The sequence below is a fragment of the Aquarana catesbeiana genome, linkage group LG03 (assembly GCF_042186555.1).
Source record: "Aquarana catesbeiana isolate 2022-GZ linkage group LG03, ASM4218655v1, whole genome shotgun sequence".
Classification (NCBI taxonomy): Eukaryota; Metazoa; Chordata; class Amphibia; order Anura; family Ranidae; genus Aquarana; species Aquarana catesbeiana.
The window spans coordinates 721,660,130-721,804,308 of NC_133326.1; the positions used below are offsets into that span (position 1 = coordinate 721,660,130).

At 44.6% G+C, this 144,179-nt stretch overlaps 1 protein-coding gene and 1 pseudogene across 1 annotated transcript; one reads left to right on the forward strand and one right to left on the reverse strand.

Annotated features, from left to right (window-relative positions):
* The first annotated feature begins 59,999 nt into the window (after positions 1 to 59,999).
* LOC141134373 (asialoglycoprotein receptor 1-like) lies at positions 60,000 to 109,876 on the forward strand. Its single transcript, XM_073623941.1, has 8 exons — positions 60,000 to 60,033; positions 75,482 to 75,562; positions 75,929 to 76,039; positions 92,356 to 92,394; positions 93,632 to 93,707; positions 105,905 to 106,055; positions 108,553 to 108,659; positions 109,723 to 109,876. Exons 1-8 carry the CDS (start codon positions 60,000 to 60,002, stop codon positions 109,874 to 109,876), a joined length of 753 nt encoding a protein of 250 aa, XP_073480042.1.
* LOC141135874 (U2 spliceosomal RNA) lies at positions 85,486 to 85,629 on the reverse strand (annotated as a pseudogene).
* Positions 109,877 to 144,179: the final 34,303 nt, after the last annotated feature.

Below are 144,179 nucleotides of genomic sequence, written 5' to 3' on the forward strand. Positions count from 1 at the left end.
TTATAGACTCCAGATCCCTCTGTAAAGTGGATCTGTCATGCCTTATTCCTATTACATGGGATGTTTACATTCCTTGTAACAGAAATAAAAGTGATAAAAAAATAAAAAAAAATAAAATGGAAAGTGTAAAAATAAAAAGATAAAAATACAATAAACATTAAAAAATGAATATAAATAAATATGTAAAGCTCTCCCATCCCCTCATGCTCGCACGCAGAAGTGATCACATAGGTAATACCCACATATGTAGACAACATCCAAACCACACATGTGCGGATTCGCTGCATTTGTTAGAGTGAGAGAAATATTTCTAGTGCTAGACCTTCTCTGTAACTCCAAACTAGTAACCTGGAGGAAATTCAAAAGACAATTGAAAAATTACCAAGATCCAAATCCCCAGGCCCTGATGGGTTTACCGGAGAATACTTCAAAATATTTTAATCGGTATTAAACCCACATCTGTGTGATCTGTACAATCATGCTGCTTCCTTCTTTTCCCAATGAAATGTTATCTGCACTTGTGGTAACCCTGTCAAAACCAGGAAAGGAGCCCACATCCCCCCAAAATTTCCACCCCATATCCCTATTGAACCTTGACCTCAAGATACATGCCAAAATAACAGACTGATAGATATTCTTCCGGCTTTGATCCACAAGGACCAAACTGGCTTCACTAAAAGCCGCCAGACCTCAGACGCCACAAGGAGATTAATCAATATCCTCCATCATGAAAACACGACTGGGATGCCTTCTCGGTTTTTGTCTTTAGACGCAGAGAAGGCGTTTGACAGAGAGGAGTTTGGAACTACCTCTCTATAGTCCTAAAGAAATTTGGATTCAAAGGTCAAATTTCCAAAGCCATACTAGCTCTTTACACCAATCCCTCAGCACAAGTATACACGTCTAACCTTCTCTCTACGCCATTCCAAATCAAAAACGGCACAAGGCAAGGATGCCCATTATCCCCCTTTATTTTTAATTCAGTGATGGAACCTTTAGCTGAACATATTAAATCCAACAACAAAATAACAGGTATCAACATCGAAACACACAAACACATAATCTGTTTATTTGCTGATGATATGATATTAATGCTATCTAATCTCTCACCGTCCTTTATAGAAGTCCAAAAAATCCTCACCTGGTTTAGTAAAATCTCATATTACAAAGTAAATGAAACCAAATCACACATCCTCAAACTGGGAATTGACGCTATCACAAGAAACCTCCTGCAACAACAATTTCCATACACATGGGCAGATAAGTATATCCTATCTAGGCATACAGCTTACAAGTTCCATAAAATCAGTCTTTCAACATAATTATCTTCCCCTTCGCACTAAATTACAACATGAACTCTACAATATGGATAAATGCGAATTTTCATGGATGGGGAGACTAGCTGCGTTCAAAATGATGCAACTCCCTCAAGTCCACTATGTTTTTCGAACACTTCCAATCCCGATTCCCGTTAGCTACTTTAAATCTCTACAATCCCTTCTGTCGAGATTTGTTTGGAATGGGAAGAGGTCCAGATGCTCACACTCCAAATTAATCAAACATAGACTTAGTGGGGGTAGGATATATTGACTTCCACGAATATTACTCGGCATCAATATTGACACAACTTAAAGAATGGTGTTTATCCTCCCCGACAACGATCTGGGGTTCAAGAGAATCAACATACAGCCTTCATTACCCATTAGCATCATGGTTACTCAGTGCTCAACTAGGAGCACGAGTCCCATCCTTCCTTCCCCCAACTATGATAGTTACACTCAAGACTTGGAAACGACTGCTGAAGCAAGCTCAAACATACCCAATGAACACTACCCTAAAAATCCCCTTATCAACACTGGCCCCCCTCATAGGCCAAATATCCCTCACATTCTGGATCAATATAGGGATAAAACACCTTCACAACCTGTACACTGGAAATTCTCTCAAAACCTTTCCTTTTCTTCAAAAACAATTTAATCTCCCTCAAAGGGACATATATCAATACATGCAAATACGACACTGCCTTCTAAAAAACTCCTACGGTCATCAGACTATCCAAGCTTCGGCATGCTCCTTTCTAACATACCCTACCCCAGTCCAAAAAGGAATCACAATGTTTTAGAACATTGTCCAACAGAAATGTACCTTCACTAAATCTCCCCCCCACATACAATGGGAGGAAGACTTAGGACAGTCCTTCACAACATACCAGTGGACTAAAGCGTGTAAAACCACACAGAAAGCTACCTACGGATCCACTTTATGGGAACTAACCACAAAAATAACACTAAGATGGTACCAGACCCCAGACAAAATCTCAAGATACAGCCCCCAACTATCCAATAGACATTGGAGAAAATGTGGTCTAAAAGGGGACATCCTACACTTCCTGTGGAGTTGCCCTATACTCTCAACATACTGGACTGCTGTATTTAACATTATATTTGACATTGCTCAACAACAGGTCCCTCTGAACCCAGGACTAGCAATACTATCCCTAGGCATAGAATCTCTCCCACCTAAACTACATCATACAATTACCCACATACTACTGGCAGCAAGACTAACAATTATGAGAAAATGGAAAAACTCCCTACCTCCTTCCCCAACAGAAGTGATAGACCTAATGCATTTACAGCGCCTTGAAAAAGTATTCACACCCCTTGAAATTTTCCACATTTTGTCATGTTACAATCAAAAACGTAAATGTATTTTATTAGGATTTTATAAGATAGACCAACACAAAGTGGCACATAATTGTGAAGTGGAAGGAAAATGATAAGAGGTTTTCAACATTTTTTTACAAATAAATATCTAAAAAAAGGTTGCATGCATTTGTATTCAGACCCCCTTTACTCTGATACCCCTTACTAAAATCTAGTGGAACCAATTGCCCTCAGAAGTCACCAAATTTGGAAATAGAGTCCACCTGTATGTAATTTAATCTAGGTATAAGTACTGTTGTTCTGTGGAGCCCTCATAGGTTTGTTAGAGAACCTTAGTGAACAAATAGCATCATGAAGGCCAAGGAACACACCAGACAGGTCAGGGATAAAGTTGTGGAGAAGTTTAAAGTGGGGTCAGGTTATAAAAAAATATCCCAAGCTTTGAACATCTCATGGAGCTCTGTTCAATCCATCATCTGAAAATGGAAAGAGTATGACACAACTGCAAACCTACCAAGACATGGCTGTCCACCTAAACTGACAGGCTGGGCAAGGAGAGCATTCATCAGAGAAGCAGCCAAGAGGTCCATGGTAACTCTGGAGGAGCTGCAGAGATCCACAGCTCAGGTGGGAGAATCTGACCACAGGACAACTATTAGTCGTGCTCTCCACAAATTTGCCCTTTATGGAAGAGTGACAAGAAGAAAGACATTGTTGAAAGAAAGCCATAAGAAGTCCTGTTTGAAGATTGCGAGAAGCCATGTGGGGGACACAGCAAACATGTGGAAGAAGGTGCTCTGATCAGATGAGACAAAAATTGAACTTTTTGGCCTAAAAGTAAAACGATATGTGTGGTGGAAAACTAGCACATCACCCTGGACACACCACCCCCACCGTGAAACATGGTGGTGGCAGCATCATGTTGTGGGAATTCTCTTCTTCAGCAGGGACAGGGAAGCTGGTCAGAGTTGATGGGAAGATGAATGGAGCCAAATACAGGGAAATCTTAGAAGAAAACCTGTTAGAGTCTGCAAAAGACTTAAGACTGGGGCGGAGGTTCACTTTCCAGCAGGACAACGACCCTAAACATACAGCCAGAGCTACAATGGAATGGTTTAGATCAAAAGCATATTCATGTGTTAGAATGGCCCAGCCAAAGTCCAGACCTAAATCCAACTGAGAATCTGCGGCAAGACTTGAAAATTGCTGTCCACAGACGCTCTCCATCCAATCTGACAGAGCTTGAGCTATTTTGCACAGAAGAATGGGCAAAAACGTCCCTCTCTAGATGTGCAAAGCTGGTAGAGACATTCCCAAAAAGACTTGCAGTTGTAATTGCAGGGAAAGGGGGTTCTACAAAGTATTGACTCAGGGGGGCGCTATACAAATGTACCCCACACTTTTCAACTATTTATTTATAAAAAAAAATTTGAAAACCATTTATCATTTTCCTTTCACTTCACAATTATGTGTCACTTTGTGTTGGTCTATCACATAAAATCCCAATAAAATAGAGATTTACGTTTTTGGTTGTAACATGACAAAAATTTCAAGGGGTGTGAATACTTTTTCAAGGCAATGTATATTATATTACCTGTTATATAACGTTATTACATATACATGGTCAGGGTAACCAAAAATTGTTACGCTTATCATCTATTGTTACTTTTAGGTTTTAATACGGTAGGAGGTCTTTAGAAAGTGTTAAAGTAGGACAGAGTACATCAGGTCATGTGGAAGTGATTTTGTCTCTGAATGCCTTTTAAAATCGGAACATTGTATAATTTGAACTATTTTGAGAGTAATATGGAATGAATAATTAAGATATATTATGGATTCTCTTTCTTATTTCTATAACCAATGATTTTTGACTGTTTTCTTTCTTTGTTCTCTTTTTGAAAATTGTAAAATAAAATAATAAAGATAGAGATATATACAGTATCTCACAAAAGTGAGTACATCCCTCATATTTTTGTAAATCTTTTCTTCTATCTTTTCATGTGACAACACTGAAGAAATGACACTTTGCTACAATGTAAAGTAGTGAGTGTACAGCTTGTATAACAGTGTAAATTTGCTGTCCCCTCAAAATAACTCAACACACAGCCATTAATGTCTAAACCACTGGCAAGTGAAAATGTCCAAATTGGGCCCAGTTAGCCATTTTCTCTCCACGGTGTCATGTGACTTGTTAGTGTTACAAGGTCTCAGGTGTGAATGGGGAGCAGGTGTGTTAAATTTGGTGTTATCACTCTCACTCTCTCATATTGGTCACTGGAAGTTCAACATGGCACCTCATGGCAAAGAACTCTCTGAGGATCTGAAAAAAGGAATAGTTGCTCTACATAAAGATGGCCTAGGCTATAAGAAGATTGCCAAGACCCTGAAACTGAGCTGCAGCATGGTGGTCAAGACCATACAGCGGTTTAACAGCACAGATTCCACTTAGAACAGGCCTCGCCATGGTCCACCAAAGAAGTTGAGTGAACGTGCTCAGCGTCATATCCAGAGGTTGTCTTTGGGAAATAGACGTATGAGTGCTGCCAGAATTGCTGCAGAGGTTGAAGGGGTGGGGGTTCAGCCTGTCAGTGCTCAGACCATACGCGGCACACTGCATCAAATTGGTCTGCATGGCTGTCATCCCAGAAGGAAGCCTCTTCTAAAGCTGATGTACAAGAAAGCCCACAAACAGTTTGCTGAAGACAAGCAGACTAAGGAAATGGATTACTGTAACCATGTCCCGTGGTGTGATGAGACCAAGATAAACTTATTTGGTTCAGATGGTGACAAGCGTGTGTGGCGGCAACCAGGTGAGGAGGACAAAGACAAGTGTGTCTTGTCTACAGTCAAGCATGGTGGTGGGAATGTCATGGTCTGGGGCTGCATGAGTGTTGCCGGCACTGGAGAGCTACAGTTCATTGAGGGAACCATGAATGCCAACATGTACTGTGACCTACTGAAGCAGAGCATGATCCCCTCCCTTTGGAGACTGGACCGCAGAGCAGTATTCCAACATGATAACGACCCCAAACACACCTCCAAGAGGACTACTGCCTTGCTAACGAAGCTGAGGGTAAAGGTGATGGAATGGCCAAGCATGTCTCCAGACCTAAACCCTATTGAGCATCTGTGGAGCATCCTCAAATGGAAGGTGGAGGAGCGCAAGGACTCTAACATCCACCAGCTCAGTGATGTCGTCATGGAGGAGGGGAAGAGGACTCCAGCGACAACCTGTGAAGGCAGTGCTGGAAAATAATGGTGGCCACAAAAAATATTGAAACTTTGGGCCCAATTTGGACATTTTCACTTAGGGGTGTACTCACTTTTGTTGCCAGTGGTTTAGACATTAATGGCTGTGTGTTGAGTTATTTTTAGGGGACAGCAAATTTACACTGTTATACAAGCTGTACACTCACTACTTTACATTGTAGCAAAGTGTCATTTCTTCAGTGTTGTCACATGAAAAGATAGAATAAAATATTTACAAAAATGTGAGGGGTGTTCTCACTTTTGTGAGATACTGTAATATAATATATATAAGAAAACTTTCTGAAATGTATAAATCTTCACTTACTTCTTCCTTTATTTCATCTTTTGTCCCTCCTCTCCTTTCTCTAGAATTTCTTTCAGTTTTTTTGTAATGTGCAAAAAGGACTTCCTCTTTTTCATAATGAGCAAGTTGTTTCCTAATTTTGTAATATTTTTTACCTCTAAGCCGACTAATTTTCTCCTACTTTTTTATATATACAGACAGGTCCATGAATATTGGGACATTGACACAATTCTAATCTTTTTGGCTCTATACACCATCACAATGGATTTGAAATGAAACGAACAAGATGTGCTTTAACTGCAGACTTTCAGCTTTAATTTGAGGGTATTTACATCCAAATCAGGTGAATGGTGTAGGAATTACAACAGTTTGTATATGTGCCTCCCACTTTTTAAGGGACCAAAAGTAATGGGACAGATTAACAATCATCCATCAAACTTTCACTTTTTAATACTTGGTTGCAAATCCTTTGCAGTCAATTACAGCCTGAAGTCTGGAACGCATACACATCACCAGACGCTGGGTTTCATCCCTGGTGATGCTCTGCCAGGCCTCTACTGCAACTGTCTTCAGTTCCTGCTTGTTCTTGGGGCATTTTCCCTTCAGTTTTGTCTTCAGCAAGTGAAATGCATGCTCAATCGGATTCAGGTCAGGTGATTGACTTGGCCATTGCATAACATTCCACTTCTTTCCCTTAAAAAACTCTTTGGTTGCTTTCATAGTATGCTTCGGGTCATCGTCCATCTGCACTGTGAAGCGTCGTTCAATGTGTTCTGAAGCATTTTGCTGAATATGAGCAGATAATACTGCCCGGAACACTTCAGAATTCATCCTGCTGCTTTTGTCAGCAGTCACATCATCAATAAATACAAGAGAACCAGTTCCATTGGCAGACATACATGCCCACGCCATGACACTACCACCACCATGCTTCACTGATGAGGTGCTATGCTTTGGATCATGAGCAGTTCCTTTCCTTCTCCATACTCTTCTCTTCCCATGACTCTGGTACAAGTTGTTCTTGGTCTCATCTGTCCATAGGATGTTGTTCCAGAACTGTGAAGGCTTTTTTAGATGTTTGGCAAACTCTAATCTGGCCTTCCTGTTTTTGAGGCTCACCAATGGTTTACATCTTGTGGTGAACCCTCTGTATTCACTCTGGTGAAGTCTTCTCTTGATTGTTCACTTTGACACACATACCCTCTGGCCCTCAGACATCAAGCTCTTTACTGCCACCTCTGGCTACTATGTGAATGTGCACCCTTCATGTGATCTGTAGTACTGAGCTTCTCAGCAACATGTCACCTTCATGAAAACGACCTGGGACCAGGACCGATCTGTGGAGTGATGGCTTGGTAAGAACTGACTGGAGCATTCACCCCTGAATGAATGGAGATAGCTGAGACAGCCTGATCGAGCGGAGTCAGCTGCAGGAGAACGTTAGACTCATAGACGGGACATTGATAAGAGTGGAGGAGGACTTCCATCTACGGTCATCCATAAACGCCCATTACCCCTGCAGGGGTTTCGTTTTCTGGTGGGGACCTGATGGGAGGCGCACTACCAGTCACTTTTTGCTGCTGAGCACTGAAGTCACTCTGAAGAATTACAACTGGACACTACTCCATTGCAATTATAACTGGTTGCATTATTTTTTCTACACTGTGGGACTTTTTTGTTTTTTGGATATATATTATTATTTTCATCTATTTTTTATGCACATGGAATTTATCTAAGGATTTTAATTTAGGGCTGGATAATCTAGCTAGTGTTGTGATTTCTTTTTATATTTAATTTGCTCATGGTATACACCTATATATATCCGAAGGGATGTGTAAGGTGAAGTCTGTATGACCACGCACAGCACTTTTTTCACATGTGGTTTATATGTACTGCTATTTGGTATATTACATTTGTGTTTAAGTTACGGTACACTTATCCCTGGATGGTACACTCACTTTTACCTATTTGGGGGTAGCACAATAATGTGTAGTTGTATAGTTTAGATACTTATTTGGTACACAATCATATATAATACACATCATTTTCTTTTCTGTTCACACACCCTCCTGGTACACACACACTTTTAGGCTAGCGCCAACCACCCCATCCTCACACTTTTATACATTTTAAGTCACTTGGGAACCCACGGGGGGGCTGCAACCCGTATTGTCCTGAGCGCGGAGCTTATCATTTATTTATTTGATACATATACACCTACCTCCTGGAGAGTGTTGTTGATCTGGCCAACTGTTGTGAAGGGTGTTTTCTTCACCAGGGAAAGAATTCTTCGGTCATCCACCACAGTTGTTTTCCGTGGTCTTCCAGGTCTTTTGGTGTTGCTGAGCTCACCGGTGCATTCTTTCTTTTTAGGGATGTTCCAAACAGTTGATTTGGCCACACCTAATGTTTTTGCTATTTCTCTGATGGGTTTGTTATGTTTTTTTCAGCCTAATGATGGCTTGCTTCACTGATAGTGACAGCTCTTTGGATCTCATATTGAGAGTTGACAGCAACAGATTCCAAATGCAAATAGCACACATGAAATTAACTCTGGACCTTTTATCTGATTCTTGTAAATGGGATAATGAGGCAATAACAAACACCTGGCCATGGAACAGCTGAGCAGCCAATTGTCCCATTACTTTTGGTCCCTTAAAAAGTGGGAGGCACATATACAAACTGTTGTAATTCCTACACCGTTCACCTGATTTGGATATAAATTAAAGCTGAAAGTCTGCAGTTAAAGCACATCTTGTTTGTTTCATTTCAAATCCATTGTGGTGATGTATAGAGACAAAAAGATTAGAATTGTGTTGAAGTCCCAATATTTATGGACCTGACTGTAAAACTGTAAGAAGCTTACTCCATCTTGATGAAAATTCGAGAACCCAGTGCAGGGACTAGGCCATCTATCACTCAGGGCAAAGATGCCAAATGGTGCTCCCCTGCATGAGCTTTATGTGTCAGCAGAAATCCCCCCCCCCCAAAAAAAAAATGTGAACACTAGTCTTCACACTTACCAAATAAGCATAAATTCCCTTTGCTAGGCAAAATTTGACTAAAAAAATCTTCTAGTACAAATCCCCCCTCCCAGCTCACATATCCTATCCCTCCCCAACCCCCCCCCACCCCCGCTTTCCTAATACAAATCCTCTACCCTTCAAATTTGCCCTCTGAGCATAAATACCCCCCAGAACAAATCTATCTCCACAAATTCCCATTTCTAACACAAATCCTCTATCCTTCAAATTTGCCCTCTGAGCATAAATCCTCTCTCCCTCCCAGAACAAATCAGCTCTCTCCACAAATCCCCCTTTCTAACACAAGTCCTGTACCCCTCAAATTTACCCTCTCAACAGAAATCCCCCCCCCCCCAAATTCGCCTCCCAGCTCAAATCCTCTCCCTTTACAAATCCCTCTTCCTAAAGCAAATCTTGTACTCCTCAAATTTTCCCTCTGAGCACGAATCCTCTCCCCCTCTAAATACCCCCTCCCAGCTCATATCCTCTCCCTCCCAAATCCTCCCCTCCTAACACAAATCCTCTATCCTTCTAATTTGCCCTCTGAGGATAATACCTCTCCCCCCTAAATCCCCCCTCCCAGCTTAAGTTCTCTCTCTCCACAAATCCCCCTTCCTAACACAAATCCTGTACCCCTCAAATTTCCCCTCTGAACATATCCCCCCTCCCAGCTCAAATCCTCTCACTCCACAAATACCCCCTCCTAACACAAATCCTCTAACCTTCAAATTACCCCTCTGAGCATAAATCCTCTCCCCCTAAATCCCCCTCTCCCAACACTAATCCCCCCTCAAATTTCTCCATCTACTACAAATCCCCCCAATCATCCCTACTAACACAACCCCCTCTCCCCAATCCCCCTTCCTGACATAAATCCACCCCCCTAGTGCAAATCTCCCGTCCAACTCACCCCTTCTATCACAACCCACCAAATCCCCACCATGCCCCTGGTGGCTGTCCCTCTTGCCCACTCCTTGTCCCAGCCCTGCGAGAACCAATCCTGGAGTTCTAAGTCTTGCTTTTCTGGGCAAACATTCTATCTGAGACTTCTCAGCACCATTGCCTCAGCTACATACTTCTGCAATCATCCCACCAGGTGTGGATCTCAGTCACCATGTCAGGGCTGGGCTTAGCCCTTCCTTCTCTGAGCTGGCCGCTCAGCTGTCGGCTAAATGCCAGCTCCTATCTCTCCACAGTGACTCACCTGTTGATGATATCTTGCTGGTCAGTCCTGCCTACTTAAGCTGTCCAGTCCAAGTGATCTCTGCCTTCGCCTTGGTCAGGTAGAGATGCTGTCCTGTGTTCCTTTTAAAGACTTGCTTGGCTGACATTCCTTCTGGCTCCAGATCCTGCTTGCTGTTCTACTACGCTCATCTCTGGCCCCCTGATGTTTTGGCTTGTCTGACTATCCATTACGGTTCCTGAACTCTGGCTATGTTTTGACTACGTTTACTCTGTTTACCTTTTTTTATTATTATTAAACAAGTGTGATTTAACTGTACTTCTGTTTTAGTCTGATTCTGATACACCATGACACTTTTAAGTCAGATGAATGCTCCTCTAAAGTCTAAATCCTGAGGATCAGATACAACAAAGACCTTATCTGCACTGACATTCCTATTATTACTATATTCGTACAAATTCATGGTCAAAAATGCCTCAGACAAACAAAATTTGGGTAGGAAGTAGACATGTGCAATTTGTTGCATTCAGAATTAGTTTTTTAATGAATTTCAACAAATTTGTTAATTTGGAAATACCTGAATTAACGAAAACCCCTTTATTTAATTTTTCCGAATATTTGTAAATTTGAAAATTCGTAAATTCATAAATTTGTAAATTCGGAAATTCGAAATGCAACAATCCAAAAACCCAAAAATTCAAAAATCTGAAATAATAACGTAACCATTACTAACTTAAATTATAGGTATTGAAATTTCCTTTCAAATTTGGCTGTAAATGAACGTAACAAATTTATCCAAAGTTACGAATTATCCAAAATAAAGAATGCTGTATCTAAATGAAAGGAAGGTAACAAATTAATAATAATAAACAGTAATAATAATAAAAACATTATTATTAAATCAGTTCCGTTACATTTGTTTAGATGCGGAATTCGTTATTTCGGATAATTCGTAACTTCGGATAAAATTCGTATTAGTTACGTTCACTAACAGCCAAATTTGAAAGGAAATTCCAATAGCTATAATTTAATAGTTATTATTAGTTAGTTAGTTATTCTTTAGAATTTTCGGATTTTCTTTCTTATTTTTGAATTTTCAAATTTACGAATTGCGTTCATAAAATGACCTAAGAAACTAAAAAAAAAAAATCAAAAAACGAATGAAATGAAAACAAATGAATTTTTTAGCAGTGCACATGTCTAGTAGGAAGGAGCACCCGGTGTTTCAGAAAACTGCAACTTTTGATCTATGGTTAAAAAAAACAATTATTGTAGGTGTAAATGTGTACATCACTCCAATGTGTTTCCAGGTTTCTTCAGGGCTAATGAGTAAGCACAAAAAATATATAAAACATATATACATTTATACACACACATATTAAGATTGGGGTGATCCGACTCTAGCGGTAGGTGCGTTTTCAGTGAGTACGCCAGTCCAGAACTGAATTTTTAAGGGCCTGGTAGCCCACTTTTATTTAAAATGACAGAAAAGTTCACAAAGACATCAGTAGCCCACACAGAGGGGGGTTCCACCATTACTGTATCTTGCATACTCAATACTTTAGCCTCCTGGCTTACATTCTTGCCATACGGCTGCTTCAGGCCCTTAGCCTAGGCCTTAGGTCTTCTCCTCAGAACAAAAGAGTTTCCTAGAGTTAAGCTCTCTCCTGATCAGCGCCTTGCTGCTCTGTCATCAAGGACATCTGCCTCCTGCAGACATGCAGCCTCTGACTCCTCTCAGAGGAATGAGAGTCCACCTGACTCCCATGCACAGACATCCTGTCTGTTGGGTGGAGCCCTGATCCATAGTCAGGTCACAACTAAATAGCCCAGCACACAGCTGTGCAATTAGCGTGCCTTTCTCTACAAAATCTGGCGTTAACCAGCAATCTATAAGGTAGCACGGGGTCCCACTGCCACATATCCTCCCCCCTTGTTTCGAACCGGAGGGAGGAACACATAAACCCGTCACCATGAATAGGACACCTCTGTGCCAGCCATTAGCTGCGTAGGCCCATTTCTTTTTCCGGGTATGTTTCCACCAGCACTTCACCTTGGCACCTCTGTGGCAACTATTAGCAGCAGGAGTCCTAATCTGCCCAACCTTTTCTCTAAAGGAGCACTCCACCCACAGCTTCTTCTGGGTGTGCTTCCACCAGCACTTCTTCCTGAACCGTGGGCTCCCACTAATCTCTCTATCCTTTCTACCTTCTGGCCTCGGGATCCTCCTTTTTTCTCCCACAGACCTACTCTCCCGGGACTGTTGGGGACCCACTTCCATGAAATCTGTCAGGGACTGACCCCTCTCACTACCTGATGCAACATTAACAAACATCTGTTTCTCAGGTTCACTAACCCCTGTGTGATTACCCTTGGCAACCAAACCATCTGAGATCAACACCACATCCTTCTGTTTAACCTCAATAGCAATGTTCCACAAGGGGTTATTCAACTCAATTTTGTCATTAGGACCTCTTGTCCCCTTGTTTGCTAGGACAGTGTCTATGGAGGGACCACCTACAGGCAAGCAGTTACTCCCTATGGGACAGTCACGCAGTTTCACATGGCCCCCTGTTGTCCAACACTCCAATAGCAACTGTCTTACCAACGCACATTTTTCACCACATTTTTCCATACCAATTTCTTTAACCATTTCTGTGTCCACTGGTCCCTTAACCAATACCTCTGAGTTGTCCGACAGTGCTCTGCAGTGCTTCTCATACACTTTTTTGTAACAGTTACCAACACTGTTATTTCCTGTCAGAGTGTCTCTGGGTACCACAAACTGCACCTCCCACCTCCCTGCGAGTGATGGACCGAATTACCACTACTGCCACGTTCCAGGCCCTTCCTTTACATGAGGTCTAGCGGGTGAGACAGTACACGTGCCATGTACCAACCACTGCTCAGCCGCACCAGCAGGAATGCACTCATCACAACAGCATACGGAGAGACTTTGACTAGGTCTATTATTTCTGATTCCTCTAGCATTTCCCCTGCTAGAGGTTCTCCACCGATTGGTACTACGCAGTACCAGGTTGCCCCTCTGCTGTGGATACATGCAGGTGTACATTGGAAAGATTTTCACCAATTCCAACAACATCTCAGTTATTTCTAGACATGCCACATCTAAACACAGAACTCTAGGGACTTTTCCTTTACCAATGACGTGGAGGGGCTCATTTGCTAAGGCTTGAGAGGCCGAGACACTCAAAGAGACCTCCACCTCAGAGGCAACTGACAAAACTTGCGGCTCCCCGTGAGCACTGCAAATCGCATGTGTCACACACATCCTCTCATTTTCAGCAACACTGATCCCTTCTAAGTCCCTTATTCATTATCCAATCATCCTGACACTCAACATTACTCATCTCTTTTGCTGTGGACAAAACCTCTGCTATGTATGCGCCTGTAATGACACCCAGAGTATGAAAGGGGTTAAAGTCGTTTAGAACATTCCATACCCAAACACATAGGCAGCTACCAAACACTTCCATCAGCCGAACCAGGAACCCATACAAATAATTCTCCCCACAAATACGGGACAAAGCTCTGTCTTGAGGGTCAACCAGGAATCAACTCATTTATTTTCACACATGGACACAACAGATAAAATAACTCAGAGACTCTTTCCCCCCACCCTTGGAAAAGAGGGCGGGTTAAACCATCCAATGACAATAGACACACAGGTCAGGTGTGTTCAAACTTCTCATCAGTACACAGTCTTATCAGCAAGGGGCTGCTGGAGGAATCCCCCCTCTCTCCATAGAGATACACATCCTGTGATCCAAGGCAGACAGACACAATAGAACATTGGAATACAGCCCCACCCCAAACCAGCACAGCAAACAGTACACAACAGCATGAGACAACACACAATATATACACACAACATTGTGAAGCAGTCACTATCTATAATATGGCACACGGGGTTCCCAGAGTTTTGTGTTTTGGGGGGACATGGACTTGAATCCAAAATATATTATTCCAGGGTCCCCAGGCATACAGCTCACAATGAGCACCGTTCCCCCAAATGCCAGGGCCCATAATCGGCCGGAAAGAGGCTGGCATTCAGTCCCCTCCAAAAGCCTCTGTCCTGGCTAGGTCTGTCACAGCACCCTTTTCAGATCCTTCCAACTGGAGAGGGTTAACTTCTGTAAAAGCCAACGCACCTGTGTCTGCTGGCCCTGCAGCCTTCCCATTTGTCACAGCAGCAATAGTGTCCACCTTACTATTACCTCCAGAAATTTCTTTCCACCCCGCTAACACCTTTATGGCAAGACTATCCCAGTCTATCCTGTGTGTGCTCCAATCACCAGCACTCCGTAGTACTGCTCCCTCTGCTCATGGAGACACAGGTGGACAGAGTGGTTTAGCAGCAGGCATCCTGCACCGGTCACTCTCAACCACATCAGATTGTGATAATTCATGCTCCATTAGTTGAGCCGTTTTCCCATTGTGTTCCACCTGAGCAGTATCAGAGCCGCCCTGGACCACCGCCAGCTCCAACACAGGGAGTCCACGTGAGATTTCCTGGGACAACTCTGCGGCACTACCTGTGGTTACCATGAGAGACACCAAACCATCAATATTGTCAGTAATACACTTTTCAACATAATCATTATCCACCTTGCTGCCTTGTATAAGCTGTGTTAGCACATTAGCAGTTTGAGATGTAGGATATTTAGTACATTGCTTTTCACCTCATGTGATACACACTTGTCAGTCGGGGCGGCGACACAGTTGTCCTGGGAAACCCTGAGCTCAGACACCATGAGCTCCTGGGCGGTCTTCAGGGACACCTCTGCTACACCTGCCATGGTTGCCAGGGGCAACGGCACACATTTCTCAGTGGTCACCCCTGACATTTCTGGATGCAATATCACATTTTTAATCGCATTAGCGAGCAACACATTATATTCATTTTTACCACTTGTCTTCCAGTACACTGCCTGAAGACAAGTCCTTACCAGTCCTCAAACTTGCTGCAGGCTCAACATCAAACTGGGCTTTGTATAAAATAAAATACTCAAGCGCTGATATGGAATAAATAGAGACTAATGTGAATAAAGGAAAAATGTGTAAAATCCTGCTGCAATCACTCCAAAAATATTTCAGAGATGATTGAATTATCAACCAGATGTATAAAAATTACTCAGGTGGTGGGACAATTATATAAATAATCATATAGTGATAAAGAATCATATAGTGGAGGCGCATGCGCGGCAGCCTCATGAACGGTCGCTCGTCCTGAGAGCTCCGCTCCACTCCGGCCTACGATCCCCGCCACAGCTATAATCAGCGGCGGAACCGGACCATCGGACCTTCTCCTCACCGCCTGGAGTCCTGAGGGACCCCCTCGCATGACCGGGGGCTCGGCAAGACGGGACCTTTCCCGATTTCTCTACTCCGGCCCGTGGACCGCGGCCTCCACGAAAATGGCGGCGGCCGGCGCCACACGAGGCTCCTCAGGGAATCCGGAGGCATCCTTGGAAGGCTTTCCACCCCTGCCCTCCCCCAGTGCCATGATGAATCAGCAAACTGTGAGTAACTCCCAGGATGGGTTATTACCAGGCTCACCCACGAATTCCTTAGGCTGTAGCCCCACGGAAGTTCCCCCCCTCACCCTGGTGGAGGAGAGCTGCCCCACATCTATATCCAGCCCTCAGATTGATCCCTCTGCTCCCATCCCTGCTGACTTTGCAGCTCTAATGAACACTTTTTCTGATATGCTTACTAGAGGTTTGGCACACAATGCCTCACAAATCACCACTACCATACAGGCTGACCTGCAGCAGCTAGGTGCACGCATCGAAGCAATCGAATCAAAGACTGATCAAATTGCTGCAGTTGCCAACCAGAACACTGATAGGATCCAAGAATTACATGACTAACTGGACATGGCATATTCAAAACTCGATGACCTCGAGAACAGGGCCCGCAGATACAATTTTAGGCTGAGAGGCCTCCCAGAATCTTTCAAAGACACGGATAAAATCGTTCGCTCCTTCATCAAACATTTAATTCCAGACATACCAGACTACAGGCTGGAACTGGACCGAGCACATAGGGCCTTGCAACCTCCACACCAAGATGGCCTACCCAGAGACATTGTGGTTAAACCCCATTTCTTCAGAGTCAAAGAAGAAGTCATGCACAGAGCTAGAGAAACTGAAAATCTCTCCTTCCAGGGACATTCGATTCAAATTTTTGTGGACCTTTCCCCCTTCACGATTCAGAGGCGGAGATCATTAAAGCCTCTTTTGAATATCCTATCGCAAAAATCGATCGCCTACAGATGGTCGTTCCCCTTTCGCCTCAATTTTGCCTACCTAAACAAATCCTACAGCTTCACAAATTTCGGAGATGGAGAACGCTTGCTGCTGCAACTGGGCCTTATATCTCATTCGCCAACATCTTCCCCTGCTATGGATTCCAGAACACCTCAGTCCGCAAAGAGACCCCCACCCTCGAGTCCTATCCAACCCTTATGGCATAAACAACAAGCCAAGAGATCCAAAGATGGACGCCCTCCTTAATGGAAAGTCTGCTATCAACAGTGCCTTCTCCTCCCCAGGACTCCCTGGACAACCTTCTGGCAATGGGACGCTGACCTCCCAAGCCCCCGTCCTCCTTGTCTGGATGCTGAGACGTTAGCTTTTTGTTTTCTGTTGCTCCATTTCTCTCAGGACTCCTACAAGTTTGCTTTTTATGGTTCTACTTTTTGTTTTTCTCTAAGGCGGTTTGGCTGGAGTGGCGGCACTTCGCCTCCACGAGTTCCTGAGTGGTATTTTCCCCCACTCAGAAACACCTTCATAACCCCTTTTCGGGGTTCCCGTTTTTGGGAAAACCCTTTTTCCTTTTTTTTTTTCTATTTCTCTAGGGGGTGGCTGATTGCCCACCCCCCTGTTAGAGTTCTTGGATTGTTATCTAGCTACACTAGGAATGTCTGATCGCTTATATCATCTGTTTTACGTTGTTATTAATATGATTTATCTCTCTTTCTCAGGGTCGATCCCCCCCCCCCATTTTCTACCCTCCCCTTCTCAACTACTCCCGGTGCCACTCAGAAGCCTAACTATGTTGCTATTTCCTGGACTCCAAAACCTGCAAGCAGTGGAGGCTTGGACACGAGCACAAATCTGAATGTCTCAGGTAGGCATCTTTTTTGTGAAGCGCTCATCCCCCCCTCTGATCCATGCTCCCTGACACACAGGTTCCTCCTTCCCACATCTATATAGCCACGCATAATGTACAAGGCATGAACTCCCCTGTCAAACGACGCAAATTATTTAATCATTATAAATCACAAAAAATCGCAGTTCTCCTATTGCAAGAAACTCACTTCCCAGCCTCATACAACCCCTCCTTTTTGCACGGTAACTACACGCAGTTTTTTCTTTCCAATGCTGAAAACAAATCTAAGGGGGTAGCCATCTGTTTTGCAAAACACCTTAAATTTTCCCCCTCCGAAGTAATTAAAGACCAGGTGGGCAGATTTCTACTGGTAAAAGGGACGATTGAGGGTTCATTATATTCTTTTATCTCTTACTATGCCCCGAACAAAGGCCAGGCTTCCTTTTTCTCCACAATGTTGTCCACTCTAGGGCCAAAACTCGAGGGAAAAATAATAATGGGAGGAGACACGAACCTCCCTTTCGACATTTCCCTAGACAAATCGGGGTCGGGCCCTCCTCGCTCCAGAAAACCCCCAAAACAAAGTACTAAAATAGCTTCCGCTCTGTTTTCTCTAGGCCTGGTGGACATATGGAGAGAAATGAACCCTAAGTCCAAAGACTTTACCCATTATTCCGCCCCACACCACCTCTACACCAGAATCGACCACATTTTTATACAATCACATAATATCCCCTGGGCTAAAAAAGCAGTTATCAGAGACTCCCCCACTTCAGACCACTCCTTGGTCCTCCTATATCTACAACAATCTCCTAACCCGGGAAACAAATTCATTTGGCGCCTTAACGAAGGGCTCCTTAGTGACCCTATACAATGCACGATTATAGCCAAAGAGATTCAGGAATATTTTAGTTTAAATGACACGGGAGAAGTTTCTTCGGAAACGCTGTGGGCGGCCCATAAGGCGGTTCTCAGAGGAAAGATTATTCAAATCTTCTCCAACCTTAAAAAGGAGCGCACGGCTGACACTAATAATCTTCGGTTAAGATTTCACTCCCTGTCTAGAGCCCATAAGAGGAATCCCACTAAGGATTCGCTTGAGGCGCTCGAAACTGCCCGGACTACTTTGAACCTGGCCCTCACCTCCGAGGCTGAGAAACAGCTCCGGTGGTCAGGCGCACGCTTTTACCACCAGACTGACAAAATAGGAACTAAATTAGCCACCAAATTATCTCCAAGACCTTGATCAGCTGCCTTCCCCAAAATCCGCACTCTCTCTGGTGTACTCTCTCAAAACCCTAAAAACATAATGGAAACTTTCCATAATTTTTATACATCATTATGCAAACAAGAACGATCGACACCTGACCATTCTACATCAGATTTCCTAAATAGCCTATCACTCCCCAAATTATCGTCTGAACATTCAGACCTTCTGGATGATCCTATATCTGAAGTAGAAGTACTCGGGGTGATTAAACACCTGAAACAAAACTCGGCCCCGGGGCCTGACGGCTTTTCCGCGGGTTATTACAAAAAATTCGGACCTATCTTAACACCGTACTTGACAAATTTTTTTAATTCTCTCAGGTCTGGCTCTCCCCTGGATAAAGCCCTCAATCTTGCCTTCATTTCGGTCATTCCAAAATCTGGCAAAGACACGACTATGGTCTCCAATTACCGTCCTATCTCCTTAATCAACAATGATCTAAAAATATTAACTAAAGTTCTTTTCAATCGGTTAGCTTCTTGTATAGCCGCTTATATCAACAAGGACCAAGTGGGCTTTATCCCGGGGAGACAAGGACCTGATCAGATCAGAAGAGCAATTAACATTATCTCTCTCCTTAAATCTCAATGGGATGGAGGCCCCCCGCAACACGGCTATCTGTTATCCATCGATTTGCAAAAGGCATTCGACACAGTCACCTGGCCCTACTTATTCCATGTTTTAGAACGTTGGGGATTTGGTCAACATTTCATGAACATCCTTAGAGCCCTGTACTCCGGCCCCACTGCACAGGTCAGACTACAGGGCTACTACTCTGAGCCTATTACTATAGAAAGGGGCACTAGACAGGGGTGCCCGCTATCCCCCCTTCTGTTTGCCATAGCCATGGAATCCTTGGCTATTGCAATTAGAACTCACCCTGACATCAAAGGGGTGGTAAGTGGTGAACGCGAGCACAAATGCGCTCTCTTTGCCGACGATTTGTTACTCTTCGTGACCTCCCCCTAGTCTCTACTCCCAATATCTTCTCTTTGCTAGATAAGTTTGGGGAGATATCGGGACTGCGAGTCAACGTAGCCAAATCTTCTGCCCTGAACATCTCGGTCCCTCCTAATGTTCTAGGTAGCCTTCAAAACCACTTTCCGTTTTCCTGGAACGAGGTCTCACTTCCATACCTAGGGGTCAATCTCACAGCAAATATAGCCTCTCTCTACTCTGCCAACTACCCTGCCACCTTTCGTAAATTGATTTCAGACCTATCCATTTGGGAAAATCACAACCTATCTTGGCTGGGCCGTATTAATGCAGTAAAAATGACCCTCCTACCCCGTATTCTTTACTTATTCAGATCCCTGCCCATCCCTATCCATAAATCGCAAATTCACCTACTCCAATCCAAAATCATAAAATTCATTTGGGGAACGAGGGGAAGTCGCTGCGCACAACACGTTCTATTTCGTCCCAAATCACAAGGGGGTCTAGCTCTACCCAACATTTGGTGGTATTATCAAGCATCCCAATTGGCCCAGATCTCCATTGTATATTCAAAGGGCCAGAAACCTGATTGGGTATCAATGGAACGTCTTGCAGTCCCTCGCCACACGATTGACTTTTTACTCTGGTCCCCCTCTAAATTGAGACCACCCATTCTAGCCCCCACGTTATCACACTTTCTTGCACTTTGTGACCGACTTTATAAAAATCCTTCCCTGATTTCCCCCCTTAAACCCCTGACACATATCTTTCATAACCCGGCCTTCCCACCTGGAATGAACATTTTAGCGTTTAGTTGGTGGTTGAATAAAGGCCTACTCAGAATAGGGAACTATTTCTCCTCCACAGGCCCACTCTCTTTGGCGTTCTGCACAAGTAAACTTGAAATGCCCTCTGCCGAACGTTTTCGCTTTATGCAGATCCACAACTTCCTTCACTCCATTTGGCCAAATAAACCAGAACCCCCCTCAATAACTAACTATGAATCATGGTGTGCGGGTGCAGTGGATCAGAGAGGGGGGATTTCCATCATTTATGGCTCACTCGCCTCTGCGGTGTCCAAGCCTCCATACGCATTGTCCTGGGAAAAAGACCTGGATATCTCCTGGGATAGTGATCAATGGTTCTACTGCTTTCTTCGCTCGTTTAAGGGAATCCTTAATGTTTCCCTCATGGAAGGCAGCATTAAGGTGCTCATGAGATGGTACAGGGTACCCTATCTTCTGGCTAGGATATATCCTGATGCTTCCCCGCTGTGCTTCCATGGCTGTAATCACATAGGGACTCTGCTCCACATTTGGTGGACATGTCCACGGATAAGGGGCTTATGGAACAAAGTATTTTCAGTCATCCGCAAAATATCAACCGCTCAGATTCCTCAAACTCCAGAAATAGCCCTTTTGAATCTGAAAGTAGATAAGGTTGATAAATATACCCAACAACTGATCTTCTTCATTCTACTGGGCACCAAAATAACGATAGCCTCTTGCTGGAAAAAACACAGAGTCCCATTCACAGCGGTGAAGCATAAAATCTCCTGGATCATGGCACAGGAAAAGATAGTTAGTATTATCCAAGATAAAGTTAGTAAATTTGAGTTAACCTGGGAACCTTGGGCCAATTTTTGCCACATTTCTTTACGCCCTGGCATTAGCCCTCCAGGGCAACAGGTTATCTGAGTGACTCCGCTGCTATTCCTCATCAAGTGCGATAGTCTTCCCTCCCCCTTGCTTCCCATCCTTCTTGTCTACCTTCCTACCCTCTCCCTTCGGTACCCCTGATCCTATGATTGCTCTCCTTGTAACTGTTATCCCCTGGTATTTTTTTTTTAATTACTTGGGTACTTCTCTTTGGCCCTTATTAAGAGGGACATGTTATTACCCTAAAAACCCCAGGGTTCCTGGCCCCAGGGCCTTCACGTTTGAATATATAATTCCCTCTAAGAGGAAATTGTTGGTCCTATGTGGGTTTTACCACCCCAATATAATCATTAATGGGACAGGACACTTCTCTTTATTTCATTTAGCTATTGATTCAGGGCTATCCTCTATGGGTAGGAATTGTCCGTGGGTGGGAGGTCCGAGAGGGGGAAGAGGCCTCAAGCCCGCAGTAAGTTCCCATATGGGGCGGGTGGTGGGCTTCTCTCCTGATCCCGGATCCCTTGCAAATAATGGATTAAATTCTCCCTTACTCTTTACAACCACACCCTACTTAGCCCAGTAAAGGACCTATACCTGACCCCTGTTGGTTTTTGTTCCGGCAGACTACACATCTTTTACTGTCCTAGCACCGAAGACATGTCTACTTTTATCTTATAACTTTGAGATAATTTAAATTGTAACACAGCTTATTGCTAGCTAGACTTTCTCTTTTTACATTTTGCATTGAGAGGTTTCTCCTCGATTTAATTTGCTCCTCATGTATGTTCGTATCTTCCTACCATGTAATGCCTTATACAATGGTTCTGTAAAAAATTTTTTTTGTTATCACCAATAAAAATCTATTGAAAGAAAGAATCATATAGTGATGAAAAAACAAGGGTTAATAAAGGGATTAAGCAGCAATCAATCAGAATAAGTGTTTCAGGCACCTCATAAGAACAGTATATAATTATTGATGCGCTCTAATCAAAGAATACCTTGTGTACAACTCAAAATTATTGTGAATATCGCTAAACGCACAAACCAACGTAATATATGAAAAGTGATTAAATGTGCAACTGGAAAAGAAAGGAATATAACCTCTTAATCATAACAATAATCCCCAAATAAGACAGTCTCTAATTAGGGCAATCCTCATCCATTTAAATTCACAGTCATTTATAGAGACATCATAACAATTTTAAACTAACTTTGAAATGTTACTTTGCATCAGTCTGTAGTGTTGAGAGATGCCGGGGTATCGCTTTTTCTAGTTAGGGAGAATGATGACTTGCGCTTTTACACAGACAGGTCATGTAAAACAAAGAGATAGGTATATCACTGCGCAGAGATCAAACAAGAAATGCGGCCATGAGTAACACAGAGACCGATACACTCACATATCCCGGCATGTGTTAAGGCATGAAGATAGAAAGCTCCTCCAAAAGCCGCTGCTGCCGTGCTCAGATCTTGTAACAGCAGTGCTCGTCACTAAGCTCCTCCCACGCGTTACATCACAGACCACGTGACTTTCTCAAGGATAACCCCGAGATGCCATAGCCTCAGTATATATGTGTAACGGCATCCATGTTACTATAGTGACAGCGTTTTTTTTTCATTGGATTATCATACTGCTCCCATTATTAAGTTTAATCAAAAACATGTGAGATAAGTATATCAACTATCTAGACAATATAAATTATATAACTAAAACCATCATAAACTTTTAATGACAATGTTAAAAAATGTATGTATAATGCATATTCAACAGCCTTCCTACAGTGTTTTTATACTGGTACTACGCCTACCACTGCTGAAATAGGAATAAATAAACATGTGTGTGGACGCAACAAGTACCAGTCTATAGATAAATATATATAACATCCACAATTATGACAGGTAAGTAGATATGACCAAAAAGAATATAAAATAAATAAATACTTATTATATATATATATATATATATATATATATATATAAATATAGAGTAGATCAAAATAAATATATAGCCTAAATGCAGGTAAAATTACCACGAATTACCTAAAAATGGAGATAATAAATATTGCTAAAAATAGAGGGACAAAAGATAGAATAAAATAAAATAAAAAAACTAATTACAATTATAATTAAACTGAACACAATTGAGTGATAAAAAAGATAAAAGTGCAGGAGAATTTTAGTGGGTGCTCAGCTGAGATAAAATACACCCACCCTCATTAATAATCAGATATGAAACAATTGATATCGAAGTCAGTGCTAAGACCCCTGGGCAAGAGAGTACCCATCTCGTATATCCATCTAGACTCATTTTTACTTAACTCTCTGGTTTTGTTTGACCCCCTCCAGTGTGGTTTGTATCTCTCAATAGCCCAGAATTTCAGGCACGTGGGGTCTCTGTTGTGGTGTGTTGCGAAAGAAGAAGATTTATTTTAAGATGCTTAGCCTTTGGGGTACAGCATAATTACTTCTGGTATAATTCAGAGTACTATAGACAACTTAGTGGCATCGGGATGGGTGCTAAGTATGCACCGAGTGTGGCTAACATCTTTATGGCTAGGTGGGAGGAAGAAGCCATATATGCCGATGTACCAGATAATCTGATACTGTATAAAAGATTCATAGATGACTGTATCGTCATCTGGAAAGGAGATGAGTCAAGTCTGATTTAGATGTTTGATCGTTTGAATAACAATCAGAAGAACATTAAGCTCACGTATGAAATCAGTGACAGAGTTGCCCATTTCTTGGATCTAGAAATACAGATAGGAAATGGGCTCATTAGTACCAAAACCTTCTTCAAACCTGTAGAAAGAAACAGCTACATACCAACAGATAGCTGTCACCGTGAACCATGGCTCATAAATGTTCCGAAAGGACAGATGATACGTTTGAGGAGAAATTGTTCTGACAATAATGATTATTTAACACAGGCACAATGGATAGGAAAAAAATTTGAAGCTAAAGGCTACAATAGAGAATTTATTGATGAAAAAAGTCAAGAAGTCTATCTAATATCAAGGAAATCATTGATCCAAGATGAGAGCAAGGATGGCACAACAGATTACGGTATTCCTTTGATAATGAATTACAGTGTTCAACACAAACAAGTAGAGCGTATTATTAAAAAATACTGGCCCCTGCTAAAACCCTTCACAATGTTCTACCCGATAAACCGTGTTTCACGTACAGGCGAGTCCCAACCCTAAGAGACCTAGTGGCAAAAAATGTTACGGGAACCCCCTAAAAGAGTAACTGAGTTAACATTCTTTCAGGCCAAGGGCTTTTATCCATGTAGAAGATGTTATGCTTGCCAAAATACTAATTTTAATGGACAAAAATGCACTAATTTTACATCAAGGAGCATGAACAAAGAATATGAAATCATGTTTTTTTCTCTTGCAGAACTGAAGCTGTGGTGTACATCTTGCAATTAAGGATGAGCTTCGTGTTCGAGTCGAACCCATGTTCGACTCGAACATCGGCTGTTCGATCGTTCGTCGAATTGCGAACGATATGGGCCGTTCGCGCCAAATTCGTGTGGCGCGTCACGGCCCATAATTCACTGCGGCATCGCAGTGCATTGCTTGCTGATGACTGGCCAAGCATGCACTATGACCCGCATGCTTGGCCAATCACAGCGCCGCCTTAACAGAGAGCCGTAATTGGCCAAAGCCAAGGAGGCTTTGGCCAATTATGGCTCAGGGGATTTAGTACACGCCCCACACTATATAAGGCCGCCTGCACGGCAGCCCTGTGCAGTGTGTTCCGGTGTGCTGAGAAATAGAGAGAGAGAGAGACAGTGTCATTTCATTTGAGTTAGCTAGATTAGGCAGGACAGTCAGTCAGTTAGCTGCACTTAAAGTGTATTGTCTATATATATATATATGCATCCCAGGTGTTGCATATATATATATATACACTCTATTCAGTTTAGCTAGATCCGTTCCTGTTATCTTCTAGACTATTTACATTTAGTGCAGTGCATCCTGCTCACAGTGTTCAGCTAGATCCGTTCCTGTTATCTTCTTACTGACAGGCAGGCTTGTCTTGTTACAGTATTTTGAAGAAAATTACTGGTGTTCTTTTGATCCTATTAGTACCACAGTCAGGCAGCTAGACTATTTACATTTAGTGCAGTGCGTCCTGCTCACAGTGTTCAGCTAGATCCGTTCCTGTTCTCTTCTTACTGACAGGCAGGCTTGTCTTGTTACAGTATATAAAGCTACCTGAAGAAAATTACTGGTGTTCTTTTGATCCTATTAGTACCACAGTCAGGCAGCTAGACTATTTACATTTAGTGCAGAGCGTCCTGCTCACAGTGTTCTGCTAAACCTACAAGTTAGTGGGGTGCGTCCTGCTCACAGTGTTCAGCTAGATCCGTTTCTGTTATCTTCTTACTGACAGGCAGGCTTGTCTTGTTACAGTAAATACAGCTACCTGAAGAAAATTGCTTGTGTTCTTTTGATCCTATTAGTACCACAGTCAGGCAGCTAGACTATTTACAGTTAGTGCAGTGCGTCCTGCTCACAGTGTTCTGCTAAACCTACAAGTTAGTGGGGTGCGTCCACCTCACAGTGTTCAGCTAAACCTACAAGCTAGTGGGGTGCGTCCTGCTCACAGTGTTCAGCTAGATCCGTTTCTGTTATCTTCTTGCTGACAGGCAGGCTTGTCTTGTTACAGTAAATACAGCTACCTGAAGAAAATTGCTGGTGTTCTTTTGATCCTATTAGTACCACAGTCAGGCAGCTAGACTATTTACAGTTAGTGCAGTGCGTCCTGCTCGCAGTGTTCTGCTAAACCTACAAGTTAGTGGGGTGCGTCCTGCTCACAGTGTTCAGCTAAACCTACAAGTTAGTGGGGTGCGTCCACCTCACAGTGTTCAGCTAAACCTACAAGCTAGTGGGGTGCGTCCTGCTCACAGTGTTCAGCTAGATCCATTTCTGTTATCTTCTTACTGACAGGCAGGCTTGTCTTGTTACAGTAAATACAGCTACCTGAAGAAAATTGCTGGTGTTCTTTTGATCCTATTAGTACCACAGTCAGGCAGCTAGACTATTTACAGTTAGTGCAGTGCGTCCTGCTCACAGTGTTCTGCTAAACCTACAAGTTAGTGGGGTGCGTCCTGCTCACAGTGTTCAGCTAAACCTACAAGTTAGTGGGGTGCGTCCACCTCACAGTGTTCAGCTAAACCTACAAGCTAGTGGGGTGCGTCCTGCTCACAGTGTTCAGCTAGATCCGTTTCTGTTATCTTCTTACTGACAGGCAGGCTTGTCTTGTTACAGTAAATACAGCTACCTGAAGAAAATTGCTGGTGTTCTTTTGATCCTATTAGTACCACAGTCAGGCAGCTAGACTATTTACAGTTAGTGCAGTGCGTCCTGCTCACAGTGTTCTGCTAAACCTACAAGTTAGTGGGGTGCGTCCTGCTCACAGTGTTCAGCTAAACCTACAAGTTAGTGGGGTGCGTCCACCTCACAGTGTTCAGCTAAACCTACAAGCTAGTGGGGTGCGTCCTGCTCACAGTGTTCAGCTAGATCCGTTTCTGTTATCTTCTTACTGACAGGCAGGCTTGTCTTGTTACAGTAAATACAGCTACCTGAAGAAAATTGCTGGTGTTCTTTTGATCCTATTAGTACCACAGTCAGGCAGCTAGACTATTTACAGTTAGTGCAGTGCGTCCTGCTCACAGTGTTCAGCTAAACCTACAAGTTAGTGGGGTGCGTCCACCTCACAGTGTTCAGCTAAAGCTACCTGTAGAAGGTTGGTGGTGTTCTCATACTACAGGCAGGCAGTTGATTTTGCTAGCTGCAGTATCAGTGCATATATATATATATATATATATATATATATATATATATATATCCCAGCTTAGTGCAGCTACAGGCCATTAGTATGTCTGGAAGGCCAAGAAGGAGAGGCAGACAGTCACAAGCCAATAAGAGAGGGCAAGCAGGCTCTGTGTCTAGTGCTGGTCGTGGAGACGGTGCATCCTCATCAGCACGTGGCCATGGGACACGCTTGGCCTTTTTTCGGCAGCTGGCCATGTTGAGCAGCAACATGTGGAAGACTTGGTCGAGTGGATGACCAAGCCGTCCTCATCCTCCTCATCCTCTCTCACCCATGCCCAGGGTACTTTGTCTGGCAAAGCAGCGGCCTCTTCCCTCGGCTCAATGTCATCAGTGACTCCTTCCCTAGCCCCACCATGTCCTCCTGAGGAGTCCCTCGAACTGTTTGACCACAGTGTTGGGTACATGCTCCAGGAGGATGCCCAGCGTTTGGAAGGCTCTGATGATGATACTGAGCTCGATGAAGGCAGTAACATGAGCACGGACAGAGGGGGTGCCCAAGAAGGACAGCAATCTGGCAGTCATGCTCCCCCTGCTGCAGCATACTGCCAGGTTTGCTCCAGTGATGAGGAGGGAGGGGATGATGAGGTCACTGACTCAACGTGGGTGCCTGATAGGAGAGAGGAGGAGGAGGAGGAGGAGGAGGCGGCACATCACCAACGAGGCAGGATGCCCTCCAGGGGCCAGCCTAAGGGCAGCACATTGACTGCATCACACCCCAAAGCTCCACATGTGCAGGGCGCTGCAGTCTCTGCGCGTTATTCAAAAAGTTCTTTGGTGTGGGCCTTTTTTGAGACGAGTGCATCAGATCGCACCGCTGCTATTTGCAACATATGTCTCAAGCGTATCTCGCGTGGCCAAAACATCTCCTGCTTAGGTACCACATGCTTGACCAGACATATGTTGACCTGCCATGCAGTTCGTTGGCAAGCATATCTAAAAGACCCACACCAAAGAACAAAGAGGACCTCTCCTTGCTCCTCATCAGCTGAGATTTCCAACCCCACTAGACCTTCAGTCCTCTCTGAGACTTGCACTGAGAGGAATGAAGGTGTAGAATTAGGTGTGTCACAGCCAAGTACTTGTGGGCAATCTGATTTTGGTACACCGACGTCAGATTGTACCAGGCAAATTTCCCTGCCCCAGCTGCTGCACCGCCGAAAGAAGTTTGCTCCCAGCCATCCACATGCCCAGCGGTTGAATGCTAGCTTGGCAAAATTGCTAGCACTTCAACTGCTGCCTTTTCAGTTGGTAGACTCTGCCCCCTTCTGTGAGTTTGTGGAATGTGCGGTTCCTCAGTGGCAGGTACCCAAACGCCACTTTTTCTCACGGAAGGCGATTCCGGCTCTCTACCAGCATGTGGAAGGCAATGTCCATGCCTCGCTGGACAGGGCGGTCAGCGGTAAGGTGCATATTACCGCTGACTCATGGTCCAGCAGGCATGGACAGGGATGTTACCTAAGTTTCACGGTGCATTGGGTGACTCTGCTGGGAGCTGGGAAGGATGCAGGACAAGGTGCAGTAGTGTTGGAGGTTGTTCCGCCACCACGCCTCCAAAATGCTAATGATTGTGACACACCTCTCTCCTCCACCCCCTCCTCTTCTTCTTCCTCCATGGCCTCCTCCTCGGAACCAGCGGTGCTCCGTAGTCGTTCAAGGGGCTACGCAAGTACGCAGGCCAAAAGATGCCATGCGGTGCTTGAGCTGGTGTGCTTGGGGGACAGGAGCCACACTGGGGCAGAGGTTCTGTCAGCTCTGCAGGGGCAGGTTCAGAGGTGGTTGACGCCACGCCAACTTAAGGCAGGAATGGTGGTTTGCGACAATGGCACCAACCTCCTCTCTGCCCTCCGACAGGGACAAATGACCCATGTGCCCTGTTTGGCTCAGGTCCTTAACTTGGTGGTGCAGCGGTTCTTGGGCAGGTACCCGGGCTTACAGGATGTCCTGAGGCAGGCCAGGAAAGTCTGTGTGCATTTCCGCCGGTCATATAATGCCAGTGCTCGGCTGACGGACCTCCAAAAGGAGTTTAACCTGCCCAAGAACCGCCTAATCTGTGACATGCCCACCAGGTGGAACTCAACGTTGGCCATGCTGCAGCGGCTGCACACGCAGCAGAGGGCCATCAATGAGTACCTGTGCGACTATAGCACCAGGACAGGGTCAGGAGAGCTTGTTTTTTTTTCCCCACGCCAGTGGGCCATGATCAGGGATGCATGCACTGTCCTGTCACCATTTGAGGAGGCCACGAGGATGGTGAGCAGTGACAGTGCATGCATCAGTGACACTGTCCCCCTTGTCCACCTGTTGGAGCACACGCTGCGTGGAATAATGGACAGGGCACTTGAGGCAGAACAGAGGCAGGAAGAGTAGGACTTCCTTAGCTCTCAATGCCCCCTTTATCCAGACAGTGTTCCTGCGTGCCCGCCGATCACACAGGAAGAGGAGGAGGAGGAGGAGGAGGAGGAGGAAGATTGTGTCAGTATGGAGGTGGAGCCTGGCACTCAGCATCAGCAGCAGTCTTTAAGGGATCAGTCCCAAGAAACACATGGACTTGTACGTGGCTGGGAGGAGGTGGCTGCGGACCATGTCGTCCTTAGTGACCCAGAGGACTCCGGACCGAATGCCTCAGCAAACCTACGCTGCATGGCCTCCCTGATCCTGCAAAGCCTGCGTAAGGATCCTCGTATTCGTGCTATCAAGGAGAAGGACCAATACTGGCTGGCAACCCTCCTTGATCCACGTTACAAGGGTAAGGTTGCGGACCTTATCTTGCGATCGCAGAGGGAGCAGAGGATGAAACATCTTCGGGACGCCTTGCAGAAAGGTCTGTGCAACACGTTCCCAGAGACTGGGAGGTTATAAACTCCTGTTTCTGGACAACGTGTTGCTGAGGCTTCGGTCAGTCAAAGAAGGAGCGGTGGAGAAGGTGGCCGTCTGACCGATGCGTTCAGACAATTTTTTGGTCCGCAGCCCCAAGGTATGATCGGTTCCAGCAACCATCGCCAGCGTCTGTTTTACATGGTGCAGGAATACCTAGGGGCAAGATCAGACTTGGACACCTTTCCCACCGAAAATCCTCTGGGTTACTGGGTCTTGAGGATGGATCACTGGCCAGAGCTTGCACAGTATGCAATTGAGCTACTGGCCTGTCCTGCATCCAGCGTTCTTTCGGAACGCACATTCAATGCTGCTGGAGGCGTGGTAACCGATCACAGGGTGCGTCTGTCCACTGACTCGGTCGATCGACTGACCTTCATAAAAATGAATCAGTCTTGGATCACCACCAGCTACCAAGCACCTGATGCTGATGTAACCGAATAATTTTTTTTGAAATGTCAGATCCCTTCAAAGACTGCCTATGCTGATGCTGAGTGACTATCCATGAGTAATTATCCTCTTCCTCCTCAATCATCACGCTGATAGCTTGTAAGAACATTTTTGGTTCTGGGCGCCACCACCAGTGCCTAAGGCACAATTTTTCAGCCCCTGTTTAACAGGGGCGTGTAATTACAATTTTTGATGTAATACTTTGCAGCAGGGCTCGTTCCTGCATTCCAACTAGAGTGTCTGTGAGGGGTTGCAGTGTTGTGGCACCAGCACCAGTGCCTAAGGCCCATTTTTTCTGCCCCTGTTTAACAGGGGTGTGTAATTACAATTTTTGATGCAATACTTTGCAGCAGGGCTCGTTCCTGCGTTCCAACTAGAGTGTCTGTGAGGGGTTGCAGTGTTGTGGCACCAGCACCAGTGCCTAAGGCCCAATTTTTCAGCCCTTGTTTAACAGGGGCGTGTAATTACAATTTTTGATGCAATACTTGGCAGCAGGGCTCGTTCCTGCATTCCAACTAGAGTGTCTGTGAGGGGTTGCAGTGTTGTGGCACCAGCACCAGTGCCTAAGGCCTAATTTTTCAGCTCCTGTTCAACAGGGGCATGTAATTACAATTCTTGATCTAATATTTCACAGCAGGGCCCTGTGAGGGCTTACAGTGTTGTGGCCACAGCAACACCTAAGGCCCAAATTTCTGCTGAGTATATAGGGCAGGACCCTACTTTCAAACAACTAACTTACAAATGACTCCTACTTGCAAACGGAAGGAAACAACAGGAAGTGAGATGAAATCTACCCCTAGGAAGGGAAATTCTCTCCTGTAAGAGTTAATATGGGAAAAACATTTCTCCTTTCCACTGATGCTTTCCAATCCATTGGGACAAAAAGTGAGGTGAAATCTTCTGAAGAGGAGGAAAGACAGCAAAACAAATGTCACAGGGTGATAACCCTTCCCTATGTTTTCCAAAAAGCTTAAAAAAGATTTTTTGGCTGGAGCTAAACACGTTAAAAATGTACCCGTTCAAAATTACAAAGAGATTCTACTTAACAACAAACCTACAGTCCCTGTCTTGTTTGCACCGCCTGTATACTGCTGTTCAGAGTATATAGGGCCTGGTGGCCCCACACCTTTCCTTATTTTAATTTGGGTGTGGGGTTCCCCTTAATATCCATACAAGACCCAAAGGGCCTGGTAATGGACTGGGGGGTACCCATGCCGTTTGTCTCACTGATTTTCATCCATATTGCCAGGACCCGACATTACATTAAACCCGCAAGCAGTTTTAAATGAGATTTTTTCCTTTAAAAATGACATTTGGTGCAGGGACTGTTCTAAACACGGGAAACACGCGTCACTTTACAGGCATACTATAGACACCCCTCAGGTACGATATTTAAAGGAATATTTCACTTTTTTTTTTTTTTTACTTTAAGCATCATTAAAATCACTGCTCCTGAAAAAACGTCCGTTTTTAAAAGTTTTTTTTGCATTGATACATGTCCCCTGGGGTAGGACCCGGGTCCCCAAACCCTTTTTAGGACAATACCATGCAAATTAGTTTTTAAAATGAGCACTTTTGATTTCGAACGTTCGAGTCCCATAGACGTCAATGGGGTTCTAACGTTCGTGCGAACTTTCGGTCCGTTCGCAGGTTCTGGTGCGAACCGAACCGGGGGGTGTTCGGCTCATCCCTACTTGCAATGTACATGTTCTTTACAATATATAGGCAGAACAAAGAGATCCATGTGGAAACGTATTAGGGAGCATATACAAAATATTAGGAATGCTTTCCCTAAGCATAGTGTCTCTAGACACTTCGCAACACACCACAACAGAGACCCCACGTGTCTGAAATTCTGGGCTATTGAGAGATACAAACCACACTGGAGGGGCTCAAACAAAACCAGAGAGTTAAGTAAGAATGAGTCTGGATGGATATACGAGATGGGTACTCTCTTGCCCAGGGGTCTCAACATTGACTTTGATATCAATTGTTTCATATCTGATTATTAATGAGGGTGGGTGTGTTTTATCTCAGCTGAGCACCCACTAAAATTCTCCTGCACTTTTATCTTTTTTATCACTCAATTGTGTTCAGTTTAATTATAATTGTAATTTGTTTTTTATTTTATTTTATTCTATATTTTGTCCCTCTATTTTTAGCAATATTTATGATCTCCATTTTTAGGTAATTCGTGGTAATTTTACCTGCATTTAGGCTATATATTTATTTTGATCTACTCTATATTTATATATATATATATAAAAATATTTATTTATTTTATATTCTTTTTGGTCATATCTACTTACCTGTCATAATTGTGGATGTTATATATATTTATCTATAGACTGGTACTTGTTGCGTCCACACACGTTTATTTATTCCTATTTCAGCAGTGGTAGGCGTAGTACCAGTATAAAACACTAGAAGGAGGCTGTGGAATATGCATTATACATACATTTTTTAACATTTTTAATATTGTCATTAAAAGTTTATGATGGTTTTAGTTATATAATTTATATTACAAACAATAGTATAAACACTATATAATTGATAGTCAAAAAATAGTCATACACTAAAACAGCGCTAATGTTGAGCAAGTAGAAAGAAACTGTGTGGCCAACTACACACAAAAACGTCCATAAAAGTAGTGCAGTGTAAGTAGTGGTTCAGAGGGTGTTCAAAGTAGATCCTAGAGTATGTCACAGCGTGCACCATCCACCGATCACTCCAACTCCACCATGTGTGAACACACTCCCCTCAGGGGGTTAAACTCACCAGAGCTAAGTGTAATATAAGCCTCCAAAGTAAGAGATATCCTGGGCCACATTAGCACAGCACTTCTCCAGGTAATAAGTAGATGGAGGGGCTCCAGAGGAATAAAAACAAAGGAGAGCGCATATAGCGCAATTCCATTTATTAATAATACACACCCATCACATCATAACTCCCCCATCACTAACTACGTACTGAACATAAGCAGTCAAAAAGCAGAAAGAGTGAAAATCACCGTGCACTGCACCGTAGGACCTCCGGTAACCGTTTCGGCAATCAAGGAGCGGAATACACTTCCTCGTTCCGGGTCCAACCAACGATGAAGCGCACGCGTCACTTCCAGGTTTGTGACATAGTGTTATATAGTTTTTATACTATTGTTTGTATTTATTGTTTTTAAACAGCAGCTAAATACCCACACCCTGAGTGTTTATCTTTAGGGGTTTCGGTGGATATTTTATCTCTATGTCATTTCCTTGGATTCGTTTTTGGGGTCTGTGGCGCTGAGGGGTGTATTATAGGCCGAGTTATACACTTTTTGCTGCAAAATAATTTATATTGTCTAGATAGTTGATATACTTATCTCTCATGTTTTTGCTTAAACTTAATAATGGGAGCAGTATGATGATCCAATTAAAAAAAAACGCTGTCACTATAGTAACCTGGATGCCGTTACACATATATACTGAGGCTATGGCATCTCGGGGTTATGCTTGAGAAAGTCATGTGATCTGTGACGTAACGCGTGGGAGGAGCTTAGTGACGAGCACTGCTGTTACGAGATCTGAGCACAGCAGCAGCGGCTTTTGGAGGAGCTGCGCTCGTAGCGGCTGACTGCTTTCTATCTTCATGCCTTAACACATGCCGGGATATGTGAGTGTATCGGTCTATGTGTTACTCATGGCCGCATTTCTTGTTTGATCTCTGCGCAATGATATATCTATCTCTTTGTTTTACATGACCTGTCTGTGTAAAAGCGCAAGTCATCATTCTCCCTAACTAGAAAAAGCGATACCCCGACATCTCTCAACACTACAGACTGATGCAAAGTAACATTTCAAAGTTAGTTTAAAATCGTTACGATGTCTCTATAAATGACTGTGAATTTAAATGGATGAGGATTGCCCTCATTAGAGACTGTCTTATTTGGGGATTATTGTTATGATTAAGAGGTTATATTCCTTTCTTTTCCAGTTGCACATTTAATCACTTTTCATATATTACTCTATATATTATTTATTTTAGTAATTTCTCACTAAAGTGTCAACTGTTATTATCTTATTTTTCACTTAGGAGCTAATTGATCAGTGCTGACACATTGTTCCGTTTAGCGATATTCACAATAATTTTGAGTTGTACACAAGGTATTCTTTGATTAGAGCGCATCAATAATTATATGCTGATCAAACTGGGCTTTGCTACTACACAGGGTATTCACTTGCAGCAAGTCTCTGAAAGCATTTTTTTTCACTGGACTTATTCCCACTTCACAGAGAATAGTCCCATAACCAGTCTCTCTCACATTTCTAACCACAACAGTCTTACCATTCCATTTGGCAGGTGTTAAAAGCTTCAATTGGGGGCGTCGTCCCTTCTTTGTTGTGCTCTCACAAGCTAATGCCCCCACATGGACAAGGGGCAACATTGCATTCTTCTTGGATTTTCCAACATCCCCTGCTGGCCAAACAGGTTTCCTGTTGCCAGGGGTGACAGCAGAGCCACACACCAGGTCACACCACTTGCAGGATGCTGGATACGGTGCCCTCTTCTCTGGGCTGACCACTTCACACCAGCAGCCATAAGATGAAAGCACTGGTCTCTTGTGCTCTCTGTCACCCCCTGTAGGCTGAACAAAATAACAAAATTTTCACCACAGTTGCCAGGGGCGGCAACAAACACTTTTGCATCAGCATCTTCACTCAAAACTTGAGCCAAATCTCTGCTGTAGTTCCTCCTTTCTGAAAACATACTTTCTCCGGTTGCTATGGGAGACCACATTCTCCTCGCTGATCTTTTCCAGTGCTCTCTAGATTGGATTGCTCCTAGGAAATTGTCGTGGTCATCTCGGTTATGATACATCCGCAGACATCCCAACCTGCAAAAACTCATTTCAAGGAGGTGATGCTTCACGCCAGCGTCGACCCCGTTGACTGGGCACACACAGGGGCACGGGGCACACAGCGGGGCATGGGGCACACATCAGGGCACACCATGGGGCACACAGCAGGGCATGAGGCACACAGCAGGGCCCATCATGGGACACACATCAAGACATGGGGCACACAGCAGGGCACAGGGCACACAGGGGCACTGGGCACACATCAGGACATGGAGCACACAGCAAGGCATGGGGCACACAGTAGGGCACACATCATGGGACACACAACAGGGCACAGGGCACAGATCAGGGCAGGAGGGCACATCATGGGGCACACAGGAGGGCACACATCATGGGGCACACATCAGGACATGGGGCACACAGCAGGGCGGGGGCACACATCAGGACACAGGGCACACAGCAAGACATGGGACACACAGCAGGGCATGGGGCACACGGCAGGACACTGGGCACACAGCGGGCACACAGGGGGGCATGGGGCACACAGCAGGGCATGAGGCATGCAGGAGGGCACACAGCAGGACACAGCATGGGGCACACATCAGGACATGGGGCACGCAGTAGGGCACATCATGGGGCACACAACAGGGAACACAGCAGGCATGGGGCATACATCAGGACACAAGTCACACAGCAAGACATGGGACACACAGCAGGGCATACAGCAGGGCATGGGGCACACAGCAGGACACTGGACACACATCAGGGCACACAGCAGGGCATGGGGCACACAGCAGGGCAAACAACGGGGCATGGGGCACACAGCAGGGCACTATTCACACAGCAGAGCATGGGGCACATAATGGGGCACATAATGGGGCACACATCACAGCAAGACCCAAGCAGCTGCTGTCACATTACTTGCAGAGTAGCGTGGGAAGCAGCCCTCATTACCTCTTGTGGAATGCTCCTCCCCACCAGCCCCTCCTCTCTTCTAGTCTGTCTGAGGTTATGACAGATCTGGTCCATATAAAGTGGTGGTCATTTTACCTCTCGTGGCACGCTCCTCCCCGCCGGCCCCTCCTTCCCTCTCATCCACCCCAGAAGCACCTGGGGTGGATGGGAGGGAAGGAGGGGACGGCGGGGAGGAGCGTGCCATGAGAGGTCTCAGCGCAGCATGGGGTGTGTCTCCAGATCTCCCGGCTCTGTCCCACCCCCTCCCCTGGCCACAGACAGAGGATGGAGCAGCTCGAGCGGCCGCCGCAGCCGTACTCCATTCGGTTCGCCCTGTCTGTGGCTAAGTGACAGTCCCAGCCGGGAAATCGCCCAGCACTCGTGGGTCTCCGGGAGCCCGCAGTCAAATGCGGGAGACTTGAGAAGTCTGCATCCTGCGGTACAACTCTTGGTACTCCTCCATCAGAAAAGGTTGCACCAACTCAACCCAGCGACTTTTGGGCCATCCTCTGTAGGAAGCAGTCATCGGAAACTCAGCCAAAAAGTGTTCAACATGTTCAGAAGGCAACATAGGTCATATGAAGTCAGCTGTATGGATTTCTGCTTTGTTGCCACAGGCAACTGCACCCATCTGCTCACTCTTTGCACTAAGTGATGGCTTGCTTTCCTTTTTCCTTTGTTCCAGTGCGGCCAAGTGCATCTTGCAAAATAAAACCAAAGAATTTCCAAGCTCAACTTACCAACCAGCCTGCAACCAACCAAATTAACCTGCCTAACAGTTTGCGTTAAAAACAGGGGTTTTCTTTTTTGTATTGTTGACATATTGCTCAGGCAACACACTGACACCTTTGCTGTCATTGTGCAATGTGTTGGGTGTTCAGAGTGCTCCTGCTCCTTTAAGGAGGGTTGGGCTCCCTCCAGTCATCTGCCCTTCATCTAACCATTAGAATACATGTGCTCCCACTGTGGAGACTCTTCAAAGTTAGGGTCTGCAGGATACAGGGTGCCTTGCCGTGGCCTGCAGCTTATATATGTATATGCAAATGTGTGCAACTAAACCCCTGTTTTTTAAGGCATACTGTTAGGCAGGTTCATTTGGTTGGTCGCAGGCTGGTTGGTAAGTTGAGCTTGGAAATTCTTTGGTTTTATTTTACATGCGTTTGCCCAGTGCTCCTTGGTGTGAAGACCAGTTATAGGTGGAGGCAGTGACCTTTTTTTTGTACAAGTACATCTTGCACCAGCCTGGGGCTTGTTCTGTCGGTAACAACCCTTCCAGCCACAAGGTTCTATCTCTCATCTCAGCAAACATTGCTTCCTTTTTGCGGTTTGACTGCCCCATCTCTGCAGTCAGGCCAACAACGTTTTTTTTAACACAGTTCCTTTTAACACGGGAAAATTTGGCGTACTGTCTCCAAGACGTGCAAACAGCAAACCTTCACATGCAGACTCCACTGGTTCACATTAGCTGCTCCTCGCAGCATTGCTGCAAAACACAGTTTCTTGCTACTCGCAGTTTTTGGTATGCGAGGATCTGGAACTCTTCCAAATCTGCCCGAAGCAATACCTCCACCACGTCTAAGATTGGGGTGATCAGACTCCAGCGGTAGGTGCGTTTTCAGTGAGTACGCCAGTCCAGAACTGAATTTTTAAGGGCCTGGTAGCCCACTTTTATTTAAAATGACAGAAAAGTTCACAAAGACATCAGTAGCCCACACAGAGGGGGGTTCCACCATTACTGTATCTTGCATACTCAATACTTTAGCCTCCTGGCTTACATTCTTGCCATACGGCTGCTTCAGGCCCTTAGCCTAGGCCTTAGGTCTTCTCCTCAGAACAAAAGAGTTTCCTAGAGTTAAGCTCTCTCCTGATCAGCGCCTTGCTTAGAGTTGCCACCTCATCCCTTTAAACCTGAACACATATAAATTACACGGATTCTGTGGATGATTAAGGTGGTAATTAAACTCACTTGGGGCCTTATCTGCATTCAGTTAGCCTCAGAATCCGTGTAATTCATATGTGTTCGGGGTTAAGGGATGAAAGACAAGTAAAAAAGGCGCAATGCAGGTATACCTCAAATAACTGTTCCTAAATAGTCCAATGGCAGGATGGGTATATATAAATATATATACAAGAGGAAGTCAGTCAGGGCTGCCACCAAAAAAAGACCAGAAGCGAGGTCCAATAGGCTAAAGAAGAAAAACAAGGAAAAGGGGCGCCTCTAAGTATATATCAATAATCATTTATTTCAACAAACAATATCCACTCACATGGAAGACTGTAGTGTTGCGTTCCGGTGCGTCTCTGAGCAGAGGAAAAACTGGAGGACCACAAGTCTCAGCAAGTCCGTGCAGTGCTGATCCCACATCGGATCCTGGCGAGGATGGATAGTGGTAGCTGGACACAGCAGGGGCTCCCTCAGGTCTCCAGATGGCACTTCCGGGTTGGGATGGGTTAAAATGACACAGACCAACTGTCTGCGGGTTCCAAGGATGGGGTTAAGAGGACGCCAAAGCCGATCGCCGGGCATGCTGCAGTGTGTGGTGAGGCTCGTACGGCTCCGTGGATGGAATAGTAGCGGCCGTGTAGGGAGCCAAAACGAGGCCTGGAGGGCAAGCACAGCGCTGCGCCGGGCTGTGACGTCACAGCTATGCGATGCGTTTCCGAGTCTGCGCGCTATTGGTGGCAAGAATAGCGGCACTCCTTTCTCAAGCATGAGGGGCGGATGTTATGGCAGTCATTTTTGTAGTCTTGGAGGGGGCGGGGCTAAGGATAATAAGCGATACACTACAACTAGAGGCAATACTAGACACAATACATATGGAAGTGGAGCACAAATTAAAAAATAAATAAACTGGAAGTTAATGAAGGAAGTTTTAAAAGGACAATAGCATAAGGTATACATATATGCATATATAGGAAACATGTACATATATAGATATGTATAAAGGTAAACACAAGTACATATCCACGGGCAAGATAAAACCTGGTACATAAACATCTAGCGTGAACCATGAATAAAAACATACATATATATCTATTAAAAAGCAAGACGTTACTTTAAAATTAATATGCGAATACAAGATAAAAAATGTATAATAAAAAATATATAGGATACAGAGGAAATTTAAAATTGGTGATTATGAGAACATGAATATTAATGGACACCATTAATCTAATTAACGGTGAACACAGTCCACAGGGGAAATAATGGGAGGGGAGGGGGGGAATGGAAAGGGAAGAGGGGGGGGAGGGGGGGGGGAAGAGGGGGGGGAGAAAGGAAAGAAAAGGGGGGGGAAAGGGGGGGAGAGAGGGGGGGGGGAAGAAGGGAGAAGAGACGGAAGAGAGGGGGGGGAAAGGGGGGGTAGGGGAAGAATGCGGGTGGAGGGACGGGGAAAGGGATGGGATATACTTACTGACATATGGACCCGCCACCCCCACAATTATAGATATGCTAGTGTGTATACAACCTGTAGTAAAAATGATAAGAATACAAATTGTGAATATTGACATGCTAAAGATGTGTATAAGCAAATATAAGCAATATATATCTATAGTATGGTGGCAATCTCGATACCCTCATTCAAGCCCCCAGGCGAGAGGACATCGAGATTGTAAATCCAAAACGTTTCCCTTGCACAGAGCTTTTTGAAACGTTCGGCTGGAGTATATGACTTGGGGATTTGTTCGATTACCCATACAGTAAGGCCCGTGGTGGATTTGTGGTGGAATCCAGCAAAATGTCGTGGGACACTATGCATGTCCTTACCACCCTCTATCAGTCTACGGTGTTGACCGAAACGCTGCCTGAGAGGGCAGATTGTTCGACCGACATAGATCAGTCCACAAGGGCACATAATGCCGTACACTACAAAATCTGAAGAACAATTATAGAATTGATCTATCTGATATGTTTTACCTTTGGAAGAGAATGACTTTTGTCCATGTTTAACGAAGGCACAGGTTTTGCATAGGGCTTTTTTGCATTGGTACATGCCAACCAAAGGTATAAGTGTAGTGGAATGGTCGTTGGTCCTAGTGGTTTTGAATTTGCTTGGGGCGATTTTGCTTTTTAAATTGGGTGCTTTACGGTAAGTGATTCGTGGTACTGTAGGGAGGAGGGTTTTGAGGAGGGGGTCCTGTAATAGAATGCCCCAATGTTTTTTCATGATATTTTCCATTTTTTTGTATTCGAAATGAAAGGTGGTAATAAATCTGGTGGAGTGATCTGTTAGGCTAGTATTTGTTTTGGCTAGTTTGCCTTTGGAATAGGAGGCACATGCTTCATCAACTAATTCTTTAGGATATTGTTTTTCAGCGAATTTGTTTTTTAGTAGAATGCTGGATGCTGCGTAATCACTATCAAGGGTACAGTTCTGTCTAAGACGGCAGAATTGTCCTTTTGGTATATTTTTAGTCCACTTAGGATAGTGGCAGCTGTGGAAATGCAAAAAAGAGTTACCGGCTGTTGGCTTAATATAGTTTTTGGCAATAATCCTATCACCCATATGGCCTAATTCCAGATCGAGATATGCTAAGTGGGTAGAATCAAAGGTATGGGTGAAGGCAAGTCCATAAGGATTGTGGTTGCAATGGTCCACAAATGATATAATCTGGTCTGGAGGACCGTCCCAGATCACGATTAGGTCATCTATATAACGCCCAAAGAAAATGATGTTGGCTGAGTGGGGATTGTTTTGCCATATGAAGTTTTTTTCCCAGTACCCCATAGCCAGGTTGGCATAGGAGGGGGCGAAGCTAGCTCCCATGGCGGTCCCCTGTGCTTGTAGGAAGAACTCGCCGTTAAAATCAAAATAATTGTGGGTTAAGCAAAAATTAGTAGCCTCCAAAATGAATGCGGCTTGTCTGGGGTTTAGAAGAGGGTCCTGGGCAAGAAAGAATTCCAGAGCTAATAACCCAAATGAATGAGGGATGGAGGTGTAAAGTGAGGTAACATCCAATGAAAGCCACAGGTAAGTGGATTCCCACCTGTATGGTGCTAGGAGTTCTAAGAGATGTGAACCGTCTCTGATATATGATGGTAATTCCTTGACTAATGGCTGTAAAAATTGATCAATATATTGGCTGAATCCAGTGGTGACACTGTCCATCGCAGCCACGATGGGTCTTCCGGGGGGAGTTGTGGTATTTTTGTGGATTTTGGGCAGATAGTAAAAGTAAGGGACCTGGTAGAAGCTTTTTAGAAAAAAAGAAGCTTCCATTTTATTGATCACTCCATTATTGAGGGCTGACTGGACCAAACTGCTCGCCTCCAGAGCAAAGTCGCTAGTGGGGTCTTTATTGAGTTTGATGTATGTGGTTTGGTCTGAAAGGAGTCTATGGGCCTCTTTGATGTAATCCGCTCTGTCTAGTACAACTATACTTTCTCCTTTGTCTGCTGTTTTGATGATAATATTAGTATTGTGAATGAGAGAATCTAATGCTCGAGTTTCAGCGACTGTAAGGTTGTGTTTATGAATGGGAATGGTGGAGGATGATTGGCAAAGCTTGATAAAGTCAGCATATACCACTCTGTAAAAGCTTTCTAAGAAAGGGCCTTTTGATTGAGCAGGGAAAAAGACAGACTTTGGTTTAAAGGAGGAGTGTATGATGGGCGGGGAGGTGGCCAAGTGTTGTGTGAAGAGATCAAGTAGGTGGGATGAGGTGGCAACTCTAGCCTTGCTGCTTGGTCATCAAGGACATCTGCCTCCTGCAGATATGCAGCCTCTGACTGCTCTCAGCCTCGGTTCACACCAGAGGCGGCACGACTTGCAGGTCGCCTCACTGAGGCGACCTGCACACGACTGCCCGGGTGACTTGCAAAACGACTTCTGTAGAGAAGTCTATGCAAGTCGCCCCCGAAGTCGTACAGGAACCTTTTTCTAAGTCGGAGCGACTTGCGTCGCTCCCCTTAGAACGGTTCCATTGTACTGAACGGGACGCTACTTGTCAGGCGACCTAGGTCGCCTGACAAGTCGTCCCAGTGTGAACCGAGGCTTAGAGGAATGGGAGTCCACCTGACTCCCATGCATAGACTTCCTGTCTGTTGGGTGAGGCCCTGAGCCATAGCCAGGTCACAACTAAATAGCCCAACACACAGCTGTGCAATCAGCGTGCCTTTCTCTCCAAAATCTGGCGTAAACCACTTAAGGACCAGCCTCGTTTTGAAATTTAGGTGTTTGAAACAGTTTTTTTTGCTAGAAAATTACTTAGAACTCCCAAACATTATTTTTTTTTTTTTCTAACACCCTAGAGAATAAAATGGCGGTCATTGCAATACTTTTTTTCACACCGTATTTGCGCAGCGGTCTTACAAGCGCGCTTTTTTTGGAAAAAATTCACTTTTTTGAATAAAAAAAATAAGTCAACAGTAAAGTTAGCCCAATTTTTTTTATATTGTGAAAGATAATGTTACGCCGAGTAAATTGATACCCAACATGTCACGCTTCAAAATTGTGCCCCCAACATGTCACGCTTCAAAAATGTAAACATCCCTTGTAATAGAAAAAAAACATGACAGGACCTCTTAAATATGAGATCTGGGGTCAAAAAGACCTCACATATCATATTTACACTAATATGCAATAAAAAAAAAAAAAAAAAGTAATTTAAAAAAATGACATTGAAAAAAATGTGCCTTTAAGACGTATGGGCGGAAGTAATGTTTTGACGTCGATTCCGCCCAGCAGTGTCATGGAGACAAGTGGGCACCATCTTCCCCTCACTCGTCTCCAGGCACAGTAGGGAGACAAACGCAATCGCCCCCTCCCGCCACCGATAAAAGTGATCTCGCGGCGAATCCGCCGCAAAGACCACTTTTATCTGAAAGCCAACAGCCGCACGAAAACGGGGATACCGGGGGTTATGGCAGCTAGCTGCTGCCATAACAACGATATCCGCCGCCAAACTTTGGACGTACATCGGCGTGCGGCGGTCAGCAAGCGGCAAGTATACACATACACACATACATATACAAAGTATACTGTATATGTACATATTAATCTGCATTGTTTTTTGTGCTTATTCGTTAGCCCCTTCCCTGCTCTCCATATCACCTTTTCTAGCAGAAATACCGCCCCAACCCCCCCCCCACAAAACAAATCCCCCCAAATTTACCCTCCTAGAACAATTCTTACCCCACCCCCCATCATCCTAGCACAAACCCACCCCAATTTCCCCTCCTAGCACAATCCCCTTCCCCCCCCCCACACCATATCTCCTTTTCTAGCACAAAATAGTTTTTTATGAACACGAATACACCAATTAATTTTTAGCACCACATCCCAGTATTTGATAATAGAGACAAGAAAATTGGGACTTTAAAGGTGCAGAATAAATTATCAAGATATCAAATATAATGTATAAAAATTATTTTATTTTGAGAAGCAAAATAAGAATTAATTTTTTAAAAGAAGAGGGCGGGAGATAAACACATGGCTAGTAGAGTGGTTTACAATTTCAACAACGCAGCAGTATGCGGTGAACCTCCCAACATGTTTTGCCCATATAACGGGCTTCCTCAGGGGATGCTGTCCGTTTGCAGTGTACAATTCCTTCTATATCACCTAGAAAAAAGGAACCAAGAACTGCAAAGGATGGCTAGATGTTTTGCTGCATCAGAGGGACCATGCGTTACAGGTGACCATAGATGGCAGACAAGGACCAAAGGAATAGGTTCTGCAGCTAGCTTGATGTCAAGGGCCACACACCTACAGATGCTTTAGTCACTCTAAGGCTATCTGAATAGAAGATAACAGCGTGCTTGTGTCCCTTGGTTCCCGCAGCCGCAGTCCCTTTTCTAGCACAAATCTCCCCTCCCAGCACAAGTTCCCTTTCTCCCATCCCCATCCTAGCAGAAATCCCCTCCCCTCCTCTAGCATATAACCTTTTCTAGCACAAATCCCCCCTCCCCTCCAAACCCTAATTCCCCCCCTCCTATCCCCACCCCAATTTTTCTTCCTAGGAAAAGCCCCCCCCCCTCTACCATATCACCTTTTCTAGCACAAATTTCCCCTCCTAGCACAAATCCCCAGAAATTTCCACTCCTAGAGCATTTCTTATCCCTTGCCCCCCTCCCAAAACAAATCCCCACCTCCAATCTCCTCATGGTGCCCCCCACCTCACATGATACCACAGTGACCAGGGCAGCTGCCCTTCCTGCCCACCCCTTGTCCCGGCCCTGAGGGTAACCGATCAGTCTCCAGCTTCAGCTTGTTCAATTAAAGTGATTGTAAGGCTTTGTGGGTTTATTTTTTTTTTTTTCAAATAACAAACATGTCATACTTACCTCCACTGTGCAGCTCGTTTTGCACAGAGTGGCCCCAATCCTCATCTTCTGGGGTCCCGGGCAGTGCTCGTGGCTCCTCCTCGCAGCAGATAAACCCCTAGGAGAAGCAATCTCCCGGGGGGGTTACCTTGCGGGTGCGCTCCCGAGTCCATCATTTGCGTCCATAGACACGAATGCTGGACTCGGCCCCGCCCCCCTGGCACCCACATCATTGGATGTGATTGACAGCAGAGGGAGCCAATGGCTGCGCTGCTATCAATCTATTCAATCAAGAGCCAAAAACCCCGGGCAGAGAGGTAGAGTGCTTTTCCACTGAGGAAATTTACGGGGTCAGGTAAGTAAAACAGGGGGACTGGGAGGCCAGTGACTGCCAGAAGTTTCTTTAACCATCTCCCGTCCGCGCTATAGCCAGACCTAATTTGGCGGGAGGGTGTCAATAGATGTCCTCCCGTGATCGAGCAGCCTGTGCACCCCCTGCAGGGTGCGCCTGGCAGCCGCTGTGATCATTGAGTCTATGAGACTCGGCTGATCACAGATTGGAGTAAGGGGTCAAACCCGACCCCTTACCACGTGATCAGCTGTCAGCCAATGACAGCTGATCATGTGATGTAAACAGAGGCGGTAATCAGCTATTTTTCTCCTCACATTGGTAGCATGAGGAGAAAATAAAGGCGATCACTGCGGCTGTTAGAGGAACATCAGTCCCGATCGTGGAGAGCCTCTGCAGAGGCTTCTGTGCCCACCTGTGCCACCTACCAGTGCCCACCAGCACCACCTACCAGTGCCCACAGTGTAACCTATCAGTGCCACCTACAAATGTCACCAATCAGTGCCTCATCACCAGTGCTGCCCATCAGTGCCACCTACCAGTGCCCATCAGTGACATCTATCCGTGCCACCCATCAGGGCCCATCAGTGCCATCTTATCAGTGCCTATCAGTGTAGCCTTATCTGTGCCTATCAGTGCAGCCTCATCAGCGAATATCAATGAAGGAGAAAAATGACCCGTTTGCAAAATTTTATAACAAACTATGAAACATGATTTTTTTTCAAAAATTTCAGTCTTTTTTTGTTTGTTTTATCAAAAATAAAAACTCCAGTGGTGATTAAATACCACCAAAAGAAAGTTCAATTTGTGTGAAAAAAATGATAAAAATTTAATTTGGGTACAGTGTTGTATGACCGCACAATTGTCATTCAAAGTGTGACAGCGCTGAAAGCTGAAAATTGGTCTGGGCAGGAGGGGGGTTTAAGTGCCCTGTAAGCAAGAGCAGTGGCGGCCCATCCATAGGGAGCACACGGGCGCTGCCCCCCCCCCCCCCCCAGGCAGTCACAAAAAAAAAAAATGTTTGTAATACTGGCCCTTTAACCACTTGCTGACCCTCACGCAGATATACTGCGGCAGAATGGCACGGGCAGGCAAAGTAACGTATGGGTATGTTACTTGCCTCCCACGGGCGATCAGAGGTGAGGGGGAGGCCATCCATTCGTGGCCACCCCCTCGCGATCGCTCCCAGCCAATGAGAATCTTCCTCTGCTGCTGTATAGTAAACAGCGGCAGAGGAAGTGATGTCATCGCTCCTCGGCTCGGTATTTTCCGCTCCGGCGCCGAGGAGAGAAGACATCGATGTGAGTGCACAACACACACAGTAGAACACACTAGGCACACATTACACCCCCCATCACCCCCCGATCACCCCCCTGATCACCAAACTCCCCACCCCCATCACAGTGACACCAAGCTGTTTTTTTTTTTTCTGATTACTGCTTTGGTGTCAGTTTGTGACAGTTAGAAGTGGTAGGGCAGTTAGTGTTAGCCCCCTTTAGGTCTAGGATACCCCCCTAACCCCCCCTAATAAAGGTTAACCCCATGATCACCCCCCGTTGCCAGTGTCGCTAAGCGATCATTTTTCTGATCGCTGTGTTAGTGTCACTGGTAAAGCTAGTTAGGGAGGTAAATAATTAGGTTCGCTGTCAGCGTTTTATAGCATCAGGGACCCCCATATACTATCTAATAAAGGTTTTAAACCCCTGATTGCCCCCTAGTTAACCCTTTCACCAGTGATCACTGTATAACTGTTACGGGTGACTCTGTTTTTTTTGGTAGCGTTTTGGTGAACTGGCAAGCACCAGCGGCCTAGTACACCCCGGTCGTAGTCAAACCAGCACTGCAGTAACACTTGGTGACGTGGCGATTCCCATAAGTGCAGTTCAAGCTGGTGAGGTGGCAAGCACAAGTAGTGTCCCGCTGCCACCAAGAAGAAGACAAACACAGGCCCGTCGTGCCCATAATGCCCTTCCTGCTGCATTCGCCAATCCTAATTGGGAACCCACCATTTCTGCAGCACCCGGACTTCCCCCATTCACATCCCCAACCAAATGCAGTCAGCTGCATGAGAGACATTTTCTTTATGTCCTCCCGAGTACCCCTACCCAGCGAAGCCCCCCTCCCCAAAAGATGTCATGTCTGCAGCAAGCGCGGATATAGGCGTGACACCCGCTATTATTGTCCCTCCTGTCCTGACAATCCTGGTCTTTGTATTGGTGAATGTTTTGAACGCTACCATACACTAGTGGAGTATTAGCGTAGGGTACAGCATTGCACAGACTAGGCACACTTTCGCAGGGTCTCCCAAGATGCCATCGCATTTTGAGAGACCCGAACCTGGAACCGGTTACAGTTATAAAAGTTACAGTTACAAAAAGTGTAAGAAAAAAAAAAAAACACAAAAAAATATATAAAATTTTAAAAAATAGTTGTCGTTTTATTGTTCTCTCTCTCTCTATTCTCTCTCTATTGTTCTGCTCTTTTTTACTGTATTCTATTCTGCAATGTTTTATTGTTATTATGTTTTATCATGTTTGCTTTTCAGGTATGTAATTTTTTATACTTTACTATTTAATGTGTTTTATTGTTAACCATTTTTTTTTGTCTTCAGGTATGACATTCAGCTGCAGAGCGGATTTCTTTATCTTGACAGCAAAGACGTTTGCTCCCATGATATAAAGCCGTGACTCCAGCGGGGGTGATATATGCTGAAGTATGGGGGCAGCAGGGGCGGAAGAGTGATTTGCTCCTAACTTTTGGGGCAGATGCCCCCATGCTTCAGCATATATAAATAGTGCATGTATGTCCATCATTAGAAGTGGGTGGATGAAGGGAGGTATTATAATGGTGGGCATACCCACATACCCAAGATTACAATATATGCCCAACAAGGACCAGCAACGTACTGGTATGTTGCTGGACTATGAGTGGTTATACCAGAATGATGCCTGAAGGTTTAGGTATCATCTTGGTATCATTCTTTTCAGCCAGCGGTCGGCTTTCATGTAAAAGCAATCCTAGTGGCTAATTAGCCTCTAGACTGCTTTTACAAGCAGTGGGAGGGAATGTCCGTCCCCCCACCGTCTTCCATGTTTTTCTCTGGCTCTCCTGTCTCAACAGGGAACCTGAGAATGCAGCCGGTGGTTCAGCCAGCTGACCATAGAGCTGATCAGAGACCAGAGTGGCTCCAATCATCCCTATGGCCTAAGAAACCAGAAGCTACGAGCATTTTATGACATAGATTTCGCCGGATATATACAGAGCCATTGGGAAATTGGGAAAGCATTTTATCACACGGATCTTGGTGTGATCAGATGCTTTGAGGGCAGAGGAGAGATCTAGGGTCTAATAGAACCCATTTTTTTCAAAAAAGAGTACCTGCCACTACCTATTGCTATCATAGGGGATATTTACATTCCCTGAGATAACAATAAAAATGATTAAAAAAAAATTAAAGGAACAGTTTAAAAATAAGATAAAAAAGCAAAAAAATAATAAAGAAAAAAAAAAAAGCACCACTGTCCCCCCCGCTCTCGCGCAAAGGCGAACGCAAGCGTCAGTCTGGCGTCAAATGTAAACAGCAATTGCACCATGCATGTGAGGTATCACTGCGAAGGTCAGATCAAGGGCAGTAATTTTTCCTTGCAATCATGAGATTGCAGACACGGCGTTTCATTTGCAGACTTTTGTCCCGCCTTGCGCCGCTTTCCCAAGTGCTGAGCAGCTTCTGCCTGGCGCTAGTAGTATCTATTACTACGGCCGGGCGGTTTGATTGACATCTGAGTTAAATGTCACTTCCTGTTTTCTCTCTCCCATTTTTCCTGAGAGAGAGAAAACTGGAAGTATGAAGAGAGGATTTCTACATCGCCGCTGCCAGGGGCGTAACTAGAAATAGCAGAGCCCCATAGCAAAATGTTGTATGGGGCCCCCCTGCAAACAGCCCCCCCACAGCTGCCCTAGTGTCAATGCAGCGTGACCTGTGCCACATACAGCGTGACCTGTGCCTAATGCAGTGTGACCTGTGCCCAATACAGCCTGGTCTGCCTGTGCATAGGGATGAGCCGAACACCCCCCTGTTCGGTTCGCAACAGAACATGCGAACAGGAAAAAAGTTAGTTCGAACACGCGAACACCGTTAAAGTCTATGGGACACGAACATGAATAATCAAAAGTGCTAATTTTAAAGGCTTATATGCAAGTTATTGTCATAAAAAGTGTTTGGGGACCTGGGTCCTGCCCCAGGGGACATGGATCAATGCAAAAAAAAGTTTTAAAAGCGTCTGTTTTTTCAGCAGCAGTGATTTTAATAATGCTTAAAGTCAAACAATAAAATTGTAATATCCCTTTAAATTTCGTACCTGGGGGGTGTCTATAGTATGCCTGTAAAGGGGCGCATGCTTCCTGTGTTTAGAACAGTCTGACAGCAAATGACATTTCAAAGGAAAAAAGTCATTTAAAACTACTCGCGGCTATTGCATTGCCGGTCCGACAATACACATAGAAGTTCATTGATAAAAACGGCATGGGAATTCCCCACAGGGGAACCCCGAACCAAAATTTAAAAAAAAAAATGACGTGGGGATCCCCCTAAATTCCATACCAGGCCCTTCAGGTCTGGTATGGATATTAAGGGGAACCCCGGCCAAAATTTAAAAAAAAATTACGTGGGGGTCCCCCTAAATTCCATACCAGACCTGAGGGTCTGGTATGAATTTTAAGGGGAACCCCGCACCAAAATAAAAAAAAAAACGGCGCGGGGTCCCCCCAAAAATCCATACCAGACCCTTATCTGAGCACGCAACCTGGCAGGCCGCAGGAAAAGAGGGGGGGGACGAGAGAGCGTCCCCCCCTCCTGAACCATACCAGGCCACATGCCCTCAACATTGGGAGGGTGCTTTGGGGTAGCCCCCCAAAACACCTTGTCCCCATGTTGATGATGACAAGGGCCTCATCCCCACAACCCTGGCCGGTGGTTGTGGGGGTCTGCGGGCGGGAGGCTTATCGGAATCTGGAAGCCCCCTTTTACAAGGGGACCCCCAGATCCCGGCCCCCCTGTGTGAAATGGTAAGGGGGTACAAAAGTACCCCTACCATTTCACTAAAAGACTGTCAAAAATGTTAAAAGTGACAAGAGACAGTTTTTGACAATTCCTTTATTTAAATGCTTCTTCTTTCTTCTTTCTTCTATCTTCCTTCATCTTCTTCTTCTTGTTCTGGTTCTTCTGGCTCTTCTGGTTCTTCCTCCGGCATTCTCGTCCAGCATCTCCTCCGCAGCGTCTTCTATCTTCTTCTCCTCGGGCCGCTCCGCACCCATGGCATGGGGGGAGGCTCCCGCTCTTCTCTTCATCTTCTTCGCTTCTTCATCTTCTTCTGCATCTTCTTCTCTTCTTCATCTTCTTTTCTTCTTCTCTTCTTCATCTTCTTCTCCGGGCCGCTCTGCATCCATGCTGGCATGGAGGGAGGCTCCCGCTGTGTGACGTCGTCTCCTCGTCTGACGGTTCTTAAATAACGGGGGGGGGCACCCGGTGACCCCGCCTCCCTGTGACGCACGGTGACTTGATGGGACTTCCCTGTGACGTCACAGGGAATGCCACAGGGAAGTCCCGTCATGTCCCATGCATCAGAGGGGGCGGGGTCACCGGGTGGCCCTGCCCCCGTTATCTAAGAACGTCAGAAGAGGAGACGCTGTCACACAGCGGCTTGGTATGGAATGTAGGGGGACCCCCACGTCATTTTTTTTTTTAAATTTTGGTTCGGGGGTTCCCCTGTGGGGAATTCCCATGCCGTTTTTATCAATGAACTTCTATGTGTATTGTCAGACCGGCAATTCATTAATAGCTGCGAGTAGTTTTAAATGGCTTTTTTCCTTTGAAATGTCATTTTGCTGTCAGATTGTTCTAAACACGGGAAACATGCACCCCTTTACAGGCATACTATAGACACCCCCCAGCTACGAAATTGAAAGGGATATTACACTTTTATTGTTTGACTTTAAGCATTATTAAAATCACTGCTCCTGAAAAAATGGCCCTTTTTAAAACTTTTTTTTGCATTGATCCATGTCCCCTGGGGCAGGACCCAGGTCCCCAAACACTTTTTATGACAATAACTTGCATATAAGCCTTTAAAATTAGCACTTTTGATTTCTCCCATAGACTTTTAAAGGGTGTTCCGCAGCATCGAATTTGCCGCGAACACCCCAAATTGTTCGCTATTCGGCGAACTTGCGAACAGCCAATGTTGGGGGTCGAACATGTGTTCGACTCGAACTCGAAGCTCATCCCTACCTGTGCCCCATACAGCCCCACCTATGCAGAGGAAGAGGCAAGCCACCCAGATCAGCAGAGAGCGGGATTGCCCGCTGTAATAGCTTTCATTTGAATTTGCCGTCTTCCCGGGGCTCATTTTTACATAGCCCCACCTCTTGGCCCGACGTCTTTGATGACGTCACATGTCCCGCATTGGATCGGCGTTCTGTCTATCAAAGGCATCGGGCCAAAAGGTGGAGCTATGTGACGTGAGCCCCGGGAACACTAGAAGTTCTAATGAAAGCTCTTACATCGGGCAATTCAGCTCTCTGCTGATACGGACAGCTCGCCTCTTCCTTTCCTCTCTCTTCCCCTGGCTGGGAGACTGTGCCAGCGGTGCTCTTATCCTTACTGGGACCCACTCGGCTGCGAGCCCCATAGCGCTCCCATGGGTCGCTATGGTGGTAGTTATGCCCCTGGCCGCTGCCAGTGGAAGTAGACACTGCAGGAGAGGACAACACAGCAAGGTAAGTACCGCTGTGCTCCCACGGGGGGGGATTTTGATGGGACACAGGCTGCATTTGATGGGACACAGGCTGCATTTGATGGGACATAGGCTGCATTTGATGGGGCACAGGCTGCATTTGATGGGGCACAGGCTGCATTTGATGGGGCACAGGCTGCATTTGATGGGACACAGGCTGCATTTGATGGGACACAGGCTGCATTTTATGAGACACAGGCTGCATTTGATGGGACACAGGCTGCATTTGATGGGGCACAGGCTGCATTTGATGGGGCACAGGCTGCATTTGATGGGACACAGGCTGCATTTGATGGGGCACAGGCTGCATTTTATGAGACACAGACTGAATTTGATGGGGCACAGGCTGCATTTGATGGGACACGTGGTAAGTGGCTTTGTGTGTGGATTAGGTGGAAGAAAGAAGCCCTGGCGCCATTTTTTGTTGGACGGTATTTACATCACACTGTGTGTGAGCTCCTAATTCACGTATTGGATGCCATTTTTCACTTGGCTCATATTATTTTTTTCATTATATTAGTGTTTTATAAATATTTATGATTCAAAGAGACAACGCAACACTCTCTTTTTCTTGAACGTTATTTTTGATGAGGAGTAATGCACAATCATTTATTATAAACCAATCAGAGTCCAGAACCCGCTGAGATAACATATCACGTTCAGAAGCGGAACATGTTTTTCTGCAGTAATATTATACAGAATATTGCAGAAATTCACACACTTCCCCTTTGTTTATTTTTGGCGTTTTTTAAAGTTCGCGAAATGGAAAAAAAAAAAAAGAAGGGCAACACCTTCTTTTAATCTCCCTGGCGGTATGATTCTTTCTGATTTTAGGTGCTGAAAGCGGTACAATTATTTTGCATGGAAATTTGGCGTTTTATATTGTAGGCATGTAATTCTTAACAATAACACACTTAAATCTGTCCAAACAAGAGTCTAGTAGATATCCCGGGTATGATAAAGTTTGAAACACAAAAACATAAATTATAATATAATAAAAAAAAATAATAATTAAAAAACATAAAAATAAATAGTAATAAAATAAATTTCCACACGATTCACTATCGCTCAATTCTGCAAGTGTTCTAATTTACTATCGCTGTTTTCTAGCTGGTCTAAAGCCATTTTTGACGTAAAGGGACACTTTTTGGTTGCTATGGACAATCTCCAGTTTCCAGGCAGAAAGAACAGTATATGCAATATAAAACTGCATGCAGGGCATGGGCCAGAGCACTGGGGACAAATGGGATGTGAAATGATTTCATACAGTACTGTAATCTGTAAGATTACAGAACTGTATGTGTTATGCTTTTTAAATTTTTTTGAATTTGCCACCAGGCTCCGCCCCTGTGCGTTGCGACGCTCGCAGGGAACGGAGCCTGGCACAGAGAGGCTTCGGAACAGGACACAGCCCGCGGACACTGCGGGGGACATCGCAGGATCCCAGGGACAAGGTAAGTAAGGAGGCACCAGGATCCTGCGATGCAATCCCGAGTGTGGCTCGGGGTTACCGCTAATGGTCCTGAATTTTAACCCCGAGCCACACTAGGGAAAACCGCCAGGGAGGCTACGAAGGTTATAAAAAAAACAACGTATGTTGAAGGCGCAGATTGTGTAGAGCATGGAATAGGGTTTGACCGCATCGTACAATGAGAGGAGCTGAGAAACTGGAGATGGAAACAGGTAGGTGGTAGATGTGATCATTGATTAATATTGGGGGGGGGGGGGGGGAGATCATGCAAAAATAACATGTCATTTTATCCTTAAATATTGCCATAAAATAATTTTGTTAAGTCTGTTTAATTAGAGTAAAGAAAAAAAAATCCTATTGATGCCATCAGTTACTGTAAATAGTTAGTTAGGTTAAAAGAAAAGTCCATTGAGTTTAACCACTTGCCAATCCGTCACTTACACCCCCTTCCTGCCCAGGCTATTTTTCAGCTTTCAGCGCTGTCACATTTTGAATGACAATTACGCGGTCATACAACACTGTACACAAATTAAATTTGTATTATTTTCTGCACACAAATAGAGATTTCTTTTGGTGGTATTTAATCACTGCTGGGTTTATAATTTTTTTTACTAAAAAAAAAGAAAAAAGACCAAAAACTTTGAAGAAAAATAACTTTTTAACTTTGTTTCTGTCAGTAAATTTTGTAAAAACAGAACTAATTGAACAAGTTGAACCAAATGCAGTCGGCTGCATGAGAGGCATTTTCTTATGTCCTCCCGAGTACCCCTACCCAGCGAAGCCCCCCCCAAAAAAGATGTCATGTCTGCAGCAAGCGCGGATATAGGCGTGACACCCGCTATTATTGTCCCTCCTGTCCTGACAATCCTGGTCTTTGTATTGGTAAATGTTTTGAACGCTGCTATACACTAGTGGAGTATTAGCGTAGGGTACAGCATTGCACAGACTAGGCACACTTTTGCAGGGTCTCCCAAGATGCCATCGCATTTTGAGAGACCCGAACCTGGAACCGGTTACAGTTATAAAAGTTACAGTTACAAAAAAAAGTGTAAGAAAAAAAAAAAACACAAAAAAATATATAGAATAAAAAAAAATAGTTGTCGTTTTATTGTTCTCTCTCTCTCTATTCTCTCTATTGTTCTGCTCTTTTTTACTGTATTCTATTCTGCAATGTTTTATTGTTATTATGTTTTATCATGTTTGCTTTTCAGGTATGTAATTTTTTATACTTTACCGTTTACTGTGTTTTATTGTTAACCATTTTTTTTGTCTTCAGGTACGCCATTCAGCTACAGAGCGGATTTCTTTATCTTGACAGCAACGGCGTTTGCTCCCACGACATAAAGCCGTGACTCCAGCAGAGGTGATATATGCTGAAGTATGGGGGCAGCAGGGGCGGAGGAGTGATTTGCTCCTAACTTTTGGGGCAGATGCCCCCATGCTTCAGCATATATAAATGGTGCATGTATGCCCATCATTAGAAGTGGGTGGATGAAGGGAGGTATTCTAATGGTGGGCATACCCACATACCCAAGATTACAATATATGCCCAACAAGGACCAGCAACGTACTGGTATGTTGCTGGACTTTGAGTGGTTATACCAGAATGATGCCTGCAGGTTTAGGTATCATCTTGGTATCATTCTTTTTAGCCAGCGGTCGGCTTTCATGTAAAAGCAATCCTAGTGGCTAATTAGCCTCTAGACTGCTTTTACAAGCAGTGGGAGGGAATGTCCGTCCCCCCACCGTCTTCCATGTTTTTCTCTGGCTCTCCTGTCTCAACAGGGAACCTGAGAATGCAGCCGGTGATTCAGCCAGCTGACCATAGAGCTGATCAGAGACCAGAGTGGCTCCAAACATCTCTATGGCCTAAGACACCGGAAGCTATGAGCATTTTATGACTTAGATTTCGCCGGATGTAAATAGCGCCATTGGGAAATTGGGAAAGCATTTTATCACACGGATCTTGGTGTGATCAGATGCTTTGAGGGCAGAGGAGAGATCTAGGGTCTAATAGAACCCATTTTTTTCAAAAAAGAGTACCTGTCACTACCTATTGCTATCATAGGGGATATTTACATTCCCTGAGATAACAATTAAAATGATTAAAAAAAAAAATGAAAGGAACAGTTTAAAAATAAGATAAAAAAGCAAAAAAAAAAAGCAAAAAAAAAAGCACCCCTGTCCCCCCCGCTCTCGCGCAAACAAAGGCGAACGTAAGCGTCGGTCTGGCGTCAAATGTAAACAGCAATTGCACCATGCATGTGAGGTATCACTGCTAAGGTCAGATCAAGGGCAGTAATTTTTCTTTGCAATCATGAGATTGCAGACGCAGCGTTTCATTTGCAGGCTTTTGTCCTGCCTTGCGGTGCTTTCCGAAGTGCCGAGCAGCTTCTGCCTGGCGCTAGTAGTATCTATTACTTTGGCCGGGCGGTTTGATTGACATCTGAGTTAAATGTCACTTCCTGTTTTCTCTCTCCCATTGTGCCTGAGAGAGAGAAAACTGGAAGTATGAAGAGAGGATTTCTACATCGCCGCTGCCAGGGGCGTAACTAGAAATAGCAGGGCCCCATAGCAAAATGTTATATGGGGCCCCCCTGCAAACAGCCCCCCCCACAGCTGCCCTAGTGTCAATGCAGCGTGACCTGTGCCACATACAGCGTGACCTGTGCCCAATGCAGTGTGACCTGTGCCCAATACAGCCTGGTCTGCCTGTGCCTAGGGATGAGCCGAACACCCCCCTGTTCAGTTCACAACAGAACATGCGAACAGGAAAAAAGTTTGTTCGAACACGCGGACACCGTTAAAGTCTATGGGACACGAACATGAATAATCAAAAGTGCTAATTTTAAAGGCTTATATGCAAGTTATTGTCATAAAAAGTGTTTGGGGACCTGGGTCCTGCCCCAGGGGACATGGATCAATGCAAAAAAAAGTTTTAAAAACGGACGTTTTTTCGGGAGCAGTGATTTTAATAATGCTTAAAGTCAAACAATAAAAGTGTAATATCCCTTTAAATTTCGTACCTGCGGGGGTGTCTATAGTATGCCTGTAAAGGGGCACATGTTTCCCGTGTTTAGAACAATCTGACAGCAAAATGACATTTCAAAGGAAAAAAGCCATTTAAAACTACTCGCAGCTATTAATGAATTGCCGGTCCGACAATACACATAGAAGTTCATTGATAAAAACGGCATGGGAATTCCCCACAGGGGAACCCCGAACCAAAATTAAAAAAAAAAAATGACGTGGGGGTCCCCCTAAATTCCATACCAGGCCCTTCAGGTCTGGTATGGATATTAAGGGGAACCCCGGCCAAAATGTTAAAAAAAAAATGACGTGGGGGTCCACCTAAATTCCATATATGGATTTTAAGGGTAACCCCGCGCCAAAAAAAAAAAACGGCGCGGGTTCCCCCCAACAATCCATACCAGACCCTTATCCGAGCACGCAACCTGGCAGGCCGCAGGAAAAGAGGGGGGGACGAGAGAGCGCCCTCCCTCCTGAACCAAACCAGGCCACATGCCCTCAACATTGGGAGGGTGCTTTGGGGTAGCTCCCCAAAACACCTTGTCCCCATGTTGATGAGGACAAGGGCCTCATCCCCACAACCCTGGCCGGTGGTTGTGGGGGTCTGCGGGCGGGGGGCTTATCGGAATCTGGAAGCCCCCTTTAACAAGGGGACCCCCAGATCCCGGCCCCCCCTGTGTGAAATGGTAAGGGGGTACTTACCTCTACCATTTCACTAAAAAACTGTCAAAAATGTTAAAAATGACAAGAGGCAGTTTTTGACAATTCCTTTATTTAAATGCTTCTTCTTTCTTCTATCTTCCTTCATCTTCTTCTTCTTGTTCTGGTTCTTCTGGCTCTTCTGGTTCTTCCTCCGGCATTCTCGTCCAGCATCTCCTCCGCAGCGTCTTCTATCTTCTGGCATGGGGGGAGGCTCCCGCTCTTCTCTTCATCTTCTTCTCTTCTTCATCTTCTTCTTCATCTTCTTCTCTTCTTCATCTTCTTTTCTTCTTCTCTTCTTCATCTTCTTCTCCGGGCCGCTCCACATCCATGCTGGCATGGAGGGAGGCTCCCGCTGTGTGACGTCGTCTCCTCGTCTGACGGTTCTAAAATAACGGGGGGCGGGGCCACCCGGTGACCCCGCCCCCTCTGACGCACGGTGACTTGACCGGACTTCCCTGTGACATCACAGGGGATGCCACAGGGAAGTCCCATCAAGTCCCGTGCGTCAGAGGGGGGCGGGGTCACCGGGTGGCCCCGCCCCCCGTTATTTAAGAACCGTCAGAAGAGGAGATGCCGTCACACAGCGGGAGCCTCCCTCCATGCCAGCATGGATGCGGAGCGGCCCGGAAAAGAAGATGAAGAAGAGAAGAAGAGAAGAAGAGGAAGAAGAGAAGAAGAGGAAGAAGAGAAGAAGAGGAAGAGAGGAGCGGGAGCCTCCCCCCATGCCATGGGTGCAGAGCGGCCCGAGGAGAAGAAGATAGAAGACACCGCGGAGGAGATGCTGGACGAAAACGCCGGAAGAAGAACCAGAAGAACCAGAAGAAGAAGAAGAAGAAGAAGATGAAGGAAGATAGAAGAAAGAAGAAAGAAGAAGCATTTAAATAAAGGAATTGTCAAAAACTGTCTCTTGTTATTTTTAACATTTTTGACAGTTTTTTAGTGAAATGGTAGGGGTACTTTTGTACCCCCTTACCATTTCACACAGGGGGGCCGGGATCTGGGGGTCCCCATGTTAAAGGGGGCTTTCAGATTCCGATAAGCCCCCCCCGCAGACCCTCACAACATCAACATGGGGACAAGGTGTTTTGGGGGGCTACCCCAAAGCACCCTCCCAATGTTGAGGGCATATGGTCTGGTACGGTTCAGGAGGGGGGACGCTCTCTAGTCCGGCAATTCATTAATAGCCGCGAGTAGTTTTAAATGCCTTCTTTCTTTGAAATGTCATTTTGCTGTCAGATTGTTCTAAACACGGGAAACATGCGCCCCTTTACAGGCATACTATAGACACCCTCCAGCTACAAAATTTAAAGGGATATTACACTTTTATTGTTTGACTTTAAGCATTATTAAAATCACTGCTCCTGAGGCAGGACCCAGGTCCCCAAACACTTTTTATGACAATAACTTGTATATAAGCCTTTAAAATTAACACTTTTGATTTCTCCCATAGACTTTTAAAGGGTGTTCCGCAGCATTCAAATTTGCCGCGAACACCCCAAATTGTTCGCTATTCTGCGAACTTGCGAACAGCCAATGTTGGGGGTCGAACATGTGTTCAACTCGAACTCAAAGTTCATCCCTACCTGTGCCCCATACAGCCCCACCTATGCAGAGGAAGAGGCAAGCCACCCAGATCAGCAGAGAGCGGGTTTGCCCGCTGTAATAGCTTTCATTTGAATTTGCCGTCTTCCCGGGGCTCATTTTTACATAGCCCCACCTCTTGGCCCGACGCCTTTGATGACGTCACATGTCCCACATTGGATCGGCATTCTGTCTATCAAAGGCACCGGGCCAAAAGGTGGAGCTATGTGACGTGAGCCCCGGGAACACTGGAAGTTCTAATGAAAGCTCTTACATCGGGCAATTCAGCTCTCTGCTGATACGGACAGCTCGCCTCTTCCTTTCCTCTCTCTTCCCCTGGCTGGGAGACTGTGCCGGCGGTGCTCTTATCCTCACTGGAACCCACTCGGCTGTGGGCCCCATAGCGCTCGCATGGGTCGCTATGGTGGTAGTTACGCCCCTGGCCGCTGCCAGTGGAAGGAGACACCGCAGGAGAGGACAACACAGCAAGGTAAGTACCGCTGTGCTCCCACGGGGGGGGGGGTTTGATGTGACACAGGCTGCATTTTATGGGACACAGGCTGCATTTGATGGGACACAGGATGCATTTGATGGGACACAGGCTGCATTTGATGGGACACAGGCTGCATTTGATGGGGCACAGGCTGCATTTGATGGGGCACAGGCTGCATTTGATGGGGCACAGGCTGCATTTGATGGGGCACAGGCTGCATTTGATGGGACACAGACTGCATTTGATGGGGCACAGGCTGCATTTGATGGGGCACAGGCTGCATTTGATGGGACACAGGCTGCATTTGATGGGACACAGGCTGCATTTGATGGGACACAAGCTGCATTTGATGGGACACAGGCTGCATTTTATGAGACACAGACTGCATTTGATGCGGCACAGGCTGCATTTGATGGGACACATGGTAAGTGGCTTTGTGTGTGGATTAGGTGGAAGAAAGAAGCCCTGGCACCATTTTTTATTGGACCGTATTTACATCACACTGTGTGTGAGCTCCTAATTCACGTATTGGATGCCATTTTTCACTTGGCTCATATTATTTTTTTCATTATATTAGTGTTTTATAAATATTTATGATTCAAAGAGACAACGCAACACTCTCTTTTTCTTGAATGTTATTTTTGATGAGGAGTAATGCACAATCATTTATTATAAACCAATCAGAGTCCAGAACCCGCTGAGATAACATATCACGTTCAGAAGCGGAACATGTTTTTCTGCAGTAATATTATACAGAATATTTCAGAAATTCACACACTTCCCCTTTGTTTATTTTTGGCGTTTTTTAAAGTTCATGAAATGGAAAAAAAAAAAGGGCAACACCTTCTTTTAAGAAGGTTATAAAAAAAAACAACGTATGTTGAAGGTGCAGATTGTGCAGAACACGGAATCGGGTTTGACCGCATCGTACAATGAGAGGAGCTGAGAAACTGGAGATGGAAACAGGTAGGTGGTAGATGTGATCTTTGATTAATATTGAGGGGGGGGGAAATCATGCAAAAATAACATGTCATTTTATCCTTAAATATTGCCATAAAATAATTTTGTTAAGTCTGTTTAATTAGAGTAAAGAAAAAAAATCCTATTGATGCAATCAGTTACTGTAAATAGTTGGTTAGGTTAAAAGAAAAGTCCATTGAGTTTAACCACTTGCCAATCCGTCACTTACACCCCCTTCCTGCCAAGGCTATTTTTCAGCTTTCAGCGCTGTCACATTTTGAATGACAATTGCGCGGTCATACAACACTGTACACAAATTAAATTTGTATTATTTTCTGCACATAAATAGAGCTTTCTTTTGGTGGTATTTAATCACTGCTGGGTTTATAATTTTTTTTACTAAAAAAAAAAAAAAGACCAAAAACTTTGAAGAAAAATAACTTTTTAACTTCGTTTCTGTCAGTAAATTATGTAAAAACAAAAAAAAAATATTTTACTGCGCTATCCCAAGAATAATCACGTGTATGGGATTAAACCTTAAATAAAGTGAAAAAAGCTGCAACTAACAATGTGAGACACGCACACTACAAATATCATAAAAAAGGAAGCTGCGCTGTGAAATGATTTGTGATCATGGAAATGAAAAATATTAAAGAATTTAAATCATAAAATTGAAAATATATAAAAGGTTCATGCAATAGGATGTCACATCAGCATTTATGTTGTCACCAGTGATACGTGCAAAAAAATATGTAAAAATAAAGTGTATAGCAAGATGCACAAGCAACAGAACCAAGTCCACTCAGATAGGCTAGTTGAAAAAAGCCCACTTTTTATCTGATGCCGAGTAGGTGTCTTAAAGTGGTCGGATCCAGGCTAACCTAAGACACCTACTCGGCATCAGATAAAAAGTAATCCGACATAAACAGACGAGCACTATGGTGTGCAGCAATTAACAAAATATTTTTCACTGCTAGCGTAAAGATCTGAAATATATTAAAAAAAGAATCTCGGACTGAGCCTGAATTTATCAGTTTGCTTCTGGGACTGAACACAGGGTGGGCAGCCTCTCAACAGTCTTCATGTCCTTTCATGGTGAATGAACATACATCTGCCACATGAGATGACATCTTACGCGGAGAGTCTGAGGAGCCCCTTTAGTTTTGAAAGACCCGAGGCTGGGGTTAAGAGCCACAGGCACGCATGATCTCCTTAAACAAGAGATCTAAGGAGCTGGTAAGCGGCAGTATTTTTGTGGGTGGAGGCACTTTTGTATTGCACCCCATCACATCCCCCATAGTGTTGAAGTTGCATGTCATCACTGGCAGGAAGATTGCAAAGCCACCATCTAGAAGATCGTTTACTAAGTGGCCTTTTTTCAACTAGCCTATCTGAGTGGACTTGGTTCTGTTGCTTGTGCATCATGCTATATACTTTGATAAAGTCAGAGGAGAGGAATGTAGGGATTATGACGGTGCCAGGAAAAACACAGTATATTTTTTTAAATAAATAATTTTTATTAAGACATATCATATATATAAAAAATATAAACAGAAAGATTACAAAATCAAGGTGTGCATAAATGCTAAAAACATATCTGTAGTGAACTTCACAGGGCTTGGCCTCATGGGTGTGACGGCCAATGCGAAGGGTAGGTATTTTAATTATCCGACATGTTTCGCCAGTATTGGCTTCTTCAGGGATAGGTTGTTAATACCTAGAACGCTACAGTAATTCTGTGAAAATGACATAACAATCAGTAGATGTAATCGAATAAATGATACAATAGAAAAAATATCATTTAAATATATATATATATATATATATATATATATATATATATATATATATATGTTTGCGAGCTGACAGTATAGACTGACCTCCACCACCACCCAAAGGGCACCAAGAGAAAGTCCCCACACAGCATCGGGCAGCCCAGAGGTCCCCATCCCGAAACAATCACCCAACCAGACATTCTATAGATGGAAATGAGATACCTGCAAGTCACCAGGGGGGGCCCCACACACCTCCAGCACTAAACCTCCAGCCAAGATCACAATAGGTAGCTGCAAGGGGCAGTAAAAAGGACCTGGCCAAGTATGTATCTAAAGAGGTATAAATTATTTAGAATAAGATCATTTATCATAATGTCATATTTTTCTAAAGAAGTCATATAAGTTCCAATAGTTGGTGGAGAAAATTCATTGTATGGGACTAAAGAGTCTCCAATTAATGTACTTACAAAATAGTGCTCTTTAAAGTGAATGGCAGGACACCGATAAGTCCTTCAGCTTAGAGAGAAACTTTAAACAACAACAGGAGACGTATCTCTATGATTTGCATAAACAGGAGAAGAGTTTATGTGCCACTTGTAAGATTATCTGGGGGGGAGAAGGTATAATCACAAAATGCACTTTAGTTGATCCATAAGTAGATTGCACCAGCGAAAAGCAAGGTAAGTTCACACTTACCATTGAGTAGATATATAGCGAAATGCTGGGCTAAGTAAAGCCTGCAGCCAGTGACAACACTAGATAAGAAAAACCAGAAAGCAAAAGATAGTAAGAACAAGAAGTAAGTCTATTAAGACCCCAAGCATTAAGGGTCCATACTAGTACCTACCCAGTCAAGTGGTGGTTGGTACGTCGGTGTCCTGTAACATCCCTGGCGAGTATGCTGGCCTGGGATGCCGGCGTTCTTATGCCCCCCACACACGCGCGGCGTCTGACGTCACCGCACGTGTGAGCGGACGAAGGAAGCCACGGCGCATGCGCCCACCGCAAATCCATCCCGGCCTACAAGATCCAGAGGGCATTGCGGTGGTGTCCATGGTGATGTGATTAGCATCACAGACAGGACGCGGTGTCAGACGCCGCATAGAGCGGAGTGATACCTGGAGAAGAATAGAAATTTCCAATGCGTCGTGGCTGAGGCGGGCAGAGGGAATTCCCTAAGCCCTTGGGTGTCCATACAGCTAAGTGTGTCCCCGGTAGGAGGCTAAAAGTACCGGATAAAGTGCACAAACCCCACATCGGGAAGCAGGGACTCAGGGACAATAGAGAAACTAGAAAGGGGATTGAAAGGGAATAAGGGAAGAGAAAAAGAAAAGGAAAGAGATGGGCCAGAAGGTAGAAAGACAAGAGAGGAAAGAGGCAAGGGAGGGGGGGAAAAAGAAGAGAAAGGGGGGGATGAGGGGGAATTGGAAGGGAAAGAGAAAGCCCGGGCATCTGAGGGCACGGGGACGTCATCGAGGCACACAGAGGGAGGAGGTAAAGGTGGGCGAGAACAATCCAGGGATATGTGTAAAACCCCAAAGAAACGCCTGCACACAAGGCATGAAATTGGGACAGATTACAGAAAGAAAAATAAGGAGGGGGGGGGGTTTTTAGTCCCTGGAGTGTGCTCACACAAGTCGCCCTGACAGCTCGCAAAAACCATACATATGTAATAGTGATAAAGATTCATAAACTACCAATCAAACAGTGAGATCAAAATATAGTTTAAAATAATGTACAAGATAATAAAGTAAGTGTCTTAACTGAACATAAATATACCGTAATGTATCCCATGATAAGAAAAAGTATATTTTTTTCCCTCAAAGGAAAAAGAGAAGGAAGGGAAAGGGGAGCTGTATCCCAATCCAACACAGCCAACTTATGCATGGGGAGGGCTAAAGGGAGGAGTATGAAAAAAACACATAAACAAAGTAAATGAATACAGTAAAACTTGAGATAGTCCACATCACGGAGGATTTTTTATAAGAAGGGTTTGAAACTAATATTTTCATTGAGCCCAGGATATCTGGTGGCATCCAAAATGTGTATCCACTTGGTTTCTAACTGTAAAAGTTTCTGGTCAATATCTCCACCCCTTACATGTACAGGGATGTGTTCTAATGCTGTAAATCCTATAACATGGGGATTAGACTCATGATACTGTGCTATATGTCGATTAATAGAGGTAGAAGTCTTCCCTTTCAATAAGGGCTTGATATGGTCTCGAATCCTCACACAAAATTGGCGTTTGGTTTTACCCACATAGTAACTGCCACAGAGGCATGTGGCAAGATATCTTGCCACATGCCACATGCAGTTACTATGCCACATGCAGTTACTATGTGGGTAAAACCAAACGCCAATTTTGTGTGAGGATTCGAGACCATATCAAGCCCTTATTGAAAGGAAAGACTTCTACCTCTATTAATCGACATATAGCACAGTATCATGAGTCTAATCCCCATGTTATAGGATTTACAGCATTAGAACACATCCCTGTACATGTAAGGGGTGGAGATATTGACCAGAAACTTTTACAGTTAGAAACCAAGTGGATACACATTTTGGATGCCACCAGATATCCTGGGCTCAATGAAAATATTAGTTTCAAACCCTTCTTATAAAAAATCCTCCGTGATGTGGACTATCTCAAGTTTTACTGTATTCATTTACTTTGTTTATGTGTTTTTTTCATACTCCTCCCTTTAGCCCTCCCCATGCATAAGTTGGCTATGTTGGATTGGGATACAGCTCCCCTTTCCCTTCCTTCTCTTTTTCCTTTGAGGGGAAAAAAATATACTTTTTCTTATCATGGGATACATTACGGTATATTTATGTTCAGTTAAGACACTTACTTTATTATCTTGTACATTATTTTAAACTATATTTTGATCTCACTGTTTGATTGGTAGTTTATGAATCTTTATCACTATTACATATGTATGGTTTTTGCGAGCTGTCAGGGCGACTTGTGTGAGCACACTCCAGGGACTAAAAAACCCCCCCCTCCTTATTTTTCTTTCTGTAATCTGTCCCAATTTCATGCCTTGTGTGCAGGCGTTTCTTTGGGGTTTTACACATATCCCTGGATTGTTCTCGCCCACCTTTACCTCCTCCCTCTGTGTGCCTCGATGACGTCCCCGTGCCCTCGGATGCCCGGGCTTTCTCTTTCCCTTCCAATTCCCCCTCATCCCCCCCTTTCTCTTCTTTTTCCCCCCCTCCCTTGCCTCTTTCCTCTCTTGTCTTTCTACCTTCTGGCCCATCTCTTTCCTTTTCTTTTTCTCTTCCCTTATTCCCTTTCAATCCCCTTTCTAGTTTCTCTATTGTCCCTGAGTCCCTGCTTCCCGATGTGGGGTTTGTGCACTTTATCCGGTACTTTTAGCCTCCTACCGGGGACACACTTAGCTGTATGGACACCCAAGGGCTTAGGGAATTCCCTCTGCCCGCCTTAGCCACGACGCATTGGAAATTTCTATTCTTCTCCAGGTATCACTCCGCTCTATGCGGCGTCTGACACCGCGTCCTGTCTGTGATGCTAATCACATCACCATGGACACCACCGCAATGCCCTCTGGATCTTGTAGGCCGGGACGGATTTGCGGTGGGCGCATGCGCCGTGGCTTCCTTCGTCCGCTCACACGTGCGGTGACGTCAGGCGCCGCGCGTGTGTGGGGGGCATAAGAACGCAGGCATCCCAGGCCAGCATACTCGCCAGGGATGTTACAGGACACCGACGTACCAACCACCACTTGACTGGGTAGGTACTAGTATGGACCCTTAATGCTTGGGGTCTTAATAGACTTACTTCTTGTTCTTACTATCTTTTGCTTTCTGGTTTTTCTTATCTAGTGTTGTCACTGGCTGCAGGCTTTACTTAGCCCAGCATTTCGCTATATATCTACTCAATGGTAAGTGTGAACTTACCTTGCTTTTCGCTGGTGCAATCTACTTATGGATCAACTAAAGTGCATTTTGTGATTATACCTTCTCCCCCCCAGATAATCTTACAAGTGGCACATAAACTCTTCTCCTGTTTTTGCAAATCATAGAGATACGTCTCCTGTTGTTGTTTAAAGTTTCTCTCTAAGCTGAAGGACTTATCGGTGTCCTGCCATTCACTTTAAAGAGCACTATTTTGTAAGTACATTAATTGGAGACTCTTTAGTCCCATACAATGAATTTTCTCCACCAACTATTGGAACTTATATGACTTCTTTAGAAAAATATGACATTATGATAAATGATCTTATTCTAAATAATTTATACCTCTTTAGATACATACTTGGCCAGGTCCTTTTTACTGCCCCTTGCAGCTACCTATTGTGATCTTGGCTGGAGGTTTAGTGCTGGAGGTGTGTGGGGCCCCCCCCGGTGACTTGCAGGTATCTCATTTCCATCTATAGAATGTCTGGTTGGGTGATTGTTTCGGGATGGGGACCTCTGGGCTGCCCGATGCTGTGTGGGGACTTTCTCTTGGTGCCCTTTGGGTGGTGGCGGAGGTCAGTCTATACTGTCAGCTCGCAAACATATATATATATATATATATATTTAAATGATATTTTTTCTATTGTATCATTTATTCGATTACATCTACTGATTGTTATGTCATTTTCACAGAATTACTGTAGCGTTCTAGGTATTAACAACCTATCCCTGAAGAAGCCAATACTGGCGAAACATGTCGGATAATTAAAATACCTACCCTTCGCATTGGCCGTCACACCCATGAGGCCAAGCCCTGTGAAGTTCACTACAGATATGTTTTTAGCATTTATGCACACCTTGATTTTGTAATCTTTCTGTTTATATTTTTTATATATATGATATGTCTTAATAAAAATTATTTATTTTAAAAAATATACTGTGTTTTTCCTGGCACCGTCATAATCCCTACATTCCTCTCCTCTGACTTTATCATTAGATTTTTGGGATGAGGTGCTGTATCACATTGAGGACCGCCCAGCCACATAGTAATGCTATATACTTTATTTTCACAAATTTTTTTGCACTTATCACTGGTGACAACATAAATGCTGATGTGACATCATATTGCATGAACCTTTTATATATTTTCAATTGTATGATTTAAATTCTTTAATATTTTTTATTTCTATGATCACAAATCATTTCACAGCGCAGCTTCCTTTTTTATAGTAAATTTTGTAAATAAGTAATTTTTCTCCTTCACTGATGTGCGCAGATGAGGCGGCACTAATGGGCACTGATAGGCTGAACTGGTGGGCATTGATGAGGTAGCACTTATGGGCACTGATTAGGTGGTACTGATGAGAAGGCACTAATATGCCACACTTATGAGCACTGATATGTGGCACTGATGAGCACTGATAGGCGGCACTGATGGGCACTAATAGGTGGCACTGATTGGCACTGATAGACAGCACTGGTGGGCAATGATAGGCAGCACGGATAGGCGGCACTGATGTGCATTGATGGGTGGCACTGATGGGCGACACTGATGGGCATTGATGGACAGCAGTGATGGGCAGCACTGATAGGCAGCATTTATAGCCAGCACTGACTGGCATCACTAATGGGCAATGATTGGTGGCACTTGTGGGCACTGATTGCTGGCACTGGTGGGCACTGATTGCTGGCACTGGTGGGCAATGATGGGCACTGATAGCTGGCACTAATTGATGACACTGGTGGCGCTATAATCAGGGCACTGACGATCATTACATTACATTACACGTTTTCTCCCCTGGGAGGAGATTCCGCTGATCGGCTCTCCTTGCCACACACTCTGTCAGTGTGAGGCAAGGAGAGCCGATTACCGGCATCTCCGTGTTTACGTGTGACAGGCTGTGACTGGACTCAGCCGATCACATGGTTACAGAGATGGGGTCACGCCGTGTCCTAGTGACACGGCCATGATCGCCGTGCTACGCCCTCTCCCCCCCACCCGCAGGTGCGCAAGGGCAGCAGTTCTGGGATGAGGTCGTATGATTCCGATATGACCACTTAGTCAAATGACGTATATAATAAAAAATTCCACGGTAGAACAAAATGTAAAACATAAGCAGCAGTAAACAGTGCGACAACACTAATTAGAAATAAAGAATAATATAAATGGTTGATATGGTGGAAATTTGACTGCCACACAAAAAATAAATAGAAAATATAAAAAAGACAAAAATTCAAAAAACTATTAAATAAAAGGAAAGTCCAGATGTCTCCTGAGGTAAGATCAATCACCAAATCGCCAAAATATTTCAATTTGTGTAGATACCAGTCCAAGGATTATAAGAATAAGTTGCCCTTACCAGAACATCAATTAAGATAGACGGATGGCTTAAACCCAGCCAGGGCCTTTGGGGTGGAAACCAATCTGCTCCGTCCGGATTCGGGGTGTAATTCCCTCAGTGAATGCAGGAGAAAAAATAACAAAAAAGACTGGCCATAGTGTAGTATGATCAGATGTTAATATGGACATACAGACATACCAACACCCTGGTGTGCACACAGGAAAAAGGGGGGGGGAGTGATAACCCACCACCGTGGCTGTAGGTTGCGCTTACCGACTCACAGTGGTAAACAGGCTCTATATCATGCTAGGAGCTGATTGATGGATGACAGGGAACGATTGTTTCACCCGCTGTAGCCAGGAATCCATGCCCTCAGTACATGACCCAAAATGAAAATAAACTATCCATGGTGTAATACGTTTAGGAAAGTTTTAATATATAAAGTAATGCACTTACAAAATAGAAGGATGATTATCGCATAAAATACAAAACGCCGGCTGGCATAAAAACACAAAGCGGAGCTCGTCCTGCTTCCTGGTCACGTGGTAGCGTCACTGCGTGCGTACCCAGACGCGTTTCGTCATCAAATGGACGTTCTCAATGGGGACGAGCAGCGCAGTGAGCCACCACCATTATATAGGCAACCAAGCCTCGTTCTGAGATACAAGCACAAGGACACCATCTTGGATATGGTCAAAATGCCCTAACATCCACTGGAATGTATGGATGATTAAAATTACATAGTCCAAGTAGAGCGACGAACAGCGCCATGCTGGATATGGGCATTCGCCCAAACTTCAACGAGACGTACAGACATTACGACCCAGAAACATGTCCAGCGACTCTGTTGCTAACAGAAACATGTAATGAAGAGTCACATGTAATAAAAAATGGCTTTTAAGAAAGATCATATATAAATGATTAAATCCTATTGGACATGACTGCATGTAATCGTGTGTACTCAAATTTTACCCAGATAAATAGTGGATAGACTCTGAAAAACTTAATCTATCAAAGAGATTATAGCTAAATAATGTATTTAAACAAATGTGAAAGTGAAATAAATCGGGTAAAAATACCCAAACTATAAATGTGATTAAAAAGTGATGAAAATATGTGTCAAAAATTAATTGTTTAAAATTAATATATAATGTGTTATGTATCCAAAATATATTTTATTATGGACCCACATATCAAATAAATAAAAGTCAAATGACGTACCAGGTACCTGATTTGGTGGCAAGTGGTTAAAAAAAAAATAGTATTTTTTTTTCATTACATGCAGAGCAGAGCACTGTACTCCTCTAGGAAACTGATCAAGATTTTTTTTTTATTTACACTATGATTACTTAAAACAGTGATAATCATTTTTATCCATTAATGTGCCATTATGTGCAATTGTGATTAGCTGTGATTGACCAGCTATCACGTGGCACAGCTGGGCTGTGATTTGCCCTGTCTGTACCATGTGATCACAGTGTCCAATCACAGAGATCACAATAGTACAACATGAATGGCTATGAGTAAAAGCCATTCATTGTGTATATTTGGCATGTGATCTCTGAGTGGTCACAGCTATCACATGGTACCTGGTCAGGCCCGGTACAACGTTATGTCATTGGCTATGTCTGGTAATGACAGATCAATCTCCAGCATGGCCGCAAGAATGCACAGATAGGGCCGGGTTGAGGAAGATGTCATCCTTGAATACCAGTACTTATCCGTCATTTGACTATAGGTGGGGCGTGAGGTAGTTAAACACACACTAGTCGAAAAAGTTAATTTCATTCAGTTTGTTAAGGATTGCATAAAAAATACAAATGTCACACTCTAACATTTCCAGTTTATAATGTAACAAAATTATGATTTTGGTACAAAGTATTGCAAAGTTATTACATGCAAAAGAACAAAAGAGAGTGCACCAGCCTCCTGCATTAACCAAAACACCACTTATTTCCAAAGTAAAAATAGGTAATATACTCATAAATGGTTATTCGCAAAAGGCTGGTCATAAATCTGGAGAAGAAATCACCAGAACCCCTTACACTCCTGCAGATTGATTGGGAAGATATCAAGAAGTCCCGCAGACGATGGTGTGTTTCAAGGGTGTCCCCTCTTGTGCCTTTAAGCACACCCTAGTAATTGAAAATGACCCCTATGTCAGGTTGTAACACGTGAGTCCAGCATGTGGAAGTTCCCCCGTTTCGAGGGTGTCCTCTCTTCTCGAGAGCTGAATGTCTGCTGTGCTTGATATAGACTTATATACCATCTAAGTATCAGTGATCTAACCTCTATCTCCAACTCTAATGCCGAGTCCTGCTTGTAAAAGATATGCGCTCCAGCCACTACTTCTGGCTCCAAGAGTTTCGGCCTCCTCTCTACTTAGGAGCTGGAACAAGAAGTAGCGGCTGGAACTCATAACTTCCACAAGCTGGACTCCGCATTAGTGATGGAGCCAGAGGTTAGATCTCTGATACTTAGATGGTTTATAAGAACATATGGAGTGCAGCAGACATTCAGCTCTGAAGAAGAGGGGCACCCTCAAAACAGGGCACTTCCAAATGTCGGACTCATATGTTCCAACCTGACATAGGGGCCATTATGAATTACTGGGGTGAGCTTAAATGCACAACCCATTAACCTACTAGTGGACAGGTGTACTTAATAGTAAGTGGAGATGGGATAACTAATGGATTGTGAATGACATTGATATCCTGGCTCCCTATTACATTGCATATCCATGAAGGTCACCTGCATTTCTATCTTTTTAACCACTTCCCAACCAACCGCCGCAGTTATACTGTGGCTGGTTGGCTCCCCTGCGCGAGCCGCCATAGCTATACGTCGGCTCGCAGGGTTGGCATAGCAGGTGCCCGCTGCACAGATGGGGTGCCGATGCTCGTGCCCGATGGTCGTGATCTTGAGCAGGAAAGACAGAACAGGAACGAGTGTGTGTAAACACACAAATCCCTGTTCTGTTCTGAGAGGAGTGACAGATCGTGTGTTCCTATTAGTTAGGAACCATGATCCGTCACTTTCTTTAGTTAGTCCCCTCCCCCTTCAGTTAGAATCACCTCCCAGGGAACACAGTTAACCCCTCGATCGCCCCCTAGTGTTAACCCCTTCACTGCCAGTGACATTTTTACAGTAATCAATGCAATTTTATAGCATTGATCGTTGATCGCCAATGGTCCCAAAAATGTGTCAAAATTATCCGATGTGTCCGCCATAATGTTGCAGTCTCGATAAAAATCGCAGATCGCCGCCATTATTAAAAAAAAATAATAATAATAAAAATGTTAGAAATCAATCCCCTATTTTGTAGACGTTATAACTTTTGCGCAAACCAATCAATATACGCTTATTGCGATTTTTTTTTACCAAAAATATGTACAAGAATACATATCGGCCTGAAGTGAGAAAAAATTTGCTTTTTTTAAAAAAAAATGGGATATTTATTACAGCAAAAAGTACAAAATATTGTGTTTTTTTCAAAATTGTCGCTCTTTTTTTGTTTATAGCGCAAAAAATAAAAACCGCAGAGGCGATCAAATACCACCAAAAGAAAGCTCTATTTGTGGGAAAAAAAAGGACGTCAATTTTGTTTGGGTACAACGTCACATGACCGCGCAATTGTCAGTTAAAACGACGCAGTGCTGAATCGCAAAAAGTGCTCTGGTCAGGAAGGGAGTAAATTCTTCCGGGGTTGAAGTGGTTAAACACACATCGCTACTGTTTTTCTTATGGCTACATGATATGGCTTTTTGTCTGGGGCCTTGGAGGTCATGTGATGGTAAAAGCAGTTAATACTTATATTCAACTTTTTCTACATCCATAAGGATCAACATCATCCAACAGGTGGACTGTGACCACGAATCTGCCTCCAAGGCAAATGTAAGAGCGTCTGCTGGGTAAATACACACCTCCTGCAATTAGTCTCAGGTGACGCCTGATTGCAGGAGATGATGTCGGCTCCAGACTGCTGGGAGACACCCGCTGGTGGACACCAGTACTGCGGCCCAAAGAGCCGACAGTGCCACCAGCAGGTGAAACCTTTCCTGACATCTTTAATGTGAAAAAAGTGTATGCGCATGATAACATCCCATGGAATAGTTTCTGGCAAATGATTCGGTTTAGGCAGGTGGTGTATGCGGTCAATGGTTAGGTCCAAAGGAGATGCGTCTGGTAGAAGGGAATTGAACATTTCAGTGGTGTAGCATTTCAAATTGCCAGGTTGCACCAACTCCGGGATCCCCCTTAGCTTTAAATTATTGCGCCTGGACCTATCTTCTAAATCCGCAAGTATTGCTTTCATCCACTGTCTGTCTTCTAAGTTGTCATAAGCATCCACCAGGTCATTTATTGTAGTAGTGATTTCTCCCACTCTCTCACCTAGTGAGTTTATTTCAGTGGAGAACTTATAGGTCAGAGTGGCAAAATCAGCATGCAGAGAATTCTACAGTTATAGGAGCATAGGACTGGCACACAGCTGGCTGGGTGATGAGGGTTGGTTTGGTGAAGAGCCCTCATGTTGGAATCCTTCAGTCCCAGGCTGGTCATCTGGCAGGCCCGTGTAGGAGCCCGTTCTGAGAGATGAGGAGGCAGGGGCTGAGGTGGCGGTGTCATCTTGTCGGCCTCCTCGCCTGGGCAGAAGGAAGAATTTGGTTAGCTTCTGTAAGCGCCGATTGTCCTCGTCTTTCTGGGCATATCGGCGATGTTCTTGCGGGTGTCAGTCAGGTGCTGAGGTATGTCGGTTGCGGTTCGGGTCCCCCGATCCTCGCTGGAAGCCCTAAATGCTCCAGTGCTCGGCTCCTATGCTGCCATACAGTGCGTTCGAGGGCCACGCCCCCCTATTCTTCTTTCTTTCCTTCTCCCTCCATCCACCTCTCTTTCTTTATATCCTTCTTTCCTTCTTTTTCCCTCTATCCCCCTCTCTTTCTTTCTTTCTTTCTCCATCCCCCTTTCTTTCTTTCTCCACCCCCCTCTTTCTTCCTTCCTCCATCCCCGGCTCTTTCTTTCTTTCTACCTCCAGCCTCTTCTCTTTATTTCTACCTCCATCCTCCTCTTTCTTTCTCCATCCATCCTCCTTTATTTCTCTCTTTCTGTGACAGCTTGCCAGAATACTGTTCCCACTTACCTACCCCCTGTACTGTGCCCTTCTGCCCCCTGTACTGTCCACTTACTCTCCCCCCTGTGGTATACTCTCCTGCCTCCTGCACTGTACCCTCCTAATACAGTTCATTTTTAATACTTGAATTATTTTTCCCATTATGGGTGTAAGGGGGCCTCATGTCTAAGTTTTGCCTAAGGCCTCACAAAGCCTAGAGCCGCCTCTGAAGGCAGGAGTCTAGTGAAGGGGGAAGTCTAATAGTAGGTTTGTAGCTGCAATATAGGAGACTTACTGAATTTAAGTTACAGTCGACCTTGCTGGGTTTGGTATCACAACAAAATGTCATGTCAGGGGAGCCTAGTACAAAGGGGTAGGGACATAAAGTTTGGTTAGGGGACATTTTTTTCTGCCCTAGCATCAGCAAGCCAGGGGGACCAGTCTAGGAGGAATTTTGTCAAGGTTAGTGTCATGTACCTGGTAGGTTTTGAGCCTGAAGTGCAGAGAAGGACCTCCCTTACAGCTCCCACTCCTGTTCCTCTGGAATGGAGACAGAGGGCCAGGAGTGAGGAGTGGTATGGGTGCCTGGCAGGATCGACAGTCACCGGAAGTTCAGGAGTGGTGGCACCCTCTGGATCCAGAAGCTGAAGAGGAAGCTGGAATGCAGAGAGGACCCGGAGCCACAGCAGGTAAGGAAGCAGGTAAGTACGCAGGACTGGAACCAGGAACAAAGCAGCAGGTAGTAGCCTGGAACGCTGGACTGGAACCAGGAACAAGCAGCAGGTAGTAGCCTGGATCGCTGGACTGGAAGCTGGAACAAGCAGCAGGTAGTAGACGGGAATGCTGGACTGGAACCAGGAACAAGGCAGCAGGTAGTAGGCTGGATGCTGGACTGGAACCAGGAACAAGGCAGCAGGTAGTAGGCTGGATGCTGGACTGGAACCAGGAACAAGCAGCAGGTAGTAGCCTGGATCTCTGGACTGGAAGCTGGAACAAGCAGCAGGTAGTAGACTGGAATGCTGGACTGGAACCAGGAACAAGGCAGCAGGTAGTAGGCTGGATGCTGGACTGGAACCAGGAACAAGGCAGCAGGTAGTAGGCGGGATGCTGGACTGGAACCAGGAACAAGCAGCAGGTAGTAGCCTGGATCGCTGGACTGGAAGCTGGAACAAGCAGCAGGTAGTAGACTGGAACGCTGGACTGGAACCAGGAACAAGGCAGCAGGTAGTAGGCTGGATGCTGGACTGGAACTAGGAACAAGGCAGCAGGTAGTAGACTGGATACAGGTATCAGACTGAGGGATGGTCAAACAAGCCGGAGGTCGGTATCGGTCGATCAGCAAAGGTACCAGGGACAACACAGAGGGATGGTCAGGCAAGCCAAGAGGGTCTGGTGCAGGCAGATAGCAGGATGGTCTAACAGGAAGCCGGGTCAGATAGCAGAGTACACAGGTCAGATCAGGTTAAGGCACACGGAACGCTGTAGAGCAGACAGCGGGGATAGAGTGTGACAGGCCGGTTTAAATAGCCCGCCTGGCACTAGTGGGAGTGCGCGCGTGCCCGTGCGTGACAGCACCCGTGAACACGCGCGCATGCGCAGTGGAACCCGCAGCCATGTCCCCCTGCGTCTGGATCGCTGATTACTGGCAGGATCTTCATGACAGTTAGATTGGCTTTGGTGAACATGTGTTCGAGGTGCATGTGTTGATTGACAATAGCTATAGCTTGTTGAAGGGTTGGAAGTGTACTGCTTTTCCATTTAAAAGCTATGGTTAGTTGAGCAGCAATGAGGATGTGTGTCAGGATAGGATGGGAATGTCTGGGTCAATCTTCTAAACCCAAGGCCAACCGCGGTAGTAATATTTCTCTCGTACCAGCAATATGATTAATCAATGACTAAATGTCTGTCCAGAATTGTGTGAGACCTGAGCATGTCAGTTTCAACTTTTATCATGTAAAGTCATCCTTGAGTTCCATCAGGGACTTTGCCTAGGGCATGGGTGCTCAACCTGAGGCCCTCCAGCTGTCACGCAACTACAAGTCCCATGGGGCATTGCAAGGCTGACGGGTACAAGCATGACTCCCAAGGGCAGAGGCATGATGGAACTTGCAATCCCAGAACAGCTGGACAGCCACAGGTTGAGCACCCATGGCCTAGGATGAGAATATATCACCAGTCTGATGGAAGGAATATTGAGTGGAGAGTACACATTGCTCTAACAGAGCTCCATTATATCTGCATTGCATTGCCTGAATGTCCTCCCTGGAATCTTAGGTTTTCATATGAAGGTCTTTGTTACTTTATAGATCAACTTAGTGAGAACAATGTATACGTCAACACATGTGATCGCAATGTATGGAGGATGAAGAATACATCAGCAGCCAAAGGTAAGTTATTATAATGAGCTGAGGACCTGAGTCTCCATTTATAGGACTCATGTCTACTAATACTAATACTGCTATACTGGATCTATAAACCAAATTAACCAGATATCACCTCTTACTATCTCAGTATAGTGGTAATAAAAGCCAGTATCTCATTGGTTGCCACGCTTCAGTATAAATTTTACACCCAGATATGATATACTGTATGCTGCGTGACATAATATATTGATATATGTGAAATAACATGATGCGATAGAGATATACTGTATAACACAGATAAATATAAAATGTCTTTTGTGAGAAAAAAATTCTGGAAGATTATTATACCGGCTGATACATGCAGGATTATTCACTATTCTCTGTCTGTAGAGATTCAGGCTGCCAGGAGTACAAAGCACCGGGTGATACTGATCCTGGGGGTCCTCCTAATATTGACTTTCATTACCGTGGTCACCGTCATGAGTTTCCTCTTCATTTACTGTGAGTATCTCTATTATAATTATCATTTGGTTCATTACATGAAACTAAAAGAGAAAGAAAAATGTTACTATTTGAACATTGGCAGTGCAGGGATGTATTTACCATAATTACATTTAGGGGTTGGGGGGGGGGGGGGGGTTTAGTGCCTGGGCATCCATTGACTTATCCTCTCTTCAACCTGAACAATTAATGATCTCTCTAGACCCTTTACAACTAAAGAGATTCTTAAAGTCATCTCTAATCTCCCTCTACACAAAGCTCCCGGCCCAGATGGGTTCAGTGATGAATATTACAAGTCCTTTAACCACTTGACCACTGGGCACCTAAACCCCCTTCCTAACCAGACCAATTTTCAGCTTTCGGTGCTCTCGCATTTTGAATGACAATTACTCAGTCATGCAACACTGTACCTATATGAAATTTTCGTCCTTTTTTTCACACAAATAGAGCTTTCTTTTGGTGGTATTTGATCACCTCTGGGTTTTTTATTTTTTGTGCTATAAATGAAAAAAGACCAAAAGTTTTGTAAAAAAATGAATTTTTCTTCATTTTTATTATAACATTTTGCAAATAAGTAATTTTTCTTCATAAATTTGGGCCAACATGTATACTGCCACATATCTTTGGTAAAAATAACCTAAATTAGTGGATATTATTTAGTCTGTGTAAAAGTTATAGAGTCTACAAGCTATGGTGCCAATCACGGAAAATTGATCACATCTGATCACACCTGATGTACTGAGGCCTATCTCATTTCTTGAGACCCTAACAAGCCAGGCAAGTACAAATACCCCCCCAAATGACCCCTTTTTAGAAAGTAGACATTCCAAGGTATTTAGTAAGAGGCATGGTGAGTTTTTTGAAGTTGTTATTTTTTCCCACAATTCTTTGCAAAATTAAGATTTTTTTTTATTTTTTTATTTTTCACACCAATTTGTCATTATAACAGGTTATTTCTCTCACATGGCATGTACATTACACAAATGACACCCCAAAATATATTCTGCTACTCCCCCTGAGTATGGCAATACCACATGTGTGAGACTTTTACACAGCCTGGCCACATACAGAGGCGCAACATTGAAGTAGCACATTCAGGCGTTCTAGGAGCATAAATTACACATCTAATCTCTCAACCACCTATTACACTTTTGAAGGCCCTGGAGCACCAGGACAATGGTAAACGCCCACAAAGTGACCCCATTTTGGAAAGCAAACATCCCAACGTATAATCTATGAAGCATAATGAGTCTTTTGAATGGTTCATTTTTTTCCAGAAGTTTTTGGAAAATGTGGAAAAAAAATGAAACCACATTTTTTTTACACAAAGTTGTCCATTTCTAAGATATTTCCAACACATAGCATGTACATAGCAAAAATGACACCCCAAAATATATTCTGCTACTCCTCCTGAGTATGGCGATACCACATGTGTGAGACTTTTACAAAGCCTGGCCACATACAGAGGCCCAACATTGAAGTAGCACATTCAGGCGTTCTAGGAGCATAAATTACACATCTAATTTCCTTACAATCTATAACATTTTTGAAGGCTCTTCATATTTCTAACACATAGCATGAACATACCAAGAATTACACCCTAAAATACATTCTGATGAGCAAAGGGTAAACAAAAGATTACCTGTGGTTTTAGTAGTGCAGTTGTCCACAGGAGGAGAGCCCTGATCCAGGCAGCAGGCAGGGACATGGTCAGCGACAGTGAATGAAATTTTCCAGGCAGCAGGCAGGAATATTGTCCATAGTACAGGCAGGGATAATGTCCTTGTACAGTCCAGGGTCAGTGCAAGTAGAGACATTGCCAGCAGTGCCAAAATATTGGTCCTGGTAGTAAGCAGGAACATGGTCCAAGTAGCAGGCCAGGAAAGAATGGGGACAGGGGTAGAGGCTTCTCCCACCCAAATCTCTTTGAAGCCTCCAAGTCTCCAGACCCTAAATCTGGGAATGAGAAAACTAAAAAATTAGTTTTCTTCATCCAGAAAAACATTTCTGGAGCCCCTCACATATGTGAGACCCCTGTTTTCCCACTAGCATAGCAGGGTAAATGATCAGTCCAAGAGGCAGGCAAAAAACGTGGTCAAACAGTCCAGGGTCAGTTCCAGAGCAGGCAGAGGTAGGTACAATTTAGCATTAGGCATAAGCTTGGTCGTATAACAGGCCAGGGTCAGTTCCGGAGAAGGCAAAAGTATGTTTATCGTTAGGCAGAAGCTTGGTCGTATAACAGGCCAGGGTCAGTTCCGGAGAAGGCAGAGGTATGTTTATCCTTAGGCAGAAGTTTGGTCGTATAACAGACCAGGGTCGATTCTGGAGAAGGCAGAGGTATGTACAGTTCAGCGCAGTGGCATAAGGGGTGTGGAGGAAAATGACAGGAAATAAGAATTACGTTTACCATACTTCCCTAATAATGTAGAGAAGTATGGTAACGGCGGAAACATTCACCTATACAGAGGCCTGGTTGGGAAGGACAATCAGGACAATAAAAACGAGGTGTCTCTTCTAATTCCTCCTCTGGAGCACACCCGGCATCTCTTCTGACGTCTCTGGCCTGTTTTACTGGGGGGGATTTTGTCAGGAAAGTGGCGTTCGTGGAGTCTGCTCACGGAATCAGAGCGAATAATTTCTGGTGGGCTTTCAGGGTACAAAAGGGCGGAGATTACTTGTTCCTGGTAGTGCAGATAGGATACGGGGTTCTCAGTAGATTTTTGGTAAATAACATAAGTGTTATACATGGCCAAACTGAAAAAATAAATGGACACTTTTTTATACCAGTGACGGGATTTTCTTGTGGGAAGGTAGGGTTCAATCATCTGATCGTTGAATTCCACTCCCCCATAAACAAATTGTAATCATAAATACAAGCAGGTTTCTGGACTGGGCCATTTCTTCTTGGGACTTCCAAGTAGGTGTCATTATGGATTGTCGTCAGCATGTGGACGTTTCGTGTGTCCCTCCACTTGACAGCTAATAGCTCCTGGTTCCGCAAAGCCACTGTATCCCCTCGGCGTAGCCTTTCATTGACCAGTTTTTGCGGAAAGCCTTTTCTATTCGTTCTTACAGTACCACATGCTGGGGTGTCTCTCCGGTGAAGATTGCGGAAGAGGGGCAAACTTGTATAAAAGTTATCCACATAAAGGTGGTACCCCTTTCCAAGGAGTGGATAAACAAGCTCCCAGACAACTTTGCCGCTGGCTCCAATATATTCTGGACATTCAGGGGGATGCAGTTGGGTGTCCTTCCCTTCGTACACCCGGAAGGAGTAAATGTACCCCGTGGCTCGGTCGCAAAGTTTGTACATTTTTACCCCATATCGGGCCCTTTTGCTGGGGATAAATTGTTTGATGCCGAGCCTGCCGGAGAATTTTACAAGGGACTCATCCACGGAAATATTCTGTTCGGGGTATATAATTGGGGAAATTTTTCAGCGAAATAATTTAGGAGTGGCCGAAGTTTGAATAATTTGTCAAATGCTGGGTCATTTTGGGTAGGGCACTGGGTGTTGTCATTGTAGTGGAGGAAGCGCAAAATCATAAGGTATCTTAATCTTGGCATTATCGAAGAGAAGAGTGGCATGTGGTGGATGGGGTTAGTTGACCAATATGAGTACATTTAGTTTTTTTTGTGAGACCCATTGTAAAAGTTAGGCCTAAGAAAATTTTTAATTTCTCTATGGTAAGCTCTCTCCACTCAAAGGGACGGGCATAACTAGAGCCAGGGTTGCTTACTATGTACTGCTGTGCATAGAGGTTGCACTGGGCCACAATGGACGATAGTAAGTCGTCGGTGAAAATCAAATAAAAAAAAGTCAAGCATGACAAAATCATCTGTGTTCACCTGGACACCTGTCTGGGCGGTAAAAGGGGGGATATTTGCTGCTCCGGAATGAGGGGGAAGCCACAGGGGGTTTTTAAGGGCATAGGGAAGGGTGGCATGGCCTCTATCCTTTTGTGGCTGAGAGAACACCCTACTGGTACCTGGCCTTTGTTGCTGTGGCACTGCGCTTGAGGTGGACGGCACTGCGCTTGAGGTGGACGGCACTGCGCTTGAGGTGGACGGCACAGCTCTTGAGGTGGACGGCACAGCTCTTGAGGTGGACGGCACTGCGCTCGAGGTGGTAGTAGGCTGCTGCTCCACGCCAGAACGCCTTCTTTTCACGGGCACACGTTCCTCTTTCAAATCTGTATCAGACTCGCTGCTTGTCACGGGTTCATAGGCTGAATCCGAATCGAACAGAGACTCAGAGAGCTCCCTGCTGCTCTCATCGGTCATGCTGAGATGCTGGTAGGCCTCCTTGGCCGTAAATAATTGTTTTGCCATACTGGTGGCTGGTGAGGTTGATGTGGCGCAGATGAGCACTGATGGGCACAGGTGGCACTGATGTGGCACTGTAGTGGGACTGGTGTGGCTCTGGTTGCACTGTAGTGGGACTGGTGTGGCTCTGGTTGCACTGTAGTGGGACTGATGTGGCTCTGGTTGCACTGTTGTGGCACAGAGGTGGCACTGGTGGGCTCAGGCGGCACTGGTGGGCTCAGGCGGCACTGGTAGGCTCAGGCAGCACTGGTGGGCACAGGCGGCACTGATGTGGCACTGCAGTGGCGCAGATGAGCACAAGTGGCACTGATGGGCACAGTTGGCACTGATGGGCACAGGTGGCACTGATGGGCACAGGTGGCACTGATGGGGCACTGGTGTGGCACTGGTGTGCACTGTAGTTGCACTGGTGTGGCTCTGGTTACACTGGTGTGGCTCTGGTGGGCTCAGGCGGCACTGGTGGGCTCAGGCGGCACTGGTGGGCTCAGGCGGCACTGATGTGGCACTGCAGTGGTGCTGATGAGCACAAGTGGCACTGATGGGCACAGGTGGCACTGATGGGCACAGGTGGCACTGATGGGCACAGGTGGCACTGATGTGGTACAGGTGTGGCACTGGTGTGCACTGTATTATCACTAGTGTGGCACAGAGGTGGCACAGGTGGTACAGGTGGCACAGGTGGCACAGATGTGGCACAGATGACACTGTTGAGCACAGATGACACTGTTGGGCACTGTTGTGGCACTGTTGGGCACTACTGTGGCACTGTTGGGCACTGCTGTGGCACTGTTGGGCACTGCTAAAGGTAGAAAAACTCACTGATTTTCACCGTAAAGCTCTCCTCTCCTCTCACGCTGCATCGGTGTGAGAAGAGGAGAGCTGTAACCTCCTGATGACCCTGCTTTCCCCTTTTTGTTTACATTTGTGATCGCTCCGTCATTGGACGGAGCGATCACATGGTAAAGGGCCGCTGTCATAGGCCCTTTACCGTGATCCGTGTTGCGCCGGGTCCATGTTCCTGTGTGCGCACCCGGGGGGGCGCGCGGGAGTGGTTCTCCGGGATCCCGTCATATGACGTGATCCCAGAGTTATCCAGCCGCCCTGCAGCAGTCATTCGGCTGTGGGCGGTTGGCAAGTGGTTAAAGAATTACTATCTCCCCACGTTCAAAAAGCATTTTCACCCTTGATTGCAGCCAGACTGGTTCTCGCACCCCAATGAAAACAAAAACCTCTTCCCTTATTAGAAGAAGTGCTCCAGACTCTTAAAAAAACGATTCTTAACCACTTCAGCTTTGGCTGCTCAATGACCAGGCCATTTTTTGCAATACGGCACTGCGCCGCTTTAACTGACAATTGCGCGGTCGTGCGACGCTGCACCCAAACAAAATTGACGTCCTTTTTTTCCCACAAATAGAGCTTTCTTTTGGTGGTATTTGATCATCTCTGCGGTTTTTATTTTTTGCGCTATAAACAAAAAACCTGACAATAAAAAAAAACACTATTTTGTACCTTTTGCTATAATAAATGTCCCCAATTTTTTTTTTTTTAAAAAAGCTAATTTTTTTCTCAGTTTAGGCAGATATGTATTCTTCTACATACTTTTGGTAATTAAAATTGCAATAAGTGTACATTGATTGGTTTGCGCAAAAATTATAGCGTCTACAAAATAGGGGATAGATTTATGGCATTTTTATTATTTTTTTTTTATACTAGTAATGGCGGCGATCTGCAATTTTTAGCGAGACTGCAGATTTATGGCGGACAGATCTGACACTTTTGACAATTATACAGCGATCAGTGCTATAAAAATGCACTGATTACTGTATAAATGTCACTGGCAGGGAAGGGGTTAACACTAGGGGGCGATCAAGAGGTTAACTGTGTTCCCTCGTGTGTGTGTGTTCCAACTGTAGGGGCATGGGACTGACTATAGATGACAGATCGTGGTTCCCAGCTATTAGGAACTCACGGTCTGCCTCTCCTCTCCTCGCAGAACAGGGATGTGTGTGTGTGTGTTTACACACACACACACACACACACACACACACACACACATCCCTGTTCTGCCTGCGATCTCGCGTGGCCGGTGGTCATAACCCCCGCAGCGCATCGCAACGATCCCGCGAGCCGTCGTAGCTGTACGTCGGCTCCTTTAAGCAGGATAGCAGGCGCGCGTGGCCAATGCGCTGCGGGGGTTATGACCTCCGGCCACGCGCGCCTGCTATCCTGCTTAACCACTTCCCACCCGCCCTATAGCGGATTGACATCCGGGAAGTGGTTGTGTTATCCTGACTGGACGTCATATGACGTCCAGCAGGATAACATGCCGCAGCGCGCCCCCAGGGGCGCGCATCGCGGCGATCGGTGGAGCGGTGTGTCAGTCTGACACACCGCTACACTGATCTTGGTAAAAAGCCTCCAGCGGAGGCTCTTTACCACGTGATCAGCCGTGTCCAATCACGGCTGATCACGCTGTCAATAGGAAGAGCCGTTGATCGGCTCTTCCTCACTCGCGTCTGACAGACGCAAGTAGAGGAGAGCCGATCGGCGGCTCTCCTGGCAGGGGGGGTCTGCGCTGATTGTTTATCAGCGCAGCCCCCCCTCAGATCACCCCACTGGACTACCAGGGATGCCACTAGGACCACCAGGGAAGGGGCAATGTGGATGGCCAGGTATGTACCCCATGGCCATCCACATGTGCCCAATCTGTGCCAATCAGTGCCCACAAATGGGCACTGATTGGCACTATTATGTCCATGATATGCCCAGATCTGCCCAGCAATGCTCTATCAGTGCCACCTGTCATTGCCCATCTGTGCCACCTGTCATTGCCCATCTGTGCCACCTGTCATTGCCCATCAGTGCCACCTGTAAGTGCCCATCTGTGCCCATCAGTGCCCACTTATCAGTGCCCATCAGTGTCACACATCAGTGCCACACATATGTACCCATCAGTACCACCCATATATACCAATCAATGCCACCTACGAGTGCCCATCAGTGCCGCCTATGTGTGCCCATCGGTGCCACCTATGAGTGCCCATCAGTGCCGCATACCAGTGCCACCTATCAGTGCCCATCAGTGCCACCTATCAGTGCCCATCAGTGCCGCCTATCAGTGCCCATCATCAGTGCCCGTTAGTGCCACCTCATCAGTGCCACCTCATTGGTGCCACCTCATCGGTGCCCATCAGTGCCGCCGTATCAGTGCCCATCTGTGCCGCCGTATCAGTGCCCATTATTGAAGGAGAAAGCGTACTTATTTACAAAAAAATTTAACAGAAACAAAGAAAAACTTGTTTTTTTTCGAAATTTTCGGTCTTTTTTTATTTGTTGCGCAAAAAATAAAAACCGCAGAGGTGATCAAATACCACCAAAAGAAAGCTCTATTTGTGGGAACAAAATGATAAAAAATTTGTTTGGGTACAGTGTAGCATGACCGCGCAATTGTCATTCAAATTGCAACAGCGCTGAAAGGTGAAAATTGGGCTGGGCGGGAAGGTGTCTAAGTGCCTGGTATTGAAGTGGTTAAAGGAGCCGACTTACAGCTACGATGGCTCGCGGGATCGTGCCATCACAATGACGGCAGCTGGTCGGCAAGTGGTTAATGGAACTTGCATTTGCCAAAGCAAATCTAAGACTTCATACCTTTCTGACAAACTGGGATCCTTGGATTAAAGACTGCAGGAGCTTCTTTTATTATTAAAAGTGGATGTAAACCCTCTCCTATACCCAGTGAAGTGAACAGCCTCAGATGATACACAGGAATGAAAAAAAATCTCCCTACATAAGTTTTACAACTATATATGTTGTCTCCAGCTTACTATATTCTTTAGAAAGTGAACATCGTGTTAGAGATTTTTTTTCCCTGTTCAGCACTGGGTATGGATTCTTGGCATATACTGTGTGACAGCTGATTGGAGGAAAGGCACACACTCCCACTCCACATAGGCAGAGGAAGGAAGAAATGTGCAGAGCTGTGCTGTGAATAGACCAGCTTTCTGCTAATCTATTTATTGCACCCACCCCAACACAAATCTGAGGCTGGTTTTACCTCGCTGTCGGAGAACTTGTCAGAAGTTATCATGCTGATAACAGAGGACCGAAACAGCAGAAAGACATGGGACTCAGGGCTTTGGAGAGAGATAAGAAAACACTACAAATATATGTGCTTAGGTCAAATTTCATAAATCAGGTTCACATCCACTTTAAACTCTTCACTACCGCACCACTGGGTCCTACCTTCCCTCCTTTCATTCACAAGTCTTCCTTGCGCACCCTCCACCTACTCCCAGTCTTATGTCTCCTGAATCAAAACCATACAAATATCTTTCCATATCTTGCCAGCTTCATTTGACCCCTGTAATCCATCATAACTCCACATATATTGTACCAAAGTTTTCTTCCCATCTTAGGCATCTAATAAGACATCGAACAATGCTGCCCTATATTTTACTTGCTAATCCCAGGCCCTTTATTTATTTTTATTTTCAAAGCCAGTTTTCTAGTAAATGTCCTCCATTCTACTATGTGACTACCCTAAGGTGACATCCCACTTCCCTCCACATCCCTTATATCCCCTCCCACATTCCTATATTGACTTTGAATATGCATAGTTTACCCATGCTATACTTACACCGATTGTGAAATGTAGCAACGTTTATGTACTAATTGTAGCTTTTGTTACTTTGTTATTTTTTACTTGAAAATCAAAAGGAAAAAAAAAAAAAAAAAAAGAAGAAGAAGTGCTAGTTACACACATGGAGAGAAAACAAAATTAAACAAAAATGTGCCCATGCTAGTGCATTGGCTAGGTCTTGTGACCTGGTAACAAAAATTGCCCTGATCAGCCCTAGCCCAAGAAAAAGCAACAAATAACGTGGCCATGTGCTCATTCTCACAATGGGTTTCCCAGGTGATAATTAGAGCACCCCTGGAGTGATCAAATCCCAGGGGGCACTGACAACTTGGGCTCTCTGCCTTCCCAGCCCATGAACAGACCAGGTAGCACCATTCAAATCAGGAGGCACTGGGTCCCTCAAGTTCATCCCCATAGAATTTTTCTTGTGCCCCACCTTACCTAGGGAGCACCCCTGTTTCTGTTCCTACAGGACAAACCTTTAGAGTCCCCATCATACCAGAAATAATATACAGCCAGCAAAACCAACCAAAAGCAGAGTGACAGCAGAGCATCCCTACTGGACAGTGGACACTGCCAGCAACAGATACTACACTTGATCTTAGCCAAAAGGCCAAGACAAAAGGTGGGATGTGGACTGGCTTGTTTACTATATGAAACAAACTGGCAACCAGCAGTCTCATTAGTTGCTAGAATGCTGGCAGCCATCTGCAGATGTGTGGCCCACTCAATGGGAGCCTGGGACCATGGTAAATGCTTTCAGAATGGAAAGTGGGAGAATCTTGGGGAACATCCATTCCCTGGTCTCCTCTGTGATGAATGAGCCCAGAAGCAGCAAGCATTTTTTCAATTACAGATTCAGAACCATAATTCCATGGATGCTGTGACTGATTAGCTGCTGTCAGGGTGATAACCGTAGGATGGGTAATTCTGCCAGTATTCCTCATGGTGGCGCCCTTCTACCTATTTAAGCCTGCTGCTGGTGCATGCTGGTTGCTGGATTATCATCAGCTTCCTGTGTTCCTTGTTCCTGTGTTCCTTGTTCCTGTTGTGATATCTGCTTCCTGTTACTACTCGGCTTGCCTGACTGCTCCAGTATTCCGCCTGCATTGACCCCGGCTTGGACCTGACCATTTTTCGGCTCTGCATCTGTACCTTGATCGTCCTCCTGTGTTTGACCCCCGGCTCGGCTACCTTCTCTGTTCCTGATTATCCTGCTGTACCTCACCTTGGACTGATTCCTGTGCTGAATGACCATTCGCCTGGCTCTGACTCCGCTCCTGGTTGCTCCACGGCTCCATACCTGGAATCCCTCCTTGCACGGTTGCCCTTCAACCTTACCAGCGCACCCCAGTAGCTCCCTGCTATCTGCTACTCAGCAACAGCGCTCTGGCAACCCGTGCACCTTTGGACACCGTGCTCCCTGTCTCACTCCCAGGGTTACGCTGCACTTAGCCGCAAGGGGCTCCCCCTCTGCAATTCGGCCTTACATCCAGGACTCTGACATTATAATCCAGCCATGACTGAGGCCGGCGGAGGTGCGTCCCCAATAGAGACTTTATGCCAACAGGCCGCTACTCTTACACGAGTGGTCCAAGTTCTTCAGGAAAGATACCTTCAATTAGAAGGAAAACTCCAACATTTTATGCTACCATCTGCCTTTTTGGATCCTGGTTCTTCCTCCACCAATCTCCCTGCTACGGCCTCTTCAGTACTGACTTTGCCCCCAGAACCGCGGGTACCTACCCCTGAACGTTTCTCTGGAGACCGGCAGAAATTCAGATCCTTCAAGAATGCCTGCCTGTTATATCTGGCTCTGCAACCCCGTACCTTTTCCACTGAGACTGTCAAAGTTGGCTTTCTTATCTCCCTGCTGACCAATGAACCCCAGGCATGGGCCCACAGGTTATGGGAACAGAAGGACCCAGCTACTAGTTCAGTGGAAACATTCTTTACGGCCTTGTCACAATTGTATGAAGACCCCCAGCGTACAGCCACCTCTGAGGCCACTCTGCATTCTCTTCAACAGAAACAGCGCCCGGTGGAAGACTATACTGTGGACTTCCGCCGGTGGTCTGCCGATACAGACTAGAATGAGGCTGCGTTGAAATACCAGTTTCGCCTGGGGCTTTCTGAATCCCTTAAGGACGAGTTGGCCAGGGTCGGCATCCCTGCTACCCTCGAGGGGCTCATTCAACTATCCATCCAGTTGGATAGATGCCTTCGGGAGCGCCAGGCTGAACGTTCTCAGACTCCCAAGGTGCTGGTACGAGAGATCAGCGCTATGCCCGTTGGTTTGGTGCGATCAGCACTGACTCCTGAGGAAAAACAGGGTCGGCGTCAAGCCAATCTCTGTCTCTATTGTGGCCGAAAGGGACATTTCCTGAGCAACTGCCCCATAAGGCCCAGCAAGGTACCCAAGAACTCTCCAGTGTACTTCCAGATGTCCGGAACTTCCACTTCTCACCTTATCCTTTCCATCACGCTACAGTTGGCCGACAAGGGGGTTCAGCTTCAGGCCATAGTTGACTCCGGGGCATACAGTTGTTTCTTGGACTTGGACTTAGCAGTAAAGCTCGGTCTGGCCCTACTTCCCAAGAACAGTAGATTGGAAGTTCTCCTGGCTGATGGCACCCTGCCTAGTTCCGGTCCCGTGACACAAGAGACCGCTCCTCTTTTGGTTACTACTCCTGATGGTCATCAGGAATTCATACGTTTCGACTTTCTAAGCTCACCTATGTTCCCCGTCATCTTGGGTACCCCATGGCTCCAAGCCCACAACCCCCAGATCAACTGGATCAGGAAAGAAATTTCATTCACTTCACCTTATTGCCTACAGCACTGTCTTGCTCCTGAAACCAGTAATGTAGCCAGTTGCCTGTCAGTTTAACCTGTATCTGTCAACAACCAGAGTATTCCACCGGCCTACCAGGAGTTTGCAGATGTCCTTGACAAGAAAAAGGCTGATGTCCTGCCACCACACCGGTCATACGATTGTCCAATTGAATTACTCCAGGAGCCGAAATCCCATTCGGTCGCATATTCTCCCTCTCGGAGATGGAACTAGGAACATTGCGACAATACCTTGATGAAAACCTGGAGAAAGGCTTCATCCGTTCCTCCTCTTCTCCTGCTGGAGCCGGAATCTTTTTTGTCGAAAAAAGGGACAAATCCCTAAGACCATGTGTGGATTACAGGGAGCTCAATAAAATCACTATAAAAAACCGTTACCCTCTTCCTCTAGTTCCGGAACTTTTCCAGAGACTCCGTACTGCCCGAATATTTACTAAGCTTGACCTTCGAGGAGCCTACAATCTTGTTCGCATCCGAGAGGGTGACGATTGAAAGACAGCATTTAGAACTCGCTTTGGACATTTCGAGTACTTAGTGATGCCATTTGGATTGTGCAACGCCTCGGCCACATTCCAACATTTCGTAAGCAATATCTTTCGAGAATTTCTGGATTACTTCGTCATCATCTACCTGGATGATATCCTGATATTTTCAACCACCCTGGAGCTGCATCGTACACATGTAAGGACAGTTCTGCACACTCTACGTAAGCACAAACTCTATGTAAAAGCAGAGAAGTGTGATTTCGAAAAGGAGTCAATACAATTCCTGGGGCTAATTATCTCCACTGGTGGTGTTGCCATGGACAGGTACAGGCAATCTTGGACTGGCCAACTCCATCGGATAAAAAGGGAGTACAAAGATTTGTGGGGTTTGCAAACTTTTATAGGAGGTTTATAAAGAACTTTTCCTCCATCATCTCACCAATCACTCAAGTTACCCGTTTACATACTCGGTTCCTGTGGTCTTCAGAAGCCCAATCAGCTTTTGATAAGCTCAAATCCCTCTTTACCTCCGCACCTATCCTGCAACATCCTGATCCGGCCCTCTCTTACATCTTAGAGGTTGACGCCTCTGAAGTTGCCACAGGGGCAGTCTTATCCCAACGTCAGGGTTCTGAGTCGTTACTCCATCCTGTGGCCTTCTCCTTGTGGAAGATGAGTCCGTCTGAAAGGAATTATGATGTGGGAGATCGAGAGCTCTTGGCTATTGAAACTGCCCTGGAGGAATGGCGGTACCTCCTTGAAGGTGCTCAGCATCCCATCATGATATTCACGGATCACAGAAACCTGGAGTATCTTCGCACTGCTAAACGATTGAGACCCCGACAAGCTCGATGGGTCTTGTTTTTTGCCAGATTCAATTTTCATATCTCCTTCCGCCCGGGGTCTAAGAACGGGAAGGCCGATGCCTTGTCCCGGGTGTTTCCTGACACTCCCGAAGAAATTACTCCTAGCACTATATTGTCTCCACAGAATTTTCTCATGATTCAAACCGACCTGAGTTCCTCACTGAAACAAGCTTCTTCCCAATGCTCTGAACCAGAAGCACTGTCTTTAAGAAACCAGGAAGGTTTTCTTTGGTATCAGAATAAAAATTTTTTTCCGCAGCAAGCCAGAGCCCAGGTCCTAAAGACTTTACATGATCACCAACTTGCTGGTCACTTCAGGGTACGAAAGACTTTGGAGCTTGTTCAATGATCTTTTTGGTGGCCCACTCTGAAGCCTGACTGCAGGGAATATGTCAGTTCCTACACCATTTGTCAACGTAACAAGGGGTCTAACATCAGATCTTGGGGTCTACTACGCCCATTGCCTGTGCCGGAGCAACCATGGAAAGAAATATCTATGGATTTCATAGTAGAGTTACCACCCTCTGAGAAATTTACAACCATCTTGGTAGTCGTTGACCGCCTGTCCAAGATGGCGCATTTCTTGCCCATGATGGGTACACCATCTGCTGCTGACACGGCGAAGATCTTCATAAAGGAGATAGTCAGACTTCACGGCCTACCGAGCAACATTGTGTCCGACAGAGGGGTGCAATTCACCTCTAAGTTCTGGAAGGAGCTCTGCAAAATGCGTTCCATTAAAGTGTGCCTATCTTCAGCTTACCATCCTCAAAGCAACGGTCAAACCGAAAGAACTAATCAAACTTTAGAACAGTACTTACGTTGCTTCTGCTCCTTCTCCCAGGACGACTGGTCCTTGCTACTCCCGTGTGCGGAGTTTGCATACAACAACTCAATCCATGCTTCCACCAGTCACCTTTCTGGGCCAACTACAGTTTCCATCCCTCATTCTTGTCTAATGTTATACCAGAGACCTCAGTCCCCGCAGTCCAGGACAGGATAAATGCCATTCAGACTAATTACCTAACTCTCCAGGCAACTATGCAGAAGGCCCAAGAGAATTATAAAAAACATTATGACAAGGGGAGGAGAGATCCCGTCTTTAAGGTTGGAGATAGAGTGTGGCTTTCCTCAACAAATCTTAAGCTTCCTTGCCCCTCCCGGAAGTTAGGACCAAGGTTTATGGTCCATTCACAATTAAGAAGGAAATTAACCCAGTGGCATTTGAATTGTCTTTACCAAGTTCCTATAAAATCCACCCAGTATTCCATGTTTCTTTATTAAAATCTGTTGTCTCCAGTCCTTTTCCAGGGAGAGAAGAAGCTCCGCCGCCTCCAATCTTGGACAATGAAACAGAATACGAAGTAGAAGCTATTCTGGACTGCCGTCGGAGAGGTTGGACTGTTCAATTTCTTGTTAAATGGAAGGTTACTCTGTAGAAGATAATTCTTGGGAACCAGCAGATAACATTCATGCCTCTAGACTGTTGCAGAGGTTTCAAGCCCAATACCCTGAAAAATGGGCCAGATTGGGCATCCGGAGGCTGCCCCTAGGGGGGGGGGCACTGTCAGGGTGATAACCGTAGGACGGGTAATTCTGCCAGTATTCCTCATGGTGGCGCCCTTCTGCCTATTTAAGCCTGCTGCTGGTGCATGCTGGTTGCTGGATTATCATCAGCTTCCTGTGTTCCTTGTTCCTGTGTTCCTTGTTCCTGTTGTGATATCTGCTTCCTGTTACTACTCGGCTTGCCTGACTGCTCCAGTATTCCACCTGCATTGACCACGGCTTGGACCTGACTATTCTTCGGCTCTGCATCTGTACCTTGATCGTCTTCCTGTGTTTGACCCCCGGCTCGGCTACCTTCTCTGTTCCTGATTATCCTGCTGTACCTCACCTTGGACTGATTCCTGTGCTGAATGACCATTGGCCTGGCTCTGACTCCGCTCCTGGTTGCTCCATGGCTCAATACCTGGAATCCCTCCTTGCACGGTTGCCCTTCAACCTTACCAGCGCACCCCAGCAGCTCCCTGCTATCTGCTACTCAGCAACAGCGCTCTGGCAACCCGTGCACCTTTGGGCACCATACTCCCTGTCTCACTCCCAGGGTTACGCTGCACTTAGCCGCAAGGGGCGCCCCCTCTGCAATTCGGCCTCATATCCAGGACAGCTGCAGTGGAGGGCAAGAGAGACAACAGGGGTCCAATAGACCCATGATGTTTCCAAAAAGAGAACCTGCCTATGCTATTACATAAGGGGCTTGTTAGCCCCCTTGTGATAGTAATAAAGTTAAACAAAAAAATAAAAAGCATGTTAAAAAATATATAATAAAATTCATAAAAATTATAGGAAATCATTAAAAGCAACCACATTACCCAAAAAATTGTGAAGATCCACAATATTCAGACTTCAGTGCAATCTGTTGATAATGCCTTTAGGTTTTTTTTTCTATCTGCATTTGCTTTTCTGAGCTGCCCAAAAGTCAAGGGATCTTTTCGGACATGATTTTCTATTTTCTCGTTGGATAAAAGTTTCCAGAAGGAAATGCTACAGAATGGTGAGTGTTTAGGAATTCAGGGTTGCTAATGAGTTGCTTCAGAAGTTACTTCCAATACATTGCAGGCATGGTCTTCTAGGAGGACGGAGATACTTTAGTCTCGTCAGTAGAAGACCATTAAGGGACACGAGCGGATGGGGCCTAAGCCCCGAGCCGGACACATCGTGGTCCCTTTAGGGGTGTCCAGAGTGGGGCAGGGCAACAAAGTCCTCCTATGCTGAACTATAGTTTAAGCTACTGTGAGTTGCTAACGGAATGCAAAACAAGTTCATTGCTAAATCTATTTTTCCTAGCTGAATCACCAGTATGCCAATATGCAGTTTACGGTTTGACTATGTGACCTCAATGTTAATTGTGCTGTTATGTTGTTTTTCTGCAAAACAATACAAACATTTAATGACAGAAGTTACTTTCAATATATGCAAAAAAGTTTAGTGGAAATAGCAGAAGACATGATTCTGTAGAGGAGGAATTAGTGGAAGGAGATCCTACAGGGTAGCGGGTGTGTCTTGAATGAATATTCGTAGAGTACAGAGAGGTGTATAATGAAAAACCTGAATATACTAATTGATATTGGTTTTCCTCTCTCTCAGATTCTGACGTGAAGCATAATTTAACAGAGCGAATCATGGGTAATTATGTACTGCTCAATGTATATTAGAAAAGTTTTGATAGCCGTTATCTAAATATTCTAATCACCTTCTGTATCCAGTCCCTATTCATGGACCCACAAAGAATGGGGGAGTTTTTCTGAAGCATGTAGAAGATTGGGAGCTTTGGTCATTGTTTCAGTGTATTGGAGATTCTCCTTAATGGATAGTGGTATATTCTTAAACTAGACTCGCCCCTGTTAGTGATAAGCCAAAGACATCTGGGTTCGGTTCTAACAGGGTCCAAAGCAGGTTTCTAAAGTATGGGAGGAGTGAAGTTTGCAGAACCATCTTGTTCTTGTTGCGTAATCCCATCCTTTGTGTCAGAAAAAGTCGGATACATTCAAATTTCCAAATAACAAAAAATGTGTCTGAATTTTGATTCAAAATGAAACCAACGAGTAGGGTGTGGGTCCTTGGGCCTACCCAGAAAGTCTTGGGAGGGGGTGGACATGGCCTTCTGGCTTGGTTTGCCCTCTCTCATGGGGTCTCCCTTCGGGAGAGTCCCACCGAGTACTTGGGTGGGTCTGTTTCGACAGACCTTCCAAAGAAAGGGGGTCCATCTGGTTTCGGCCAAATGGACCCAGTGAGGTACCTCAGTCCCCGTCTGGAGTCTAACGCCCCAGGGGATCAGGATAAGGTCCTTCCTAGGGAGGATCAGTGTAACACCCGTTGCACATTTTGTGTCACTCTTTATGTGTGTGCACTTTTTTTGGCATCGGGTGGAGTTTTTGGGTGTGTTTCACACGCCACGGGCTTTTCAAAAAAAAAAAAACATTATAGTCCCTTTTCCATCAAAATTCCCTCTTACATAAGGGTCCCCATTGGAGTCCTTCCTTACATCAGTGTGACCATCAGAGTCTCCCTTACATCGGAGTCCACCCTTATCTCACATGCTTACAGTGTGGCTGGGAGCCTAGAGGGTCTGGAGTGTGGCTGTAGCGGCAGGGGAAGCAGGTCTAGATGGAGGAAGTGTGGTCCTGCTATGAATACTAGCATTTGATTGGTTGTTAGGACACCAGCAGTCCTAGCAACTGCAGTCCAGTGCAGCTGAGAAAACCTGCGCTGGGGACCAGGATGGGTGGATGTTGGTGAGAAATGAAGACTGTAGGCATGTGAGGGACCGCGAACCCTAGCTACATAAAATCTTGCTGTGGGCCATAGTTTAGAGACCTCTTGTGTAAAAGTAGTAAGCTCTTTCCTCTTCTGTGTATTTCAGCTTATTATTCCAGCGACAATCAGAGGATTATGGAGTTGTTGGGGAACGTAACAGAAGAACTCCAGAAAATAAAAAGTAAGATTCTGCAAAATTATTTCATCCAAAATTTCTTCAAGGGCACACAAATGATCCACTGAGAGCTGCACCTATGTAATTCCAGATAAATATAAAAGCACCAACAATTTATATTATAGTTATAATTGTATGTTGTACACCACAGAAAGGGAGAGACTTCCAGCTACATTTCTGGGTTCTTAAATTAAAGAGACCATGTTACCAATTTTAAAAAAATACCGGTAAAAGCACAGAAAAATCAAGACTTTTAAAAGCTTCCTTGCATTGTTTTTCTTTTCCATAAATACTTTTACTCACTTAAAATGTGAGTTTGTACTTGCCAGAAAAATCGACTAGTACATTAACTAGCACAGCCCCCTCCCTTCTTGCACATCATAGCCCTCCCCTCTTCTGGGACTGTCCCTATACTGTCTGTGTGGGCACAACTCCATCATCCCTTCCCCCACCTCCCTTTTAACCTTTTATATAGCTGCTGGGGGAGGAGCAAAGGAGAATACTTTAGAGTGCCACTGGAATGAGTCTGCTGGGGCTGCTGACATCACGTCCAAGATGCCTACAGCACCCAGAAGCAGTCTCAGGGTTTTGGATGGCTACATAAAGGAGGATCACACAGTCTTTAAACACAGGTAAATTAACCTCTAAGCCTGGGCTTCAGGTCTCTCACCCTCAAGGAGAGGATAGAAAAAAAAGTAGAAGACCTTCCAGAACATTGCCTCCTTGTTTAATCAAAGATAGTTCCAGTCCACTGATGAAAGCAAACCTGGGGTAGGCTGGTTGAGGGCCATTCCAGAACATTGCCTCCATTTTGGTCAAAGCTAGGTTCAAGCCACTGATGAAAACTCATCTGGGGTTGGCTGGTTGAAGGACCTTCTACAATATTACCTCCATGTTTGGTCAAAGCTAGGCCATTCAAATAGCAGATCTGGATAAAATTTTGGGGGTTTTTAAACAAAATTAGATGAAGTGATGGCAAGAAAGAATGTTTTAATGTAATTATATACAATATTTAAATGACAATCTAACTGTAACTGTAAGACCAACATTACACAGGACTCTGAAGTCTCCTTTAATAAGTGAGTGGCAGTTGATGTCCTACAGGTCATCTCTGGCTGCAATGCTCCTCAGGGAATTTAAACAAAACACAGCAGGCTGCCACAGTAGTAATCCCTACATAATAAAGTGTAGCTTTATTTCAGCAGAGTTCAGTAAGGATAGTCTAAATTACTTTAAATTCTAGGAGTAAAATTATGCCACAAAGAAGGAAGGAGAAGGCCACATGTGGCTCAAAAACACAAGCTTGAGAATAAAACCCCCTAAATTTCTTCAATCTCTTATTTGAATCTCTGCATTGGAGTTCTTCACTTGTAATATGTTGCTATTGGGGGGGGGGGGGGGGGGGGGCTCCCACCAACCCTGTTCCTGGGTTTGTACACTTGATGCTCTAATTATATGGAGTTTCCACCAAACCTGCGCTGACTTACCAGCTCTAAACACCAGAAGTGCCCAATATGAGTTTCTGTGTCTGCACATCAGCTGTTCCCATCCATGTACTGAGTTCCTGGATCTGCATGCCTGTTGTGCCCAAACAGAGGAGTTCCCACCATCCAAGGCCAGGTCTGCCAGGTCTGTACTCCTGCTCTGTCCATTGTAAGGGGTTTCCACTATCCCTTATAACCTGGCGTACAGGTATCAGGTACAAAGCTCGCTGGGATAAGCAGTCTTTCAGTCACAGATGCCAAATCCAGTGAGGTAGTGACAAACAGTGCAGTGTTAATTTGTGATATATACAAGTGCTGTACAGTGTTCCAGAAAAAACAAATAAGAACTGAAATAGCCAAAAACAAAAACCTAGCTGTGTCTCGGCACTAATTATACAATATTTACAGGTCCCAACTACCAGGCCGAGCAAGCCTACAGCTTGTCAGCTTCCACATACACAGCTCAATAGCTTTTACCAACCTTTTGCTCTCCTAGACAGAAGTTGTCTGAGGTTCCCAGGCCAAGAGCACTGGTTGTCTGTTTCAGGTGAGTTTAAATTGGCCTGGGGAAGAAGACCAAGATCCAAACTGGACCATGGATCAGAAATCCCTGAATGTGTATGAAGGGAGCCTGGTAGACGTATAAACCCCGAACAGGGCTTTTCCTAGCTCTCTCTGGGACGCTCTGCTACATATCCTCCCTTTGGGATAAACCTTCTATAATACCCCCCGATTCCAAGAAAGGCCCTGACCTGCTACTTGTTTGCAGGACATGGCCACTCCTGGATGGCTTCTATTTTATTCACTTGAGGTTTAATGACTCCACGGCCAATAGTGTAGCCCAAATACCTGGCTTCCTCTAAACCAATGGCACATTTTTTTGGATTTGCCGTAAAACCTTCTTTAAAGAGGGGAACAAGGACAGCCTGGACAAGGGGCAAGTGAGACTCCTAGTCAGTGCTATGTACCACTATATCGTCCAGATAGACTGCTGCATACTGCCAGTGAGGTCATAGGGTCTTGTCCATGGCCCTCTGAAATGTTGCGGGGGCATTTTGCCACCCAAAAGGCATTTTCTTGTACTGAAATGAACCCTCCGGGAACAGAAATGCAGTCTTCTCTTTGGCACTACCAGTCAGGGATATTTACCAATATCCTTTGGTCTAGTCCAAAGTGGTCAGATAGCGGGCCTTGCCAAGTTGGTCTATAAGTTCGTCCAATCCTGGGCATTGGGCACGTGTCAAACTTTGTCACTGCATTAAGCTTTCTGAAGTCATTACAAAACCTCCAAGTGCCACCCGGTTTTGGGACTAATATGATGGGGCTAGACCAGTCACTATTGGATTCCTCAATAACATCTAACTCCAACATCCGTTTAACATCAACACTGATGTCCTTTCTTCTAGCTTCGGGAATTCGTTATTGGTTTGAGCTTTACACGGACTCCAGGTTCAGTAACAATATCATGCTGAACCATTGAAGTCGTACCAGGTAACTGAAAATTTCACTCTATTCCTTATCAGGAACTCTCTAGCTTCCTGTTTTTGGAAATAAAAAATGGCAAGGTGTCTGGAATCATGACCTCAGGGGCCAGAGGGGACTCAGTATCCCTAGGCATTACAGGGATGGACCTCGTAGTCAATGCCATCTTATCCTTCCAGGGTTTTAACAAGTTTATATGGTATATCTGTTCAGGCTTCCTTTTACCGGGTTGATACACTTTATAATTAACCTTCCCAACTCTTTCAATTACTTCAAAGGGACCCTGCCACTTAGCCAGGAACTTGCTTTCAACAGTGGGAACACCAGGACCCTGTGACCGGGTGAGAAAACACAGTGACTTGACAGGACTTCCCTGTGGCGTTACGGGGAATGCCACAGGGAAGTCCCATCATGTCCCCATGCGTCAGAGGGGGCGGGGTCACTGGGTGGCCCTGCCCCCCGTTATTTAAGAACCGTCAGAAGAGAAGAAGCGTCACACAGTGGGAGCCTCCCTCCATGCCATCATGGATGCGGAGTGGCCCGAGGAGAAGAAGGAAAGAAGACGCCGCGGAGGAGATGCTGGACGAGAACACCGAAGGAAGAATTAGAAGAACCAGAAGATGAAGGAAGATAGAAGATAGAAGAAAGAAGAAGCATTTAAATAAAGGAATTGTCAAAAACTGTCTCTTGTCATTTTTAACATTTTTTGACAGTTTTTTATTGAAATGGTAGGGGTACATTTGTACCCCCTTACCATTTCACACAGGGGGGAGGGCCGGGATCTGGGGGTCCCCTTGTTAAAGGGGGCTTCCAGATTCTGATAAGCCCCCCACTCGCAGACCCCCACAACCACCGGCCAGGGTTGTGGGGATGAGGCCCTTGTCCTCATCAACATGGGGACAAGGTGTTTTGGGGGGCTACCCCAAAGCACCCTCCCAATGTTGAGGGCATGTGGCCTGGTACGGTTCAGGAGGGGGGGCGCTCTCTTGTCCCCCCTCTTTTCCTGAGCCCTGCCAGGTTGCGTGCTCCGATAATGGTCTGGTATGGATTTTTGGGGGGACCCCATGCCATTTTTTTTTTAATTTTGGCGCGGGGTTCCCCTTAATATCCATACCAGACCTGAAGGGCCTGGTATGGAATTGAGGGGGACACCCCACATCATTTTTTAAAAAAATTTTGGCCGTGGTTCCCCCTAATATCCATACCAGACCTGAAGGGCCTGGTATGGAATTTAGGGGGACCCCCCACGTCATTTTTTTTTTAAATTTTGGTTCAGGGTTCTCCTGTGGGGAATTCCGATGCCGTTTTTATCAATGAACTTCTATGTGTATTGTCGGACCGGCAATGCATTAATAGCCGCGAGTTGTTTTAAATGACTTTTTTTCCTTTTTTTACAGGCATACTATAGACACCCCCCAGGTAGGAAATTTAAAGGGATATTACACTTTTATTGTTTCATTTTAAGCATTATTAAAATCACTGCTCCCGAAAAAACGTCCGTTTTTAAAACTTTTTTTGCATTGATCCATGTCCCCTGGGGCAGGACCCAGGTCCCCAAACACTTTTTATGACAATAACTTGCATATAAGCCTTTAAAATTAGCACTTTTGATTATTCATGTTCGTGTCCCATAGACTTTAACGGTGTTCGCGTGTTCGAACAAATTTTTTGCCTGTTCGCATGTTCTGGTGCAAACTGAACAGGGGGGTGTTCGGCTCATCCCTAGTAAGGACTTCCTTAGGGATCTCAACACGACTGAACACCTTGAACAGCTCTTTGGCAATGTTCTTAGCAAATGCAGTGCGTAAGGGAACTGCCTTGGGGGAACAGGTAGCGTAATCTATGATTACATGAATATGCTGATGACCCCGGGCAGACCTAGGGAGTGGGCCCACAAGGTCCATGGCGATCCCCTCAAAGGGCACTTCAATAATGAGTAAGGGCATTAAAGGACTTTGGAAGTGGGGCTGACATTTGACACACAGGACAGGATTGACAATAATTCTCAGAATCTTTCTGTATCCTGGGCCAGTAAAACCTGCGCAACACCCTTTCTGTGGTTTTCTCAACCCCTAAATGACCTCCTAGCAAGTGCCCATGGGCAAGTTCCAACACCACCCATCTTTATGGCTTAGGGACCACCAACTGTTCAACAATTTCATCATTCTTTTTACATACACTATACAGTAAATCCTCATTGCTGTTGAAATAAGGAAAACAGGGCCTGTCCCCTTTTCATTAATCACTACTACATTTTCCCTGGCCCTGGCAAGGGTAGGGTCTTTTCTCTGCTCAATACCAAAGTTTCCCTTGTGCACATTAAGGTCAGCAAACTCTAATGTAGCCTCAGAGTCAGCAGATGGCTGTCCACTTTCACTGGTTGTGGGGACTTCCTCAGGCTTCTCCAGTTCTCCTGCCATAACTGAGAAAGGAAGACCCAGGGAACCCTGAGAGAAGTCTCCTGAACCCACATTGTCAGTGCTGACCAGGCATTTTGGCTCTGCTACTGAGTCAGTTACTGTGACTGAGTCAGTACGATCCCAGAGTTCCCAAAACTTGGGGAAGTTCCTACCAATGATGGCTTCATGCACCAAGTGGGACACAAGTCCGTCTGGATGAGTCACTGTACCAAAGTAAGTTTTAAAGTTAACAGTGGCTGTAGGATACTCCCGGCTATCCCCATGTACACAGATCACAGCAACTTTTTTTGGATAAAAATTCACAGTTTCAACCATCTCAGCCTTAACCAAAGTCACTAGACTTCCAGAGTCCAGCAATGCCATAATAGGCTTATCATTTATAGTCATTTGGCACATTTGTTTTCCTACACTTGGCATTGCAGCGCATGAAGCAGCAGCAAACATAGACTGCCTTCTAGGGATGAGCCAAACACCTCCCAGTTCGGTTCGCAGCAGAACATGCAAACAGACCAAAAATTTGTGTGAACACGCGAACCCCGTTAAAGTCTATGGGACTCGTGAAAAATCAAAAAAGTGCTAATTTTAAAGGCTAATATGCAAGTTATTGTCATAAAAAGTGTTTGGGGGACATGTATCAATGCAAAAAAAGTTTTAAAAACGGCCGTTTTTTCAGGAGCAGTGATTTTAATAATGCTTAAAGTGAAACAATAAAAGTGTAATAGTCCTTTAAATATCATGCCTGGGGGGTGTCTATAGTATGCCTGTAAAGTGGCGCATTTTTCCCATGTTTAAAACAGTCCCTGCACAAAAAGACATTTAAAACTGCTTGCGGCTGTAATGTAATGTTGCCCCCGCCCATTACCAGGCAATTTGGGTCTGGTATGGATATTAAGGTGATCCTCGCACCCAAATTAAAAAAAAAAAAAAAGGCGTGGGTCCCCCAGGTCCTATATACTCTGAACAGCAGCAGTATACAGGCAGTCCCCGGGTTACAAACAAGATAGGGACTGTAGGTTTGTTCTTAAGTTGAATCTGTTTGTAATTTGGAACAGGTACATTTTGTAAGTGTAGCTCCAGCCAAAAAAATCTATTTTTAAGCTTTTCGGATAACATAGGGAAGGGTTATCATCACCCCTGTAACATTTGTTTTGCTGTCTGAGCCCCTGTTCAGAAGATTTCACCTCACTTTCTGTCCCAATGATAATTGGATTTTGAAAATTTTGGGTTATTAGGGAAACAAGGATTGGTGATAAAAGCATCAGTGAACACACCTTTACCCATATTAACTCTTACAGGAGAGAATTTCCCTTCCTAGGGGTAGTTTTCCTTTCACTTCCTGTTATCTCCCTCCGTTTATAAGTAGGAGTCGTTAGTAAGTCAGATGTTTGAAAATAGAGGACCGCCTGTATATACTATACGGCCTGCCCTATACACTCTGCAGAAAATTGGGCCTTAGGTGTTGGTGGTACCAGAACACTGTAAGCCCTCACAGTTACTCTTGGTGGGCGCTGGAACGGGCCCTGCTGTGAAATATTATATCAAGAATTGTAATGACATGCCCCTGTTAAACAGGGGAAGAAAAATTGGGCCTTAGACGGTGGTGGTGGTGGCACAACACTGTAAAGCCTCACAGATACTTTTGTTGAGCGCAGGAACAGGCCCTGCTGTGAAATAATAGATCAAAAATTGTAATTACGTGCCCCTGTTAAACAGGGGCAGAAAAATTGGGCCTTAGGCGATGGTGGTGGTGCCACAACACTGCAACCCCTCACAAATACTCTTGTTGAGCGCAGGAACGAGCCCTGCTGTTAAATATTTGATCAAATATTGTAATTACACGCCCCTGTTAAACAGGGGCAGAAAAATTGGACCTTAGGTAGTGGTGGAGGTGCCCTGAACCGAAAATATTCTTAGAAGCTATCATCATGAAAATTGAGGAGGAATAGGATACTCACTCAGCATAATAGGATAGTCATTCAGTATATGCAGTCTTTAAGGGATCTCATATCCATAGAAAAATCATTCGGTTACATCAGCATCAGGTGCTTGGTAGCTGGTGATCCAAGACTGATTCATTTTTATGAATGTGAGCCGATCAACAGAGTCTGTGGACAGGCACACTCTGTGATTGGTTACAAAGCCTCCAGCAGCACTGAATGTGCGTTCAGAACGAATGCTGGATGCAGAACAGGCCAGTAGCTCAATTGCATATTGAGCAAGCTCTGGCCAGTGGTCCATCCTCAAGACCCAGTAACCCAGTGGATGTTCTGGTGGAAAGGTCTCCAAGTCTGATCTTGCCCCTAGATATTCCTGCACCATGCAATTCAGACGCTGGCGATGGTTGCTGAAACCAATCAGACCTGGGCGCTGTGGACTGAAGAATTGCCTGAAGGCATCGGTCAGCTGGCCACCTTCTCCACCGCTCTTTCTGTGACTGAACGAAGCCTCAGCAACACGTTGTGCAGCACCAGGAATTTGTAACCTCCCAGACTCTGGAAACGCATTGCACAAAAATTTCTGCAAGGCCTCCTGAAGATGTTTCATCCTCTGCTCCCTCTGCGAAGGCTGGATACGTTCTGCAACCTTACCCTTGTAACGTGGATCAAGAAGAGTTTCCAGCCAGTAATGAACCCTCTCCTTGATACCACGAATCCTAGGGTCCTTTCGCAGGCTTTGCAGGATCAGGGAGGCCATGCAGCATAGGTTTGCAGAGGCATTCAAACCTGAGTCCTCTGGGTCACTAAGGATCACATGATCCTCAACCACCTCCTCCCAGCCACGTACAACTCCATGGGTTTCTGGGGACTGCAAACGATCCCTTGAAGACTGCTGCTGATGCTGAGTTTTATCCTCCACCTCCATGCTGACACAATCCTCCTCCTCCTCTTCTTCTTCTTCCTGTGTGATCGGCGGGCCTGCAGGAATACTAGTATCTGGATAAAGGGGGCCTTGAGAGGTAAGGAAGTCCTCCTCTTCCTCCCGCTGTTCTTCCTCGAGTGCCCTGTCTATTATTCCACGAAGTGTGTGCTCCAACAGGAAGACAAGAGGGACAGTATCACTGATGCATGCACTGTCACTGCTCACCATCCTCGTGGCCTCCTCAAATGGTGACAGGACAGTGCATGCATCCTTGATCAGTAGCCACTGGCATGGTGAAAAAAAGCCAAGCTCCCCTGACCTTGTTCTGGTGCCATACTCACACAGGTACTCATTGATGGCCCTCTGCTGCGTGTGCAGCCACTGCAGCATTGCCAACGTTGAGTTCCACCTGGTGGGCATGTCACAAATGATGCGGTTCTTGGGCAGGTTGCATTCTCTTTGAATGTCAGCCAGCTGAGCACAGGCATTTTATGACCGGCGGAAATGATCACAGACTTTCCTGGCCTACCTCAGGAAATCCTGTAAGCCCGGGGACTTGCTCAAGAACCACTGCACCACCAAATTCAGGACGTGAGCCAAACAGGGAACATGGGTCACGTGTTCCTGTCAGAGGGTGGAGAGGAGGTTGGTGCCATTGTCACATACAACCATTCCTGGCTGAATCTGGCATGGCGTCAACCACCTCTGAGACTGCCCCTGCAGAGCTGACAGAATCTCTGCCCCAGTGTGGCTCCTGTCCCCTAAGCAGACCAACTCAAGCACCGCATGGCATCTTTTTGCCTGAGTGCTTGCGTAGTCCCTTGAACACCTACGGAGCACCGCTGGTTCAGAGGAGAAATCCGCAGAAGAAGAGGCCATAGAGGAAGAAGAATAGGAGGGGGTGGAGGAGAGAGCTGTGGCAGAATCACCGCTACTAGCATTTTGGATGCGTGGTGGCAGAACAAGCTCCAACAATACTGAATCCTGTCCTGCATCCTTCCCAGCTGCCAGCAGAGTTACCCAGTGGGCCGTGAAAGAAGGGAAACTTCCCTGCCCATGCCTGTTGGAGCATGAGTCAGCAGTAATATGCACCTTACTACGAGGCCAAGACATTGCCTTCCACATGCTGGTAGAGAGCCGGAATGGCCTTCTGTGAAAAGAAATGGAGTTTGGGAACCTGCCACTGACACTGAGCATGTGGATGGCTGGGACCGAATTTCTTTCAACGGCTTAGCAACTGGGGTAGGGAAATTTGCCTGCTAAAATCCGATGTTGGTGTACTGCTAACAGATTGGACGCAAGTACTTGGGACACCTATTTCTATACCTTCATTCCTTTTGGTGCAAATTTCTGAGAGGACTGGAGGTATAGTGGGGTTGGAGATCCCAGCTGATGAGGAGCAAGGAGAGGTCTGCCTTGTTCTTTGATGTGGGTCTTTTAAGTGCTGTTGCCAACGAACTGCATGGGAGGTCGTCATATGTCTGGTCAAGCATGTGGTGCCCAAACGGCTGCTGTTTTGTCCACGGTTGATACGCTTCAGACATATGTTGCAAACAGCAATGGTGCGATCTGCTGCACGTGTGTCAAAAAAGGCCCACACCAAAGAACTTTTCAAAATATGCGGGGAGTCAGCAGCGCCCTGCACCTGCTTAGCTCTGCGGTGTGATGCAATAGGGTGGCTGCCCTTAAGCTGCCCTCTTGAGGGTATCCTACCCCGTTGGAGATGTGCCTCCTCCTCCTGCTCCTCCTCTCTTCTATCAGGCACCCAAGTTGAGTCAGACCTCATCAACCCCTCCCTCCTCGTCACTGGAGCAAACTTGGCAGTATGCTGCAGCTGGGGGAACATGACTGCCAGTTTCTTGACCTTCTTGGGCACCCCCTCTCTCTAGGCTGACGTTACTCCCTTCCTAAACCTGGGTACCATCATCGGAACCTTCAAATCACTGCACATCCTCCTGCAGCATGTACCCGACACTGTGGTCAAATAGTTCGGGGGACTCCTCCATGCATGATGGTGGGGCTAGCCCTGGCACCAAAAATCCTCCCCCTATCTCCTTGCCATGCTTACCACCCACTCCCCCTGGAGAGATCATGGCTTTGGATGGAAAGCCCTTGTGGCTGTAGGGGTGGTGACCAGGCTCTCTGCAGCAAAGTATCTCTCCACGAGCTCCACCAGGTTGTTTGCCAACTTGGGGTCTCCTTGACTCACCCACTTCTGCAAGGGAACTGGTAGTGACCTCAGGAATTGGTCCATGACCACACGCTCCACTATTTGTGGCCCAGGCAGGGACTCTGCCTGCAGCCATTTCCGCACCAGGTGTATTAGGTTGAACATCTGCAATCTTGGGGGCCTCTCGTCTTGGAAGAACCAGCTGTGGACCTGCTGTGCCCGAACTGCTAAGGTGACACAGAGTTGCGCCAAGATTTCCTGCTTGACCAACTCATAGTCTCCTGCTTCTGCCAACTCCAGATCATAGTAGGTCTTCTGCGATTCTCCAGAAAGCAAGGGGTTGAGCAGTCCTGCCCACTGGATTTTAGGCCTACATTCCCCCTCAGTGGTGCGTTCAAACGTTAGCAAAAAGGCATCTGGATCATCATCTGCAGTCATCTTGGAAATAAATCGACCTACATGGATGACTGAGGGCTTGTCTCCAACGTCATCAATTTTAGCAGGTAATCATTATGTTCGCATCTCCACAACCTTAGTCAGGGTTTTCCTATCCGCTTTTGCCTCAGTGCTAGCTGTTCAAACAGCCACTACGATTGCTCCTGTATAATAGCGTTAGTTTGCTGTTGTGCAGTGTTGGATAGCACCATTTGTTTGAGGATTTCCTCCATGTTTAGTCACTTTAAGTACTGGCTCTTTAAGTAGTAACGTACTACTGCTGGTCGCAGCCTCCACCATATGTAACCTGGGGTACAGGTATCAGGTACAAAGCTCCCTGGGATGAGCAGTCTTTCAGGCACAGATACCAAATCCAGTGAGGCATTGACAAACAGTCCAGCGTTTATCTTAGCGATATATACAAGTCTATATACAGGTGCTGTACAGTGTTCCAGAAAAACAAATAGGAACAGATATAGCCAAACAAAAACCTAGCCGTGTCTCAGCACTAACTATACAATATTTACAGGTCCTAACTACCAGGCCGAGAAAGCCTACAGCTTGTCAGCTTCCACATACACAGCTTAATAGCTTTTCCCAACCTTTTGCTCTCCTAGACAGAAGTTGTCTGAGGTTCCCAGGCCAAGAGCACTGGCTGTCTGTCTCAGGTGAGTTTAAATTGGCCTGGGGGAGAGGACCAAGATCCGAACTGGACCATGGATCAGAAATCCCTGAATGTGTATGAAAGGAGCCTGGGAGACATATAAACCCCAAACAGGACTTATCCCGTCTCTAAAAGGGACACCCTGCTACACCCTTTTTCTGAGTTCCTGGGTCTGAGCAACTGATTTGCCCATTATGAGGAGTTTCCACCACTGCTGCAGTTAATTCCCAGATGTGTAATCCTGCTTTGTCCATTATGAGAAATTCCCACCATCACTGTGCTGAGTTTATTGGTATGTAGACCTGCAATGATCATTATAGGGGAGTCCCACTATTCCTGCTCTGAGTTCCTAAGTCTGCATGCTGTGCCCATTTTAATGGTCCCCCAGTATTTCTGATGGAATTTGTATGTATTTTATATCATGGAGAATGTAAGAAAAGTTGTGACACACAAAGTTGGGCGGAGACACAAAACTCCCAGATGTGCAGGAACAGAGCCAAGAATTCTGACAGGGAGATCTCATTGATGGAATTTCTGAGACATAAAAGACTCCAGGGTATGACTCAGGGATGTGATGTCTTTTATCTGTGATTTCCTTTTATTATAATTTTACCATCTTGACTGAATGGTCCGGTAATAACCATGACAATATAGCATGACCCTCATAATCCTCTTTCTTGCTCCCTCTGACTCTTCTGATCCATTATGCAGTAAGAGATGGATGCAGTATGGACTCAGCTGTTACTTCATCTCTTTAAGCCCACGACCATGGAACGTCTCCAAGAAAGACTGTGAGGACATGGGGGCCCACCTGATAGTCATTAATAGCGAGGGAGAGATGGTATGAATGCTGAACAGATAGGCACGTCCCACTGTGATAGTTCCACTGTCAGCAGTATTTGATTATTATGCTCACAGCCTCACCCTGTGAAGAGATTTTCCAGTTTGCAGGACAACAATTTAAGCACTGGAAGACTGAGAGTGATTATGACTAAGGCAGGTTAACTGAATAATTAAACCTTTGCTCACACACCGCTATGTGTTTTAACAGAAACCTGCACCTTTTAAAGAGTCTGTTGGCGCAACTCTGACATCTAAAGAAAAAAAGTATTTATCACTTGCTGTCTCATCCAGACAGGAATGTAACAGAGTTTACACTGCTATATATTTTTCACAGAGACAAAGTTATTTAATTACTAATTAGAGCATTTAGTGGTCCAGCTTTATGATTTTTAAACATTTTTTTTTCACAGTTTAGTGAGTGCATTTTCAGGTAATAGCTGCTTCCTTTATTACCTGATTGTTTGTTTATCACTTTATTTATTTTGCTTTGATTATTTATTTTCTGGAGAAATATGGGGATTGTTTTGATTAGCGAGGGGGTTTTTCTCCTTAGTTGATTTTTAAACATTGTTTTAACGAAAAGAAAAAAAAGAGGTGCAGAAAAATGTACAATATTTAAATAAATGGTATTAATGTAAAATATATTTTATAATTTATTAAAATATTTACAGAAAATATGTTTAAAAAATAGATATAAACAACAGTAAAATAAAAGGTTTAAAAGTGGAAAAATACTTAACCACTTCAGCTCTGGAAGGTTTTACTCCCTTCCTGACCAGGCCATGTTTGCGATACGGCACTGCGTTGCTTTAACTGACAATTGCGTGGACATGCGACGCTGCACCCAATTAAAATTGATGTCCTTTTTTTCCCACAAACAGAGCTTCCTTTTACTGGTATTTGATCACCTTTGCAGTTTTTATTTTTTGCGTTATCAACAAGAAAACAGCGTCAATTTTGAAAAAAAAAAACATATATTTTTTATTTTCTGTTATAAAACACATCCAATAAAAAAAGTAAAAAATCAAATTTCTTCATCAATTTAGGCCAATTTGTATTCTGCTACATATTTTTCATAAAAAGAAAATCCCAAAAAGCGTATATTGATCGGTTTGCGCAAAAGTTACAGCATCCACAAACTATTGGATATATTTATGGACTTTTTAGTTATTTTTGATTGTTTTTACTAGTAATGGTAGCAATCAGCGATTTTTAGCAGGACTGCTACATTGTGGAGGACAAATCTGACATTTTTTGGTGACCAGTGACACCAATACAGTGATCAGTGCTAAAAAAAATGTACTGTCACTATATAAATGACACTGGTAGGGAAGGAGCTAACATCGGGGCGATCAAAGGGTTAAGTGTGCTCCTAGGGAGTGATTTCTAACTGTGTGGGGGATGGACTGACTGGAGGAAGAGAGGCATCTGTGTTGCTGATTAGCAGGAACACAAGATCTCTCTTTTCCTCTCTGACAGAATGGTGGTCTGCCTTGTTTACATAGACAGACCTCCATTCAATATAGAATGGGAAAGACAGATATACATGTAAAACTTACGTAGGAGGATTTGTTTCATCCCTGTGTATCATCTGAGGCTGCTCCCTTCACTGGGTATAGGAGAGGGTTTACATCCACTTTAAGTAAAGTTCACCTGGTCTTTGGTTCTTTGCAGAACGACTGATTTATTGGAGAGTAGGTCCAATCTGAAGTTTCAGAGTCACTGACCCTCATAAATGACTCTTCATACTCCTTCATAGTCTCTATGGTAAGCTGTGGGGACAGCCATCTTTTCTTGTAACCTCGATGGGTGTTGCAGAACAGCACCGCTCACTCAAAGGGCCCCATATTGGCAACTACTGTATCTTAAATAAATTTATATTTACATCTGACAAGGTTTCACAATCCGACAACCAACATATAATTTATCAGCATGAAATTACAATTTGTTAGACACCAAATATCATAAAGATCTTATGCATATTCCTATTAGGAAGCCATATTTGTCTAATTAGCCCTTTAGACCTGAAATGTAACTCTGTGCAATTCAGCTATTGTAATGTACATGGTAGAGGCTGAGATGATGAGAGGGCTTCCCTTACATCTTCTGTCCAATACCCCCTGGAGTTAATGACAGGGTGTAGCAGAATGAGGAGTGGCACAGGTGCCTGTGGTAGGTATGGGCACTGTGGATGGTCAGATGACAGTCTGGATACCACTGAGATGTTGTGGATGCTGGACTGGTATTTGTGCAGAATACTGTCACACATGTGGAGCACAGGAACTATCAGATGCAGTTATTAAAGCTGTAGCCAAAACAAGCTGATGACAGCCGGGCAGCAGAGTTTCTTTGAGTTGGTTTCCTCCTGGTGCCTCCGTTTCCTATCCAGTCCAAAAATATACTGGTAGATTAACTGTCATGTGACCAAATTGGCTGAAAAGTGTGTAAGCATATAATTAATCTTCACACAACTTCTATCTTTTGTCTTTCTTAAGAATTTTCTGCGTGGGATTGCAAACCAGAGATTTGTGTGGCTCGGTCTAACGGATTTGGATGGAACCTGGAAATGGGTGGATGGAACTCCTTATGACATCACTCCAAAGTAAGACACTGAAACCTCAAATTTAAGAATGCTTCTCGCACATTCCTAAATTTAAGATCTGGCAAAATGATCTGAAAAGGTGGCTAATCGATGAATCCTTGTGCTGAAGTGCATTGTTGAGACTTAAATTCACCTAGCGCTTTACAACACCTTTTCATACAGAAAGGTTAATGTATGCATGATCTTTGAGTTAGTGGGGCTTATCAGAGTCTAGAGGCCACCGGTAAATATATTGGGGCCTATGCATACTGCCCTCCATCCATGTGAATGGGTACATACAGTAGAATTAAAGACATCCACAAGTCCTTTTTTACACCCCCCCCCCAAAAAAAAAACCAAAAGAGTCCGTCATTGTAAATCCATAATCAATCATGATGCCCAACACCTGCCAAATTGCCGGAATTAAAAACTTGACCCAGCGCACGTGGCCATTCCTGATGGTACTGCTCACCAAATAACAGCTCCCTATGCTGTCATCAGTTATATAAGAGAAGGGGAGGGGAAAGTAGTGACATCATTGACCAAATATGGCCAGTGACCATATTTGGGCAGTGATGTTGCTGGTATCCTAGTCCCTTTGCTTAATTACCCAGGGATTCCCACCCATGTAAGTAATGTGCCAGAGGTGGTTGCTAGGGACACAGCGGGTGTCAGCACTTCCTGCTTCTTTAGGGACCACTGGCAGCAGGAAGCTGGTATAAATAGAAGTAGTAGAAATACCACTTCTATAGATGATGCTCACCTCCTACCGAACAGGGGGCAAAACCTGCAAAAGTTTGGGCATTCTTCGAAACACTCTAACAGCCTAGGTCCAGGCCAAACCATTGGCTCATCCCTACTCACATAGCCAATTAGGGAAAGAGATGAGGGAAATAACTCCTCACATGCTGATCTAACCTCAGTAGATTGAACGATTAAATTGTAACATGTGGTCAGCTCTCTTCCAGTCCATCACAGTTATTGGGCTCTCAATTTGAAAATCAAATTTTAAAGCATTTCTTAGGTCCCAGTTCTGCTCAGTTTCTGCCTTGGTCTAATCACTACTGTCTCTTCTGTCCTTCAGGTTCTGGGAGAAGGATCAGCCCGATGATTGGACAGGTCATGGTTACGGAGGAGGGGAAGACTGTGCTGTGTTAAGGCCATCGAGTAATGAGTGGAATGATGGTCACTGTTCCCCAAACTTCTGGTATGTCTGTGAGAAGAAGATCATCTTCTGATCTGCAGTGATGGACATCAGAGGACACCTGATATCTCTGTCCGCCTTTTATCCTTCTCCATCATAAACAATCTACTATTGCAAAAAATATTGCTGCAGGATATGCTGGGACTCATTGTTCTTCTAGAATGGGAGGATCTCAGAGCGTCCAATCGGCAGATTTCAAGCTGTATTCCAGCCTTGTCTTTAGTCTTGCACAGCTTTATAGGGTCCTGCATTTCACCACACACTGTGAGCTTCTCACAATGTGCATTAGAAGCTACAGAGAGTCAGACAGAGTCTGCTTCATTTCATGGCTGGAGGAGGTCCAGTGTCATCTAGCCCAACCACAATTAATCTAATGGATTTCAGTTCTATCAACAATAGAGGCTCAGCATTCCATGTGGGTGTTATCTTAGGTGCTCTTTCTGTCTAGGAACACCCCACTCCTCCAAACTAACACCTACCCATGAAGGCATTTTTAAAATATTTGTATTAACTCCTCCCAAGAGCCAGCCCACTGCTTGCATCAGGGCGGAGGCCTCTTGAGAGGACTACTGAGGGTGGTGTGATGTGCTTAGAAAGCTATGTACAACATCCCGCCAGTCCCTCCACCAGCCATGATCTGCTTGCATTGCTTAGTACAGAAACCCAGTGATGACATCACTAGATCTAACATAAGGCATAATTAAGGTACTATCCTATTACCTACCCTGCAACAATAGGCAGTTAAATAAGAGCCTCTCAAAAATATTAGTTGTCACGGCAAAGATGAGATTTCACCCATTGTAGCAGGGTCACCATTCTACATTCATGTCAGCGCTTCCTTTACCACTTTTACCCCCTTCCTGCCCAGGCCAATTTTCAGCGCTGGTGCACTTTGAATGACAATTGTGCAGTCATGCGACACTGAACCCATATAACATTTTTATATATTTTTTTCACATAAATAGTAGACATGCGCACTGCCGAAAAATGTGTTTGTTTTAGTTTCTTTGTTTTTTTTTTTTTTTTTTTTGAGGGTCATTCATTATGATCGCAATTCGTAATTTCTTAAATTTGTAAATTCGAAAATAAGACAGAAAATTCGAAAATTCTAAAGAATGAAAATCCAAAAATTCTAAATGATAACTAACTAACTAATAATAACTAACTATAAAATTATAAGTATTGGAATTTCCTTTCAAATTTGGCTGTTACTGAACGTAATGCATATAAAATGTATCCAAAATATGTATTTATCTGAAATAATGAATGTCGCATCTAAACAAATTGAACGGAACAAATTAATATTAAATAATAATAATACTTTTTTATTATTATTGTTATTTATTATTATAGATTCGTTATGTTCCATTCGTTTACATACGGCATTCGTTATTTCAGATAAATAAATATTTTGCATAAATTCGTATTCATTACGTTCACTAACAGCCAAATTTGAAAGGAAATTCCAATACCTATAATTTAATAGTTAGTAATAGTTAAGTTATTATTAGTTAGTTATTATTTCAGATTTTCGAATTTACGAATTTACGGATTTTAGAATATTCGAATTTACAAATATTCTTAAAAATTTGTTAAACGGGTTTTTGTTAATTCGGATATTTCTGAATTACCAAATTTGTCAGAATCCGTTAAAAAACAAATTTGGAACAAAACAAATTGCACATGTCTAATAAATAGAGCTTTATTTTGTTGGAATTTAATCACCACTGGGGTTTTTATTTTTTGCTTAATAAACAATAAAAGTTATAAAATTTTGCAAATGGGTAATTTTTCTTCTTCACTGATGGGCACTGATGAGGCGGCACTGATATGTGGCACTGAAGTGCACTGATCGGCAGCACTGATGGACACTGATTGGCAGCACTGTGAGCAATGATTGACAGCACTGGTTGGCACTGATTGACAGCACTGGTGAGCACTGATTGACAGCATTGGTGGGCACTGATAGGCGGCACTGGTGGTAACTGTTGGGACTGCACTGGTAATCAGGACACTGATAATCAATTCCCTGATTATCAGTGTAGATATCCCTTGCACACAAGCCAATTATCAACTCTCCTCTCCTCATGCTGTCAGCGTGAGGAAAGGAATGCCGATAATCGGCTTGTGTTTACATCGTGATCAGCTGTGATTGGACACAGCTAATCATGTGGTAAAGAGCCGCTGATTTACCCCAATCTGTGATCACAGAATGCACCGCCCACGTGGCGCAGCGAGTGCGTGGTGGGCACGATCACGGTAGGGCATCATAGGACACCCTCCCGGAACTGGCCGGCCGGCAGTGCTGTAGCCGTCATTCAGGTATAGCACGGTCGGCAAGTGGTTAATAAATCAATTGTGGATTGCAACTATTTCTCTAATTTCAAGGTAAACTATAAGAAATCTGAAGCATTAAATTTAACATTATCAGGGGAAATCTTAGTTACGACAAAGGAAAATTGCACCTTCAAATGGGAAGACAAAGCCATTAAATATCTTGGCATATGGCTCACCTCGAAAACTGATTCATTATACGCGACAAATTTTAAGCCGCTCTTACAAAATATTAACCACTTCCCGACCGGCGCACACCGATGTACGTCGGCAGAATGGCAGGGCTGGGCAAATGGGCGTACAGGTAATTCTCACTGAATTTCCCGCCGTGCCATTACGTGCATGCCGCCCGGGAGCTCCGTGAGATGGGTTGCGGGTCCCGTGGACTCGATCGCCATGGGGATACCCGCGATCGCCTCATGGAGAGGACAAACGGGGAGATGCTGATGTAAACAGCATCTCCCCGTTCTGCCTAGTGACAGCGTCACTGATCTCTGCTCCCCGTCATTTGGAGCAGAGATCAGTGACGTGTCACAGCTAGCCCATCCCCCCTACAGTTAGAAAACACTCCCTAGTACTGACTCCCTGCCCCCTAGTGGTTAACCCCTTCACTGCCAGTGTCATTTACACAGGAATCAGTGCATTTTTATAGCACTGATTGCTGTATAAATGACAATGGTCCCAAATATGGGTCAAAAATGTCTGATGTGTCCGCCATAATGTCGCAGTCACAATAAAAATCTCTAAAAATGTAATAAAACTATCCCCTATTTTGTAAACGCTATAACTTTTGCGCAAACCAACGCTTATTGCGATTTTTTTTTTTACCAAAAATATGTAGAAGAATACGTATCAGCCTAAACTGAGGAAAAAAAATGTTTTTTTAATTCTTTTTTGGGGATATTTATTATAGCAAAAAGTAAAAAATAATGTGTTTTTTTCAAAATTGTCGCTTTTTTTGTTTATAGCGCAAAAAAAAAACGAAAAAAAAAAAACGCAGAGGTGATCAAATACCACCAAAAGAAAGATCTATTTGTGGGTAAAAAAAGGGCGTCAATTTTGTTTGGGAGCCAAGTCGCACGGCAGCGCAATTGTCAGTTAAAGCGACGCAGTGCCGAATCACAAAAAACGCACTGGTCAGGAAGGGGGTAAATTCTTCCGGGGCTGAAGTGGTTAATAAGGATTTGGAAAAAATGATCTTTTGAAATATTTTTCCTGGTTTGGCAGAGTAGCCATAATAAAAATGACAATTTTACCTAGAATCTTGTATTTCTTTCAGACTCTACCAGTCCAGCTACCAGCAGCAAGCTTCTTCCAAGCATTGAACTCTATGACTAGGAGATTTCTTTGGGCGGCCAAAAATCCGCGTATAAGTCTCACAATACTCACCAAAAGAAAAACATGTCGGAGGTCTGGGTTTTCCTAATTTTAAGAACTATTATTTAGGCTCACATGTGAACCGCATAATTGATTGGCATTGCCATGTAGACAATAAGGACTGGGTGAGTCTGGAGGATGATGCAGGGCCTATTCCAATTAAATATATGCCTTGGATTGCATGGGCTGAATGCCCTACGCAACTTAAAAATCATCCAACAATGAGAGCCACACTAAAAGCAGCGCAGAAAATTAGTAAAAACACCAACTTGATCTCCTCACCAGGTCCATTGACCCCAATACATAATAATCCTGAATTTCCACCAGGCCTCACAGTACGAGCAGAACAGACAGGAAGTGAGACAAAACCCTTATTGGCAATGCATTGCTTTGAGAAGCATAGAGTGAAAATGTTACAAGAGCTTCACCAGGTTAGCGGACAATTAACGTTATCTTACTGGAAATATCGCCAAATATTCAGCTTTGTCTCAAATCCCAATAAACGCTCTCATTGTATTAAGCCCTTATGTTCACTGGAGGAGGTTTGTTTAACAGCTGAAAAAACAGAGAAAATGATTTCTCTGGCATATACTTGGTTACAATCACCAGGAACCACCGAAACAAACAAACACAAAAGGTTTTAGGAGGAGGCGTTAAACACCACCTTTAGCGATGATCAATGGCTTCACGCTTGTGTGTTTGCCCATAAATGCTCGATAAGCACACGACACCAAGAAACTTCATACAAACTTTTGACAAACTGGTACAATACTCCATCTAAACTTCATAAATGGTTCCCCCATGGTGTCAGACCTATGTTGGAGATGCAATGGGGCAGAAGGTTCGGCGTACCACATTTGGTGGGAATGCGACTTGATACCCCCATTTTGGCAAAAGGTTTGTGACATCATTAAACACATCACTGAGACTTCAATTTCACTGACGGCAGCTTGCTGCCTATTAAATATTTCTAAAGATATAAGCGATCTTTAACAAGATTCCTCCTTACGGCCGCAAAAGCCCTAATTCCCAGATACTGGAAAAACCACAAAAACACCCACTATCAGAGAATGGCTTCTTAACATACATGACATATACGGCATGGAGGAAACGAGAGGAATAGCACATGAAAATACAGAGAAATTCAACACTCTATGGAGAGTATGGGTGGTTTATAAATATTTGGAAGTATTTAAGACACTTACGAATACCTGAATAATGGGTAAACACCTAGCAATCTCATGGTATACTTCAAACACATCTTTCTTTACTATTCATTTTCTCCTTTACTCTATATATTCCATTTCAAACCCATATGGTTACTCTAATTGTACTTATGACAGGCATAACAATGTCTCATTGCAGCATACTCTTTTGTTACCATATATACTCGAGTATAAGTCGATCCGAATATAAGCCGAGGCCCATAATTTACCACAAAAAACTGTGAAAACTTATTGACTCGAGTATAAGCCGAGGGCGAGAAATGCAGCAGCTACTGTAAGTGGAAAAAGAGGGTCAACAATGCCCATCTGCAGCTGCATGCCTCCCTGTGTCTATTGCACACCTCCCTGTGTCCTGTGCATACCGCACTGTGTCTATTGCATACCTCCCTGTGTCCTGTACACACCTCACTGTGTCTATTGAATACCTCCCTGTGTCCTGTACACACCTCATTGTGTCTATTGAATACCTCCCTGTGTCCTGTACACACCTCATTGTGTCTATTGAATACCTCCCTGTGTCCTGTACACACCTCACTGTGTCTATTGCATACCTACCTGTGTCCTGCTCATGCTCATTGCTCGCTTGAGGGTACGGTGGAGATATCCCCTTTCCCTGAATCTCTGGTAGAGTTGTTTAGATTCGGAAAAGTAGTCCTCCTCAGTAGAGCAGTTTCTGCGGATTCTCATGAACTGTCCAACCGGGATCCCACGTATCAGAGACTTGGGGTGGTGGCTATCAGCCTGTAGTAATGTATTTGCGGCTGTTTCCTTTCGGAAAGTACTAGTAATCAACCTACGACCCTCAAGTCGGATAGATAGGTCCAGGAAGGAGAGTTGATGGGGATCTGCAGTATAAGTTAGATGTATATTCCTAGTGTTATTTTCTAGCTCTGCCATAAACACCTCCAGTTCATCTGAAGTCCCTGCCCATACCATCAGGACATCATCGATGTACCTCAGCCAGCAGCATGCATGGCTGAGGTACATTGACGAGGCATAAACTTTCTCCTCCTCCCACCAGCCCAGGTTCAGACACGCATAGGCCAGGGCCCATGGGGCTCCCATAGAGGTGCCACGCAGCTGCTGATAGTTAGATCCAGAGAACTGGAAAAAGTTGTGCTTGAGTGCAAGCTCTAGGAGATCAATGATGAATTCATTTTGGGCTCCCATTTCTGGGAAGTGTTTCTCTAGGAAGTGATATACCGCCAAAATGCCCCACTTGTGGGCAATAGATGTGTAAAGCGACTCCACATCGATCCCCACGAGTAGGGCACCCCCCGGGAATTCTAATGCACTAATCTTATTCAACACGTCCCCTGTGTCACGTACGTACGAAGTCAAAGACAAGACCATGTCCTTGATTAAGGAATCTATATATTTCCCCAGTCTCTCCAGGGGACCACAAATGGCGGAGACAATAGGTCTTCCTGGAGGGGCCTTTCTGTTCTTATGGACCTTAGGAATTATATAAAATGTTGGTTTATTGAAGTCAGCCACTCTCAAGAATTCCAATTCCTTTTTAGAAATTAAATTGGCCTCAAATGCCCATTGTAATTTCTCATTAATAAGTTCCACCAGGTCCTGGAATGGATCATGGTGTAGTCTTTTATAGGTAGATTCATCATTTAGGAGTCGTCGTACCTCCCACTCATAAAAATCCACCGAGAGGAGGACGACATTACCTCCTTTATCACTCTTTTTGATAATCACTTGGTCCGCTTCCCTAAGCTCTTTTAATGCCTTCCTTTCCTCAGATGTGAGGTTATCACCCATGATGGTTTCCCAATTTAATTTGTTGAGGTCCTCCTCGACAAGGTCGAGGAACACCCCAAGCCATTTGTTCTTCCGAAATAAAGGCATTTTGGTTGAACGGATCTTTAATTTGGGATCTCTTTTCCACCCCAACATCCCTGGAGCTTCCTCCTCACCAGAGGACTGGCCTCCTTCTTCCATCAATATCATTAATGTTTCTAGGGCCTCAGTTTCCCTGGTATTTAGCTGCAGATCATTTAGGGGAGTTTTGTCGGAATAGATCTCCTCGAGGTATACTTTCCCCTTCAAATTTGCCCTCTGGGCATAAATCCTCTCTCCTTCCCAGAACAGATCCTCTCTCTCCACAAATCCCCCTTCCTAACACAAAGTCCTGTACCCCTCAAATTTCCCCTCTCAACATAAATCCCCCCGCTAAATTCCCCTACCTGCTCAAATCCTCTCCCTCTACAAATCCCTCTTCCTAAAGCAAATCTCGTACTCCTCAAATTTCCCCTCTGAGCAGGAATCCTCTCCCCCTCTAAATCCCCCTCCCAGCTCATATCCTCTCCCTCCCCAAATACTCCCCTCCTAACACAAATCCTCTACCCTTCTAATTTGCCCTCTGAGGATATATCCTCTCCCCCCATAAATCCCCCCTCCCAGCTTAAGTCCTCTTTCTCCAATATTACCCCTAACACAAATCATGTACCCCTCAAATTTCTACTCTGAGCATAATCCCCCCTCAGTTCAAATCCTCTCCTTCACAAATTCCCCTCATAACACAAATCCTGTACCCTTCAAAATTCCCCTCTGAACATATCCCCCGTCCCAGCTCAAATCCTCTCACTCCACAAATCCCACCCCCTAACACAAACCCTCTACCCTTCAAATTTCCCCTCTGAGCATGAATCCTCTCCCCCTCTCCCCCTCTCCCCCCTCTAAATCAGAGGATATGAGCTGGGAGGGGGCCCAGATCATATCCACTCCCTCCCCAAATCCCCCCTCCTAAAACAAATCCTCTACCCTTCTAATTTGCCCTCTGAAGATATATCCTTCCCCCCCTAAATCCTCCCTCCCAGCTTAAGTCCTATCTCTCCAAAAATCCCCCTTCCTAACACAAATCCTGTACCCCTCAAATTTCTACTCTGAGCATAATCCCCCCTCAGCTCAAATTCTCTCTTTCACAAATCCCCCTCATGACACAAATCCTGTACCCTTCAAAATTCCCCTCTGAACATATCCCCCCTAAATCACCCCTTCCAGCTCAAATCCTCTCACTCCACAAATCCCCCCTCCTAACACAAACCCTCTACCCTTCAAATTTCCCCTCTGAGCATAAATCCTCTCCCCCTAAATCCCCCTCTCCCAACACTAATCCCCCCTCAAATTTCTCCACCTACTACAAACCCCCCAATCATCCCTACTAACACAACCCCCTCCCCCCATTCCCCCTGACAGAAATCCACCCCCCTAGTACAAATCCCCTGTCCAACTCACCCCTTCTAGCACAACCCACCAAATTCCCACCATGCCCCTGGCAGCTGTCCCTCTTGCCCACTCCTTGTCCCAGCCCTGCGAGAACCAATCCTGGAGTTCTAAGTCTTGCTTTCCTAGGCAAACTTTCCATCTGGGACTTCTCAGCACCATTGCCTCAGCTACATACTTCTCCATGATCAATCTTCCCACCAGGTGTGGATCTCAGTCACCATGTCAGGGCTGGGCTTAGCCCTTCCTTCTCTGAGCTGGCCGCTCAGCTGTCGGCTAATTTCCAGCTCCTATCTCTCTACAGTGATTCACCTGTTGATGATTTCCTGCTCGTCAGTCCTGCCTACTTAAGCCGTCCAGTCCAGATGATCTCTGCCTTCGCCTTGGTCATATCTCTAGAGATGCTCTCCTGTGTTCCTGTTAAAGAATTGCTTGGCTGACATTCCTTCTGGCTCCAGATCCTGCTTGCTGTTCTACTACACTCATCTCTGGCTTCCTGACGTTTTGGCTTGTCTGACTATCCATTCCGGTTCCTTAACTGTACTTCTGTCGCAGTCTGATTCTGACACACCATGACACTTTTAAGTCAGATGAATGCTCCTCTAAAGCCTAAATCCTCAGGATCAGATACAACAAAGACCTTGTCTGCACTGACATTCCTATTATTACTATATTCATACAAATTCATGGTCAAAAATGACTCAGACAAACAAAATTTGGGTAGGAAGTAGACATGTGCAATTCGTTGCGTTCCAAATTAGTTTTTTTAACGAATTTCGACAAATGTGTTAATTCGGAAATACCTGAATGAAAGAAAACCCCTTTAATTAATTTTTCCGAATATTCATAAATTCGTAAATTCGGAGATTCAGAAATTCAAACTTCGACAATCCAAAAACCCAAAAATTCAAAAATCTATTTAACTTAACTATTACTAACTATTAAATTATAGGTATTGGAATTTCCTTTCAAATTCTGCTGTAAATGAACGGTAACAAATACGAATTTATCCGAAGTTACGTATTATCCAAAATAACGAATGCCGTATCTAAACGAATGGAAGGTAACACATGAATAATAATAAATAACAATAATAATAATAAAAACTTTTTATTATTATTATTATTATTAATTAGTTCTGTTACATTTGTTTAGATGTGGCATTCGTTATTTCGGATAATTCGTAACTTTGGATAAATTTGTATTTGTTACATTCACTAATACCTATAATTTAATAATTAGTTATTGTTAGTTAATTAGTTACTTACTTAGTTATTCTTTAGAATTTTCAGATTTTCTTTCTTATTTTTGAATTTTCCAATTTAGGAATTTTCAAATTTACAAATTGCGATCATAACAAATGACCTGAAAAATGAAAAAAATAAAAAATAAAAAAACGAATAAAACTAAAACAAATTAATTTTTTGACAGTGCACATGTCTAGTAGGAAGGAGCACCCGGTGTTTCAGAAAACTGCAACTTTTGATCTATGGTTCAAAAAACAATTATTGTAGGTTTAAACATGTACCCCAATGAACCCCAATGTGTTTCGGGGGGAAAGGATCCCCCTTTCTTCAGGTCTAACAAGTAAGCACAAAAAATATATATAACATATACAAATATATATATATATATATATATATATATATATATATATATATATATATATATATATATGTACATATTTTATAAATACATAATAATCTGTATTAATTTTTGTGCTTATTCGTTAGCCCTGAAGAAGAGGGAGTCCCCCTGAAACACACTGAAATGGTGTACATGTTTACACCTTTTACACCTACAATAAATGTCTTTTGAACCATGTAGCAAAAGTTGCATTTTTTAGGACACCGGGCCCATCTTCTTCTCTACCCAAGTCTTCTTGCTGAAAGGCCATGTCAGAAAGGTAGCAGCCCAAGCCCCTAAGAGGGTCCACCACCATCACCACCTACTGTTGGGTGAGACCCACTGGAAGGGATTTCTTCCCCTTTGCCCAAACAACCACCCAGCAATGACCAGTGACTGGTCCAGTCAGTCCAGTGCAGTCCCCAACATAAATCAGACAAACAAAAGGAAGGACACCAGAACCACAAAAATGTGTATCCACTGGAATAATGAAATAGATAATCTGGGCTCAGTGTTCAAATAAAAATTGGCTGATACAGTGCCTTGAAAAAGTATTCACACCCCCTTGAAATTTTCCACATTTTGTCATGTTACGACCAAAAACTTAAATGTGTTTTATTGGGATTTCATGTGATAGACCAACACAAAGTGGCACATAATTGTGAAGTGGAGGGAAAATTATAAATGATTTTAATTTTTTTTTACAAATAAATATCTGAAAAGTGTGGTGTGCATTTGTATTCATCCCCCTTTACTCTGATGCCCCTAACTAAAATCAAGTGGAACCAATTGCCTTCAGAAGTCATCTAATCTTTATCTTTCTAAATCTTTCTGTGAAGCCCTCAGAGCTTTGTTAAGAGAACCTTAGTGAACAAACAGCATCATTAAGGCCAAGGAACACACCAGACAGGTCAGGGATAACATTTTGGAGAAGTTTAAAGCCAGGTTAGGTTATAAAAAATATCCCAAGCTTTGAACATCTCACGGAACTCTGTTTAATCCATCATTGGAAAATGGAAAGAGTATGGCACAACTGCAAACCTACCAGGACATGGCCGTCCACCTAAACTGACAGACCGGGCAAGGAGAGCATTCATCAGAGAAGCAGCCAAGAGGTCCATGGTAACTCTGTAGGAGCTGCAGAGATCCACAGCTCAGGTGGGAGAATCTGTCCACAGGACAACTATTAGTCATGCTCTTCACAAATCTGACCTTTATGGAAGAGTGGCAAGAAGAAAGACATTGTTGAAAGAAAGTCATAAGAAGTCCCATTTGCAGTTTGTGGGAAGCCATGTAGAGGACAAAGCAAACATGTGGAAGAAGGTGCTCTGGTCAGATGAGACCTTTTTGGGCTTAAAAGCAAAACACTATGTGTGGGGGAAAACTAAACACTGCACATCACCCTGAACACATCTTCCCCACTGTGAAACATGGTGGTGGCAGCATCATGTTGTGGGGATGCTTTTCTTCAGCAGGGACAGGGAAGCTGGTCAGAGTTGATGGGAAGATAGATGGCGCCAAATACAGGGCAATCTTATGCCGCGTACACACGGTCGGACTTTTCGTCTACAAAACTCCGACAGCCTGTCCGACAGACTTCCGGCAGACTTTCGGCGGACTTGCGGCAGACTTTCTAATGAACGGACTTGCCTACACACGACCACACAAAAGTCCGACGGATTTGTACGTGATGACGTACACCAGACTAAAATAAGGAAGTTGATAGCCAGTAGCCAATAGCTGCCCTAGCGTGGGTTTTTGTCCGTCGGACTAGCACACAGACGAGCGGATTTCGGGGTCCGTCGTAGTTACGACGTAAAGATTTGAAGCATGTTTCAAATCTAAAGTCCGTCGGATTTGAGGCTGAAAAAGTCCGCTGAAAGTCCGAAGAAGCCCACACACGATTGGATTACCAGCCATCTTTAGTCCGTCGGCGTCCGTTGGACTTTTGTAGACGAAAAGTCCGACCGTGTGTACGCCCCATTAGAAGAAAATCTGTTAGAATCTGCAAAAGACTTGAGACTGGGGCAGAGGTTCACCTTCCAGCAGGACAATGACCCTAAACATACAGCCAGAGCTACAATGGAATGGTTTAGATCAAAGCATATTCATGTGTTAGAATGACCCAGTCACAGTCCAGACCTAAATCCAATTGAGAATCTGTGGCAAGACTTGAAAATTGCTGTTCATAAATGTTCTCCATCCAATCTAACAGAGCTTGAGATATTTTGCAAAGAAGAATGGGCAAAAATGTCTCTCTCTAGATGTGCAAAGCTGGTAGAGACATCCCCAAAAAGACTTGCAGCTGTAATTGCAGAGAAAGGGGGTTCTACAAAGGGGGGCGCCATACAAATGCCCCCCACACTTTTCACATATTTATTTGTAGAAAAATTTTGAAAACCATTCATAATTTTCCTTCCACTTCACAATTATGTGCCACTTTGTGTTGATCTATCACATAAAATCCCCCAAAAAAACATTTACGTTTTTTGGTTGTAACATGACAAAATGTGGAAAATTTCAAGGGGTATGAATACTGTTTCAAAGCACTGTATTTCTGAATATACCAAATACCAAATCATACATAACAACTCAATTAATGTGATAATTCACAGGTGACCAATGTGTGAATAAAGAAACAGCAACACTTGCTGGTAAAGGAATACACATACATACAGATGCCACTTTATTAGGTACCAATTACCTATTACCAATTGCTTGGTAATAGTAATGGGCAAATGGTTCGGGCCGAGCATTGGTTTGGCCCCGAACAGCACCCATTCAGGTATTCGCAGAACATCCCAAATTTACGGGGCGTTCGGTGGGATTTTCGCCCTCTGAGCTCCCCACAATGCACTGCGCTGCACTGCACAGTACATTCTAAGCCATAATTGGTTGAGCCAATGCACCGGGCTGCTGCTCAGATGCAAGGCTTTGCCCAATCAGGGCACAGTGAATAGCTGGTTGTTAACGAGCAGGCCAGGAAGCTGAATGAGTCATCAGCTGTCAGGGTTTGGTATGGATTTTAAGGGGAACCCCATGCCAAAATTTTTTTAAAAAGTGGCGTGGGGTCCCCCCCAAAATCAATACCGTCTGGTATAGATTTTGAGGGTGACCCCCATGCCAATTTTTTTTTTTTTGAAGCCAGTGCTAAAGGCTTCTTTCTTCTGCCTTATCCACATGCAGGGCCAATTGCCAGATACCCAGAGCTTGTGAACATTCTCAATGTGCTTTATCTCAATAGTGTAGAACACAGGCGGCCAGGATGTCATCCACCCGCATATGGACTCCAACCAATGCAAGCCAGACTAATATACATCATAGGGAAAGAAAGCAAACACTCTATAATATACTAAAACTGCAACTTGGTTTACTAACATGAAAAGAGGTACTCACAAGGGTAGGAGTAATAAAAACATGTAACACAGAAACTTTGATTCTCTCTCTCTGCTCTGGATGGCAAGCGAGCGTGATGACGTCAAACGCAATAGCTCCAGCTGGCGCATTTAGTCAAAACTGATGTCGTCCAGGGGCACAGGCAAAGTGGTGGACTCATTCCCAGACTCTATAAAGGATACCTGAGAACAAAACTAAAGGCCGCGCCAATCAATACTAGAAAACCAAAATGGCGCAGGTGATGGTATAAAGGGCAATCAAGCTCATGCAATACTTATTTCCAAAAACGAGTATCAATCTTAAGTAAAAAAATGTAAACAATCAACATATAATAAATCAGTGAGAAATATATATTAAATAGAAATTCAAAATTTGTTTGATGAAATTAACTCAATAAAAAAAAAGAAAAAAAAAAAAGAAACAAGGGGCATCTTGTGGTCAGAAAAGGGTATGACATCCAACTCCTATAAAAATAGCTGGCCAAAGGTTGAGCTCAATAAAGTATTTATATACATAATAATGATGTAAATGTACAAACCAAAATGCATTCTCCTGTTCCCAATGATCACAACGATATGACATATGTGTTCTTCATTTGTTGTTTGTGAATGAATGAATGGTTTGTAAAGCGCTGCAAATGCAAGCTGAATCGCCTCAAGGCGCTAAATGCATTTTGTGTTGTCAGCTTCTTAGAAAAGGAAGGTCTTGAGTTTTTTCCTGAAGGCCAGATGGTTTTCTTCCATGCGGATGTGAGTCGGAAGAGCTTTCCATAGCCGAGGTCCTTGGACTGCGAATCTTCGTTCTCCCTTTGCTTTGTAGCAGTATTTGGGAATGAGGAGGAGATTTTGGTTAGATGATCAAAGATTGCAATTGGGTGTGTAGTGTTTTATTTTCTCTCGAAGGTATTGAGGAGCGTTTCCTTGTATGCATTTGTGGGTGAGGCAGAGGGTCTTGAATGTGATCCGATTCTTTATGGTTAGCCAATAAAGGCTCCTCAGGGATGGGGAAATGGACTCCCAGGGTTTTTTTCCTGTTAGCAGTCTTGCCACTGCGTTTCGGATGACCTGTAGGCGCGCAAGCTGATATTGGGGTAACCGTACGTAGAGCGAGTTTGCGTAGTCGAGTCGGGAATTGATGATTGTACTGCTGCTTTGTCCTCTTCTGGGATGAAGGGGATGAGTCTACGTAGCAGGCGGAGGAGATGGTGAGATCCGCTAATTACTGATCCTATTTGTGCATCCATTGTCATTTCTGAGTCAAAGATAACTCCGAGGCTCTTGGCTTTGGTGCTTGGAGAGATGGTCTGTCCAAAGATGGTGGGAGGTGTCCACGGAGTCTTGGTTTTGGAATTTTTGGTTAGCATGTAGGAGAAGAAGTTCTGTTTTTGAACCGTTGAGTTTGAGGGAGCTAATGGTCATCCAGTCATCTATCAAAGTGAGGCATTTCTCTAATTGCTGATGGTGGTATTTTTGTCCGGTGATGCGAAAGTAGAGTTGGGTGTCATCAGCGTATAAGTGGAAGCAGAGGTCCGATTTTTTGATGATTTTGAGGAGTGGGCGGATGTAGATGTTGAATAGCACTGGTGATGAGGGTGAACCCTGAGGGACTCCACAGGAGATTGCGTGGGTTTCAGAGGTGAATGCTCCTAGTTTCACTGTCTGAGAGCGATTCTCTAAGAAGGTTGCAAACCATTTTAGACCAGAATCTGTGGCTCCTGCTACTTCTGTGAGGCGGACAAGTAGAGTATTGTGGTCCACTGTATCAAATGCTGCACTGAGGTCTAACGGTACCAGGAGACATGATTCTCCATCATCTGCTGCTTCAAGGGCATCTTCCCATATTTTGAGAAGAGCTGTTTCTGTGCCATGGCCTAGGTGGAAGCCTGATTGCAGAGGGTCCAGGAGTTGGTGTGTGTCCAGGTGGCGTTGTAGCTGTTGTACTACTGCTTTCTCCATAATCTTGGAGATGGTATTGAGGCTTGTTATTGGTCTGCGGTAGTTAGGGTCCTTTAGGGTCGAGATTGGGTTTCTTTAGCAGGGGTTTGACGATGCCTTGCTTGAGGGTAGTTGGCACAATCCCTTCTTTGGACTACTGATTTATGAGGTGTGTTATGGTAGGGGCCAAGATGTCTGAACATTCTTTCAGGAGTTTTGTGGGAATGATGTCATTTGGTGATGTGTTGTCTCGAAGGCTTCTCATAATGTTTTTAGTCATGTCAGTGGTGATTGGGGTCAAAGAGAAATCCGGTGGTTGTGTTATGTTTGTGTCGATATCCTCTTTTTTGCTTTGGTTGAGTGAGGTTGGTTGTTTTTTTCTATTGAATTGATTTCCGAATGTTGTCGATTTTGTCGATGAAGAAATTTGATAACTCATTGCAGAATTCTTGAGTATCATTTGCTGGGGGCTCTAAGCAGATTGGGTTCATTGACTGGGTGACTATTTTGAAAAGTTCCCGCGGCTGGTTTAAGGCAGTTGAGATGGTGTTCAAGAAATGTTCTTTTTTGGCTTTGAAGATTGCTTTGTGGCATTTCACAGTGAGTACTTTGTAGTTTGTATGGTTTTCCTTGGTAGGATTTCTTCTTCATGCTCTTTCAGCTTTTCTACGTTCTTGCTTGAGTAGGGTGAGAGTGCCATTAAACCATCTTGAGTTTTTTTTGCGGATGAGTGTTCCGCGTTTTGGCACCACTGAGTCTGCTGTTTGTAGTAATGCCCTGTTTAGGGAGTTGAGTGTTTGTTTTGAAGAGTTTAGAGTGTAGTTTCTTCTGAGATCTGTTCCAGTGTGTTGTTGTTGCATGTTTCTATTTTTGGAGGGTGGTGTTAGTGGTGATTTTAAATTTGATAGGGTGGTGGTCCGTCCATGGTATTGGTGTGTTGTCGAATATGTTGATGTTCATATTTTGTTTGAAGATGAGGTCTAGAGTGTGTCCTGCACCATGCGTGGGAGCATTTATCAGCTGTTGAAGACCTAGTTCTTCCAGTTGGTTAATGCAGGCGGTCGCGATAGGGTCTTGGGTAGAGTTTGCCCAGAGGTTGAAGTCCCCAAGTACCAGAGAGTTTTTGGTTTTCAGGGTGTGCATTGAAATGAATTACATAGTTACATAGTGGCTGTCAGAGTTACATAGTTAGTAAGGTTGAATAAAGACACCAGTCCATCCAGTTCAACCCGAGGTAGTGTGTGTCTACAACCCTGACCCTTGTCCCTAACCCTGTACATCGCACACTCACATCAGTCCCTACCCTCAATCAAAGGTCCCCATTCATATACTAGGGCCAATTTTGGACAGAAGCCAATTAACCTACCAGCATGTCTTTGGAGTGTGGGAGGAAACCGGAGTACCCGGAGGAAACCCACGCAGGCACAGGGAGAACATGCAAACTCCAGGCAGGTAGTGTCGTGGTTGGGATTCGAACCAGCGACCCTTTTTACTGCTAGGCGAGAGTGCTAACCACTACACCACTGTGCCGTGGTGTAAGGAGATTGGTCTTTGGTCCTGGTGGTTTGTAGCATAGTAATATGTGAATGGTGTCTTGGGGTGTTGTTTGAAGACGCAGGGAGAGTGTCTCCATGAAAGGCACTGAGTTCTGTAAAGTTGGTTTGGTGAACACAAGGTGTGATTTGAAGATCACTGCTAGGCCTCCTCCTTTTTTCCTATTCTATGCTCAGTTAGGATGCTGTAGTTCTCAGGCACCAATTCAATTAGGATGGTGTTGCAGTCAGGTGTTAGCCAGCTTTCCATAATGAAGAGGCAATCTATGTTGTTTTCGATGATGAAGTAATGGATTTGCAGTCTGTGTTTGACTGCAGATCTGGTGTTGTTCAGGGCGCATGCTAGTTGTTGTGGTTGGATTGGTGTCTCCCTGTATTTGATGGTTGATTGTGGGTTGGTCCTTAGTAATTTTTCTTTTTTTAGTCTTTTTTGAGTGGCAGTTGGTAAAGTTGAGGCAGTGTTTCTTAGCCTGTGGAGGGTGTCCGCTGTGTACTTAAAATTGCACATGGTGGGAAAGACAAAGTTGCTGAAGGAAGGATGATGAGTTTGTTGGGGGATGGAGAGATCAAATGCCTGCCTCTGCTACTGGAGTAGTGTAGTTGACGGGCTGAATGATGGTGCGGGATGTTCAGGAGGAAGTGATGGAGGGGCTACCCACCGCCCTCCTTTTGATCCCGAGGAAGGCGAAAAACCCCTAGCTGAGCTGGCCAATAGCTACAGCAGAGGAAAAAATTCCTTCCTGACCCCCCGAGGGGCGATCGGACTCGAGGACCCTGGATCAACTACTAGGGTACCCCGGTGGGCTTACCTGTACAGGATGGTCCAGAAGGAAGATGAGGAGGGGAAGGGGGGGCAGAGGGGTAGGGGGGATCTGGCCACTATTTACTGTACCCGTAGTAGGGCCCAGAAACAATGGTGCACGTTTAGGTTTTTTTTTTTTTATCCTACCTAAAACACACTGACACTAATAATAATTTCAAAAATTGATTTTTTTTAATCCTACTTAACCACTTCAGCCCTGGAGGATTTTACCCCCTTCCTGACCAGAGCACTTTTGCAATTCGGCACTGTGTCGCTTTAACTGACAATTGCGCGGTCGTGCGACATTGTCCCCAAACACAATTGACATCCTTTTTTTCCCACAAATAGAGCTTTCTTTTGGTGGTATTTGATTACCTCTGCGGTTTTAATTTTTTGCGCTATAAACAAAAAAATAGCGACAATTTTGAAAAAAACGCATTATTTTTTACTTTTTGCTATAATAAATGTACCCCAAAAATACATAAAAAAACTATTTTTTTCCTCAGTTTAGGCCGATATGTATTCTACATATTTTTGGTAAAAAAAAAAAAAAATTGCAATAAGCGTATATTGATTGGTTTTGCGCAAAATGTATAGCGTAGTTTTATGGCATTTTCATTTTGAATGTTTTTTTTATTAGTAATGGCGGCGATCTGCAATTTTTTGGGGGGACTGCGACATTATGGCCAACACATCAGACATTTTTGACACTTTTTTGGGACTATTGTCATTTATACAGCAATCAATGCTATAAAAATGCATTGATTACTGTGTAAATGACACTGGCAGTGAAGGGGTTAACCACTAGGGGGGCACTGAAGAGGTTAAGTGTGTCCCTAGGGAGTGATTCTAACTGTGAGGGGGCTGGACTTCAGCACACAGGACAGTGATCACTGCTCTCGATGACAGACAGCTGTAATCTCTGTCCTGTCACTAGGCAGAACGGGGAAATGCTTTGTTTACAAAAGCATCTCCCCATTCTTCCTCTCCGTGACCCGATCGTGGGCACCCGGTGGACATCGAGATTGCAGGGGGCGCACGACCGCGCCACCGGCTGCGGGCGCGCGACCATGCCGCCGGCCATCGGTGCGTGCCTGTGACACCGCTTCTTAAAGGAGACGTACCTGTACGCCCTTTTGCCTACCAGCGCCACTCTGCCGATATACATCAGCGTGCGCTGATCAGCAAGCGGTTAAAATATACTGACCCCAACCTTTAATCCTGACCTTTAACCTTGGCTTAAAACTTTGACCCTGGCCTAGACTTTTGACCCTAATGTATGTATCCAATGTATTATATAATGTATCCGGTATGTATCCAATGTATTATATAATGGATCCTGTGTGTATACAATGTATTATATAATATATCCTGTATGTATACAATGTATTATATAATATATCCTGTATGTATACAATGGATTATATAATATATCCTGTATATATACAATGTATTATATAATGTATCCTGTATATATACAATGTATTATATAATGTATCCTGTATGTATACAATGTATTATATAATGTATCCTGTATGTATACAATGTATTATATAATATATCCTGTATATATACAATGTATTATATAATATATCCTGTATATATACAATGTATTATATAATATATCCTGTATGTATACAATGTATTATATAATGTATCCTGTATGTATACAATGTATTATATAATATATCCAGTATGTATACAATGTATTATATAATGAATCCTGTATGTATACAATGTATTATATAATATAGTCTGTATATATACAATGTATCTCTCTCTCCATTCAGAGGAGAATTAAAGTGATCAGGTGACCAGGAACCGGTAGTCTCGTTCTCGTCTTGGGAGGATCGTTAGTTGGAGATCCGGGGGGTTTTGGTGAGAGTTCGGTCTCTATGCACAAACACAAGAACCCATATATGTAATGTATAAACAAAAGAAATTGGTCATAGGACTTTGAATGGGTCACAAACTGAGCGTGAACGTGTATAAAATTAATGATTTATTATAAGTTCATGGTATACAAAATTACACAAAAAATGTATATATATATATATGCAAGAAAATCGTATAAACATTAACAGTAAAAAAAAATCAATATATGATGAAACACCAATACGTATATAAATAATCATGAAAATATCACAATGCACAATTGGTCCATAAATGTGCGAATGTGTTGTAGCATCTGTGGAGCTCTATGCGTTTCGTGGATCTCACTAGGGTCTACTCATCAGGAGTTTGATGAAGCAATTCATATATCATATATATACATATATATTTATATATGTGTTATTCCCAGGTTTAAAGCCCACTTCCTAGACATCACATATCTGTCCGTTTCTCTCATAAAGAAGTTTAGTAATATTATTGACTATACAGGCAATATGCCTCACATCATGAGAAGGATCCAACTAGTCTCACATTGATAGGAATTGATAGGTTTGTACCTCACTGGCGGGGTTCCAATCACAAAAGGGAAATCTCACGTTTGCAAGTGAAATGGATCTATGAAATGAAGTCCTATAATCTCTATGGATTAAATGTGGAGTGTGATATAAATTATCTTATTACTAATAGTCTAGTTAGGTGGATGAATATGTTTATGTGTGTAGGTTATCTTCATATTATTTTGCTTTCATGTATAATTTTTATGAAATTAATTAGTAATGATTTTTTATAAATGTATTATGTACAGTATATACACGCTCTATTGAGCTCATCCTTTGGATTGCAGTTTTTAAGAGGTGGATGTCATGCCCCTTTCTGACCACAAGATCCCGCTGGTTTTTTGATCCTATTGAGTGAATTTCACCAATAATTTTTTAATGTTTGTTCAATATATATTTCTCATCCATTTATTATATCTTCATTGTTTAAGCCTTCATTTCAGTTTGATACTCGTTTTTGGAAACTTAAGTATTGCATGAGCTTGACTGCTGTTTGTACCATCAGCTGTATCATTATGGTTTTGTAGTTTTGATTGCCACATCCTCTAGTGCTGTCCTCAGTTAACCCTTTTTTAGGGTCTGGGAGCTATGCCTGTGCCCCTGGATGATGTCAGTTGTGACGAAGCGCATCGGATGGAGCTACAGTGGTGACGTAATCATGTTTGCTCACCGCCAGAGAGAAAGGGAGTTTCTGTTTTACATGCTTTTATTACTCCTAGCCCTGTGAGTACCTCTTTTCATGGTAATAAACATAGTTACATAGTTACAGTTTTACTACATCATGGGGGGTTCCCTTTCTCTTCCCTATGATGCATTATAGTATAGTCTGGATTGCTTTGGTTGGAGTCCATATGTGGGTGGATGACATCCTGGCTGCCTGCATTCTACACTATTGAGATAAAGCACAATGGGGTTGATTTGCTAAGACTGGAGCGTGCAAAGTCTGATGCAACTGTGCATGGTAACCAGTGCTGGGACAAGGTCATCTAAAGCCCAGGGCAAAAAGCCTGAATTTGTGTGCCCCCCCATCAGATTTCTGTGCATTATGTGTCAGAAAAATTGAGCACTAATCTGCATGCTTACCCCCTAGCATAAATTCCCCCTCCTCCCAGTACAAATCCGCCCCTTACTTAAAATGATTGTAAACCTTCTTTTGTTTGTTTTTTTTTTTTTTTAAATAACAAACATATTATACTTACCTCCACTGTGCAGTTCGTTTTGCACATTGTGGCCCCAAACCTCGTCTTCTGGGGTCCCCCGGTGGTGCTCGCGGCTCCTCCCCGCATCGGTAAACACCCTAGGAGAAGCACTTTCCCTGGGGGTTACCTTACGGGCGCGCTCCCGAGTCCAGCATTTGCGTGCATAGACACAGAATGCCAGACTCGGCCCCGCGGCTGGGGGGCCGGTCACTGTCAGAAGTTTTTTCACCTTAATGCATAGGATGCATTAAGGTGAAAAAACACAAAGGTTTACAACCCCTTAAATTCCCCATCCCAGCAAAAATCTTTGCCCCCAGCTCAAATCCTCTCTGCTTATATGCCCCCAGCAAAAATCTCCCTCCCCCTCACAGCACAAGTTCCCCTTCTCCAATCCCCCATCCTAGCACAAATCCCCCCTCATCCCAGTACAAATTCAACCCCCTACTTAAATCCCCATCCCAGCAAAAATCTTTGCCCCCAGTTCAAATCCTCCCTGCCCATATGCCCCCAGCAGAAATCCCCCCTCCCCCATATGTTTATACTATTTTCTTGTATATATATATATATATACACATTTTTGGCGTATTTTTGTATACCATGAACTTATAATAAATCATCAATTGTGTACAAGTTGTGCTCAGTTTGTGACCCATTCAAAGTCCCATGACCATTTTGTTTTGTTTCTACATTACATATATGGGTTCTTGTGTTTGTGCATAGAGACCGAACTCTCACCGAAACCCCCGGATCTCCAACTAACGATCCTCCCGAGACGAGAACGAGACTCCCAGTTCCTGATCGCCTGGTCACTTTAATTCTCCTCTGAATGGAGAGAGAGATACATTGTATACATACAGACTATATTATATAATACATTGTATACATACAGGATATATGCTATAATATATTGTATACATACAGGATTCAATAAATAATACATTGTATACATACAGGGTACATTATATAATACATTGTATACATACAGGGTACATTATATAATACATTGTATACATACAGGATATATTATATAATACATTGTATACATACAGGATCCATTATATAATACATTGTATACATACAGGATCCATTATATAATACATTGTATACATACAGGATCCATTATATAATACATTGTATACATACAGGATATATTATATAATACATTGTATACATACAGGATCCATTATATAATACATTGTATACATACAGGATATTTTATATAATACATTGTATACATACAGGATATATTATATAATATATTGTATACATACAGGATATATTATATAATACATTGTATACATACAGGATACAGTAAAATCACAGATCGCCGCCATTACTAATAAAAAAAAAATAAAAATAAAAATGCCATAAAACTATCCCTTATTTTGTAGACGCTATACAATTGGCGCAAACCAATCAATATGCCCTTTTTGCAATATTTTTTTTTTACCAAAAATATGTAGAAGAATACATATGGGCCTAAACTGAGGTAAAAAATTGTTTTTTTTATATATTTTTGGGGGATATTTATTATTTCAAAAAGTAAAAAATATTGTTTTTTTTTTCAAAATTGTCGCTCTTTTTTTGTATATGGCGCAAAAAATTAAAACCGCAGGGGTGATCAAATACCACCAAAAGAAAGCTCTATTTGTGGGAAAAAAAAGGCATCAATTTTTGTTTGGGTACAACCTCGCACGACCACGTAATTGTCAGTTAAATAGAAGCAGTGCCGAATCGCAAAAAGTGCTCTGGTCAGGAAGGGGGTAAAATCCTCTGGGGCTGAAGTGGTTAAGTAGGATTAAAAAAAAAAATACATTTTTTAAAATTATGATCAGTGTCAGTGTGTTTTAGGTAGGATTAAAAAAAAAAAAACTAAATGTGCACTATTGTTTCTGGGCCCTACTACGGGTACAAACAACAAATGAAGAACACATATGTCATATCGCTGTGATCATCGGAAACAGGAGTATGTATTTTGGTTTGTACATTCACATCATTATTATCTAAATAAATACTTTATTGAGCTCATCCTTTGGCCAGCTATTTTTATAGGAGTTGGATTCCATACCCTTTTCTGACCACAAGATGCCGCTTGTTTCTTTTAAAAAAATGTTATTGAGTTAATTTCATCAAACCAATTTTTAATTTCTATCTAATATATATTTCTAATATATATTTCTCACTGATTTGTTATATGTTGATTGTTTTCATTTTTTTGTTTTCATTTTTTTTATTTAAGATTGATACTCGTTTTTGGAAACATAAGTATTGCATGAGCTTGATTGCCCTTCATACCATCACCTGCGCCATTTTGGTTTTCTAGTATTGATTGGTGCGCCCTCTAGTTTTGTCCTCGGGTATCCTTTATAGAGTCTGGGAATGAGCCCACCACTTTGCCTGTGCCCCTGGACGACATCAGTTGTGACGAAATGCGTCAGATGGAGCTATTGCGTTTGACGTCATCAAGCTTGCTTGCCATCCAGAGCAAATCGAAGTTTCTGTGTTACATGTTTTTATTACTCCTACCCTTGTGAGTACCTCTTTTCATGTTAGTAAACCGAGTTGAAGTTTTAGTACATTATAGAGTGTTTGCTTTCTTTACTCTATGATATATAATAGTTTGGCTTGCGTTGGTTGGAGCCCATATGCGGGTGGATGACATCCTGGCCTCCTGTGTTCTACATTATTGAGATAAAGCACATTGAGACCGTTCACAAGGTCCGGGTATCTGGCAATTGGCCCTGCATGTGGATTAGGCGGAAGAAAGAAGCCCTGGCACTGGCTTCAAAAAAAAAAAAATTGTCATGGGGGTTACCCTCAAAATCTATACAAGACGTTATGGATTTTGGGGGGGACCCCACGCCACTTTTTTTTTAATTTTGGCATGGGGTTTCCCTTAAAATCCATACCAAACCCAAAGGGCCGGCTGACAGCTGATGACTCATTCAGCTTCCTGGCCTGCTCATTAACAACCAGTGCCCTGATTAGGCAAAGCCTTGCACCTGACCAGCAGCCAGGTGCATTGGTTCAACCAATTATGGCTTTGAATGTACTGTGCAGTGCAGCGCAGTGCATTGTGGGGAGCTCAGAGGGCGAAAATCCCACCAAATGGCCCGTAAATTTGGGGTGTTCTGCGAACACCCGAATGGGTGCTGTTCTCGGCCGAACCGATGCTTGGCCCCAACCATTTGCCCATTACTATTACCAAGCAATTGGTAATAGGTAATTGGTACCTAAGTGGCATCTTTATGTATGTGTATTCCTTTACCAGCAAGTGCTGCTGTTTCATTATTCACACATTGGTCACCTGTGAATTATCACATTAATTAAGTTGTTATGTATGATTTGGTATTTGGTATATTCAGATATATAGTGCCTTGAAAAAGTATTCATACCCCTTGAAATTTTCCACATTTTGTCACGTTACAACCAAAAAACGTTAATGTATTTTATTGGGATTTTATGTGATAGACCAACACAAAGTACCACATAATTGTGAAGTGGAAGGAAAATTATAAATGGTTTTCAAAGTTTTTCTACAAATAAATATGTGAAAAGTGTGGGGGGGCATTTGTATGGCGCCCCCCTTTGTAGAACCTTCTTTCTCTGCAATTACAGCTAGAAGTCTTTTTGGGGATATCTCTACCAGCTTTGCACATCTAGAGAGTGACATTTTTGCCCATTCTTCCTTGCAAAATATCTCAAGCTCTGTCAGATTGGACGGAGAGCGTCTGTGAGAGCAATTTGTAGGGTCTTGCCACAGATTCTCTATTGGATTTAGGTCTGGACTGTGACTGGGCCATTCTAACACATGAATATGCTTTGATCTAAGAGCCCTTGCACACTGGGGCGGTTTGCAGGCGCTATTGCGCTAATAATAGCGCCTGCAAACCGCCCCGAAAGTGCCGCTGCTTTCTTTCCAGTGTGAAAGCCCCGAGGGCTTGCACACTGGAGCGATGTGCTGGCAGGACGGTAAAAAAAAGTCCTGCTAGCAGCATCTTCGGAGCGGTGAAGGAGCGGTGTGTATACCGCTCCTTTACCGCTCCTGCCCATTGAAATCAATGGGACGGCGCGGCTATACCGCCGGCAAAGCGCCTCTGCAGAGGCGCTTTGCGGTGGTATTTAACCCTTTCTCGGCCGCTAGCGGGGGGTAAAACCGCCCCGCTAGTGGCCGCATACCGACGGTAAAACGCCGCTAATAATAGCGGCGTTTTACCGCCGACGCCGCCCCCCGCCCCAGTGTGCAAGGGCTCTAAACCAAGGATCCTCAAACTACGGTCCTCCAGCTGTTGTGGAACTACACATCCAATGAGGCATTGTAAAACTCTGACATTCACAGACATGACTAGGCATGAAGGGAATTGTAGTTCCTGAACAACTGGTGGGCCATAGTTTGAAGACCCCTGATCTAAACCATTCCATGCCCTGATACTGGGGTGGAGGTTGCTTTCAGGGATAGCTTCACCCTAAGGCAGATCTCTGACGCAAAGATGTCCTTAAAATGTGCACTGTACTGAGAACTGTAGTTTACTCTTTTGAACCCCATGTCAATGTACACCGCTACTGTCACTTGTTGCATTTAGGAGGGACACGCAGAGCTGATGCCCTCTCCACCTGTCCAGCATATCTCCGCTACCTCACCTCAAGTAACGGAATGGGGTCCCACCATGCATCTAGCACAGACTCCATGCATGCACTCACTTAACTCTTCTTCTTTTGTACCTGTGCATAGGCTGGGGAACTCTGCACTGCTGATCTGCTCCTGTTGCTATGGGAGATGGACTGCTCAAAGAGAGAGAGAGTGCCGCCAACAACTCCTTCTGAAGGAGGCTATTCCACCTGCCACAGTTACATGCTTCAAGACAGGCTGTTTGTGACCCTTAGTAACCACTCTTCACACCTCAATGTGCCTTAGTTAACCCAAGCCATAGAATATCAGTTACAAAAGGTAAAAATCTTGCGAGCCACAATAATCCAATGCTCAATATGCAAACAGTAAAAAAATTTTATAAAAAAATATGTTAGAGATGAATATCTAGCAGCAAACGCAGTTCACGTACTCATAACCGTGCAAAGAATATAAAAAAAAAAAAAAATAGAATATCAGTTACTTGCATTGCACCTCTTTAGCAACTTCAGATCAGGCAAAGACAAAGTTTCAAAAGATTTACTGAAAGTTCAGAACATTATAACTCCAAATGTAATGCAGTCTTTTCATAATGTCCCTAACTCTTGTGGCTGCCCCAGCATACGTGGAAAGGTAAGTTCATCTTCTGCAAAGTCTAAGGTGGCAGTGTCTAGGGCTGGTATACCTACATTGTGAAATTTCCCTACATTGTGGAAGCTCTCTGGATTCGGCGAGCAACTTAACCCTGATATCTTCCCTTGCTTCTTTGCCTGCTTAGACTGTGGCTGGAGGTTACATGCTGTGTCTTGCCCTTTTCTCTTCCCATGCAGACTGTGTATGTCTGGGCAGAGCCCTCCCCCCTTTTATTTACAGCATAGGCAAGAGGCAGAGCTGAGAGAAAGTGCAGGAACTGGGTTAATTTTTTCCCTGCCAGCTAGGACAGCATCTGTCCCACCAACCAGCATTTCAACCTTCTTACACAAACAATTGCAAACAGTAATTGCACCACACATATGAGGTATCCCTGCATTTGCCAGAATGAGAGCAATAATTCTAGGACCATAATTCGCAATGAACTTATGAAAATATGTTAGGTACCATGATTTGTCGGCATTTCATGGGTGTGTGCAATTTTTAATCTTGAGACATGTTTGGCATCTATTTACTTGATGCAACATCATCTTTAATATTTTACCAAAAATGGGTATTATATTGTGTTTGTTTGTACTTAAATTCATTTAAGTGTATTTTTTTCCATAAAAAATTGTGTTTGCTATATGGCTGGACAAGTATCATCATGTGACATAAAAACATTTCAACAGCTGCCATTTTATTCTCGAGAACATTCTGGGTGCTTTCAGAAAATATATAATATTTTATTCTACATATTTTTTTAGCAAAAATGCAGATTTCAGCATGTGTGAAAAATTTTAAAAAATTCCCCCGGACAGCAAGTGGTCAAAAGACCCTCTCCCCACTGGATGATATTTAAAATTTTTTTTTTTTGCATTGCTATATGTCACCTATGGCAGTACTCAGCTCCCCATGCCTTTTTTTAACAAGCTTGCAAGCTGGCCTTGAAAAAGGGCAGAAAAAGGGGAAATAATATTTGGTTCCCATAAACTTCAATGGGGTTCCGAGCAATTTTGGGATTTTTTTTCCCCTGAATTCACCAGACCTCCTGAGAACAACATTTTGCCCAGTTTGCTCAGACTTAACTACAATGACAGGAAAGACAGCTACCTTTTAAGTCAATGGTAAAAACTTAAAAATAAAGATAGCTTCTGCCTCCTTGGATCAATGATTAATAACAATGGATACAAAGGTAAAAAAAATAGGTGAGAGACCTTAAAAACACCCTCAATAGTTACTGATAGGTCCATAAATATGAGGATCAGAATTGTCCAGGCTTTGGTTCTTTGTTACCCTCTATGGGTTTGAAAGCTCGACAAAGCACGTCAGGATAAAATATTGATGCCTATGAACGTTGGTGTGGACGACCCCCATGGACAGCAAGAAAACCAACAACTGGATCCTTCAGAAAATCAAGCCCAACTTTTCACTAGAAGCCATATTAAAGCGGAGTTCCACTCAAAAATGGAACTTACACTTACACATCCTCTGGTGCCACATTTGGCACCTTTCGGGGGGAGGGGGGAATGGGTACCTGTTTTTGGCAGGTCCCCCTTCCAGAGATGGCACCACTGCGCCATCCCTCTGAAGTTCGGCCCCCCTCCTCCATCCTCCGCTGCCGGGCCATAAGAAAGTGAAGCGCACTTTGCACATGCGCAGTAGAGAACCAGCTTCACTGCTGGTTTCCCTTACCAGGAATGGCGACGGCAGCACCTGATAGCCGATCCAAAAACTGGCAGGGGTGCCGACAACCCTGGACAGGTAAGTGTCCTAAATTCAGGGCAGCCATCAGAAATTTTTGGGCCCCTGACACAGCTTTAGGCCTGGGCCCCCCGCCCCAAGCTTAAGGAACCAACATTCCCCCCAATCAGTGAAGCCATCAGAAATTTTTGGGCCCCTTACACAGCTTTAGGCCTGGGCCCCTGGCCCCCCTCCCCAAGCCTGATGAACCAACATTCCCCTCAATCCAATGTATATATGTCAGCCCCCCTCACACCTGTATATATCTCAGGCCCCCCTCACACCTGTATATATGTCAGGCCCCCCTCACACCTGTATACATGTTAAGCCCCCCTCAAACCTGTATACATGTCAGCCCCCCTCACACCTGTATATATGTCAGGCCTCCCCCCTCACACCCATATATATGTCAGCCCCCCCTCACACCTGTATATAAGTCATCCCCCCTCACACCCATCTATATGTCAGCCCCCCTCACACCTGTATATATGTCAGCCCCCCTCACACCTGTATATATGTCAGCCCCCCTCACACCTGTATATAAGTCAGCCTGTATACATGTAAGCTCCCCACATATACACACCTGTAAACACACAAACCTCTGGCCCCTCCCTGTACACAAACAGCCCCCCTCCCTTCCTTCACAGCCCCTACTTGTAAAAAAGAGATCTTCCTACCTGGCCCCAGCTCCTGTTTCCACAAAGCTGACATGTTGCTGAGACACCAAGGGGCTGCAGCTGATTACACTATATAACACAGCACACACGAGGGGTGCACATGCGCATAGTAGCCAGAGGTGGCAGTAAAGAGCTTGATGTCTGAGCTCAATGCCACAGAGAGCAGACGTTGCAGAGATAGTTTCTGCACTGCACAACACGGCTCCCCTTCACCACTCCAAGTTCTCCTAGCCTGGTCGGGCCCCTCCAGATGCTCGTAGCCCCTTACAGTTGTATCGGCTGTACCCCCCTGATGGCGCCCCTGGTCCTAATATTAAAAGTCAGCAGCTACAGTATTTGTAGCTGCTGATTTCTAATTTTTCATGGGGGGGGGCGCGGAACACCTCTTTAATTTAGACATATTATCAGTAGAATCAATACGATGGAAAAGACAATTATGCTTAAAAGGAAAAGAAGACACTGATGATAAGATCAAAGAATGAACATTCCATTTCAAAGACTTAAGACCCAAACAGAAGACATATCATTCTGTAGAAACGCCATCTACGTTGTCACCAGGAGTCTACATCAACTTGATGGTGATTATGGAGATGATGGCACCCTGGTTATCAGAGTTGTCTGTAGTGTGATGGTGATTGTACACTCTCTCTCTCAGTGTTCTATAATCATAGATACCTCTCCGCTCCATCCTACACCATGATCAGTGTCTGCTATGCTCCTCACCCTGAGAAGCCTCCAACCCCCTACCCTCCTCCGATGTGACCCCTTCAAGTGATGGTCCACACTTGAACAAGCAAAAGTTATTTTTGATAAGGAGTAATGCCCGTCAACAAATTATAAATCAATCACAGTCCAGAACACCCTGAGATGAAATATCCTGGTCATTAGTAGGCACACTTTAGTCCGCAGTAATAAAATACAGAATATTACAGAACTCTGCACACTTCCTCTTTATTTTGGCATTTTTAAGTTCCTAAAACTGAGCTTCAGTAAGGCGGGGAGGTGACGCCTTCTTTTAAAAAGATTATAAAGATAATAACAACAGATATTAGGGACGCAGATCACACAACGCACGCAATCATGTTTTGTCTGCAGCGTGCAATGGAGGGAGATGAAAATCTGGAGATGGAGCCAGGTAGGTCATAGATAATTATTGAATACAGAGGGAGACAGGAATTCTTAAAAAAATAACATTAAAAGGTGTGTAATCAATGAGCCCCTCTTATCTACACCCTTCTGGTTTGGTAAATCCACCATTGAAACTGTTCAGTGATTCAGTGTTCAGTGTATTTATATCAGGTCTACAGCACACCTTTGAGTTATGAAGATAAATAGAAGGGGGGGGGGGGTTGTTCTGTAGTCTTGTCCTGAAGAGAGATATAGACAGTGCGAGGCCCTTCCACTATATTAGGAGGATTGAAGATAGAGTTGCCACCTCATCCCTTTAAACCAAACACATAATAACACACATATTAATTACACAGGTTCTGTGGCTTATTAAGGTGGAAATCAAACTCACTTGGTGCTTTATCTGCACTAAATTAGCCTCAGAACCTGTGTAATTCATATGTGTTTGGGTTTAAAGGGATGAGGTGGCAACTCTATTTGAAGACAACTCAGGGTTGGGTTCCAGAGGGTGATGGGTTCCAGAGTTTCAGCTCAGAGGGGAAAAAACAACGCTTTTAGCTTTATTTGGGTTCTGCAATTCTCAGACCAGGGTCTGAAAAGAGCTTTGGGTAGGAAAAAGCCTCTACGCCTGTGTCCAGGTCTTACCAGAGACCAGCATGCTGAGTGTGCAGGTGTACACACCCTTTATAATCAAGGGTCTGCTTGTAGTTCATGGCTTCACCTGGAAGGTGGGAGGGGGTGTACACAGTATGACCTTGCCTGCTTCTAACCTTGTGATCCTAGTGCATGCCAGCCTGCTTCCAGGCTTGTGTTCCCAATGTGTCCCAGTCTGTATCAAGCCTTGGGTACTCAGTATGTAGAAGCTTACTTCTAGTCTTATGTCCCTAGTGTGTCTCAGCCTCTTTTCAGCCTTGTGTTCCCAAAGTTTCCCAGTCTACTTCCAGTATAGTGTTTCTATTGTATCCCAGCCTGCTCCCAGCCTTGTGTTCGCAGTATGTCCCAGCCTGCTCACAGCCTTGTTTTCCCAGTATGTCCCAGCCAGTATGCCCCAGCCTGCTCCCAGCCTTGTGTTCCCAGTATTTCCCAACCTGCTCCCAGCCTTGTGTTCCCAGTATGTCCCAGCCAGTATGTCCCAGTCTGCTCCCAGCCTTGTGTTCCCAGTATGTCCCAGCCAATATGTCCCAGCCTGGTTCCAGCCTTGTGTTCCCAGTATGTCCCAGCCAGTATGTCCCATCCTGCTTCCAGCCTTGTGTTCCCAGTATGTACCAGCACTTGTGTTCCAGCCTGCTTCCAGCCATGTGTTCCCAGTATGTCCCAGCCAGTATGCCCCAGCCTGCTCCCAGCCTTGTGTTCCCAGTATGTCCCAGCCAGTATGTCCCAGCCTGCTTCCAGCCTTGTGTTCCCAGTATGTCCCAGCCAGTATGTCCCATCCTGCTTCCAGCCTTGTGTTCCCAGTATGTACCAGCACTTGTGTCCCAGTCTGCTTCCAGCCATGTGTTCCCAGTATGTCCCAGCCAGTATGTCCCAGCCTGCTCCCAGCCTTGTGTTCTCAGTATGTCCCAGCCAGTATGTCCCATCCTGCTTCCAGCCTTGTGTTCCCAGTATGTCCCAGCCCTTGTGTCCCAGCCTGCTTCCAGCCATGTGTTTCCAGTATGTCCCAGCCTGCTTTCAGCCTTGTGTTCCCAGTATGTCCTAGCCCTTGTGTCCCAGCCTGCTTCTAGCCTTGTGTTCCCAGTATGTCCCAGCCAGTATGTCCCAGTCTGCTCCCAGCCTTGTGTTCCCAGTATGTCCCAGCCAGTATGTCCCAGCCTGCTCCCAGCCTTGTGTTCCCAGTATGTCCCAGCCAGTATGTCCCAGTATGTCCCAGCCTGCTTCCAGCCTTGTGTTCCCAGTATGTCCCAGCCAGTATGTCCCATCCTGCTTCCAGCCTTGTGTTCCCAGTATGTACCAGCACTTGTGTCCCAGCCTGCTCACAGCCATGTGTTCCCAGTATGTCCCAGCCAGTATGCCCCAGCCTGCTCCCAACCTTGTGTTCCCAGTATTTCCCAAACGGCTCCCAGCCTTGTGTTCCCAGTATGTCCCAGCCAGTATGTCCCAGTCTGCTCCCAGCCTTGTGTTCCCAGTATGTCCCAGCCAGTATGTCCCAGCCTGCTTCCAGCCTTGTGTTCCCAGTATGTCCCAGCCAGTATGTCCCATCCTGCTTCCAGCCTTGTGTTCTCAGCATGTCCCAGCCAGTATGTCCCATCCTGCTTCCAGCCTTGTGTTCCCAGTATGTCCCAGCCCTTGTGTCCCAGCCTGCTTCCAGCCATGTGTTTCCAGTATGTCCCAGCCTGCTTTCAGCCTTGTGTTCCCAGTATGTCCTAGCCCTTGTGTCCCAGCCTGCTTCTAGCCTTGTGTTCCCAGTATGTCCCAGCCAGTATGTCCCAGCCCTTGTGTCCCAGCCTGCTTCCAGCCTTGTTTTCCCAGAATGTCCAAGCCAGTATGTTCCAGCCTGCTTTCAGCCTTGTGTTCCCAGTATGTCTTAACCCTTGTGTCCCAGCCTGCTTCCAGCCTTGAGTTCCCAGAGTTCCTCTTTACAGAGGACAGGGATTACTGCTGGAGAATCAGAGGACAGGGACCCCTGGCAGGTCACTTGGCAGAGCTCCTTTCCCATTCCAGCACTGTATACAGCCCCCCCCCCCCACACACACACTACACAGGGCTGAAATCACATTCCTTTACACACAGTTTGTCAGACTTCACGGGGCGTATCTGGCTTTTATCTTTCCCCTCTGACCTGTGAAATTCTCTGGTCGGAACGGCAGTAGGCAGATACACCCTGTGCAGATCATGGCTAACTGGCTGTGTTGTAAAGTAATGTGATTTCAGCCCTGCAGGGGAAGAACAGTATAGAGTGCTGTAATGGGACAGAAGCTCAGCAGCTGGGCACAGGATGCAGGGTGGAGGGGGTGGTCAGGGGGCTTTGGGGGGGGCAACTTAGATCTGGGAGGGCAAAGCCATGTGACACAAAATCTGGAGCCTGCAGCCCATTAGGGGCCCCCCAAGGAGGTGTTACAGGATTTGTTTTAGCAATTTCTGAAGGTTTCTCTGTCAGTGTTGGCAGGTGTTGGGGGAAGGTCACCTCCCAGAGGTGTGTGTCTTTTCCCTAGTTGTCAGGGAAGTGGGGTAAGTGGACATCCCCGGGTGGGGGGGGGGGGTACAGAGAGTCCCAGCTGGTCACTAGGAGACACTGAGCAGTGTCATACCTCACCAATGACATTGGTCCCATCATGGCTACAAGACGGCATTCTCCTCCTCTTGTCTCGCTGAGCTCGGTTACCATTCCATGTTGCCAGCACACAGCACAGACACTTCCCCATCCTGGGCAGTTCTCACCTCGTGCTCCTCTGCAATCAGGAAATGGCTCACAGCTTCTCCCCAGCCAATGGGAACAGAAGGGTGTGGACTGTGGAAGGCAAAGTAGAAGCCCTGTACTGGAACGTGGCTGTGGGGCCCTAGGGCAGATCGGAGCTGGATTTTTTGGAGGATATGATAATATGACAAGGAGCCTGCAGGGGCCCCCTGGAGCTAGGGGTGGGGTTAGGGTGGGCCCATGGTTCCCAGTATGTCCCAGCCAGTATGTCCCAGCCCTTTTGTCCCAGCCTGCATCTAGCCTTGTGTTCCCAGTATGTCCCAGCCAGTATGTCCCAGCCCTTGTGTCCCAGCCTCCTTCCAGCCTTCCAAGCATAAGGCAGCCCAGGTAGCCGCCTGAGGTCTCCAGCAGAGGAGGGGCAGTAAAATCCAGTCCCCAGTCACTTACTGCACCCACACAGACTGATCATTCATAATTGAAATCTGTCCTTTGACACAGATCCAGGCAGAACTGATGACTGTAGTGCCTCCTATGCCATGTACATCGCATGTGCAGTCCCCCCCCATACAAAGTACTGTACAGTCACTGTGCTCCGGTCCAGCCTGGCAGTACTCGGGTGAAGGGGCCACTCCTCATCTTGGCACAAGGGTTAATTTGGTTTTGTTTTCAGTAGCTGCTGACCGAACTCCTCACACCGGGACTCTGCTCTGCACAACACCAGCTGGACTGCCTCCCCCATCTCTATCACAGGCTGCACGGAGGGAGAAGTCACTGTCTTCAGTTGGCTGTGTTCTGGAGGATGGTGCATGGAACATGGCATCCCCAGCACCCCTTTAGGTCTTATTCACACCTATGCCGGTTGCAGTTTGCACATTCCAGGTGCATTTTGTGTTTTTCAGTACACGTGTAGCAAGGTCCCAGGCCACCTTTAGTCTAACGAGAACCTCCAGAGCCAGGGATAGTTGACATCCTTCTGTATAGAGTGGGTTGCAAGGCATAGTGGGTGTGATGTACAGTGGCGGCCCGTGCATTGTGGGCGCACAGGC

Bases quoted from the DNA above. Each gene is read 5' to 3' on its own strand.
- LOC141134373 (XM_073623941.1), top strand. From the start codon at position 60,000: ATGAGAGGAGCTGAGAAACTGGAGATGGAAACAG. The intron at 75,563-75,928 runs GTAAGTTATTAT...CTCTGTCTGTAG, and splicing joins GAATACATCAGCAGCCAAAG to AGATTCAGGCTGCCAGGAGT. The intron at 92,395-93,631 runs GTAATTATGTAC...TGTGTATTTCAG, and splicing joins TTTAACAGAGCGAATCATGG to CTTATTATTCCAGCGACAAT.